Below are 144179 nucleotides of genomic sequence, written 5' to 3'. Positions count from 1 at the left end.
AGCATAAGCCAGAAAGAGAACAGCTTCAGAGCCAGGGATGATGGTGTTCTAAGCCCATTGGGTTGAGTCAAAGACTTGTAAAAGAACTGCTGCAATAATCCCAGAGAGCCTAGTTGAGTTGATTAGAGCTCATGGAGACGTAGCCCAAGTGTTTTGGGTGAACTCCTAATTAACATTTCTACCTTATGTGTTTGTTTTTGCTGCTACATTATTTATTGTTATATGCCTTTATATATATCAGTTCAAGCACATTTAAATATCAGCATACGTAGCAGATTTTAAAGTGCCATAAATAGCCAACAATAAAAACAAGCATACACCTATATTTCCAAGCATTTCTTAATTCCACATTGGTTAATCATTAAAGACTTGGGAAAATTCAAGCTTTGAAAGTGGGAGAGGTTCTTGTAAGCTAGACAAGAAGCCTAAGAGCCCCATTTTCAAATCATTGCCTCACACCAATTGAATATAGTTGGCTCAAGACACTCAAGCGCATACTGATCTATTCACCAAATGAAGTGTTACACTACCCACCAACTTTATGATAGTGAAGAGGATTGTTCGCAAGGGAAAATCACAAACATCCATGATGTTTATCTTCCCATATTTGCTAGGCTGTGCACCTGGTCACCAGAATTGTCAAATGTAGTCCCTCACTGATTCACCCCCACGGGCAGAACCTGAAAGAGAAATGGGGGCACCATGTCTCAACAATCCTGTAAGGAAGTAAAGATCATCGATCAATATAAGGAACACTTTGTCCCCTATGTGAAAAGCTTGTTCTGCTGGATCCCATGAATGAACCAAGAACTGCAATAGTTCTAATTGTTGCCTCATCCTAGATAACCTGAAATATTTGAGTAAGCCCCAATATCTGAGGACCTCAACATTACCAGGATCATTTAGTGCAACCATATCCTGTTCTTCATGTTCTCTTTCATGCCAAGTTATAGCCATTCTGATCCAATCAAATTCTGAAATCAAACCATAGGCTTAGTTAGGATCCATTTCATGCAAAAAACTGAAGAGATTTTGGGTAAAATTGATGAAACAAATTTCTAAATTGCACCCAACGCATCCTTGATCTTGAGATAGTGCGCTATAGAGAAAGTACCCTTCTGCTTCACTACACTCCAACGCAATTTTCGATGCATTGGGTTGTGATGATCCTAGAGAAAGGTATATTTTCCCTAGGGACTCCAAAACCCTAAAAACTTTGCCTAAAAATGAAAAATAATGACCTTAAATTAAAGAGAAAAGGTATATCTCCTACATGGTCCTGATGGCACGAAGAATGATCTATAGAATCTCCTAAAATCAGCTGCTGAAGTTTGAGGTAAAAACTAGTTCAAAGCAGAAAAACTGAATGGTAAATATCAAATGGTAAAAGTGACTTGGTAAATTCTTGTTTTATGGTTATTTCATGTTCATTAAATGAATAAACTATAGCTTTTACCTATTTTTACCAATGAAACAGGTGTGTTTAATGCATTTTGTGGTTCTTTGAGCAGGTTTACAGCTGACATAGTGAATTTGACGTGCATGATCGTAAATTGTACTTTTAACCATAGAGCATATTTTTATCTCTTTTTCGATCTCTGTTAAACATCGAAAAAGGAACCCCCATGGAGTCCTCTTTAACCTCTTTTCAGACTCTCGAAATATGAAAAGATTGCTGAGCGCTTGTCCTTTTCAGCTCATAAAGGGATTGGAAATGACATCTACTTAGTATAAGTTTAACCCTTTTCTGGACTAAGATATATTTTTTACGAAAAATGAATACGTTGATCGAACATGGTCAATAGGTTCTCTCTTGTATTATTTTATGCTTTTTCGGACTTGAGAGACAAATTTACGAAAAAGAACTTGTGGAGTTTTCTTTTTTTTCCCTTTTCAAACTCTCTAAACATGAAAAGGATCGAGTTCTCATTGTCGTTAAACTTGTTAAAACATCAAATAGTGACAAACTTGTCTATCATGAAAAGACCGAGTTTCACCTTTGCTAGACTTGTTAAAACATCACATAGAGATGGTTTCACCTGAAAGGTGGAATTATACTACAAGCATATGTTATCCTCCTCAATCTTGTTAAAAAATAAAGAAGTATTGGTCAGCAATGACTGGGGAAAATGGGAAAAGGGCTAAATCACTTTATGGTAGCAAGTCGCTCTTGAACATGACACTTTCACTTCATCTCTGTGACTATTTGGGTTGGGTTATCTGCTTGATGGTTATCATACCTATGGTCTATCACACCATCCATCACTTTGGTTTTGGTTCAATGTTGCCAATTCATTCAGTGTCGCCGACATGTTCAAGAGAAGTCACTCAGTAAATTTCATCCTTTGCAATACTCATAAACCTTCATTTTCATGACTGCCATTCCTGAACATTGTGTCGTCAGTCACATTCTATCTTCAAAATCATTACACTCGTTTCATGTCGTTGATGGGGGATACATCAAGGCCCTCCTATGATGAGTCACTTCTTTTCAACATCAGCACATTATCCAAGAAGTTGACTTAGAAGCACCCTTCCAGTACCTTGAGGCTTGCATACATCAATGGAAATTTTCTCACTTCCGGCGACAAGTTGACATCACAGGCCTTCGACCGAAAGAATTTGTATGGTGTTCAACATCAAAACATCTATTCACACCATGTAGAATGTATTGTAGGACCTTGAGAATCATTATCATTATTAGTGATTTTTCCCACATCTATTAACAGCTTACATCATTGGCTGGTAATCAGATGGTGTATTCCCATGTTTGACTTTAGATCACATTTTCACATGGTTAGACTCGTACTTGATCAAATGATTGGATGAGATAGAAGACCTTGGATCTAGTTTCATCCATCCAGGCTAGGATTTCAGGAGAGTACTAAATCATCTGTACGATGACTTTACACAGATGGTCATCCTATCATGGGTCTATATCTGTAGACGACTATCTGATTTATGTACATGTAATGAAAACTTTATCTGTTGAGTCTGGGTATGCCTTCCCTCAGTAATTCATGAAAAATTCAAATATGTCATGATATTATGTATTGTAATTGATGTAGGTCACCATCAGCTTCAGATCCTCATCACTTCATAAAGCATATCACTCACCACTATCATTTTTGACTTCATGCTTTAGGGGGTAGTTGTTACAGGCCTGTTTGGTCACATCACTCCTAACAATCAAATCAGTACAATTAGGGCTCATCAAACTCTAATTCAGTTTCTACATGCCCTAGACATGTCATCAAATTGAATGCTTCCATCCATGAAAGTTTCCTAGCTTGAAACCTTGCTGAAATGCCTCCTTGGGACACCAGTGCAGCCTTGGTTAGGGGTGACTACGTTGCAGAGCATGTAGGTCCATTCAAGCCTGCACTGCAGTGCACTTAGGCCCACTTTGACCTACACTGGGTGAGAATGATCAAAATTGGCATAGGATTGTGGGAATATTCTTGGATTCTAGAGCATTCTAGAAGGATGCCCAACTCTTAGCTCATCCTATGAGGTCGAATTTGGATAGGCTATGGATCAGTTATCCCTCTATCCTCTCATCCTTTTATCCATGGAAACTAACTCCAATTTTGGAAAACCATTCAATGCCCATTTTATGACAAAACCACTTGCCTATAAATTGACCACTCATCATAGTGATCAGGGGGCCAGAATTTGAAAATTGATAAATATTGTTGGTTTGAGATTTGAGTTCATTGTTAAGTAATGTTATGCTAATGGATTGATGTGATATTGGTATGATGAGGGTTTGGACTAAGCTGGATGAGTGACATGGGATCAAACCGCATTGGGTGTAACTCTTCCTTTTACATCAATAAAGTTGTTTGTTCCTTTTCCCATATTCTTGTTCATATCTATGATGCATATATGTTTAAATGTTGTCAATTCCATTTGTTTCTAGTAGATAGATTATATGCTTTGATCATTGTCATTTTTTGTTTCTATTGACAGGTAACAATTGAGCGAATTTAGTTCAAGCGGAAGCGACGGGAGAAATTCAAAGGAGATCAAAGGAAGCGAAAGATCAAAAGTAGGTTCCTTCATCTCATTTATCTATTATATGTTGGGTTGTGTTATATTATTTCCATGTAGTTAACAGGGGGTTTTAAGGGCACCCATAACCCCACTTTATGGGGTTCGGGGCAGTGCCCCAGAAAATTTTGGTTTTGGACCCTATGTTACGTTGGGCAGACCCACCTATGGTTTTGTGCATGATTTTCGCACATGTTTTTTGGATGCGATGGTTTTCGGTCCATGGTATTGGACGTGATGGTTTTTGATCAATGGTATTGAATGCTTCGGCATGTATAAATATGTATTGTAACATTGAAAGGAAGATAATGAAAAATCAAGCTGGTAGCCCCAATTTTGGGATCCAGGGGAAAATCTCTGTGTATATGTGTTTTATGTGTTATGATCTCACATTTTTTTATTTTCTGTGTCTTAGAATTCGTATGCAAGTAAATTCTATACGTGGTTAAAACCTACATTTGGTATCAGAGTTGTTTTGGCGTCAAGGGGACGCCTTTGTTGCTGAGGGGTTTCGTTTGGGCCTGTGGTAGACGCTGTTCAGTGGGAGATCCGCGAGATCGATTTTGGTGGTGAAAGAAGATGGCGAGAAGTGGAAAGATAGAGATCGAGAAGTTCAATGGTCAGAGTTTTGAGTTGTGGAAAATCAAGATGGAGGATCTTTTGGTGGATAAAGATCAGTGGATCACGATAGATCCGGGTACTAAACCAACAAGAGTGACCGATGAAGAATGGAAGAAGTTGGATCGGAAGGAAAAGAGCACAATATGATTGTGTGTCTCAGATTCAGTATTGCTGAATGTATCAGGGGAAGCTACGGTGAAGGATTTGTGGGACAAGTTAGGGACTTTGTACTAATTTAAGTCTCTGGTGAATAAACTATTCCTGCGGAAAAAGTTGTATAACCTGAGGATGAAAGATGGAGACTCAGTGACAGAGCATCTGAATGCATTTAATACTGTGCTACGTCAGTTTGCATCTGTTGATATTAAAATTTCAAATGAAGATAAGTGCATCAGATTGTTGTGTTCTCTACCAAATTCATGGGATTGTCTAGTTATTGCAATAGGTAGCAATGCATATGTCATGCATTTTGATGAAATAGTCTCATCCTTGCTGATGGAGGAAATGAGACGGAAAAATACGGAGATCCAAAATGGTGATGCCTTGTCTGTAAGAGGATGGTCCTAAAATAGAAACCAAAATAAGTCATCGAGTGGGAGATCTAAATCTAGAGGGAGATCTAATTCTCCAGGAAAACATGTAAAGGTGGTGTGCTGGAAATGTGGAAAGGAAGGGCACTTCAAAAGGGACTGTAAATCTAAAGCTCCTGACAAAGGAAAGGGATCTAATGAGGCTCCTTCTATAGAGGCGAAAACCACCTCAGATGAAGTTGGGGATGTGTACTTGGCTTCTTCAAGTACACATGTAGATCATGAGGCATGGTTGATTGACTCAGGTGCATCCTTTCACTTGACTCCCCATAGAGAGTGGTTCTGCGAGTATGAGAAATATGATGGTGGTGATGTCTTCTTGGGGGATGACAGGAAGGCTAGAATCGTTGGTCACGGAAAAGTAAAGTTGAAGTTGCAAGGTGGAAGGGTTAGAACACTTCCAGGTGTTCTACATATTCTTGCATTAGCCAAAAATCTGATTTTTGTTAGCAAGCTGGATGATGCAGGTGTCAAAATAGTGTTCGAGAAGGATACCTGCAAGATGGTTCGGGGAGCATTGGTATTGATGCGGGGAGTTCAGATTAGAACTCTATACAAGCTGCAAGGTAGCACTGTTATTAATGGATGCAATAGTTATGTGGTTCCTGAAAGTGGAGCAGAAAATCTAGTGGTCTCTGGAGAGAAGACCATGCTGTGGCATCAAAGGCTTGGACATATGGGAGAAAAGGGCCTTCGGATACTTCATGGTAAAGGTATGAGTAATAGCTCTCTGGATTTTGATTTCTATGAAAGTTGTGTATATGGGAAGCAAAATTGGGTGAGTTTCCCTCTGGTAGTAAGAGGGAAAAACAGATATTAGAACTTGTGCACAGTGATGTGTTTGGACCTGTGAAGGTTCCATCACTGGATAAGTCTGTGTACTGTATCATTTATAGATGACTTCTCAAGGAATACATGGATATATTTCCTTAAGAAGAAATCTGAATTCTTTGATAGGTTTAAAGAATTTAAGGCTCTGGTGGAAAACCAGACATAGAAGAAGATAAAGTTGTTGAGGACAGATAATGGTGGAGAGTTTTGCAGTAAGGAATTTGAAGAATTCAGTAAGAAGTGTGGTATAGCATGATAGAAGACTACTCCATATACACCTCAGCAAAATGGAGTTACAGAAAGAATGAATAAGACGTTGATGGAAAGGGCAAGAAGCATGCTCAGTGGTGCCGAGTTAGGATAGGAATTCTGGGCAGAGGTGGTGGATACTACATGTTACCTGGTCAATAGGTCACCTTCATCAACGTTGGAGGATAAGACTCCACAAGAGGTATGGACTGGTAAGAAACCCTATCTTTCACCTGAGGGTATTTGGATGTGATGCATATGTACATGTTCCAAAGGCGAAACGAACCAAGTTGGATAATAAATCTAAAAGGTGCATCTTTATTGGGTATAAGGATGGTTTAAAGGGTTATAAGCTTTGGAACCAAGTCGCACAGAAGGTCGCGTACAGCCGAGATGCAATGTTCAGAGAGGTGAAAGATGTTATTAAACATGAAGTCCAACCAAAGGAACCTGAGAAGATAGAGTTTGAGCTAAAGGAGGAAGAATCAAACTCTACAGTAGAGGAGGAATCAGAAGATGAAGAGCCACAAACTCCAATTGTGAGAAGATCAGTTCGAGAAAGAAGGCAGCCTGAAAGGTATAGTCCATCTACTTTCTGTTCAAATTTTTCTTTATCTATTACTGACGATGATCCCAGAACTGTGAAGGAATCAATAGATTCATAGGATGGAAAACTTTGGAAAGAGTCCATGGTTCATGAAATGGCATCGTTGCACAAAAATGAGGCTTGGGATCTGGTGGAGTTGCTGGCTAGAAGGAAACCCATTGGCAGCAAATGGGTGTTCAAAAAGAAGACAAATGCAGAAGGAAAAGTGGAGAAATACAAAGCTGAGTTGGTAGAAAATGGTTATTCCCAGGTGATGGGAATTGATTTTGGTGATATTTTTTCTCCTGTTGCCAAGGTAACTTCTATTAGATTACTTTTATCTGTTGTTGCTGCTTTTGATTTTGAGGTAGAACAGATGGATGTGAAGACAACATTTCTTCACGGGGATTTGGAAGAGGAAATATACATGAAGAAACCTAAAGGCTTTGCCGTGAAGGGTAAGAAAGAACTGGTATGCATGTTAAAGAAGTCTCTGTATGGGTTAAAACAATCACCAAGGATGTGGTATCAGAAATTCGATACATTTATACGGGTACTTGGCTTCACAAGAAGCAAAGCATATCACTGTGTGTATTTTAAATTAATTGGTGACTGTGTTATTTATCTGGTCTTGTATATGGATGATATGTTGCTGTTGGAAATGACAAAGAAAATATCTAGGATTTGAAGACCCAATTGTCCTCCAAATTCGACATGAAAGATCTTGGTGCTGCAAACTATATTTTGGGCATGGAAATTAAAAGAGATCAGGCAAAGAGGAAGATCTGGTTAAACTAGAGGAAGTATGTCGAGACAATACTGCAGAGGTTTAATATGCAGGATAGTAAATCAGTGAATACTCCTATTCCTATAAGTGTGAGGTTATCTGTTGAACAATGCCCCAAGACACAAGAAGAGGAAGAAGACATGTCCCATGTTCCATATGCAAGTATAGTCGGTAGCCTGATGTATGCAATGGTCTATATTAGACCAGACACTGCACATGCAGTGGGAATACTGAGTAGGTTTATGTCAAAACCAGGAAAGGAGCATTGGACATCAGTGAAGTGGGTTTTCAGGTATTTGCGTGGCACTAGTGATTATGGTTTGTGCTACCAAGGAAGAACAGGATTGGACAGAGTGTTGGATATTCATGGCTTTGTTGATGCAGACTAGGCTGGAGATCTGGATCAGAGAAGATCTACAAGTGGGTACGTGTTTAACCTATTTGGAGGTGCAGTCATTTGCATGAGTAAGAAACAATCTATAGTGGCACTATCAACTACAGAGGCAGAATACATGGCAGCCACTCATGCAAGCAAGGAAGCAGTTTGGTTGCAGAGATTATGTTTAAGTATGGGGTTAGTACAGGAAGCTATAAGGATAGACTGTGATAGCCAAAGTGCAATTTTCTTGGAAAAGAACCGTGCATATCATTCAAAGACAAAGCACATTGATGTTCAGTATCGCTTTGTGAGGGATATGATAGAAGACAAAAAGGTGTTGCTGGTAAAGGTGGACACTTTGAAGAATACTGCAGATGCATTGACAAAATCTATGAGCTCTGAGAAGTTCTCCTAATCTAGAGAAACAATGGGCATTTCAGGGCTGGAGAAATGACTAAGCTCTCTTGTGGCCCCCTGTGGAAAGAAAACAACAAGTGGGAGAATGTTGGGTTGTGTTATATTCTTTCCATGTAGTTAACAGGGGATTTGAAGGGCACCTGTAACCCCACTTTATGGGGTCTGGGGCAGCTCCCCAGAAAATTTTGGTTTTGGACCCTATGTTAGGTTGGGTGGACCCCCCTATGGTTTTATGCATGATTTTCGCACATGTTTTTTGGACGCAGTGGTTTTCAGTCCATGGTATTGGATGCTTCGGCATGTATAAATATGTATTGTAACATTGAAAGGAACATAATTGAAAATCAAGCCAGTAGTCCTGGTTTTGGGATCCAAGGGAAAATCTCTATGTATATGTGTTTTATGTGTTATGATCTCGCATTGTTTATTTTCTGTGTTTTAGAATTCATATGTAGGTAATTTCTGTACGGGGTTAAAACCTACATTATAGGAAAAGGTTAAACCACTTTCTTTCTATTGTTCTAAGTGTAACTACCCACTTAGGGAAGATGTAATTATCCATAAGTATAAATTCCATATAACAAGTGGGGAAGTTGAAGTAACCCGCACAATGATTCAATACTCCTCGAAAGACCAAGGTCTTGTGCTAGTAGTGAACCAAAACAAAGAAGCTAGAGTTCTACCAGTGTGTCACCATGTTTTATAGTGGCTACAACCACCATCCAAAATTTTGGCCTGCACCAATTTCGGAGCCTTCCTTGAGAGTTTCACTTGATGACTACACACACGTGGGTTCTCTCCATGAGCTGGTGTGAGCCCTCGCATCCGCCTTGCTTGTTCATTTCATTCAAGTTTTTGCATTATGGTGTCTAAGTCATGCTTGTGACCATGTTCTGGTTATGCTCGAAGTCTTCGCTTCGTATGTGCTTGTTGTGTTCCCATGAAAGAATTTGTCACACTCACACACATAGTCACGTTCACTTTCACACAAGCATCGTCTCAAGCAATGAACGGTCAATCACGAGTGTTGCGCTTATCACTTGCACTACCAGTCAGTCATGTTAAACATGTGTGTTTGGACGGTTTGAGTTGTTTCGTCGTCGAGTCATGTAAGTGTGTGTTTGCATGATCACCTATGCGTCTTTCAATCGTTCACATACTTAGTCATTTTTGCTGAAGTCCTGACGACCAGACTCCCCTCTGACATCCGGACCATCGCCATGCCATCGACTCAATCGACTGTCATCCAGAACAACACAGAAGCACCAAGCTAGTCTTTTAAAGTTTTGTTGCTTGCAAGAAGTTCAATCAACTTCCATGTTGACCACCCAGACAATCGAACCCGGCAGTCACCTCGGGACTGACTCCCTTCAAAAATTGTGTAGAGGCCACTGACCTCACTTGCTCAACTAACTGAGGAAATTGTGCAGACAGTCTGGATAGACACCAAGTGCCCATCCCTGTCTCCTTCATAAAATTGCATAGTTTTCCCAGTCAGACTCCGAATAGTCGACCAGTTGCTCATCCAAGAAATTGCGTAGTTTTCATGAGCAGGACTTCTGTTGTCTAGCAGTATGCTCAGCTTAGAAATTGCGCAAAGATGATCAGAAATTCAGCTTCCCAACTTCAGTGCAATTTTCCCGCCAGCGGCTCCTAGCAGCAGACTACCAATTCCCTCCAAGAATTGTGCAATTTTTTATGCTAATGGCTGAGCAACCAACTGCCAGTTCCCTCTGGGAATTATGTAGTTTTGGCTTCCAGTGACCCCGGTAGCCAACTGTCAGTTCCCTCTGGGAATTGTGCATTTTTGGCTGCCAGTGAACCCAACAGCCAACTGTCAGTTCCCTTTCAGAATTGTGCAGTTTTGGCTACTAGACTCCCAGGCAGTTCCTCCCAAAAACTGCGCAATTTCTGCCTGCTGACCCTTCATGCATCCTATCCCATTCCTCTGGAAAATTGTGCAAATCTGGCTATCCAACCCCCACTGCCCATTTGTTTTGAAAAATGCACAGAGCATGCTTGCCTTACCTTCCTATAGCCCGAACTGTCCATCCCAAAATTTGCACAATTTTTCCTCCCAGCCAAGCCAGGCCTCGAAGGTAGTCACTGTTGACTCAGATTGTTCGTCTCCATCACTCGATGACTGTTCAACAATTTTCATCAGCAGTGACTGGAGCCATCATCCTACTTCACAACCTTGCCGCCTCTCCCAGTCAACTGCATCTGAAATGATCATGTGCCATGGTAGACTAGGAGGTTTTAGATTTGATGTCGTCTCGTCATGAGTGACTGCAGGTACATGTACACCAACAAACATGGCAAGACAATGAATGGGATGAACGAAGGGAGAGCATGAAAAAGGGAAGGTTCACTAACAGATGAATGAACAAAGCATCTGAACATGATGAACATGCACCTTCGTGAACAGATGAGTCTGTCAAGACTTCCATCATGAAATAAAGGAAGAACATGCTAAAGCTTCATAAAAAAAACCAAGGACCATCAAAGAATCCGTGCACTTTCTCATGTGGAGGTGAAGCTATGATACACCATGAATACATCCATCACCCAGCATCACTGTAGCTCAACATGCACTCCAACAGTAGCACAAATGTACCAGTACTGTCATGTTAAGTCATGTCGTGAGTCATTTCACCCGCATCTCCACTATGGGCTATGTTGTTAATCAATGCGATGTAACGTGGAAGTCCAAGAGACCCACTTGTTGAAAAAAAGTCATGTAAATCAAAAATTCATGGAAGACTAACAATCATGAGGGTAGTTGAACAGCCACAAGGGTCAATTTCACCCTTGGCTATAACTACCCCCTAATTTGTACATGCAAAGGGATTTTCACCTCAGCTCCTCCCACATAGCCAAGAGAGTCTGTAATCTTTTATTTGAGTAAGTAGTGGTTCCAATGCCCCACACTCAAGGTTAGTGATGTATGGTGTAACAATGTGGCATGGAACTTTCACTTAATTTAGAAGCCTGCTAACACACCAGCATGTTTTCACACATGTATTGTATCTGTTGTAAGACTGATCCTTAACACTTGTAATGCATGTTTCTTTAACCTGTGTTCTACATCTAAACTCTTTCATTTGTTGTAATGCATACTTTATTAATGGAAATGTGTTGTATGTGTTGTTAATTCTATCTCTCTCATGTAGACTACTCTCCCAGACATCAGACAGACCTTTCACATGAAGCTTCTTGTAACAATTGTTGCACTCATTCAGACTGATATGTTGAGTGTTGTATGTGTTATCTTATCTTGTATGTTGTGATTGCTACATCCATGTGGACTGCTCCTCCAAAATTTGTGCATGTCCTATTTTGTTGTGTGTCCCTAGCAGTGTTGGAATTGCTCCCAATCGACCTGGAACTCACTCTCACCCTCTCCTTCGATAGTGAAAGAACCATTGACACAAGTGGCACTTACACTCACCAAGCACGCAAACATCACTTCTCGAAGGCAAAGAAAACCACTCTCCTGTGTTGACAAGCAAGAGTTGAGGCTAAAGATAATGGCAACCGAGCCATCATACCGGATGGGACTCCTACACCAAACTGTGTGAGTTCTAGTTGGGACTTCATACTGGGGAGATCTCCTGATGTTGGTGGGTCCAACACTATCAACACCAAGCGAAAATTTATTGTGGGTAGTTCATATACTAGCTTGTTCCTCCTCGAGACATGAATTGACTCCATCTCACTAGTCTCGGAACTCGGGGGAAGGGGGGCCAGGATTTGGTACCTCTACCCACTGATACCAAATAAGGGCACTCACTCTAAAAAGAAGGTCACCAGTATTGAACTGAACCTGAATTTCTTTAGGTGTTCATGCTTCCCTTTGTTAGCTCTATTTTCATATTTGCTAGAAGGCCTCCACACCAGATAAATATGGTGGGGGTCAAGCGTGCAATATCATACTGGAACTAGGATTTTGAAGCCTCATGCAAGGCTTGCGTGCCAGATACACACGCCATAGTGAACAAGATTGTTCTCATGGGAAGATTGTTGGTTATTGTCACTACCTTCACCTTCCCTTCGTTGGTCATTTCAGCACCTGAACAATGCCTCTAGATTAGAGTTCTTGTAATCTAACCCCCTGGGTGAGATCCAAAGATTTGGATCACTTATCCTCTTCAGGACAATCTCATGATGAAGTAAATATCTGCCTTCTTAAGTTCTAGTTCTTGGCCTTTTATGATGAAGATCTATCGATCTACATCCCAAAGACTGATCAAATAGGGCAGCAATTCCATCTGGGCCCTTAACCCTATGGTCTTCAAAAACTTTAGCAACCCACAATTGCTCAGAGAATTGATGCATTCATATTTTGAGTTACTTTGTGGTCTTCAGCCTCATGGCCTCTTTATTTCCATTCCAGAACCATGATCTCCTACAAAACATCATTTAACACCAATTAATGTCTTTTTCATGGATTAAAATCAAATATTTTTGCTTGGAAATAAGATTTTTCTTCCAAGATTCTACCTCTCTGCCATCACACCTGTTTTTATAAACAGGGCGATATCATTACGTAGGTCTTTTGGCTCAAGTGCGATCATCGCGGGTCCAATGACCATACCTGCAATGATCGATGACACCCTGAAAATTGAAAATCCTCCCTTACAACACATAAATTACTATTAAAAGCGCATAAAAAGGTGATAAAATGCAAGAGCAAGGATGGGCCTCCTACCTGTTGCAGACGATTCTTGAAATGACACTCTGGATCTCCCATGATAGCCACTTGAAAATCAAGAAAGTTAGGGCACAAATGCACTTTCAGAGCTTACTATGGTAAAATGGTAAAAAATAAAATTACTTTTGGTTACCTATAAGTTTTGCAAGTCATTTTTTTGAATATTTTCATAATATTTTAATAATATTTTTCTCTATATCAGTGATGGGTGTGTTTCCTTGTGCAATTACATGTACCTTCAAATGAATAGTGATCATTATTTACTGATTCTTGTGAGTTTTATTTTATCTCTTTTTCAGACTCATTAAATAAACGAAAAAGGAACCCCCCTAGAGTCATCTTTGAGCTCTTTTATGACTCTCAAAAATTGAAAAGATTGTCGAGTACTTGTCATTTTGAACTAGTTAAAGTAAATGAATTGACGTCACCTTAGTATATGTTTACCTCTTTTTCAGGCTCTGATTGACTATTTACGAAAAAGGTAAACCTTGATCAACAAGGTCAAGAGGTTCTCTCAGATATTTTTTTCTACCTTTTCAATTTCGAGAGACAAATTATGAAAAGGGACATGATGGAGTTTTCTTTTTCGTCTATTTTTCAAACTCTTTAAATATGAAAAAGATACTGAGTTATTATTACATCAGACTCGTTAAAATTTTATGATGAAAGACTTGTCACCATGATGAGACCGAGCTTCTCCTTCCTAGGGCTCGTAAAAATTACTAGGATGGATTCATTCAAAGAATGAACTTACATGACAAGCATATGTTATCCCCTTCAAGCTTGTGATAAAAATAATTGGGGTATTTCCCAGAAATAGTGGGGAAAAATGAAGATAAAACATCCTTTGTATAGGCAACATGACACTCTTCTGCTCTCGTGTCGGGTTTGAGATATCCTCACTCAGTCACTTATCCTCTCAGGTTTTGGTAATCCATTTTTTCCTCTAATTTGACTATTCCATTTTGTCATCATGACCTTTAGTCCTATGTCGAGTTAGATGTTTCCACACTCTAAAGTTGTGTCGCCAGTGTTCAAGAGAATTCCAATACTACAATGATTTACCTATATTATTTGAGTCATTATTACAGTCTTGAAAATTATTCCACTTTATTCCTTGTTTCATGTCAATTATGGGGGATTCGTCATTACCCTCCTTTGACAGGTCTCTTCCTATCAACTTCAGCTCATTATCCAAGAAGATGATTTAGAAACTCCCTTTCAGTACCTTAGAGCTTGCATGCACTAATGGCAAGTTCTTCGCATCCAATGATAGGTCTTCATCATTGGACTTCGATTAGATGATTCCACGAGTGTTTGACTTCAACTTAATTATCAAATTCATGGATTGTATTTTTGTACCTTGATATCCATTGTCATTATTGGTGGTTTCTCTCGTACTTGTTAATGGTTCACATTATTGGCGAGAAATCAAGTGGTTTTCAAGCATGTTCGACTTCAATACATTTAGTCGCATGTTAAGATTCATACTTTGATTGGGTCGGGATGGAGCACAAGACCCTGAGTCTTGTTTGATATGACTCAAGCTACATGGAGTTATATGTTGTTCACAATTTTACACATGTTTCTACTATATGGATGGTTGTGACCATACCATTGGACTTTATATTTATGATGATCCTTCTATATCGGATGGTTGTGACCATACCGTTGGACTTTATATTTATGATGGTCCTTCTATATCGGATGGTTGTGACCATACCTTGGATCTTAGATTCACATTCATTTGGATGGTTGTGCCCATACTATGGATCTTTTCATATATTCTTCACATCCGGATGGTTGCGCCCATGTTGTAGATTCATGTCTTGATCTCAGATATGTATATGTATATGTGTCCTTGATTTGTAGGTCTCCTGACAATGTGTGTCCTCATCCTTGACAAATCTCGTAAAGCATCTCAGCCATCACTCCTCGTTCTGCCTTCATGCTTTATGGCGCATCTGTTACACATTATTTTGTCACACCTCCTGCACTTCCCTATGACATATCCCAAAGTTCCTGAAACATGACCATTATGTAGTGTACTCATTCATGTATATAGCTCATATCCCTCCTAAGACATTGATTGGAAAATTCCTTAAGCTTTCCCTGAAGAAATAGCTTTAAAACCCTAAACTGAGAATCATCACTCTTATTAGGCTTAAAATAGCGATGGTCATGTGTTAAACTGTGCTTGACTAGCGATGGAATCACTCTGCTCCCTTGCATGCCTGTGATGATCCCAAAGATGTAATTTTATGAAAGAGGATGAGAAGCTTCATGATCTAAAAGCTTCCAGAGCGACGAGCTAGAGGTTGTTTGGCATAGATGAGGTCGAATCCTCCCAACTTGGCCTCTTGGTCTTATCCCTATGAGCTACCTCCTTGAGATGAGGGCCTAATCCTATCTTTGGAGAGATCCTAACTCCCTTTCCCAGCCTATATTCATCCTCTCCCATTCCTGAATGGTTGATCTGGTTGGTCTATGTCGATTTTCACCCTTATGCTAATATTGTGCCTAGAGGCTATTCATTTGACTTGGAGAAGGAGTGCTTAGAGAGTTCTTGGCTTGGACTTGGATTACCACTCAAGGAGAGCCTATCAACATCAAGGCTTTGGTTGTAAGATTCCCTTTATTTTCTAATAATACACAATTGTTGGTTCATCTTCCCAAAATGCATATGTTCATGTATCATTTAGTTTGACATTCCTTGATCAGTTCAATAGGTTGCTATTGGATTTGCTATTCCTTTTGGCATGCCTTGTTGTGTCTTGGTCACTTGTGCAGGTACATAAACACTGAGAGAAGCAAGAATAAGATCGTGATACAAGTAGTTCAGGATCCTCAACAAAGGAGATCAGAATATCATCAGAACGCGGTAGGCAATCTCTTTTGTTCTTATTTTTCAATTGTAACCTAGGAATATGTCTAGTTGATTATCACTTCAGTTTCTAGACCCACTTATTGTTCTAGAGGGATCGTCTCTTTATGTGGAGAGGATTAAACTTGACAACATGAGGACATGATAGCTAAGGAGTGCCATCACATGCCAAGGAATGAAAAGGTGTGCTAACACATGGCAGACAATGTCAATGGATGTTGAGGAGTGTTAGGGAGTGTCAGGGGGACACAAGGGAGAACTAGGTAAAAATACTTGGAAATGAACAAATAAGAATGTGTGCCAAGGAGTGTCAGTGAATTCCAAGTGTCCCATGGATGAAGTGTTTTAGGAGAAGTTCAGAATAGGACTTACAAGAGGAAATCTTATGGTTGTGATAAGGCATGGACAAAGCAATTTCATAGAAAGTGAGACTTTGGGTTGGGCACAATATTTTTTTGCTAATGAATTGGTTGGGTTCCCAAGTCACAAAAAAAGTAAGGGTATTAATGAGGGTGTGACAGCTAGGGAGTGCCAAGGTGTTCTACGGAATGTAGGGTTCCCGAGTCGTGGAAAAATGTAATGCTAACTATGAGGGCATGACTGCCAAGGTGTGTTAGGGAATTCTAGGGCATCTTAACATGTGCCAGATAGTGCAAAGGCATCTCAAACAAGCTAAGATGTGCCAAGTTCTAAGTGTATGTGCATTCTAAGTGCCAAATCTTCCTTTGTTGCTTCTCATCTACTTTCCAATAATTGATCTCAAATAAATTTAATATTAAACCATGCCAAAGCATACCAAGTCATCTCAATGCATGCCAAACATGCTAAGACTTGCTAAGTTCCAACATGTGCCAAGTGCCAATGTCTGTCAGGGAGGGTGATGCATGATATGAAGTGGAAAAGGATGTTGAAGAGTGCTAAGGTGTGCTAGAGAGTGCCAATGCATGTTGAGGATTTTTAGGGAGTACTAGGACAACACAAGGGAGAACTAGGTCGAAATGCATGGAACCGAATGAATATGTGGGTGTTAGGGAGTATTAATGAGTGTTATCTACCAAGGAGGGAGTGGCAAGGTATTTTAAGCACTAGTAAGGCATGCCAAGGAATATAAGGGCATGTTAAGAAGTGTTATAGTGTGCTAAGTAGTTCTGGGGTGTGCTGACATGTGCCAAATAGTTCCAAGGCATGCCAAGACATGCTAGGTGCTAAGACATGCTAGGATGTGCAGGGTGCCAGAGTATGCCAATATGCGTCAAGGAGTTTCAAGGAAACAAAAGGAATAACCAAGCTAAAATGTAAGGAAATTAACACATAAGAGCGTTAATAAGTCGGGAATTTATGTTTTTCAAAAGGGGCATGGAAGGCACAATAATAATAGGTTTCAATACATGTCAAGTTCTAATGTATGTCAATGCAATATTATTCCAAGGTGTTCTAGGGAATGTTAGGGACTACAGGGCATGCCAACACATGCTAGGGAAGTGTTATTCTATGCTAGGGCATGCCATCATGTGCTTGGGTGTCCTACTCATGGCAATATGTTCTAGGTATAGAGATGTTCCAAGTACAAATATGTTCCAAGACATGTGAGGTGCCAAGGAATGTTAGTGTGTGCCAAAGCATGTTAAGGTGTGCCATAAGTGTTGAGGAGTACTAGGCCTCTCTCATTAATATAAATGACAAAGCTTGATTATGTATTAAATAATATAGTTCCTACACACACTAGTGGAACTTTATCTATAGGGAATGTTTTAGATAATAAACCTAATAGAGATGAATCATGTGTTGACTCATAGGAAAACTATATTCTTATTACTTGGGGTAAATGATACACACTAACTACTTCTTAACAAATTGACTAACTCTAACCATTATGGACTTGGACATATAATTCAAAGTACTCTACAACAATGGTCTTAAATTGTTATCTTTTGAAAAAAAAATATAGTAACATGTACATAGCATCATCAAAAACTCATTGGAATGATCAATTATGATAAACATTTTTTGACCATCACCAAAAGTAACAAAAAGAGCATTGGTGAGTGCCAATAAAATATCGTCACCAGAAGTGTCACCAAAGAGAAAAATAGTGATGGGCCTTTAATGACCCTCACCAAAAGTGTCACCAAAGAGAGAATTAGTGACGGCCCTTTAACGACCCTTGCAAAAAGTGTCATTGAAAATGGATTTGGTGACAAACCTTAAAGTACCATCACTATATACACTTACAACAATTCTTTTTTAAGGACCGTCACCATATGCTACATTCGTGATGGACCTTAAATTTCTGTCACAGGCATGAACCTCACCAATGACCTTTTTTCTTGTAGTGCTACTTCCAACAATGACTCTGGAAGTGCTCGACCCTTTAAGATACACGTTAACTTTGACATTCCCATATTTGAGGGTCATATAGACGCAGATGTCGTAGATAAATGGTTAAATCTGCTAGAAGGATATTTTTTGTTCATGATTTTTCCAGCCGAGAAAAGATTACTTTTTCTCTTCTCAAAGTTACCCCCCATGTCAAGGACTGGTCGGAAACCTACTGCGAGTAGACGAATGAAAGTATGCCCTCACTATTTTCATTCGCACTCACTTTGGATTTGTTCTGGGACACCATCAACAAGCAATACTACCCTATCAAGAGCTATGAGGATAAATACATAAAGTGGACCACACTATGACAGGGAAGGGACCAAAATATGTTGGATTTTACTAATGTTTTTCATACCCTTCGCACGAAGTTGGGTATCAAGGATTCTGAGCAAAATTTGGTACTCAGGTACTGCAGATACCTACATAGGTACATCTAGGATGAGATGGAGTTCCTCGAAATATCCTCGCTCATCACAGCGTACCGATACACTATCAAGATTTAGCAGAATCTTAAATAGAAAAAGTGAGACTTTGGATCTACAAATCCAACGAAAGGGAAAGGTGCCCCCAAACTGCAGAGAAAAGGGCAAAGCCATGGTATGGCATCCTAGGATAACCCATCGAAGCCGCAAGCAAATAACAGCACCACGAAGACAAAGAATTACATGGGAAAGTGGTGTGAGTTCCATGAGAGCTCCACTCACAACACAAGTGAGTGTCGAGCCAAGCAGTCACTGGTCATTGAGCTAAAGGCTTTTGAGTTCGATGCATGTTCCAACTATGAGTCAGAACCAAACAAGGGGAATGACAAAGGGAAGTAGATCATTGATGCAGAGCCCAATGCCACTATGCCACCACTAAGATCTGAAAGATTGATCTTGGAGATCTAGAAGAGGGGGAGCACCTATTCCACTCATAGACATGGATGAAGGGTTCTCCATTGTAGTTCATTATCGACAACAGGAGCTAAAAGAACCTCATTTTTAGCATAGGTCGTGAAGTGGTTGGGCCTACTGACTACAACACATCTGTAGGCGTACTATAGAAATTCCCATTGTAGATCAATAGATTATGCAATATACTAAAACACAATACAAGATCTACTTCTACAACACTTTGCAGAAGCTTAATCAAATTGAGCAAGATCAAGAGAACACATATAACTGAGAATGAGAAATCAATCACACATAACACAGAAGAAATATCACGGGGAAAGCCTCAGCCTAAAACCACAACTTTGTATTATCATACAAGTGGAAATCTTGTTCAAGTTACAAAAAGAATCAGCTCTCAAGCTATCCTGCTCTCTCTGCAATCAAACAATACAGCTGACAGACTGAATATACACTGTATATGTCCTCCTCAAGCCCTCCAAGCCTCCTGTTTGCTTTCACAATTTTTCTTGGGGTCCAATGATGTCACAAGTGTGAATTGGCCTCATCACTCTCACTAAACCTAAAGAAGTAACTGTGCAATCCTCAAGGGAAGAATTCCTTCTGCATGCAAGGAATATTCACAATGGAATATTCTAGCAACTGATAGTACACTGCCCCTCCATTTGATCTCAATTGGGTCTCTGTCTGAACTGACATGCATGAGTTATTTATGAGAGAATACGTAGTTATCTGAAGTGCAGTAGTTACATGCATGCAAGCACTAACTAACTGAACTTACATTAATTCAACAAACTGTTTGAATTAATCTAACTGGACTTGACTCAGTTAACTCAGTCAACTAATTGCAACTCAATATTACAACTCATCCTTATCTCTTTAACTGATGGATAAACTCCTCAATTAATGGAGAAACAGTTGCATGTCCCCACATAGACTTCAAGTTTGATTTTCCTTAACTAATTAACTCAAGATGAATTAATTAATTATTTTACAACCTGTTGCTAAGATCAAATTCGAATTTTACTTCACCATTTTAGTTTAGGGATTGATTAAAATGGGAAGGTATCCCAAAATTCTATTTATAGAATGCTATTTTTAGCACTTCCATTTTTCCATCCATTATTACTAAGATCAACACTCGCTGAACTACTATTTATAACAATGTTATTTTTAGCAATTCTATTTTTAGCATTTCTTGTTGCTATTTTCAACACTCCCTCTCAACAAGAAATGGATTATCGGTAACCCCAATCCTGTCTCTGTGGAACTCGAACTTGCATTTTGACAATGCCTTAGTCAAAATATCTACATCCTGTTCCTCGGTCGAAACATACAGCAACAACATGATTCTATTGACCACACAGTCTTGAAGATGGTGATACCGGATATCTATGTGCTTGGACCTGTCATGAAAAACTGGATTCTCAGAGAGTTTGATACAACTCTGGTTATTGTAGTAGATCACTATAGGATCCATCATCTAACCAAACAATCCCACTAGAATCTTTCGCATCCAAATGGCCTCACATGTAGCCTGACTAGCAGCCATGTATTCAGCCTCTGTTGAGCAAAGTGCAATTGATCTTTGTTTCCTATTGTACTAGGAAACTGCAACTAAACAAAGGTTGAATATTCCTCCAGAAGTGCTCTTCTGGTCTAATGGACTCCCTACCCAATCCGCATCTGTGAAGCCCTGAAGCTTCACTCCCTCTGTTCGTCTGTACCACAATCTGAACTGAGATGTGCCTCTGAGGTATCTCAACACATGCTTCACTGCCTTCCAAAATAGCTTGGTAGGTTGAACCATAGCTTGACTCAGTTGGTTCACCGTAAAGCATAATTCGGGTTGTGTGTTCACCAAATACATAAGTGAACCCACGAGCTGTCGATAAATAGTAGCAGCTACTACCTCACCTAAAGTAGCATCCTCCTTCCTCCAATTCCCAAATAGAGGAGTCTACATGAGCTTGCACTTCTCCATGTGAAAGAACATGAGTATCTCATTGGCATACTTGCCTTGAGACACAAATACTTCCCCATATTTCTGCCACACCTCCATGCCTAGAAAGTAGTGCATAAGGCCCATGTCTTTCATCTCGAACTCTCTTGCAAGGTCCTCCTTGCAAGACTGTATCAGTTGATCATCACCTGTCAAAATCAAATCATCGACATAAAGAACAATGATCAATGGTTTACCTTCTACCATGATGTGGTAAAGGTTCGCATCTGCTTCACTCTTGGCAAAGCCCAAACTAGTGAAATAGCTATTGATCCTATTGTACCAAGCACGGGGTGCTTGCTTCAACCCATACAGAGCCCTCTTAAATCTGCACACATGCGACTCACAATTGAAGGTCTCAAAACCCTCTGGCTGCTCAATGTACACCTCCTCCTCAATCTTCCCATTGAGGAATGTTGTCTTCACATCCATCTGGTGGATCTTCCACCCCATCTAAGCTGATAGTGCCAACATCAATCTAATAAATGAGTACCTTGCTACAAGAGAAAAAGTCTCATCGTAGTCGATCCCCTCGACCTGTGAGAAACCTCAGGCAACAATCCTTGCCTTATGTTTCTCAACACTACCATCAACTGCCTGCTTTGCCTTGTAAAGCCATCTGGAACTCACCACTGACGTGCCCTGAGGCCTTGGGAGAAAATCCCACACATTATTCCGAATGATAGAGTCGTACTCCTCTACCATTGCATCAACCCAGACTAGTTTTTGCACTACCTCCTCGAATGAAGAAGGTTCAGTATCTACACACTCCCCAACTAGGGCCATGTACCCATTGTACCGCTTGGGTGATCTCCTCTGTCTACACTGAGAAGATGGTTGTCCCACATTCTCCCGTGCATCCAGCATCAACCTGTCAGCTTCCCTTGAGCATTTCTGCCCATCTCTGGAAGTATAAGCATGAGTGGATGCATCCACTCCCAGATCCTCTACATGCGGCTACTCTGCACCAATCTGAGGCTCCTCATCCTTAGCAACTGAAATTTCCTCATCTGCATGCAACTCGAGCTCCCTCTCAAGTGATAAGTGCATGGCTTTCTTCTCGTCGAACTTTAGATCCCTGCATACCACAGTCCTCTGAGTGGAAGGTAGGTATACCCAATAGTTGTGGGGTGTATCCGTGTAACCCACAAGTATTCCTAACTCAACTATTGGGTCTAGCTTCTTCCTGGCATCTTTGATCACATGACAGTAAACTGATGATCCAAAGATTCGGAAGTGACTTACATCAGGTCGCTTCCCAGAATAGACCTCCATACGTATCTTCATCCCCGGTATATGGTGTGGGCTTCTGTTCTGCAAGTATACTGTTGTATTACATGCATCAACCCACAAATGCAGTGGTAGGCTTTGGTCATGCAACATCGGTCGAGCTGCTCCCACAATCGGTCTGTTCTTCCTTTCGGCCACCCCATTCTGCTGTGGGTTATGGGGTGCCGTCAGTTCCCGTTTAATGCCTTCTGCAGCGCAGAAGTCTTTAAACTATTGGGAGACATACTCCCCACCATTGTCGCTACACAAGGGTTTTATTTTCTTTCCAGATTCTTTCTCTGCGAAGGCTTTAAACTCACAAAACCTAAAGAAGGTCTGATCCTTCTTTTCCATAAAGTAGATCCAGCATCTACGAGAAAAATCATCAATAAAAATAACATTGTACCTTTATTTAGCGGTGGAGGCTATAGAGAAAGGTCCACATACATCTGAGTGAACTTGCTCCAGGGTTGCTCCAACTCTATTGTCTCAATCCGGAAGGGAAGATTTCACATACTTACCCAAGGTACAACCTTTGCATGTGGTCGTCTGCTCAATTTTTCCCTTGGGTAATCCGATATAGATCTGTTGCATGATCTTCAGGGCTCCATGGTGCAAGTGGCCCAGTCTTCTATGCCATAGCTCACCAACATCTTGGCTCTGCACCATCTTAGCTTTGGAACTCAAAGCAGCACAATCATCTACCTCCAGCTTGTAGAGATTCTTGACTCGAATCCCTATTTGCTTTGTCTGTCCAGTACCGATATGCCTCAAGAATACCTTTCCTTGACTAAAGACTACATCATAGCCTTTATCTTCTAGCATAGCGACAGACACAAGATTCTTCTTCAGACCTGGTACATATTTTACATCAGTCAGGGTGAGGGGAGCTCCCTACTCCTTCTGAAACACAACTGTACCTTCACTTGAAACACGGTACTTTCCATCATCGCCCATCTCGATCCACATTTGGAGATCCTTCTCCTCCAAGGTACTGAAAAGATTCTTGTCACCTGACATGTGGAATGAAGCTCCACTGCCCAGGTACCACACACATCCCACCATGGATGAAACCATGCATGCGATAAGCTAGAAATCCAACTCAAAAAGTGAGGCTAGTGCCTCACCATCAGATCCCTTTGAGGAACCCTTCTTGGATTTCTTCTGTGGACAATTCATAGCATAATGGCCCACTTCATGACAATGAAGGCATCGCACTTTCGATTTGTCAATCTTCTTCCCACCATGGGAAGAATTGCATTTGGGATGGGACGCCTTCCCTTTCCCTTTCCTCGCCTTACTCGTTAAGGCTAGATTTTCCTCATCATCTTGCTTCGATGAGGATCCATCTCTGGTGCTTCTTCTGATTTCCTCCTGCATCAGATCCGACCAAAGTCATTCCCAATCTGGTAGTTTTTCTCTTCCATTAACCATGTCGTGGTAGCTATGCCAGCTCTTAGGAAGACTGAGGAGTGCAAGACTCACCATGTCTCATCAGCAGTAGTGATCCCTACACTTCCAAGCTCATCCTTGTAGGTGGTGAGCTTGTTCAGATATGTAGAGATTGTGTCACCCTTTTCACACTTGATCTTACGAAGCTTGTCTTTCAGCGCCAACTTCCTATGATCGTTGTTGTTCTTATATAAATCTTTCAATTTTTTGCACATCGAAAATGGAGTTTCCTTCCCATGGATGCTCGAGAAAATGTGATCTTGAACTCCCTCCAAGAGGATTCTCCTTGCTTTAGCCACACATTTCTTCCATTCCGCCAGTTGAGTAGCTTAAGTCGGCTTGGGGACTTCTTGATCAATGAAGTCCTTTAGACCGCTATCCTCTAATACTTCCTCCATGTGATCCTTCCAAGCTATATAATTCGAGCTGCCATCAAGGGCATACTCGAGTCTTAAACCACTGAATGCCATAGGTGAAATAGATATGTGATAAGAACTCGATTTCTATATTCAGGAACCAAACTTCAAACTTCTCCTTCTTGTATACTTTTCTTCTCCTTGATCACCTTTGCTCTGATACCATGTATAAATTCCCACTGTAGATCAATAGATTATGCAATATACTAAAACAAAATATAAGATCTACTTCTACAACACTTTGTGGAAGCTTAATCGAATTGAGCAAGATCAAGAGAACACATATAACTGAGAATGAGAAATCAATCACATATAACACAGAAGAAATACCATAGGGAAAGCCTCAACCTAAAACCCCAACTCTGTATTATCATACAAGTGGAAATCTTGTTCAAGTTACAAAAAGAATTAGCTCTCAGCAAAAAATCAATACAGCTCACAGATTGAATAGGCACTGTATATGTCGTCCTCAAGCCCTCCAAGCCTCCTATTTCCTTATGCAATTTTTCTTGGGGTCCAATGATGTCACATGTGTTAATTGGCCTCATCACACTCACTAAACCTGAAGAAGTAACTGCGCAATCCTTAAGGAAAGAATTCATTCTGCATGCAAGGAATATTCACAATGGAATATTCTAGCAACTGATAGTACACTGCCCCTCCATCTGATCTCAACTGGGTCTCTGTCTGAACTAACATGCATGAGTTATTTATGAGAGAATACTCAGTTATCTGAAGTGCAGTAGTTACATGCATGCAAGCATTAACTAACTGAACTTACATTAATTCAACAAACTGTTTGAATTAATCTAACTGGACTTGACTCAGTTAACTAAGTCAACTAATTACAACTCAATATTACAACTCATCCTTATCTCTTTAACTGATGGATAAATTCCTCAATTAATGGAGAAATTGTTGCATGTCCCCACATAGACTTCAAGTTTGATTTTCCTTAACTAATTAACTCAAGATGAATTAATTAATTATTTTACAAACTGCTGCTAAGATCAAATTCGAATTTTACTTCACTATTTTAGTTTAGGGACTGACTAAAATAGGAAGGTATCCCGAAATGCTATTTATAGAATGCTATTTTTAGCACTTCCATTTTTCCATCCATTGTTGCTAAGATCAACACTGGCTGAACTGCTATTTATAGCAGTGTTATTTTTAGCAATTCTATTTTTAGCATTTCTTGTTGCTATTTTCAACACGTACACCGTCAGGTGGCTTCACCAAGGATGAGATCTTCGCGTCAACTAGTGGTGTCGCCTTCCCTACAACATCAAGCCCTTCAAAGATGAAGTATTTGTGTGATGTTGCTCCTCTTGAAGTTTGTGATGTATTATTAGGACAACCATACTTATGGAAGTGACATGTTGTATATGAATCTAGACCTCACTCTGTTATTATTTCTTTGGGTACTAAGTTATACAGGATACCAAAGGTAGCCCCACTTACCACCATCTCTTACTGGTGGAATCTAGCCAAGAATCTGTCTTCTTCAAGCTCCATTAGCTGCACGAGCCATTCTTCCAAGACTTTGTGATCTGCCATACCTGTGAAAGCTGTTATGCATAGACTAGGCACGATATATTCCATAGGCATCATAGCTTCTATGCCATAGACCAACCTAAAGGTGTTTGACCTGTTAGCTTTTTGCAAGTAGTCATGTACACCCATAGCATGGTAGGTACGTCCACGTCCCAATCATTCCACTGCGCATCACAAATCTTTGTCAGCGGATTCTCCAAGATCTTATTAAAAGCCTCAACTGTCCCATTAACCTAAGGATGATATGGTGTGCTCTTTTGATGATAAACATGGAACTCTTCAGTCAACACGCTGAATGTTTTGTTTAGGAAGTGTGTACCCTGGTCATTCATTAATACTTTTGGGCAGCCGAATCTGGTTAACACATACTCAAACAAGAACTTTGCTATTGTAGCCCCTGTATAATATTTCACCAGTTGCCCTTCTAGTTAGATACTCCGTCGTGGTGATGATATAGCACGCACTTGTCTTTTTTTTTGGGGGTTGAATGGGCCCAACAAAATCAATTGCCCATTTTTCAAATGGCTACAATGGTACTTGAGGATCTAGTGGAAACACATCCCTCCACGATGGTTTTCCCATTCGTTGACATGCATTGCACGCCCTACAATATGCTTTAGAATTTTTATGCATCGTAGGCCACCACATCCCTGTGCACAAAATCCTCTACGTTGTCACTCTTCCTACATAATTTCCTCCCACAACCCCCCCCATGAGCTTCAACGAGGACGCCATTTCATTGAAAATATGGTACATATCGTCGCAAGATCTCGTCTGTAACCATCTTATATAAATGTCCTGTAACTATTGAGAAATCTACCACACACACTACTAACTCTTTCTTTTTCGGACTAGTGTATCCTTCCAGTGTCATTCTTGTGGTCAAAAAGTGGATAATATCAGCAAAGTGGTTATCGGCTATGCACACAATGAAGAGTTGCGCATCAGGTAATCCTTCCTCCAAATTAGTAGGCTCCTCGCCTATCTCGATCCACAAGAGATGGTCAAGTCCCGCATTCAACCTTCTTGGCTTTACAATTACCTCAAATTCATACTCCTGGAATAGAAGTAGCCATCGACAGATCTTCCCCCCCAACACAGGTTTATTGACCAGGTATTTCAAGGCAGAATGATTTGTGTACATTTTGAAATGTCCGCCCAACAAGTAGTTCCTGAACTTTTGAAGCATGTACACCATAGCCAAGCCTTCGCACTTTATTTTTGAGTAGTTCTTCTTGGCGTTTGATAACTTCCTACTCGCGAAGGCTATAGGGTGGTCCATCTTTTCTTTATCGACCTGTGTTAGCACTGCTCCTAATGCAATGCACGAGGCATCGACATGTACATGAAATTCCTTTCTCCAATCCGGGAAGGCCAAAATCGGCACGGTAAGCATCTTCTCCTTCAATACATCCAAACTTCACTGACATTCTTCATCCCAACAAAATGTAGTGTCCTTCTTCAAGATTTTCTCCATGGGCGCAGTAATCTGAGCATAAGCCTTGATGAATTTCCTGTAATATCATATATGCCCAAGCATTATGTGCAACTATTTGACACTTCACAGGGCCTCCAAATTTATGATCACCACGATCTTGATAGGGTCCACCATAAACCCTTTCTTACACACCACATGACCCAGCAAGACTGCAAAGGGGGCACATAATAGACACTTCTTTAGGTTCAGCACAATTTGGTACCTACGACACATATCCAACATGAGGCGAAGACTTGTTACATGGTGATTCACAAAGCCGAACACTGTCTTGTCATCGAAATACACCTCCAAGAACTTATGGATGAACTCCTTAAATGCTACTATAACTACGCGAGAGAATATCGCGGGTGCATTCTTGAGTCTAAATGGCATGACAGTATACTGAAAAAATCCCATTCAATCATGAAGGTTTTTTTGCTCCTATCCTTTGGCTCAATCTAGATCTGATGGTATCTCAAAAATACATCAGTGAAAGAATAGGCCTCTTGCCCACCAATGTTGTCCAATACCTCATCAGTAAATGGTGTCAAAAAAGGATCATGGATGTAGACATCATTAAGTTTCCTTAGGTCTACTCAAATCCTTATTTCTCCCTTTTGTTTCTTTTCTTGAATCACCATCGGGCTCACCCAATCAGATTCTCCCATCGGTTCGATAATGCCTGCCTCAAGCATCTTATCTAACTCCAAGCAGACCTTTTCCTTGTATTTGGGATTAAGGTGATTCGGCCTCTGCTTAATAGGCTTTGCGTCTAGTTTCAAAGTGATATTCATCACACCCAAGTCACCTATGATGCATTTTAGGTCTGAAAACTTGGTAGGAAAAAGATCCTGGTACTCACAGAGTAACTCGTCAACTTTATCCAATGTGGCATCATCCCAGTAGTCCCCGATCTTCGGAAATTTTGGCTCTGCTTGAGTACCAATTTTTACTTGCTTGGTTTTCAATGGCACAGTGATGTCTGGGTTTTCTATCTGTGGACCTTCAACTTCTCGATGGAATTTTGTCTCTGGAATATTAATGTTTCTTGGATCTTCATCCTCCCCCTCAGCGGTTACATTATAGCATTCTAGCACATGGTGCAGCTGGGTGCTCCAATCTAGCTGAACCAATTCCAAAGCATCTTGTGGAATTCTAAATATCACTACCTTGATCTCCTATAGAGCTTCATCAATGCATTTGAACCCATATTCAAAAATAAAGATCATTAAGAATCCCTCCCTTAATATATCCCACTCTGCGGTGCCATGGTGGAGCTCCATTTCCAAGTACCAATTCATAGGGATTGTATCTAAAGTATGACAAAATAAGTGCAACCACTCTGGCTGCAGCTCTATTCCATAAAATTTAGTCCACTTCGCTAAATTATCACGTGGATCATTTCTCCCATCGTACTTCTCAATCAGTTGAATTTTAGAACGACCAAATCACAACCTCATCATCCTTCTGTAATCTCGCCATTCCTCAAAGTTATCCTTGTACGCACCCCACCATTGTGCGGGCATAGCACACAACACCAAATCCAGTGTTTGGAAGCAATGATCGTCAGGTACCTCTCATTCAAAGGCATCCAAAAACTTATCTACGTCAGTTAAACCGTCATACTAGGGTAAATTTCTTACCTCCGATGATACACAGAGTAGCGATTTAGTCATCGTGTTGCAGCGTAGTGTGGATACTTCATGCAACCTATTTTTCCAATGCTCCAGTTCTTCATCTAAATCCGAGGTACAGGAACTTTCTCAGTCCCATGTAATCCATCCATCATCTGTTGGATTAATCTAATCTTGATCTCATGTAGTTATTTTGTAAATATGATCCAAGTCATCATCACTTTCTTCATAGTCACAGACCGGTTTAATATAGCACAGTCCTTTTGCAAGGTCCAATGGTACTACAACCTGAAGCAATTTCCTCTCAAACAACATTGTTCTTTTCTTCAAGTTGATGACTCCATTCATATCAATGGCCTAGTCAATTGCAAGGAGCGCAACGTATGGGTTGTTGTCATCCATAATTTCTATTACTTCAAAAGCAACCAGCGCGCTCACTCCTTCTATATTTATGGTGACTCCATGTAGTCATCCCATAAGGATGATTTTCTATTGGTTCGCCATCCTCAGCTGGATCGAAGACCATTGTAGCACAGGTCTCCCCATTCTATCCCATTTTTTTTAGGCGAAACGTTTTCATGAGACCCTAGATCTAGAATAACTTGGTCCATCTCATAATCTCCTATCTACGCAGTGAGCCTCATCTCCCACCCTATTCCTGCCTTAGGTTTGTTGATTTTTCGTACTACACGGTGTCATCTGGAGAATTTTCCTTACCAGCACACTTGTTTTCAACTTTTGTAGACCTTTCACTTCCTTGTTGTCGCGCAGAAGTTTCATGCAAGTTTCCAGAAATGTGGTAAGTACAAAGGGGTCAACCTCTGTAGGCGTGTTGGTTTCTGGTGCTTTGTTCTAACTTCCTGAAGTAGATGCTTCAACGAAGCTTTTCTTGGCTTCCATAAATTTTTCCTTCATGCGCGCCAGATCAAAACCAACTTCTTTCTCTGGGGCCTTGCGAACCCATCTGTCCTCTTCAGGATGTTTTCCCCTATCATCCTTGGTTTTTACTTTGCTTCTCAGCACAATTTTCACATTCGGATCTTCCTCGCGGGGCTCAACTCTCATCATATGTAAGTTTTGTGTAGGTTTTTGAGGCTGCAACTTCTTATCTTACATCTTAGCGATCAACACATGGCATTCTTCTATAGTTTGGTCAAACTAGTTGCAGTATTGGTAGGACGGGTGTGTCTGATTCTAACACTCCCGCATGTAGTGCCCTGGTGTCCCATAGTTATAGAAAATAACCTGACCGCAACCTCGACCAAGTCCTCCTCCTCCTCGGCCTTGTCCTCGTTCCTACTATCCTCCACGTGCTCTTTCGATGCCTTGATCTGGAGGCAAAGTTTCTACTTGCATTCGATAGGTAGGCGTTCTTTCCATCATCAACTCATGGATACAACAGTGGCACTCATCGTGGCCCACCAATTTGCAGAAATCATAGAATAATTGTTGTGGTGTCTGAACGAACTTTTGCAGCAAATAAAAATTATATGTTATGTGTTTTCTAGCCACTTGAATAATAACGCACCATAGCGCGGGCCCCACACTCAGTCCTGTTGGGGCTTCTTGCCTCATGGGAATTAGTACCCCTCCTATAATATAGTTTACAAAGATAGGGCAATGGTCTTTATCGTGCCCCTAGCTCTTACACTTGAGGTACCAGACTTCCTCGTGCACCTCTGGTCTAGCCTCTTTCTCATTTTTCAAGCTCTGCAATTCCAACCAAAGGTTCTGCAACTCCGAGTGAATCTACTGGACTCCCAAAGCTGTGTCCTGAATAGTTGTCTCATCCAATCTCATCACAATTTCTAGGGCTTCTTCCTAAGTTCCTATCTTCTACTGTGACAGAGAAATCCTCAAGTGGGGTAGAAGAGAGGCTTTAAACCATCCGCGGTGCTGACCATCTGTGAGCTGCATATTAGCTTCATGGATCACACATTTTAGCCTTTGATCTAGCTCCCAAGGCATCTCACCAGCCCTCATCGTGATTTCCTTAAATATAATGACTGACTATGAGTCAGACTTAGCCTTACTAAACTCCTTATTTAAATCATCCTTAGTATCTACTAGCGTTGCTAAAGGATGATCATCACAATAATTAATATACGATGTCAGCGCACGGTCCTGTAGGGCAGTAACTAAATGTGTTTTCTTTATGTTGTCATCGATGACCTGCTGCATGGTCCATACAACATTCGCAACAAACCAGAACAAATATGTATCTTCACTCTCTATACCTTGAAAATCGGAAACTTTATTGAATTCAACATGTTGAATGGCGGTGGTGGAGGTGAAGGTGTGGGCGAAAGTGTATGTTGTGGAGGCAAGGGTGGAGGTGGAGTGGATGGATGATGTATCCATGGAAAACCCTGTCTGATCAGCTGGACCGCACTCTGTAGTGAGGCTTGTACCGTTCCTTTGTCATCGCTCAAAGGAGACCCAATCAATGGGCTATATTGAGGGCTTTCCTTCTCTTAATTTATGAAGATCCATCCACTTCGCGTAGATCTAAACATCAAGACAACGGCATAACCCGTTTCTCACACAAGAGCATCTTAATACAGGTATTCAAATATCTTAGATACTTACCTCGTTGTCCCTTGAAGAAGCATCTCTCTCCTTCATTGTAGCTGACTGACGTATCAAATGTGAACTCTGTAACAAGTCCTCCTATAATCTGATTGAGTTAGTGATTAACAATGCGCGCGATCTTGTCTTAAGAGGCTTCCAACCTTCGCACTAGCTTTGGAGTCCACACTATTGGACTATCAAGTTTCCACCTTCCTTAGTTGTCTGCCAACTTAGCTATCCACTCGTATAGTTCAATCAGGAAGGTGTAGAAGAAAATTTCATGTATTTCTATGTACAATTATATGTTCAACCATTGCTCCTTTGATAGGCATGGATTCCTATTTTCTTGCGCCACAAATTCGTGGATCTTCCTATCCAACCACTTCTCAATTTCCTTATTGGTCGGATTCCAATGATGTGAGATGACACATCTCTTTATGTAGATCCTGGTCCTAGCAACAGAACCATTTGTTGGCTTAGTGGGTCCTGACCCAGGTTCAAAGTTAATTGTGCCAAACAAAAACACTACACTACTGACCCTTTCGGCATCAACCCACGTAGCACAGGTTAAAGTCTCACCCAAAGCGGTATGGGGGGATGATGGAACCAAGTTTATGTATCCAGATATCAGTGTGATGTCCTTTATTGCCCTAGATCTACCTTTACACAAACCTATAAGCCCCTAAGGCTTAGTATTGCAACTTCACTTAAACGACCCTTAGACCTTCGCGGAGGTCTACGATAGGGTTTTGCAGACCCTTAATAGATGAAACATCCACTTACACACACCATAAAGAAACCATACATCTGAATTCACACATATCTACTTAAGTATTCAAAAAAACATCATGGAATTTATTATAATCTTCACGTAAATACATAACATGCATTGCGTACAGTTAGCAAGACTTATCCAACAAAGTCACACAACAATAAATTAATATTCCATAAAAACATTTATTCCATCATAACATATATCGCAAACGTAAATAACATAAGTAAAAAGATAAACACGTGAATTTCTCCAACAGTCTTCTTTATTGATATTCAATATGATGTTACAAAATCAAAACTGCCCTACGCACTTAGCTGCAGGAGTCTGCACACTCAGTTGCGGAGTCTACTCTAGGTCTCCGTGCACTCAATTGTGGAGCCTTTTCCCTTCTATCCACCTACTACCACTTGCCCCTTTTCCTCAAACATAGACATAAGCATCCATATCTATCCTTTTTTCCTTCCTTAGACTCTCTAAGACATACCTAGTTATAGCTTTTTACATACAATCCCATGGTCCGCGGACCATGGGTGGATCTCAAAATCGACTCAACTTTACATAACCAAGGGGCTAAAACCCTTTTGAATTCTAACTATCTAAGTGCTCCGCATCCACAATTTGTAGAGACTTTACATATTTTTACCAAAACTTGGGTTTTTAACCCCAAAATTGATCCAAGGGACCCCATCCCAACACCATCACAGGTTAATTATCTGGTAACCTATCTCATTCACATACCTACTATTGAAGATGAGCCTTTCACTGTCTGATTAACTTATTTCAACCTAGATCCAGTAGGTGATATGGTGAATCATTTACTGGGGGCATTGAAGTCTGATCTTTCTATTGGATCCTTCGATCCCTTCTAGTTCATTGTTCTCCGATATGATGAGAACCTCTTGGAAGCCATGGTATCTTGGAGGCCATGATATGATTTCATATCAGAGTTCATTTTCTTATGTCAAGCTCCTTAAAAAAATGAAACAAGGTGTTGGAGCAGAGTTCCTTTTCTTGTGTTAAGCTCCTTAAAAAATGAAACAAGGTCCCTAAGCAGAGTTCATTGTATTGTGTCAAGATCGTTAAAAAATGAAATAAGGTGTTGGAGTAGAGTTCATTTTCTTGTGTCAAGCTCCTTAAAAAATGAAATAGGGTTCCTGGAGAAAAGTTCATTTTCTTGTGTCATATTCGTTAAAAAATGAAAAAATCTCTTATGAGGATAGTTCTTTTACTATGTTAACCTTGTTAAAAAATGAAATAGGTTCCTATGAGCATGGTTATTTTCTTGTGTCAAGCTCATTAAAAAATGAAACAAATTCCCTTTCAATTAGAGTCTTTGATTAGATCTCGTAAATTCCCATTTGAGTCTTTCACTCGATCTCATAAATGAACCTTCATTCCATCCACCTATTAGTACCCAGTAGTCTACTTTGGTGCATGAAATGAATTTTGGGGGGCATGTACCTCGAGTTGAGTCATTATGTTGGGGGCATGCAAACCTATTTCAAGCATAGTTTTTTCTCTGTTTCAATCTTGTGTAAAAATGAAACCAATTTCAAGCATAGTTTCCCATGTTTCAAGCTTTTGTAAAAATGAAAACATTCTCATTTTATCCCTTGTGATTTCCATTTTTATCAACCTGTTTTTTCTAGATGAGCCTTGGTATTCTCATTCCATCGTCACCATCTGCTTAGTTGATAATACACTTTCACTTGGTTGTTTTACCCTTTCCTGAGGAACAACTGCGATGAGTGCTCTTATTAGCTAGCCTCTTGACCTTTGCATGTTTTGAGCAATTCCATCATGACTGGAACCCATTTATATCCTTTATATCACTCATTCCTCTAGGAGGAGTCCTCTTTCATCTCTTTTCAGATTGCCAAAATATCAAAATATTTACGAGTACTCATCTTTTTGAACTCGTAAAAAGTAAATGAAAAGACGTCTACTCAATATAATTTTAACCCTTTTTTGAACTGAGATAAACTAACTATGAAAAAGGAAAACCTTAGTCGAAGATGGCTAAAAGGTTCTCTTGGGTATTGTTTTCTAGATTTTCGGGCCTAAGAGACTATCAACAAAAAGGGACATATGGAGTTTTCCTTTTTGCCTATTTTTCAAACTCTCTAAACATGAAAAAGATGTCGAGTTTTACCTTCCCTAGACTCTTTAAAACATCAAAAAGTGATGGATTTGTCGAACATGACAAGGTCGAACCAATCCTTCTCAGGGTTCATTAAAAATACTTGGAGAGATTCATTTGAAGGATGGACTTATAGATCAAGCATATGTTATCCTCCTCAATCTTGTTAAAAAATAAAGAGGTACTGACTAGTATGGTTGGGGAAACTGGGAAAACAAGGGATTCCATTTTTCTAATGGCAGCGAGCCGCTCTTGAACATGACACTCTTCCACTTCATCTTTGTGGTTGTTGGGTTGGTTAATCTTCTTGTCTTTTGGTTATCATATCGTTTTCAAAACCTCCATATCGATTTTGGGTCAATGTTGCCAACTCCATTCAGTGTCGTCGGTGTGTTGAAGAGAAGTCATTTAGTTGATCTATGCTACAACACTCTTAAGCCTTCATTTCATGTCCTCCTTTCCTAATCTAGTTCCGTGTCAGCATCATTATGATCATTTTGTCGTGATCATCATACACGTTTCGTGTCGTTGATGGGGGATACATTAAGGCCCTCCTGCGGGGGTCGCTTCCTGTCGACATCAACACATCATCCAGGAAGTTGACATAGAAACACCCCTTGGTACCTTGGTGCTTGCATACATCAATGGAAATTTTCCTCACTCTCGGCGACATGTTTACATCAATGGTCTTTGACCAAAAGATTCTATGTGGTGTTCAACATCAACTCATTTATTCACACCATACAGATTGTACTATCATATCGAGAGAGCCATTAACATAATTGATGGTTTCTCTCGTGTTTGTTAACAACTCACATCAATTTTCAATAATTAGATGGTATCTACCATGTTCGACTCCATCTCATTAATTCACATGGTTAAACTCGTACTTTGATTAGTTGTTTGAATGAGATAGAATACCTCAGATCCAATTTCATCCATCTAGGATGTGATTTCAGGATTATACATATATCATAATGTATGATGACTATGACCATATTGATAGTCATCTAGTCATGGGTCCACTAGTTGCATCTGTGGACCCATCATTTGATCATTTTATATGTTATGTTATCTTATGGGATGAGTATGGGTATGCCTCCCTTAGCATACAAATGTGTCATGTTGTAAATGTATTTTAACAAATGAAGCTTGCCGGTTGTCCTTGATCCCTACTTATCAAAAGGTAAAGCACTTTAGTCATTAGTCATCATCTCTGAATTTTTTCTTTAGGTGGAATTATGTTAAAATCCATTTTGTCACATCTGATTAGTGAGCCTCCTAATAGGATCAATCAACATTTTATTTCCCTTTGTCACCATATTGCACAAAGCCCTAAGAATGAACCTTTCATTTCCCAGAGTTTGAGACCTAAACTGCTTCACTTGTCCCAGTTTAAGCGCCAACTCTCCCTGTAAGCCTACTAGGGTGCTTTCACTATTGGGACGAGAAATAAGTATGTTTTCTCCTCGTAAATAGCCTAACTAAGCATTTGTCTTCATATGTTTATCTTCGTTTTATGGATCAAAATAGAGGAAACAATAGCTAAAGTTGGGTAAAAGAGATTAGTAATACATTAGATAAATCTGGACACAGAAAATTGACTTTTACTATATTTGCGTGCAGAGACGTGGATTGGATGATGGTTTTCCAATTGACATAACAACAACAGCTAGTAAAGGACAAAGACAGTGTCTGGGGCAAGTAGAAAGCAGAAGACCAAGAGGACCAATGCTATCTAATGATGAAATTAGATCGAGTATTGTGAAATCATCAAGATCCCTTGATCTTGAGGATTCACTTTTATCTATTTACTTTTCTAAATGTTATATAAAGCCGTAAGGTGAGCTGAACAGCTAGTCTAGAAATTCACAGATTGTATCTGTTCTTTTGGACATACAATACTTTCATCTCGGTGATGTTGTAACTCTATTACTTATTTTAATGAAGAAGACTGTGTTTAATTCATAATCGTATTTTGAGTATCTAATAGCGGGGACTTCTGAAGACTTTGGGCCTAGTCAAGAGAAGATCTACTACTTTACTTGTGTTATAATCATTTATGTTTATTATTACTATTTGTTATTGTTAAGTTAATATCATTTTGATTACTGTGAGGATTGATGATTTTGATTTACATTTGTTGTTTATCCAAGATTCAAGATTTAATTGTGTGTTACATATGCATGATGCTCTTTATTGAATTGGTTATGTTAATTCCAACATTAGATTGTTGTTCATTCTAAGTAACGTTATCTTAGATTTCAAAGCTAGAATTGATTGCTTTTTGTGAGATGCTTATATGGTAATTTTTTATTCAATTATCATTTGTTGTTCAATTATCATAGCTCCTTTTCATGTTAAATAAGTTAGTTTCAATTCCATTTAAGACTGCCAAGTGTGATTCTTTCTATTTGTATTCATATTCATTTGGTTTCAGAATAGGTTAAGTATAATTGCAAAGTGTGTTATGAATTCCTTTCAAAAGTGTTTGGATCGAATTTAGATAAATAGACATTATCAATTGCAATGATTCCAGCATAGATTGACCTCTGAATTCACTTCATATATAGTGATAACACTCTTGAAATAAAAAAACTTTCCCTGGGTTGATAATGATGTAGGTATTGAGATTGTTTGTAATAGGACATCTTAGTGCACCAACAATTTGGTGTCGTTGCTGGGGAGAGTGTTTCAAAGTGATTTCCTTTTATCTTGTTGTAAGAGAATTGGATTTTAAAAACGGGAGGTAATATTCTACGTGACCAGCAAGTAAAGTACTTGCTTATCAGCTCGCTTTTCAATAAAAGCATAGAGGTTGAATAAAAATAGTTTTTATGAATGACTAGGAATAGAAAGATAAAAAAAATTAGAACCCCCCACCTAAATCCACAAAACCCAAGGGATTGGTGAGCCTTGGGAGAACAACTTTTATAGACGAAATCATAAGAAAAACAGAGTCTCAGGCATCAGTATGATTCTGGACTGTCACTGGAAAAAGCCCTACTGTAATTCCTCAGGAAGCAGGCTCACCATCTGTAGCCTAGGTTGAGATTCATAGCCAAATTGGAGGATCTGAACAGAGTTTTCAAGTTATAGGAAATTTACAATAAGAGAAGGGGAGGGTGAAACCAGTGAAACTGTTAAGGTAGGACCTCAATTTTCTGAACAAGGATCTCATGTGATCCCAGATCTAGGCAGTGCTGCAAAATCAACTCGGATTGCTAATCCTCCGCTTACTCAAAAAGCACCCCTGAAATCCCTTAAGGATATTGGCACCTTTTTTACCAAATGGCAAATCCACCACCTCAAGGTCAGACCTTGACATTGGAATACCCCATAGTCAACCAAGTGGAAAATGCCTCGATGAAAGCTATTCCCTTACAAAGCATCCCAACTTTTCATGGAATGATCACGGAGGATCTGGATGCCTTGTTATTTGAGTTTGATGTCATCTGCAAAGGATAGGACTATACCATCGACCTTCGAAAAATAAAATTTTTCCCTTCTACTCTAAAAGGAGTAGCTTTAAGGTGGTTCATGGCTCTAGGCAGACATACTATTAACTCTTGGGATGACATGAAAACCTCTTTTCTCACAAGATACCAGGACTTTTGCAAGACTAGGGAATTGAAAGATGCAATCTTTAAGATGATTGCAAAGATAATGAAACTCTAGAAGAATATGTCGAACAGTTTCACTATAATTTACAGAGATCTCCTCACACCACCTTACCAAAAGGAGTCCTAAGAGCTATCTTAATTAAGGGAATAAAAGAATAATGGATAGAAACTCTAAATTTAATGGGAAAATGAGACATTTCTCAATAAGATTATGATGAAATCATTCGCTTGTGTATCAGGCATTTGTGAGGAAGCACACGCACAAGAGCAGGAAGCTGAGATCCTATTACCAGGGGAAGAAAACCACACAGTGGAGGCGTAACACAAATGAAAATCGGTAACCTCCTGGAAGATTTCAAGACACGCTGGGCATCCTCATAACGCAGCTAGACGTCCTATAGGCTAAACATAAACAAGCCTTAGTATAATAGAACTTGGTCTTTTTCTGCCCATGCTGCTGGAAGAAGAACAACCAATGGGAGTGTCCATTGGATATGGTTCAGACATGCGCTATCTACACCAAGGACCACACCACTGAACAATGTCCATCACTTCCAGGGCTGAAAGCAATTTTCAAGGAAAGCAGAAGAAGAGACAGAGGCAGTATATTTAATGGACCAGCGTCGTCAATGGCAGGCCAAACCTATAGATATGTCACAAGACACATCCCAGTTCTTTCCTTCTTCGCCATTTAATCAACAACAGAACTCTGAGGCAGCATGGCAAGGCCAGTCACCTTACAACATAGTTACCGATCAAACGAGAAAATGACCTAGTACCCGTTTTTTTGAGGTAGCAAAAAATCACTCGATTTTGAAAAGTGGTGATTAAAAATAAACGTTTTTTTGGAGCATATTTTTGGCACTTTAAATTTTCTTATATATCAAATATGAACAATTTTTTTTTAAATGTTAGTGATTTTCATGCTGATTTTGAAAAGTGTTGATGCAGCATCAACAAAATTTTTTTTAGAAGGCTTATTTTTGACACTATAATTTTTTTTATGTATCTAGCATAGACATTTTTTTTTTGTTAGTGATTTTCATGCTGATTTTGAAAAGTGTTGATGCAGCATCAACACAAATTTTTTTAGAGGGATTATTTTTTATACTTTAAATTTTTTTATGTATCTAGTATGAACATTTTTTTGGTTAGTGATTTATCTTGATTTTGAAAAGTGCTAATGCAATATCAACCCTTTTTGTTTAAAGGGTTTATTTTTTACACTTTAAATATTGAAATGTGTTAAGTGTAGATATTTTTTTTAATGTTAGTGATTTTCATGTTGATAATAAAATATAATATAAATTAAAAAAATAAATGAACTTGTAAAAAAAACTAAAAATAACAATAAAAAATATCAAAAAATTCAAATATTCAAAAAAAAATAAAAATAGTAAGAAAACACAAAAAAATAATGCAAAAGAAAACAAATATTCAAAAAAAATAACACAAAAATAATAGAAGTAAAGAAAAAAAAACATGAAAAAAAATCAAATATATAAATAATATAAAATGACAAAGAAATTAAAAAAAAATAGTTGTAAAATTTAAAAACTTAAAAAATATATAAATAAAAAATAAAAAATGGAAAATATTTAAAAAATACAACACAATTTCAGAAAAAAATAAAAATAATTAACAAAATAAAATAAAAATAAACTAAAATTAAAATTAAAAAAATAATAATAATAAAATAAAAATAAAAAAGAAAAAATAATTAAATTTTAAAATAAAAAATATTTTAAAAACAAAAATTAAATATTAAACAAAACACTAGAATATAAATCATTTAAAAAATCAAAAATAAAATAAAATAAAAAATGAAAAAATAAAAAATAAAATAGAAAATGAAAAAATAAAAAATAAAATAAAAATGAAAAAACACGAAAAATAAAATAAAATAAAAAATGAAAGAATAAAAATAAAATAAAAATGAAAAAACACCCTGGGCTGTCAGGCGCCGATTCTGGGAATCGGCCTTACCACCCTCGCCACCCCAAGGCCTGTTGGGCCACGGGGAGGGAGCTGTGTAAATGAAAAAGTAAATTGCAATGCGTGAAAGTTTACAAATACATTTTAATACTAAAATTGACCTGAGTTGCCCTTTCAATGGTGAAAAGATGACACTTAGAGCTCTCCAAAGATCAAAGGATGTGAATTTAGAAAACATCATGCTCTCCGTGATCATGCAGACTTCCAGCGATTTCTCCTTCCGATGATTTGAAACTATAGCGCGGACCCACTTCGTTGCCCAATGTCCCCTTACCACCTTACTTTTCTAGAAGCATTCGTTCCAAATTGTTTATAAGAATTTGTTACACAAATTAAGATTATGAGTACCGTTAATGAAAGCAATGCCAATAATGTTCTATTCAGTATGTTTTCTCTCTGAAACCTTTCCCTCCATTAATTAAGCCGTAAAAATACTCGAGTAGTTTCTCCCATCGATGCAGAGATGTAGCAGAGAAAGCTAAGTGACTACACTTCACACTTTGGTGAAGATGTAAAACATGGTAAGCGAGAATTTTTTTTTCTAAAATATATCAATCAAAATTATTTTAATTTATTTCGTTCGAATTTGACAATCTAACTTTTTACTTGAGAAAAACCACTCAATTTTAGTTATTCAATTATGTATAATATGAAATTTTATATTTAGGCCGATAGGCCTTCTTTTGAGTCAGTTCAGCTGCCAATTTCGTCTACCCTTCTCCCTGTAATTTGATACCTATCCTTTAAGGATGGTTTCCTGTAATTTGACACCTGTTTCTTGATTGCGGTGGAATGAGACAAATAGATGGCCGACAGGGGTCCTGACATCGATTCCACTTGTTTAATGTATTGAGTCACGGTCTTAAGATCTGGGCGGAGTGGGCATTTCAGTTAATGTATTGGGTCACAGTCTTTAGATCGGGGCGGGGTGGGAATTTCAGTTATGGGCGGAGAGCTCCTGCCGAATGAGAACTCTGTCTGCGCTGTTACACGTAAACTCTTTCACTTTGAACAGTTTACCTTGAAGCTCCCCAAATGCTGATGGTGCCCACAGAACCCAGCAGTGCCCGCTGCAACGAGCCCTCGGAGTGCCTTTTCAACGCCTGCCCGAGTTGCCCTCGCTCTCAGGGCATCATCGCTTCTTCATTGGTACTGGATGTTGAGACTCCTGTCGCTTTTGGTTCTCACGACTCCAGCCCTGCAGTTGCGAATAAGAACGATCAGACTGCATGTTCAAGAGTATTTCACCATGCTTTCCTTAAAGCTGGAACTAGACCTCCAATAATTCTTGGAAATCTTCGTCCACATGCAAAGGTATATTATATTACGGTGAATTGATGGAAAACATTGAAATTGTGGTTCGGGTAGAATATTGTATTCAATTCTTCACCTTTCATTAGAAAATTAAAGTTTAATTTATAAACAATTCATCCGATCAATTAATTAACTTCTTTATGATGTTATTTTGGGTTTTGAAGCTTGTGATTGAGAAATGATCAGTTGAGCCTAGGAAGCAGCCACGAGACTGGCTGCTCAATTCTTCAAGTTTATGACCAAATCATATTATTGCTCAAATGAGGTAGGCGGTTTGCACCATTTATTTGTCCCATGATCTATTTAATATTCAAAAGTTGCGAGATTGCAAAATCTTAGAATATTAATTTTAAATTTGATTTTCTTTGTTTTAAGAGCAAGTTAATTCAACGAACAAAGCCTGGGTGCTTCGCCGAGAGAAGGGATCAGCAACTCTTTTTGTTTTCTTCTCTATGCAAGAATGGATATAGAAGAGAGTTAAAGGATTGATCATATATGTGTAGAAACCTTCAATGGCATTGGAAAGCCTTGGTGGCGCAACTTGCTAAAGCAATCCATTCTCGGCAAGAAGAAAAGATGATCTGAACCCGTGTCTCAAGGGTCGACTCTCTGCAGGAAAGCAAACTCCTTATGCGGAACCAACACCACAGTAAATCCTGAAAAGAAACAGAACAATACTTCCATGGCTCGGAACCTACTCAATTGTTTTCATTGCAGGTGTAAATCCACCTTCCTCTATTAATTTCCTCCACTGACAAAATCCAATAACAAATTGTCACAAGTTAAGTAATTTTGACTCTCGAGAACACTATAATTTTGAAAATTTGGCTTATACTTTTGAATCGAATCTTTATGTACATTTTAACTTCCAACATTATGTTTCCTCAGCGTTGATTTCCTTTTGTTTTGTTGTTGAATGATCCCTATTTAATTCAAATAAAAAAATGGTTGTCTTTTGAAATGTGAGTTAATTGATCAATCTGATGAATATGTGTCTGATATATACCCCTCACGAATAGAGTAGAGGGAGTTCAACATCGAGATTTTGAACTCCTGGGATTCATTTGCAGGCCTGAATCAAATTCTTATGATTTCAACTTAATAAGATATATACTCCTCGTATTCCTATGGGTTAATTAATTCGCCTTCTTAGCTATAGGATTTAATAGATCTGAAAAATTATTTCATTAAGTTGGTTTCTGATGAGTAGAAATGGTAGCAAGGCCTGTGGGAAGAGGAAGAGGGAAGAGCAACAAATGTTAGCAATGATAGTGTATATAATAGCGATCTTGAAGTGGAATCTGAAGTGAAAACAGGAATGGAAGTAACTCTGGCCTCCATTGGGATTAAAAAATGCTCTACACGAATATCCTCAAGGCATCAGTTAGCAGAGAATAGGTAACATTTTCAAAGCTCATTTTTCCTGGCAGGAGAATTTCTAGAACGAAGGCCGTCTGGAGACAAAAAGGCATAAGTCTGATGTAGGGGTTGCTTCATCTAAACCTGAGCTTGAAGTAGAGGTAACTCAAATGATTTAGACTTCATGCATAGAGGACAACTCGTAAAAGTGGCCATGCCATTCAAAAAAGGATATGCTTTAGAAACTTAACGGTTGTGCATCTATAACATTTGTGTTTCTATCGAGTGTTGCTCTTAATCCCTGAAAGTAACATTTGTGTTTCTATTGAGGGTTGCTCTTAATCCATGAAAGTTCAAAAAACTGCAGAAATCTAGCCATGTTTTTAATTATTAGGTAGTTACCTTGTTCTCTTCCCAATATTTCTTTTATGGGTGAGATATTGCATGGATTTTGATCCAAAATAATATTTTGTCTTTAAGGTTTCTGTGATTTTCGAATTTGTGTAGATCATCTTCCAGATTCATCACATTATTTTTTTTAGATCGATGTTTTGAATCTTGAATATGAACCACTGTCGCTGGTTCGAAACATAGATCTACAGAAAACTAATGCTATCGAAGAAAAATAATGCGATGAATCCGGAAGATGATCTACACAAAATAATATTGTTGAGAAAATTCTAAATACAATGGTGTTATTTTTAATGTTCTTTGTTGGAAGTATAGGATGGAATTTGGGTGAAAGCATGAGATGTTCTACCTATTCAAGAGTAAGCTTTAAAAATCTGTATGAAGTCATATGTGAGGATGAGGAGAAAGGTCTTGAATGACTTCACATTGCATGAGGCAAAATTAGCAAAAACCAGGTATACTTTATCGCTTATCGACCACTATCCATGCTTGTATTTTTAAACAAATAAATGTCTAAGTGGATTTTTTTATGAAGTAATAGAAGGTTGCAATTTATAGCTACAACAAAAAACTGCTAAATAAATTGGCTATTCCTTTGTAATGCAGATTTCCAATACAAATATCCTCACTGATGGTAGAATTTTAGCCAAAGCTATCTGTTTCATTCATCTGTTAAATCCACTCCTTGAAGCATGCTTCCAAAAGATTTTTCAAATCTTATAAGAGGTTAGCTTTTCACGGACGCAGCCACCCTGGAGACAGGCCAACATATGAGCGTGAGGCAATTCAGGAATGGTTGGGTTGAGATTCCGCTTTATTTATTTTTTATTAAATAGTGATATATTTTTTCTTCAAAAAGAGATAATATTGGGATGTTGAATTTAAATGTACATGCCTTTGAAATTATCACAATTTAATAATCTTATCGGCCTCTCTTTGCACCTTTTGGGGCAATGGCTAGTTATATATATGTAGATTTTATATGTACATATTTTATTACAGCCGAATATTATGATACCAAGTATTTGATTTTTTTATATTAAAAAAAAGTTATAATATTATATTTTTATTTAGTGTATTAATATAACTACAATATTATATATATTAAGATATATAAGTATTTTTAATCATTTTAATTTTGCTTAGTAAAATAACATGAATTTATAATATAATAATTGAAGTAAATGACAAAAAAAAATGTTAATAAATATATTTTTTTCCATAATCAGTACTTGTTTTATTTTCAATTTCAATTATTTTTTTTTTTAATGATTTGTATTATAATACTATATTTTTTTAATATATATATATATATATATAATCATATATATATATATTTTTATATGTACATATTTTGTTACAGCGGAATATTATGATACCGAGTATTTGATTTTTTATATTAAAAAAGAGTTATAATATTATATTTTTAATTAGTGTATTAATATAACTACAATATTATATATATTAAGATATATAGGTATTTTTAATATTTTAATTTCACGTAATAAAATAACATGAATTTATAATATAATAATTGAAGTAAATGACAAAAAAAATGTTAATAAATATATTAAGGAATTTAGACTTCTGTGATCCATAACATTGTTAGAAAATCTTCGGCAAAATCACATAATCAATCTTTTGTCAAAAGATTGATTATGTGATTTTGCCGAAGATTTTCTAACAATAAATATATTTTTTTTCCATAGTCCGTGCTTGGCTTTTTTCAATTTTATTTATTTATTTATAATGATTTGTATTATATATATATATATGATGATGATGATGATGATGATTGTTAATGTCCACTGAGACCAAATTTTGGTATATCAAACCTAAAGAAATGAATTATTTAGTTTTGTTATTGTTTTTATATTAATTTTCATTTTTTTAATTATTTTGTTTTTTTATTTATTTATTTATGTGTTTTTTGTTTTTGTTTTTGTTAATGTTTTTTTCTTAAATTATTTTAAGTTTTTGGAATATTTTCAATTTTTTTTTGTTTTTTATTTTTTATTTTATGTTTTATTACTTGTTATTATTATTTTTTAGCTTTTGTGTTTTTATTTTTTATTGTTTTTATTTTTTTGCAATATTTGAAAATTGGTTTTCTATTATTTTTTGTGTGTTTTTTTTTTAATATTTGAAGTATTTGATATATTTTTTGTTTTTTTTAGTTTTTTATTTTTACAAGTTAATTTTGTTTTTTGTTTTTTTATTGTTTTCTTTTTCTTTTCCTTTTTAAGCTTTTTTAGTCATATTTGTTTTTTCAAAATGTCATGTTTGAAATATTCTGAAAACTTAATTTTTTTTTTTTTTGTAGTCATAGTGTTTGGTTTTAATTCCATTGTTGAAAAACTATCAATATTTTAATGTTTTTCTAGGTCATGAATATTTTATCTTTAATGCTATGGTTGAAAAGAGTTATAAGTATTTTTTGTCAAGTTCATGCTTGAAAATTGTTGGAAATATAAAGATTTTCGGAGTCAAGATATTTTATTTTTAATGTCATTATTAAAAAATGTTGAAAATTAACCCTAAAAAAAGAAGACATTGTTCCAACATCAACATTTTTTTTCAGGGTGTTTTCTGCACACAAAAATTTGGTTTCTACTACCATTTTTCAAAAATGTTGAAAATGTACCAAAAATAAATAAATTGTTATTCCAACATCAACACTTTTTGTTTTCAGCATGTTTTTTCATGTTTTTTGGGGGTTTTTGGGCTAGAGTACCCGTTTTGAGGTAATGGTTATCGTTTGATCAGTAACTATGTTTTAATCGAATTGGAAATCCTAGCCATTCCCTATGACACCTTGGCCAGCTCAGTCCTTTCCAGGTAATGGCTGGCCAAATTCTCCTTTTGCTCCTGTTTGGCAAGGTAATCCATATCCATCCCATTGGCCTGTCTCTATTTCTCGATACCCGAACTAGTCTCTGGATTGGTAGCGACCTTTAGGGATATCCAATACACCTATGAGGACAAGTCCTCAACCTCAACCTAAATTATCAACTCCATATCCATTACAGCAAAATCCTTAGCCTCTTCTGCGCCCTCAATTGTCACCTCAACCAAATCCAAATCCCAATAACAGTTCGATTCAACTGGTGCAAATTGTCGAAAGCTCAGATTATGAGATTGAACAAAAAGAATGTAATGAACTTAGATTGAGGTCAGGATGTATCATTACCCCTGGGGAAAATAGAGACCATCCATCAATTGAATTGGAAACCCTAGCTGTACATATACTATCAACTGTAAATGATACAGAAATCAAACAAGGAGAAGATACAGATCAGCATAAAGATCCTTAGAAACTCATAATCACTTCTCCCCTATTCCTCGAAAGGCTAATAATACCCAAACCAATTGTTTATCCAGATTTTGATCTTGTGGGGGAACTAGAAATCTTTGTATTAAAATTCCTCTCCTCCGGGACATCCAAGATATTCCTATTTATGCTAAAATGATTAAAGAGCTATGTGTAAAGAAGCCTGTGAGGAAAGAAAAAACTTCACCCACCATTCATGTTGTAGGGGCCTTATCTGATTTACTCTTGGGAGGGGAAACTCCAATAAAATATGAAGATCCTGGGAATCCCATTGTTACAGTTCAAATATATGCCCACTCCTTTCCAAACACATTAGTTAATCTAGGTGCAGCCATTAACATCTTAACATCAGCAACTTGTCAGGCACTTGGTATTACAGCTCTAGAACCAACCACCACCCTGCTAGAACTTATTGATTGTTCGGTGGTAAGGCCAGAGGGAGCTTTATAGGATATTATGGTTTTCGTTGATTCATGGGAGTATCCAGTAGATTTTCTTGTTATGAACCCAAAGAGTTGATTGGATGGGCACCCTTTGATTCTGGGTCGACCTTGGCTGGTAACAACTGATGCTTATATAGGCTGCCGAAAGGGTAGCATGACCATTGCTAAGGGGGATGTTGTAAAAAATCTTGTTTTATATCCTCCTACCAAACCAAGTCTGCCCATTGTAAAAATATGTAAACAACCACCCACATACCTGGAAGAAATCATTCATTCACCACTCACAGTAGCAGAGGCACTTGAATTCAAGGATCAGACTGAAGATGATGTTATCAACAACTTTATCAACCAGCCAGCTAATGTGAACAATGTAAAATGTCAAATGTTAAAAGCAATTCTTGATAATGAAGCCTTGGAAAACCCTTTGAAGGATACTAGTGATCAGCATATCCTGACAACAATAGTTCATAACAGCAAACCTGTTGAAATCGAATCAGGCAATGTTTTAAACAATAATGATATCATGGACAGTGATCAACAACAAAAGCTCATTCAGGTCCTGCAAAAATATAAAGGGACTTTTTCTTGGGATTATCCTAACATGAAGGGTATAGACCCACAGTTGTGTATGCATCATATCTACACCAAAAAGGATGTTCGTCCTATCCGGAAGCCTGAACGGAGACTGAATCCACATCTCAAGCACATTGTAAAAGAAGAGTTACAAAAGCTGCTAGACGTGAATTTCATTTATCTTATTTCGGATAGAAAATGTGTCTCTCCATTAGTAGTTGTCCCTAAGAAAATGGGAGGTGGGCAATCCTTTTCCTTTCTAGATAGCTTCACCGGATACAATCAGATTCAAATTGCCCCTAAAGACCAAGACAAAACAACCTTCACCTAATCGTGGGGTACATTCACTTATAGAGTATTACCATTTGGCTTATGTAATGCCCCAACTACGTTTCAACGAGCCATACTCAAAATTTTTGCTAACCTGATAAATGAAGGGCTTGAAGTTTACATGGATGACTTTACCCCATATAGGGATGAATTTGATCAAGCACTACAAACAATAAAGAAGGTTTTGGAATGATGCATTGCCACCAGGTTGTGTTTAAGCAATGTCAAGTGTCACATGATGGTGACCAAAGGCATAATCCTGGGACATTGTATTTCTGCAGCAGGGATACATGTAGACCCAGTAAAGATACAAGTAATTCTTTTGCTACCTACACCCTGTGCTCAGGTGGAGATATGTAGCTTCCTTGGATATGTAGGCTATTATCGCATATTTATTAAAAAAATCACAAATTGCTGCACCTTTATATGTTTTAACTGGAAATGTTCATTTTAAATGGTCTGACAAATGTGACACAACTTTTACAGATTTAAAGAAACTAGTTTCAATGGCACCAGTATTACGTGGACCAAACTAGGAGCTGCCTTTTCACATATCCACGAACGCATCAGATGTAGCAATAGGTGCTATCCTTGGACAAGAGGAGGACAAAAAACCTTATGCTATATATTATATTAGAAAAACTCTTACTGCTGCTGAACTTAATTATACAGTAACAAAAAAAAATTTAAAAAAAATTAATTAATTAATTAAATAAATAAATTCTTAGTTTTCATTTATGCCATAAACAAATTTAGACATTATAGAACTGGCTATCAAGTTTTTCTATATATTGATCATTCCGCCATTATGTACTTAGCCAACAAACCTATTACAAATGGTCAAGTGACTCGTTGGTTATTGCTTTTGCAGGATTTTGGTATCACCATCAAGGATCATCTGGGGAAGAAAAACCTAGTCATTGATTTTCTGTCTCAAGTTCCAAAGGTAAATGATCCATTGGCAGTGGGCGACCAATTTCCAGATGAACATTTGCTTTCCTTAACAATCAAAATGCCATGGTATGCAGATGTAGAAAACTATCTGGCAGTGGGGAAGCTGCCTAAACACTTGACGACAAGGGAAAGAAACCAAATTGTCCAGTGCAGCGCCCAGTTTTCTTAGATTGGAGGCTACCTTTTTCACACAGGGTCTAATATGTGTATACGCAGATACATTAGTGAGGATGAGATTTATGACATCCTGAAGGCTTGTCATGATGAGCCCTGTAGGGAACACTGCGCGGATGGTAGGACAGGGCATCAGGTACTATAGATGGGCTATTATTGGCCCATTATTTTTAAAGATGCTAAGAAATATGCCCAAGCTTGTGATAACTGCCAAAGGATGGGCCAACCTGGCCAATATGATGAAATGTCACTGCAGCCCCAACTGGTCATAGAACCCTTCGAACAATGGGCATTGGATTTTTTTGGCCCATTTCATCCACCATCAAACCAAAAGGCCTACATACTAGTTGCCACAGATTATGTGACAAAGTGGGTAGAAACAATAGATTTTCCAAGAGCTATAGAAGAATTTGTAATTAATTTCCTTTTTGGGTTATTCGTGCAGTATGTTTTACCTTGGGAGTGATAACAGACGGGGGAGGGCAATTTGTACGACACAAGATTACAACCACTCTTAAAAACCACCACATTACACATAGAATCACTTCACCGTATCACCCACAGGGGAACGGGCAGGTTGAAAGCACTAATAAGGTCATGCAATTCTGACCAAGACAGTCTCAATACATCGGCGAGACTGGGATGCTAGACTACCATATGCCTTGTGGGTCTATCGCACCACTTGGAGAAATACCACTGGATATTCTCTGTACCAACTTGTGTTTGGAAAAGAGCCTATTTTTCCTATTGAATTTGAAATAAAGACTCTAATAACGACTCAGGAAGTGGGATTAGATCTAATAGAAGCCCAAACGAAGCGACTTCAACAAATAAACAAATTGGATGAGGCTCGACTACTTGCTCTACAACATACTACAATTATTCAGCAGCAAAGGGAAAAGTGGCATGATAGTCTTATAGAAAGGAAGACATTTCAAAAGGAGATTGGGCACTCCTCTATGACCCTAGATTCCAGGACTTTCCGGGCAAGTTACAAACAAGGTGGCTTGGCCCTTATGAAATTCAAGAAGTACATAACAATGGTACTCTCAACTTGACTACCATTGATGGTTCTAGCCATTCTTTCAAGGTGGATGGACATCAGATGCATCTTTATCACAAACCACTCACCAAGGAGTCTTTCTGCCAACAGGTACGTGATGACCCCACCATGCAAATTTTAACTGCAGGGAGTGATGACCCGACAGCTTTGCTCTCATGAAATTGCATTTTTCTTTAGCTATTAATAAGTATTCCTTTATGGTTGAATGCAATCTAGTTAGGCATCACCATGTAAATACGAGGATTTTTTTTTTTTTAGGTGTGTTTCGTAGGTGTTGTTCAATCGATTTAACGATTGTTGTTCAATCAGTTGAATAACACTTATTTTTGGGTTAGTATTGTTGTTCAATCGATTGAACATTTGATGTTCAAACAATTGAACAACACTTATTTTCATATGTGTGTTGTTGTTCAATCGATTGAACGATTGTTGTTCAATCAATTGATCAATACTTATTTGTGTGTGTGTGTTGTTGTTTAATCAATTGAACAACACTTATTGTTGTGTGCATATTGTTGTTCAATCGATTGAACAATTGTTGTTCAATCGATTGAACGATTGTTGTTCAAGCAATTGAACAACACTTTGTATTTTTGTTGTTCAATCAATTGAATAGCACCTTTTGTGTGTTTGATGTTCAATCGATTGAATGATTGTTGTTCAATCAATTGAATAGCACATTTTTCATGTTTTTTGTTCAATCGATTGAACGATTGTTGTTCAATTAATTGAACAACACTTTTTGAGTTTTTAAGATTTTGTTGTTCAATCGATTGAACAATTGTTGTTCAATCAATTGAACAACACTTTTTGTGTTTTTACGATTTTGTTGTTCAATCGATTAAATGATTGTTGTTCAATCAATTGAACAACACTTTTTGAGTTTTTACGATTTTGTTGTTCAATCGATTGAACGATTGTTGTTCAATCAATTGAACAACACTTTTTGTGTTTTTATGATTTTGTTGTTCAATTGATTGAATAATTGTTGTTCAATCAATTGACCGATTATTGTTCAATCAATTGAACATCACTTTTTACATTTTTATGATTTTGTTGTTCAATCTATTGAACAATTGTTGTTCAATCAATTGAACAACACTTTTTGTATTTTTTGATGTTGTTCAATCAATCGAACAACACTTTTCAAGTGTATGTTGTTCAATCGATTGAATGATTATTGTTCAATCAATTGAACAACCCCAATTTTTCTTTTTGCACATTTGTTATCTAATTCAGTAGAATGAATAAGTTGTGATTTATTTTTGTTGTTTTATTGTCAGTCATTCTTTTTGCCATTTTCTTTCTCTTTTATGTTTGGAATAAAAACTATCTAGTTGGATTTACACCTAAGATAAAGAAAAATAGTAATGTTAATACCATTATGACCTATGAAACCTTTTGATGGTTATCTTTATTCAAAAGATGACATGGTGCATATCTATAATGACTGGTTGAATATCTTTCCTTTGGACACATCATAAAATGATTTATTATTTTAATACCATGTTGTTTATATTTCACACTTTCAAATGGGAAACCCCTTTGATATGATGATATGGGGGTAAAAGTATAACTCTAATTGGCATTTTTTTTACTTCTTACGCCATCCCTGACTCTTGAGGAGTAAATGAGCCTTCCTCTGTTTTATAATAAAAGCATCAAAATATGAAAACATGAAAATATAGAAATATGAAAACGCAAAAAACATTGCCTTAAAGAGGATAAGGGGTCTCAATACGAGCCAACCTACCATGGTCATAAGGATGTAACAGGTGACATTCAATTTTGGCCACCAAACCAAGGTAATGACCTTATTGATAATTAAAATTTTCAGAAGGACAGGGGGTATCATCACAAGCTAGCCTAATCAATTTTTTATATCCTGGTGAATGGCACTATGATTATCTGGTTACCATGCTAGCATAGTGGTCTCCTTATAGCAAGAAAAGAGAGAATCATCTAGAAATAAAAAGGGGGACTCTAGCTCATTTGAAGGGTTAAAAGGTAACCTTGTCGAGGATATGGATGCCTGCTGGAAGTAGTGGCTCTGCTTGTGGTATTGAAGTACTATGTGACACTTCCAAATTCTTTCTATCCCATGGATTCGTTTCTAAAGGAAAATCTCCCATTTGAACAACATTCCTAAAAAGCCAACATGCATGGTAACTTATATCTTATATTCATTATATCACATTTGTCCAATCACTTTAATGTCAGTCCTTAATACTTGTCGTCGATCATGCATTTGTTACTTTTCCACTTAAGGTAAAATTCTTTTGACATAATGATTTAAATCTTTGTTTTAATTTACCAGCGTTTCAAATGTGTTGATGTGTACTGCTTTAATTGTCGTTGTCGTATATTGCGCCACTTTTATTGATTGGTTTCCTTCATTTATGATTTACCAACACTTTCTCTTTTTTTCCCTTTTTTACCGGATGTGGACACCCTTTTCTCATTGGAGGAGGGATGGTCTCTGTATCAAAAGCAAGTGTGACAATTTATGGATAGTTGTGTGATAATTATTAAATTGATTTCCAGTTAAAGAACTGCATGATGATTGTGTATGTGTAACAATTATCAAACTATTTCTGATTAGAGGAAGGACAACAACCATTATGGATAGCATGCAGATTGATTATGATCTTGCATCAAATATTGTTGACGAGACAAATGAATTCACTATATGTGATATTAATTCTTAAAACATCGTCAGTTCCATGTCAATATCTTTCACGTTTTCTGTTGTTGTTCTAAACTGCGAAAGTGTGAGAGAAGTGCATGCAAGTGAACCATTCACGGGAAAATAGAAACCGTGGGAGGAAGATCCATCCAAAATGAACCCATAGTGCTCATGGTATCAGACCAAGCTCGTGCAATTCTTGAGCATGTCGGTTGGTTGCAATATTTGAATAAATTACAGGGATTTCACGAAGAGTTGAAACTTTAATTTCTGCAGAATTTGCAACACCATGGCAAGAGGCAAGAACATAATGGTCTCTGAAGCAGTCATTGCCAAAGTCACTAGACTTCCAGCAGAAGGAAAAAGTTGGATGGACAAACATGTTCTTTTGCGTAATGCGGTCGCAGTATTATAGGACCTAGGCGATCAATTGGTGCGAATAGGAAAAGGGGTTCTCCCTAAAGCCTTGAGATAGCCATGGTAGGAATTGGCAACCATTGTGTAGAGGTATATCACATCCAATGGATGAGAGGATGTGGTAAAGCCCTGACAACTTAAACTGTTAACTATTTTAAAACAGAAAATTACAGTTAACTTGTCGTTGTATTTAAATTCCCTATTGCATGATGTTGCTTGTCGAGTTAGAAAAGAAAAGGACCCACATACAGTGATCAGTCATCATGGGCTGATCAAACTGATTATCATTCATGGACTAACCCAGTAGAAGCTAACCTGGGATAATATTGTAAATCCTACTTTAGACCCTCCTATAGAAAACCTAGCAACTGAACAGAAGGGGCCAATAACCACAAGTCCGAAAAGGATATAGAAAAGGAAGAATTTCTCTGTGGCCTTGGCCCAACAAAACAAATATGCTCTGTGCGAGTGAATTCGCAGCGACACACCCTAATTCAAATAAATGAGGTCGGCCCATCTCACATACCCCCTCCAAGTCCAGAGGATGAGTCCTTGCAAGACTATGAGGAAGAGGTTTCCAGAGTACTGGAAAACATGGGGATATTTGGTGAAGGGCAGAATTATGCCCCCAACCAGTTTGTCCCTGCTGGTAGTCTTGGTCATGATCAAACCCTTCCATTTACTGATAATTGAGAAGAACAGAGAGAACTAGTCCCTTCTATGGAGAAACCCCTTGAAGCATAAATGCATGCAAAAGAAACCATTAGAGAAGGAAATCAAGTAGTAGCTACTAGTCCACTAGACCCCCCAGCTAAAGAAAAACTTACTGATGAAACCTTGGGAAGTGAAAATCAACTAGGAAATACTAGTTTTATGAAGTCCCCTAAGGACGAGGCCCACCTAGAAGAAAGCCCTGAAAACAATAATTTCTTAGCAGACACTTTTCCATTGGGGTCTCTTGAGAGAGAAATTCATGACGAAAGAGACTTAGAAGGCGAAGATCCATCAGGAGATACGGTTCCAATAGAACCCCACCTTGATGTCAACACAATTCCACCTGAATAGGGACCTGAAGTAAATACACTCGTGCCACCACCAGTCAGAAGCCTCACAACAAAGCAAACATACAAGGATAGACTCAGGAAAATGCTTAAGAAATATAGGAGGAAAAAGAAAATAATTAAGCAGCTAAGACAATGGTTGAAGGAGGCAGCCAGGGTTAAGAACGTGAAAGAAGAATTGGAGACCACAAGGATCCAAACTGAATATTTCCTTGGGGAAAATGCTGAAACCCAGACTGAAACCTTGTTGGTTTATTCAAAAGAAACCCAAACAGAGCCATGTCTTTTAGAAGACAATGAAATGCAGACAGAGGATCCTTGTGTTTTCCCACAGGAAACTCAAACAGACTTCCCTACTATTTACATTTCCATTCAAACTGATACTGAAGAAAACACCCAAGTTGATTGTTGCATGATTCAAGAAGCAGTCGAGGTTGTTGCTCAGAATAATCCTATGGAAACACAGGATGATGAGGTCCAAATAGAGGACACACCTTCCTACATTCCCCTAGTAAGGGAAGCGGTCATTAGGAAATTACAGAATGAATTAGTTAAGACTCAACAGGAATTGACTTGCCATAAAGAGGAAGTAGTCACCATGCAAGTACACCAAGAATTATGAAATAAATTTGAGGCACTCATGGTCATAGAGGACGAAACTTTTTCAAATAATAAGGCTGAGAAAAATAAGGTTGAAAAATAACAAGTCAAGTTACAGAAGGCTAAAGAGCAACTGGAGACTGTTTTCTCTCTTTACTCAGATACCCTATCATGTCGAGCTCCTGCTACCAACTATGCATTGTTCCTCCTAGAAAGGTACCTCCTACTGAAGATCAAAGCTATTAAAGCTGGCAAGTCTGTGGAAATCAAGACCACCCTAGACTTTGTCAAGTGTTTCAAAGAATAGAATGAGCAGGTACAACACCTCTTGTGTGAACTTTACATGCATAATTTATTTTTAGAAGATGACTTAGACATCAATCCTAGCCCCTTCATAGGGGATATCCAATTCCAAGCCTTTCTTTCCTTTGCTACTAACCAGATCAAATGGGCTAAAGCCCATAATATTTTTCAAAAGAGAGAATATGGCATCGACCTATGGGTTAGGGGAGAACCTACAAAACCCCTGCAACTCTCTATCAAGCACAAACAATTTATGAAACGAACGGGTGTTGTGGGCCAATTAGGGTCGTTCCACACAGACATTATACAAGCAAGGAAGGAGTACTTCCAAGAGATCAAAGAAGAAGCTTTGTCTGTAGCCAAACAAAGGTGGGAAGCCTCCAGCAATACTGTTAGGAATAGAGAACCATTTAGATTTAGGAATTTTAAGGTTGCCTCTTCTCACTTACATAAATACAGTAACATGGTTTTAACCATGGGGCCTGAGTGGATAGGGTGTCCGTATAGAAGCCTAATTATATGGTATCCTCCAAATGGGAACCGCGATGATTATAACCTATCATATCATCAAGTGAACCAGGCCTTTGCAATGCTTAAAAAGAAAAATTGTTTCAGGTTGTACAAGGAGGAAGTATACGCAGCCTATTCCTTAACTCAATTACACCTTAACCATTTGATTTCATGAGGACATGCAATAAGGTAAGCTGGGGAGTATGTTGGAATGAGAAAAAGGTATGTTTTCTCCTCCTAAATAGCCTAATTTAGCATTTGTCTTCATATTTTTATCTTCGTTTTATGGATCAAAATAGAGGAAACAATAGCTGAATTTGGGTAAAAGCGATTAGTAACGTATTAGATCAGTCTAGGCATGGAAAACTGACTTTTACTATCTTAATGTCGAGAGATACAGATTGGACGATGGTTGTCCAATCGACAGAACAATAGTAGCTAGTAAAGGAAAAAGACAGAGTCTGGGGCAAGAAGAAAGCAGAAGAACAGGAGGACCAATTCTATTTTATGACGAAATCAGATCGAGTATTGTGAAATCCTCAAGATCCCCTGATCCTAAGGATTCAATTTTATCTATTTACTTTTCTAAATGTTATATAAAGCAGTAAGTCGAGCTGAACAGCTAGTCTGGAAATTCAATGATTGTAACTATTCTTTTGGACATATAATACTTTCATCTCGATGATTTTGTAACTCTGTTACTTATTTTAATGAAGAAGAATTTGTTTAATTCATAATCGTATTCTGAGTATCTAATAGCGGGGACTTCTTGAGACTTTGGGCGCAGTCAAGAGAAGATCTACTGCTTCCCCTGTGTTATAATCATTTATGTTTATTCTTTACTATTTGTTATTGTTAATTTAATATCATTCTAATTACAATGAGGATTGATGATTCTGATTTACATTTTCTCTTTATTCAATATTCAAAATTTCATTGTGTGTTACATGTGTGTGATGCTTTTTATTGAATTGGTTATGTTAATTCCAACATTAGATTGTTGTTCATTCTAAGTAACATTATCATAGATTTCAAAGATAGAATTGATTGCTTTCCGTGAGATGCTTATATGGTCATTTTCTATTCAATTATCATTTTTTGTTCAATCATCATTTGTTGTTCAATTATCATAACTCCCTTTCATGTTAAATAAGTTAGTTTCAATTCTAGTTAAGACTGCCAAGTGTGATTCTTTCTGTTTATACAGATTCATTTGCTTTCATAATAAGTTAGGTATAACTGCAAAGTGTATTATGAATTCCTTTTAGAAGTGTTTGGATCGAATTTAGATAAATAGACATTAGAAATTGCAATGATTCCAACATAGATTGACCTCAGAATTCACTGCATATATAGTTATGACACTCTTGAAATAAAAATACTTTCCCTAGGTTGGTAATGAATGTAGGTATTGATTTGTTTGTAATAGGACATCTTAGTGCACCAACATTCACCAACTGGTTGCTCCACCGTGGCCTGCATTGGTCACCAACAGGTTGCTCCCTTTTGCACCTTTGTTGGTTCTATAAATTTGGGAGAATGATTAGGATTCCGAAAGCTTCACCTTCCAGGAGTTTCCAGAAGTTGTTAGAACTGCTTACCTTGGATAAATAATTTGGATCCTATCCATCCCTACATTGGAGTTTTCACCACTTATCCTTTGATCCTATCCCTCCATAGAAGGTGGATCTCTTACCCTAGAATGGTAATTGGATGAGAACTCCTAACTTACCTTGCTTCTCTATATATTTCCAGCCTACTATGAGTTTGGGGGTTTTCTTTTGGAGAATAATTTTTCCCTTAGGTTTTTGTAATGAATGGTCATCATTCCATGAATTTAGGGTGATTAGAGGTGCATATTGTGACAAGGAAAGAACAAGTCAACAAATTGAAGGAGCTCTTCTACAAGATCAACTCCTAGTTATGGTTGTAATCTCCTTCCACTTGTAGTAATGCCATGAATTCATTGTTTTCCTATATGTGATGTTGTTTCACTTATTTAAATACCGTTTTGATATATTGAATGAAGTACTTATATGATATTGCATACATCTTGTAGTTTCTTGGCTTGTGTTATCTGACTATGTAGGTTCTAATTTTGGCAATCAGAGCTGGGATTATAGATCCATGCTGAAGAAGAAGCGAAGCATGCGAAGGATTTCAAGTAGGCTTCACTCCATCATCTATTTATTTTAATGAAAAGAATTGTGTTCCTTATCTCTCTGTTGTTCTAGGTTAGCCACTGACCTAGGGGAGATACTTTTGTCTGTAATCATAAATCTCATATAACATTCCTTAAGATGGTAATCTATTTTGCATGGAAATATTTTAGTTAGAAAATTCTGAGGATTATTTTCATTTAAGTGCTTCTAAGAAGCACCTTCTTCATTTGTAACACTTGTAAAATTTGGATGGGCACTGGGACATAGTCAATGATTCTCCTCCCAACCATTAACAGACTATTACTACAATTGTCCCCACTAGCTCGTGAAGATTATATCAATGACCAGACATGCAAGGATTCCAAAGATCTAATGTACAAGTATAGGGAGTACAGAGATCTAATCTGGCCTCCACTCTTCTGGCATAACAATATGAAGGTACAGGGATTTCATAGATCTAATCTGACCTCTACTCTTCTAGAATAAAATTATATAGGTACAAGAAGTCCTAAGATCTAATTTGACCTCCACCCTTCTAGCATAATAGTATGAAGGTATAAGTAGTCCAGAGATCTAATCCTACCTCCACCCTTCTGGGATAACAATATTTAGGTATAGGGAGTCCAAAGATCTAAGTTGACCTCCACCTTACTGGCATAATAGTTTTTATCACCAAAAAATTGGTCATCTAGCCTAATTTACTAAATGGATCGAAGTAAATCATGCAAGACCAATTTTACCATAGTAAAATTACTTTCACTGTGAGAAATTACTTAATAAACCACATGTGTTAAGTAATTTATAATTAAAACCATGAAGAGTAATTAAATAAATCACTATTTATTTAATTTTCTTCTAGGAATAATTACCAATTATGAAAAGTCAACAGATAAATTATTAATTATCTTATTTTCTCTAGGAATAATTAATTAATCACTATTAATTATTATTCTTATAGAAAATAAGATAATTATTAATTTATCTATTGATTCTTCATAGCTAGGTCAAATATGACAAGGAATATTAATTAAACATTGGTTTAATTAATTATTCCTAGAAGAAAATTAAATAAATAGTGATTTATTTAATTACTCTTCATGGGTTTAATTATAAATTACTTAACAAATGTGGTTTATTAAGTAATTTCTCACAGTGAAAGAAATTTTTATATGGTAAAATTGGCCTTACATGGTGTACTTCAATCCATCTAGTAAATTAGGCTAGATAATCAATTTTTTGGTGATAACAATAGTGTACATGTACAGGGAATCTAGAGACCTAATTCAACCTCCACCCTTCTAGAATAACAATATGTAGGTATAGAGAGTCTAGAGGTCTAATCCTACCTCCACCCTTCTAGCAAATGAAAAAAATCTTGACTAGAAAAAATTCTCAACACCACAGTAATTTTTGGATTTAATAGTTTATTTCTCTTTCTTATTTAACTTGTTTTGAAAACTTATATGGAATCATTTTGGGTGTCTAGCTAAGTTTAGTATGTATTTATGTAGGAATGGCAATAGTATCATAATCTCCCATAGGTGGTAATACCTCTAGAAGTTTTTTAACCTGTATTCAAACACTTAAAATAATATGGTTATTATTGTTGATATTTTGGACAAATCCCTGCAAAGGAAACAACAAAGATCATAATGGGCTTGGAAAAAGTTAAGGATACATGATCACTTATTGTCTTATTTTGTCATATGACACAATTTTAATCACAATATTAGCTTAAAAATTCAGTAGGATACAAAGGTTTGTGGCACCTTTTAGCCTTGAAATCTAGCATTGCATTGAAACCTCAAATAGTTTAGTCACTCACTACTATAGGTACATTTTTGACAATTTTAATATACATAACACACACGGTGGCTTCTATCCAACAAGAAATCACTTATAACCACAAATAATGATTTATGATAACCCCAAAAAAATACTCAAGACTAAAACAAGTCTGAATGAAAATTAAAATAAACAAGAGAAACATTAATATTAGTTTAACATCTTAAGAAGTGAGTTCTGGAAATGAATTGTTCTTAATTTTATTTCGAACTAAGTTGATAGATAATAGTAGAACCTAGTTATAAAAACACAAAATGCCTCTATAAATATTCCCAACCTTCATACAATGCATCAAGGAGGAGCCACCGAGAATATTACACAGTAGCATTGTTATACATTGCCCAGTGCATTCTTATAAAGTCATAGTACTATACGTAGAAACCAGAAACTCTATGTAGCTAATCACTAGCTCATTTCCATTTCCAGTTGTTGGTTACTGCTTTGAAAATAAGCCACATGACCAGGAAATGTAAGGAGGGCTTAGTGTATTCAACCCATAGTATTCTCCCTCTTTTCCTTTTTTTCTCAGTTTCCCACATGCCATTTACTTTCCTCCCTCACCCTCTTCTTTACTGCTTGGTCTCATCCCCAGTTAGTTAGGGATTCTCCCATTAGTTAGGGATTCAATACTTTTTAGGGCTTAATTATTTTTAAGAGATCAACTATTGTTATGCACTTTATATATTTATAATAACCTACTTCAATGCATGTATCATATTTACAATACTATAACACCACTCACCCATGTAATTATGAAACAATTTATATTTTCAATGTTCACTCATGTAATCACAATTATGAATTTGACTCTCACCATTTATTTATTCTAATATAATTGAACCATGAAACAATTGTAGTAACCAACATTACAATTACCTATATGTGAGACGACTAAGGTCATTACACATGATAACCCTTTACGTTCTTGGAACACTTTTGTGTGTGTCTACAAAATATCCTCTAACTTGTGTTTCTACTTTTTAGAGAATCCCTCTAGGAATGCCTTTATTTTTACTAATTCATGTCCTTATTGATCCTATCTCAAGAAGATTAAACTTCCTACATATGTTAATCAACTCATTTCTTTGGTTGTCACTTATTAGATAAATCATGGATTTACCTTGTGCACATTAATGTTGAAGGAATTTCAATCAATGACTAATGGTTTTTCTCCTCATGAAGATAACTTCCCTTAAGTTCATGTAGTGGCTACCAAACACTCCAAAATCATAAAGTGGTACCACATCCAAATCCACTCATTACTTCCTAATGTAGTAAAATATAATAATTTTTCATCTTTTTTTGACAAAAATACGTAGGTACTGTGATGAAATGTGGGATCCCAGTTTCATTGGTTAAATTTTGTCAAACAATCCAACAAAAACCCTGTCATCAAATATCTAACACCCCTTTGTGGAATATCCAACTAATGTCTGTTGGAAGTAAGTTTGATATCTAATGAGACATTTCATCAAATTTCTGACAAGAATGTTGAATGACCAATGAAACCATCATCAAATATCCAATGAATATTTATGTTGAATATTCGATGGATATGGGTTTCTTGGATATCTGACAAACCTACAACTATTAAACAAAAAATTAATTGTCAGTGAGGATGGTTTAGGTCCATCCTTTTTTGCTGGTGCGTCACCTAAGATCATACATTGTGATTGATTTCCAATCACTAACCCATATTGTTTGAAATCAAAGAGACCTAGATAATAAGCCACTTCTATTTCAATTCAACCCCCTCTGACTTTAAGAATAGCTACTTAAGAAGCTTTTATTCCTTTTTAGGAGAAAAAACAATCATGTTATAGAAAATACTTCCAAAAAACGCTTGGGTGCCCAAATTGGCGTGATTTTAACTTCTTAATATATTTTATGGGTCTTTTCAAGAAACCATTATAATTATTGCTTGTATTATGGGTTAGGATGTTATTTCTTATAGTCATGAAACAATGTTGGGAGTTTTCAACACCCTCTCTCCTATGAGATATGTTTGTATAAAATCGGATATTACTTCTTTCTTTGTTGACTCTATAAATTTCCAACTAGCTCAATACAAAGGCACTGGGTAATTTAGAGATCCATCACTATTGGTTTATTTAATTTTATATTTTAGAGTGTCAAATTTTTTAGAATTATAACTACAAATCCACGATCTAGAAGGTTAGAAACAATCTGTAGTATGTTGGACCCTATTGATCAGAAGGAAGCTTTGAAAAGAACATTTTGCAGATTATTTGAACTAGTTTATGCCCATCATTTACTCTCTATTTTATTTGAAGAAATTGAGGTTTAATATCATAAATAACCACTAAAGTAAGAACTTAATTAGACACAACAATTCATTAATATACTAGACATTTAACTAGTACAAGCGTATAATAAAGAAACTAATTCATAATTCTAAATATTTACCACTAAGATGTATAATACTCACCCCAAATTTTCCTGGAAGGATGATTTGCCACATCATTAAGTTAAGGGAACCATATGGTTTCAGGGTCTCAAACCTTGCAACAAAACCCTATAAAAGTAAATTATTGAGCTTAGTTATTTAACAAGTTGAAATGTTGCAACAAAAAAGAAAAGTAAAACACTTTGAAATAAGCATAAACATATGAAATTCCATCATCTTCAAGAAAATAGATACATAATAACTCAACAACAAATACAATACCTTGAAGTATAATGGAAATGAAACATAAGAATATAGCAATAATCTAGTTTCACTCATGTTTCAGTCCCCTAGAGCATCAAGTAATTAAAATGCCTACTTACTAATAGGGTGTACTAAATTCTAGTAATTAGGAAAAAATACCCTATGATACGATATCAAGTCTTTTAGGAGATGAAATGATTGCCACATTTCTTAATACATAAATGAGGTTATTAAATAAGAAGAAATCCCTCAATAATCATGGCACAAGGAGACGAAAAAGAGGAAATTCTGTTAGGTAACCAAAGACTGACATATGGAGTTCTTATAGTAGTGAACACCCTGGGTCACTAAGAATAATAAAATTGATAGAGCTAAACTTAAGAGGTTTAGCCCAACCCTCAGAGAAATTGGCCTTACAAAAAATAGTTCAAGTGTTCAGGTTGGATTTTTTTTTTTTTTTTAAGTTATAGGAGACCATAGGAGAGGGGCATAATATGGAAATGCCATTTTTGGATTGGGATTTCTATTATTCTTATTCTTCAAACCATTCAAGGAGTTTGATTTCATATTGGACTAACATCTTATTCAAGTTTTTAGCACTTTATTTTTCCCCTTAGGTATCAATACTATGCTATATGCTCATGAGACTTGGAAAGATATTATAGTTCTATATATACCTGGAAGCCATATGCTACGCATGTAATGCTCTTGGATGATTTTTTTTCTATGAGTTTCATGATGAAAAGGAGGCTTATAGTGGATATAGATTTATATTTCTTATCAGACATTTATGAAACTTGGGGGAATGGGACGAATCCAAAAATTTTGAAATTATTTCTAAATATTTAATCCAGAAACTAGATGATTTGTGCTTGAATGATATTCATCCAATTAAAATTCAACCTACCTGGAGAAACATTGAGCTAGAGTTGACAGAGTAGCAAAGAGACTATATGGTTTTATGGAGAGTGGCAATCTGGTTTTAGATTTATATCAAATTAGGAAGTGAATAGGAGACAATGGAGATTGTAAACATTTTCCTGTGTTTTTAGAAATTGCTAGATGTCAAAAATATCTCAAATCTCTTCAAACTAGTTGGATGATAAGGATCAAGTACAACTGATCATAAAGGATTGAGTAGATTTGATGACACTCATCCAAATTTAGAGGCTCTATAGTTTCGTGAAAATCTAAAACAAATTGAGCAAGTCTGAATAAGATGGGTTCATAGAAAAAGGTTGAGGGATACAAGTTACTATGGATGTGGAATGACATTTAGAAGAAATATATTAATCTGATTTGGTAAGATTTCCTAATGAGGATTTTAAAAAGAAAGTAAAGGATTTAAACAAGAAAATATGAATATTGTAAGCTAATGAGGAGGCTTGAAGAAGTTTTGCACATATCTTTTCTGATAAATTGTCACATTTATTGTGACACTTTTGTTGTGATGTTTATTGCGACATTTATGATGAATGTTGGATGTGGATGTTTATCTTGGAATTATAATTATATTTAAATATTGAATGTCAATTCTTATAACATAATAAATATCACACAATGTGAATAAGAGATACAAGTGCTAGAGGCATAGTCCAGAAGTACTAGTCGTAAGTTGTTCACATCCATTACAAGAAACCTTGTTGGTGTCATACATCCAAAGGACTCAACACGCCTTAATTCAAGTGGAAACTTTGGGGGTTTGATAGTTGGTATCAGAGATGAAGAAAAATGAAAACAAATTGGTGCTCTTCACCAACCAAAAGTTGGTATCAAAGCTAAAATAAGGAAGAATGTGTGCAGCAGGGTTGTAGCTCTTCACCAATCGAGACTTGGTATTAAAGATGATTGCTGGAAGTTTGGTATAGTGTTTCTAATGAGACAATTAATTTGAGGAAAGCTCATATCAATGGAGGTCAAGAGGAATGGTACACAGTTTGATAGTAGTGGTGCTCAAGAGTCTAGCTTGTTTGATTTGCCTCATCAGGTTCTTGAGAAGGTTGAGACAAATGGAAGAAGAATGGAACAATTAGATATGAAATTTGGTGAACTTGTTTCATTCATTTGTGAGCATTCAGAGACAATTGCATTGTTGAAAAAAGTAGTTTGGAAGGGTTCTTCTAGTACTTTAATGAAGGGGAAGGTGAAGGAACCAAAGATGTATGATGGTACTAGATGTGCGAAGGTGATTGGAATTTTTTGTTGGAATGTGGAGTAGTATAATAGTGATCCAGGTGGATATTGGTGGCCACCTGCCAAGTCCACCTGGACCCCCACCATTGTCTTTCTCAGCATTTTTAGTTTCCTTAATTGTAGCACAACTTACTATTTTTAGCAATTTTTCGGGTCCTGAACTTCCAGAGTCGTTTTGAGGCCCTAAACGACGTTTTTTGGGGAATCCGAGGGCAACATGGGTCCATGGAATGGACCGATGTTGCCCGTTCCAACAATGATAGTGCTCGGATAGATCTTTCTAATGAGCTATTGTACGCGTGAAACGGAGATCATGTGCCAAAATTACGACCCCGGGAAGTTGATGTACCAACTTACCCCCAAACGGGGCCCATAGTTTGGCGTTTCATCTCCCAGGGTTAGGTTTTGGAATGTTAAGGGTTTTCCATTGTTTCTCAACAATAAATAGGCCTTCGAGCCTCATTGTAACACAGAGTTCAGAGGCATGTAGCCATCACATCTCTTCTCAGAGATAAGCTACCATCGCCCTAGCTGGTTTATTTCCATTTTCTGATTGTAAGCATATTTCAGTATTTTCCATTAATGAAATGAAGTATTATTTCTGCTGCATCTTTGTGTATATGGTTATCTCTGTAATTTGTTGCGTTCCTGTTTAAATCCGGATCTGAAATCTGTGTTACAATGAGGCTCGAAGGCCTATTTATTGTTGAGAAACAATGGAAAACCCTTAACATTCCAAAACCTAACCCTAGGAGATGAAACGCCAAACTATGGGCCCCGTTTGGGGGTAAGTTGGTACATCAACTTCCCGGGGTCGTAACTTTGGCACATGATCTCCATTTGACACGTACAATAGCTCATTAGAAAGATCTATCCGAGCACTATCATTGTTGGAATGGGCAACATCATGTTGCCCCCAGATTCCCCAAAAAACGTCGTTTGGGGCCTCAAAACAGCTCCGGAAGTTCAGGACTCGAAAAAATGCTAAAAATAGTAAGTTGTGCTACAATTAAGGAAACTGCAAATGTTGAGAAAGACAATGGTGGGGGTCCAGGTGGACTTGGCAGGTGGCCACCAATATCCACCTGGATCATTCCTCCCCCCTTAGGAAGCAATGGTCCCCATTGCGTTGAGTTCCGCCATGAGATGAGGAAACTTCTGTTGAACTTGTTCCCTGGTGAGCCACTTGCCCTGCTGAAGGAGTTGGCCTGCTTTGACAAATCGATACAGTTGGATATTCTGTTGGCGAGTGTTCTTGATCTGTGTGTCCATGATCCGATCAGTTGCAGCTTGTTCCATGCAATCTGGATTTAATTCTGTGGGTTTGAGCTGTTCTGCAATGTCGGATGTGTCTAACAATGGTGGAAAGTATGGCCGAAGGCGGTCCACATTGAACACTGGGTGCAGGCCAAGGAATGGGGGAATGCTGAGCTCAAATGCATTGTCTCCCATAGCCTTAGTAATGGTGTAAGGACCATATCAGAGTGGTCTCAATTTCCGATAGGCTCCAGTAAGGCGTTCCTTTTGCAAATGCAACCAGACTTTGTCGCCCACCTGAAACTTGTGTGGCACCCGATGTTGATCATGTCGCTGCTTGTACTTGGCATTTGATTTCTCAAGAATGTCATGGACCTGCTGGCGAATATGTTGGATGCGCTCAATGAAGCTGGTGGCCTTATCTGTTTCGGACTGGACATGAGCTGAATTCATGTGAGTAGTTGCAAGTGGCATGGCCACATCAATGGGGCATAGTGGCTGGAATCCCAAACCCACCTGAAAAGGGCTATGGCCAGTGGAGCTGTGAAGAGCTCGGTTGTAGCTGTGCTGAACATAGGGGAGGCTCTCGTCCCATGTGCGTGGATGCTTTGAGTTGTACATGCGCAAAATGTGCACAATCATCCTATTGACAACCTCTGTCTGGCTATGAGTTTGAGGATGGAAGGCTGTGGACTTCGTGAGTTTGGTGTCCAGCATTGACCAGAGGCTGGACCAAAATGTGCTGAGAAACCGACTGTCTCGATCTGAGATGATAGACTGTGGGATCCCAAAGTGCACCCACACTCATTCAAAGAAGAGTTTAGCAGTGGCTTCTGCTATGATATTCTTCTTGCAGGCCACCATAATGGCCATCTTCGAGGACCTGTCGACGACCACAAAAACACAGTCATTTCCATGCTTAGTGGAAGGAAGGCCTGACATGTAATCCATGGAGATGGATTCCCAAGGTCGACTAGGGGTAGGCAACAGGGTATAGAGGCCGTGCTTCTTAATGGCCGGTTTGGCAATGGCACAGGCAGTACATGATCGGATGTACTTCCCAACATCCTGTCGAAGATTCGGCCAATAGAAATAATTTTGCAGTACTGCCACTGTTTTCTCGACCCCGAAATGCCCAACAGCCCGACTGTAGTGTGCTTCCCAAATCATCTTGGCACGCTCGCTTGAAGGAACACAAAGGTGACCGAGGTGGCATAATAGGGCATCCTGGAGGTGAAAATCTGCAACCTGCCGACCCTCCAAGAGTGTCTGGTATGTGTGGCCGAATTCTGGGTCGCTTTTGTAGAGAAGTGGCCAATCAGAAGTCTCGTGCCCACAAGAGTTTAGCACGGTGGTTAGCGCCATGATCGGTGGTCGACTGAGGCAATCTGCAACATTATTGGTGCTGCCCTTTTTATACTTGATATTCAAGTGAAACTATTGCAGGTATGTAGACCACTTCTGATGGCGATCATTCTGCAATTTCCCTTGGGTCTGTATGAACTGCAGAGGTCGGTGGTCTGTGTGGATGACCGTTTCCTTCCCCAATATGTAATGCTTCCATTGTCGGCAGGCCTGTACAATGGAATACATCTCTTTATCATAAGTGGGGTACTTCCGGACTGTGTCTGAAAGTGTTTCACTGTGATATGCCACTGGATGTCCATGTTGAGTAAGGACTGCCCCAATAGCATAGTCAGAGGCATCTGTCTCGACCTCAAATGGTTGTTGTAAATCTGGTAACGCGAACACTGGTGCCGTGCAGAGGCGATCCTTCAACTCCCTGAATGCCTTCTGTTGAGATTCAGACCAAAAGAATTTTGCTTTCGCCCTGCCCTTGGTGACTTGACTCAAGGGCCAAGAAATATGAGAAAACCCCAACACAAACCTGCGGTAGAAGTTGGCAAGACCTAGAAAGCTGCGGAGCTCTGTTAGAGTGGTTGGAGAGGGCCAATCCCGAATGACTTGGATCTTGGCTGGATCGACATGCACCCCCTGTTCATCAATGATGTATCCCAGATACTGAACCTGGGTCATGCCAAAAGTGCATTTCTCCAAATTGGCACATAGCTTGTGTTGCCGCAGTGTTTGGAGAACCTGTCGGATGTGGTGGAGGTGCTCTTCCCAACTCTGGCTGAAGATCAGAATGTCATCCAAGTATACTACTACAAAGGAGTTGGTGAATGGCCGCAAGATGTCATCCATTAGCTGCATAAAGGTTGCAGGAGCATTCGTCAATCCGAAAGGCATGACCAACCATTCGAAGAGGCCCTCCTTGGATTTGAAGGTAGTCTTCTACACATCGGAGGGTTCGATTGGTACCTGGTGATATCCCGACTTCAGGTCGATCTTGCTGAAATATTTCGCCCCCTTTAGTTGGTCTAGGAGGTCATCAATCCGCGGGATCAGGTACCTATTACAGACAGTGATCTTGTTCAGCGCCCGATAGTCAATATAGAGTCTCCACGTCCCATCTTTCTTTTGTACCAACACGATCGGGCTCCCACAGGGCGATGAACTCGGACGGATGTGACCTTTATCGGCTTCGCGGCGCTGTTCTTTGCTTGCAGCTTCGGCTGGTTACATGCCTAAAGGAGGACAAGGTTAGAGTTGCTTCTACATATTTGAAAAGAAATTCAAATCCATGGTGGAGGAATAGGATAGAGAATATTGTTATTAGTCAAATCCAATATAAAATCACTACATGGGCAAAAATTAAGGAAACTTTGTAAATGCAGTTTGGAGTTAGAGATCAAACTTGGAATGCAAGGAGTAATCTAAGGGGTTTGAGATAGATTGGGATCATACAGAATTACATACGTGAATATTCAAGTCTCATGTTGGAAATCAGATATATGTCTAATGGAGATAGGTTGTCTAGCTTCATGGCAGGATTGAATCCATGGGCATGGACAAAAGTGAGAAGGCGGAATGTTAAAACACTTGCAAAATCTATCGTTGTGGATAATAAGCTATTGGATTTACATACAAATGGAAAGATAAAATGGAAAAACCTGATTGGTGATAAAGGAAATAAGAAGGGAAACAAAGGAAACGATGTGTCTTCGAAGGAAGGTCGACCAAAGTAGATAAATTTGGGAAAAGAGAAGAAGTCTCTTTGTTAGTTACGAATAAGATCAAATAGAATAGAATTTTATTTGGAAACAAAATGTATTTGTGATGTAGTAGGTAGAGAAGCCATCTATAGGAGTGATTTAGGTTTTAGGTGCAACTTCATCAAAAGAGGCTACTATAAAGCTTGATCAAACTAGGATCCAGTTGAGCTATGTGAGTATATGTGTAGGTGGGAGGTAGTAAATTGCTTTGATAGATAACAATTATTCTCATAAATTTTTGAAGGACAATGTAGTGAGGATATTGGGTATGTAAATTGTTCCAATCCATATGCCCTTCAGATCAATGTATTTTGATGATAAGAATGTAATTGGGATGATCAGAGATGTTCTAGTGAAGATTGGATGTTGGAGTAGGAAGCTTGACTTTATCATTATTTTGTTGGATGACTATGAGGTTTTATTGGGATAGGATTTTTTTATTGAAGATAGAGTTTTTATTGTACCACATTTAGAGTAATTGTTCATTCTTTCTAGAGCGAAGCCTATGATTGTTTCAACCATGCAGGCCATTTTAAATAGGGATACAAGGATGATAGTCATTTGTGTGGAGGAGAGGAAACATGTTGATGATAATGTGAGGAGGTTATATCATGTGAATTATACTCTTATATGATAGAGAGAGGTGATGAATAAGTTGGCAGAGAGGATTTTAAGTCTTGTTAAGAGACCTACGATGGTTGATGTAAGAATTTGGTATCCAAATATGTTAACCTTGTTGACATATATGATGAGGAGGATGATTTGGTTGAGGATTTCCTTGATTTTGATGATGATGGATCTAGAATGATATTATTTGTAGTTTGAGATGAGGTTAAGGATGATGAGCCTTGGTGTAGTGAGACAACTAAAGTAGAAGGTTGGCCTAAGGATCCAAAGTTAGAGAGATTGAATGAGGAAAGTGAGGGTAGTATAGGTTCATATCCCCCTTTCTTAATATACAAAGAAATTAGGTATGGAGGGTTCATTCTAGGAGTAGGATGACCATTTCCAAGATTAATTAGAGCATGTACAACATAGTAGGATCCATATTCAAGATGTAGAGTTTCAATGTGGAGAGGTAGTCCTCAAGGCTACCCCACTTCATATTCTTTGTGAGTTATTGGATATGGAATCATTGTCATTTTCTTAGGGTTATGAGTCCGAGGAGATGTGAAGTACCTTGCATGGTTTCTTCTTGATGAACAAAATTAAGATAATCTGTATATGAGGCGATATTCAGATGATATGGAGAGATGTGATGGTTTTTGCATGATGTTCGAGTGATGTGAGTTCTTCTAGAATTGGTTTTTTGATCATATTAGCTACCTAATTAGCCAATAACATGAGGGGATCCAACACATGGCATTATTACAAGAGAATTCACAAAGTCACAGAGCTGAGTAATGTCAATAGATGAGAATTCTACTAATGAATGATGCAGTTCGAAGGTTGTTTGATGGCATGATGTGTTAGTTTGATGAGTAGTCTAATTGAGGATACAATACCTTTGCTGATGGATGGTTTTCCAGGGGAGGTTCATTGTTGACGATGAAAATATTTTTTAGTGTGGGAGGATGTCATGGCCTTGAGCTTGAGCTCCCACAAGCAACATAAGCTAGATAAGATGAGTCACGAGACAAGAGCACCATCTAACATTTTACAATAATATTTGTGACATTTTGGGTATTGTGATATGAGGATACAAAGAGCACCCAAAATTTGGAACCTATGAGAGAAGCAATCTTGTCTGAGATGATAAAGGTTGCATGATAGGTGCCCAATTTTTCCCAAGGAATGCCCTTACCTTGGAGCCCGAGTTGGCAAGACCAAACTGAAGTGGACCCAAGATGCCCAAGTGGAATGAGTGTGCCTACTTGAATGCATCTGAGGGTAACAACAAACATGAGTATACATGGAACAAGTCATCACACCCACCCATAATGAGCATGCCCAACTATCAATCATGTTATCCCAACATGGAACACTCATTAAGAACAAGAGCGCCCAAGCTGAATGAGTCAGATCGAGTAACTTTGAGGTTTCTAGCATGGTGAGGGACGAAATGAGTGTCAACCTACTTAACTAAATGCTCTCTTGATTTGCACAATGAAACCATATAGGCATATAGATGGAGGTCACATGACGAACTTGGTACAAGAACAAGATCAAACTACGCACAAGAAATGAAGGAGTTGTGGAGCATAATCGAACAAATCTTTGAGGAAGGACCAAATGGGAGGAGGGATCACTCTATCCCTGCAATAGAGGTGAGATGAGACATTTCAAAGGAAGGAGGAGCTGAGGTGGAAGAAACCAAGCCATTCCAATCATAGGGGTGAACCAAACTTGGATCAAATCGAACCATGACAGCAAGGCACGCCCAATTCATAAAAGTGAAGTCATGAATGAAGGGAAGGTGATTTCTTGTTGATGCTTTATGTGGGACTTGGATGATGAACCAAGGGTTGGTCTTGTTGTATTTTTGGAGTATATCATGGGACAAACCTTTGTAGGAATTTTACATTATAATAAAAATAGTTTATGCACATATCTTGTCTCATATATTACTGTAACAACCCCCGGTTGATTTTCCATGTAAGTAAAATAAGACCAAGGTCATAGGGCACATATTTCAAGATGAATGTTGGGAAAAACACTTTAGTCGGCATCACTTGTGATTAATAATGGCTATGTAAATTGGCAAAGGAAAAGAGACAATAATTGGAATTTATTTACGAAAATAAAGGAAAATAGGAGAAAATGAAGGTAAAGAGATACAAATTTACATGCAATGGAAATTAGAGGAAAATGAAGAAAATAGAGACCTAAATGATAAAAACGCTTTAGAGAATAAATTCACAACTTTTTTCAATGGAGATTTTGTTAATTGAACTTTTTTCAGTGGAGATTTTGTCTATTGAACTTTTTTCAGTGGAGCTTTGGTCAGTTGAGCTTTTGTCAGTGGAGTTTTTGTCAGTTCAGTTTCGGATCTCTCATTTCATTCTCTCATTCTATCGTACTCTTACACACTTAGAGTAATCTTTGAGAATTCTTGGAGCACTTTGGCATTCACTTGGATTCGAAGAAAGAAGGCAAGGAAAAGCAAGGAGTGTAAGGAAATAGTTGGATCAACAGTTACATTTGGTTTTCTTTGTAGGTAACAGGTTGTATGTGTGATTTCCTTGCCGATTTTAAATGCATGGTATATGCATGTGATTCCTTGGTAATGTGTTTTCATTGGCATGTATATTATCCTGGATTAACAGTGGTTTCCGCCTTTCGTCGCCATTACCTGGATAGCCATGGTGTTTTGGGTCTTTCCGCTTGTTTTTATAATTAGTGCTTAGGTTCCCAATGGTTGTGAGTTGGAATAAACACTCTAGAATCCCTGGAACAATTATGTTGAGTTACTAGTTCCTCGAGCCGTAGGTTGGGACAAATGCTCTGGAGCCCTTAGTGGGTTGAGTTACCAACCCTTGGAGCCACGGTTGGAAAAAATGATTTGGAGCCCTGGCAGGCTTTTGGTTGAGTTACTAGTTCTTCGATCCATGGACAACTTGGGTAGAGAATGATCTAGTTAATGTTAGTGATTTTTGGACAATATAGGTAGAATCATTGTGGTTGAGGGTTGGGGCGGTTTGGCCTCTGGAAGCCTTGGTTGGTTTTTTCTTGGTTTATTCCATGATATCCCACATTCTTTCTTGGAATATGGAGTAGGAATGGTTGGTTGAAAGAGAGATTTGGTCTAACCCAATCTATAGTCGGGTGATACGTGAAATTCCCTAACTTGGTTGGGATTTTCATATGTTAATAAGAGTTATTTTCCTACTGTGATTTATGGATGCTTTCACTGGTTATGATGTCGATATTATGGCTATTTCCAGGGTTTCTATGTTGGTTATTTATTGGTTATTTGTTGGTTATATGATGTAATATATTTATGGCTCTTAACATGTTTTGACAATTTATTGAATGGTTGATGAATGCATGGACTAACAAGTTTTATTGTAGCAAGCTAGAGATGGCTTAGAGCCTTCTTGGTGATTCCCAAAAGAAGACTATTAGTTTATGATTAGATATGCATTCATGACCTATAACTTACATGTATTCCATATGTTTGACGAAATTTTTGTTACAGATTAGGCATATTTAGGTCAATTTCTTACTTGAGTTTTGATTGGATGGCTTTCTCATTACCTTTGATTGCATTTTGAAAATTTATAGGTAATTTTGGGTAGTGGTCTTGATGTTGGCCTAAAAAGGTGGCATAGATCTTAGAACCACGTGCTTAGAATTGGAGGATTTAGGCCATAACTACATGGAAGAAGGCTTGTGCATACTGTTGGGGCCTCATAACCACACTCTTTCCTTGTTGTGCATGTGGTTTGGGTGTTAGGTAAGAGAAAAAGGGCTCCAACTTAGGCATTGATAAAATTGGGTGTTTTTCCATCTCTTGAGCGATCTATAGTCCCTGTGGGATGTCAATATGTGTCCAATTTATAGTCCCCACTTCCTTAACTAAAAATTGGAGGTAGGGTCATGTCATAGTGACACTTGTCTCATATTTACCCTGTAAAGCTAGTGAATTTGGGTAAATGTGGGCAGAGGCATTACAGGGTGGTATCAGAGCAGGTTTTGTTCTCTTTGGTTGATATATGATACCACAAGGTGGTATCATAGAGGGTTTCATTCTCTTTCGGTGATATATGATACCATAGGGTTGTATCAGATCTTCCAAGTTTAAACACTTGGACTAGATGGACTAGATGTGATTGTTATACATGCATGTTAGTTGTTGATATGGTTGTTATGCATGTGTTGTGATGGTCATTGTCGCAGTCTTGTGATGTCATGTTGATGTTGAGATGATTGATATATTGATTTAATTATGTGTATACATGATGTGCTAATCTGGATTGATTGTGCAGACAAGATAGCCTCCTGTGAACTACACATTGAGGTATGGCTTTGATTATGCCTAAATTTGGTTCATCAAACATGGTATGTTTGTAGGAAGTAAAATATCAGAGATTATGAGAAAAATGGTGGATTACAATTCACGTGAATCTCCTTATAGGTCATTTGAGCAATAATGAGATGAGTACTCTCCTTATATAGAAAATACACTAGGAACCTTAAAGATAAAAATTAGAAGTTGCAAGGAACATAATGAAAGCCGATAATTCAGTCAAAGGAAAGACTTGTCAGAGCTCAAGAAAAGTAAGGAGAGGTAAATGCAGTGATCCTTCAAAACTTGTCGGATTTGCAAAGATAGGGATAGCCAAGAATCATTCATGGATAGGAGGAAGGGACTAATGAGGCATACGGTTGCAGGTCTCGATCAGGATACAGGTTGAATAGAGATGACAAAGTCAGAGGTGGCAGGTGGTTGGATACACCTAACAGGAGGGGTAGTGCTTATGGGTTCTATTCTAGTTCTAGAACAAAGAGACATCATGGTAATCACAACTATCGTCCTTATAGTAGGAGTGAGAAGCAATACTTTCTATATGAGTTCAAGAAATCGAAGCCTCCTACAGTTGATGGAAAGATGAAGAAACTGGAATATACAAAAGGATGGCTACTTGGGATGAAGACGTTATTCAAATTGCATGATTATACAGAGAATAAGAAATCTAGGATAGTTATTTTGAGTCTCAAGGGAAGACCATACCTCTAGTGGGAAGATGTGAAGCATGTCATAGGCACCAAGATTGAGGAGTTTAGTTGGCATGAGTTTAAAAGACTCTTCCAAAATAAATACTTGTCCAAGAGATATTATGATGGAAAGGCTAAGGAATTCTATGAGATTAAGATGGGTTCTATGAAAGATGAAGTGTATATGACTAAGTTTCTAGAGTTGTTGAGGTATGACGAGTTGTTGAGGTATGTGCCATATCTTAAGGATGAGAAGACAAAGGTCCAAAGGTTCATCATTGGATTTCCTTTAGCATTTAAATAGTGTATTGAATATGATGAGCCTCCGTCATTAGAGGAATTCATAGGAAATTTGAAGCATTGTTATGAGCAGTCTAAGTGTAAGGGTGAGCCTAATCATGATTGGAAATGGAATGACAAGAATAAACGAAAGTGAGTTAAGAAGCGTGGAATACATTAGGATGCAGGTGATAAGGAGAATGTAGTGCCGTACAAGAAGTTTAATGCATTTTATAGAGGACATGGGTTTCAATATGAGGAGAAGAGCAAAGGTGATGGAAGGGATCCTTTTTCGTGTTGGACTTGTGGTGGAGAGCATCGCATGAGAGATAGTCCAGAACATCAAGGTGGCGGACCTTAGATTTATAGGGCTTAGTAGGCACATGCAGTTGGGGATTTTGGTCAGAATATTCCTCGGATATATGCAACACTTGATAATAGGAAGACAGAACATCAAACATATATTATCGAGATGGAAGGTAAGATTTGTGATCAAGTTTTTTCTATTTTGATTGATCCTGGCTCTCACTATAGTTATAGTAGTCCTGACTTGGTGGATAAGTGTGGCTTGAGTAAAGAAGTGCATGCATAATCTTCGTTGGTGTAGTTGGCTACAGGGGTCAAGAAAAGAGTTCATCATTAGGTGAGATCTTGTGCATTTGATCTTAATGTATGCCTACATCAAAACATCTAAATGTGCTTCCTTTCAATTCATACAGTGTGCTTTTGGGCATCGATTGGTTGTACATTCACGGTACTAAGGTAGAGTAATATGACAAGGCTATTGAATGCATGGATTATGATGGAAAGAGGATAATATTGTAGGGAAAGAAGAAACCTACATCAATGAGAATGGTTACAACTATGCAAGCAAAACATAGTTGCGGAAATGGATGTGTATTATTTGCAGTTCACATTTCTAGTGACAAAGGTAAGGAATATGAGGATGATGAAGCTCTGAAGAAGTATTCAGTTTTGCAACAGTTTCAGGATGTGTTTCTTACATATATTTTAGAGTTTCCTAGGCATAGAGAGGTGGAACTTTCTATTTAGTTTGTACTAGGAGCAGCACCAGCATCCAATGATCCTTACAGGATGAGCACTTCAGAGTTGGTGGAATTGAAGTTGTAGCTTAATAAAATGCTTGATAAGGGATGCATTAGGCCAAGTGTATCTCCTTTGGGTGCACAAATATTATTTGTAAAGAAGAAGGAGGGTACTTTTAGATTGTGCATTTATTACAAGCATCTGAACAAGGTGACCATCAAGAATAAGTATTCGTTGTCGCGGATTGATGACCTATTTGATTAGTTGAAGGGAGTAACATCATTCTCAAATATTGACTTGAGATCAGGATATCATCAAGTGTGCATCGAAAAAGAAAATATTTACAAGATCACATTTCATACTAGGTATGGGAATTATGAGTTCGTAGTGTTCCTTTTGGTCTTAATAATGCTCTAACTATTTTCATGTGCTTGATGAATAGTGTGTTGTGCCCTTACCTGGAAAAGTTTGTGATAGTGGTTATTTATGACATATTGATATACTATAAGAATGAGGAAGAGCATGCAAATCACCTGGAAGTAGTATTAAGATCATTGAGAGAGAATCAGTTGTATGCCAAGCTTAGCAAGTGCAGTTTATTTCAAACCAAAGTTCATTACTTGGGACATGTTGTTTCCAAGGAAGGTATAACAGTGGACCTGGAAAATATTAAAGTTGTCATGGAGTGACCAACACCTAGGAATGTGGATGAGGTCAAATGATTCATGGGACTAGCAGGTTATTATAGGAGGTTCATCAGGAACTCACGGATTTCCTATCCTATTACATCTTTGCAGTGAAATGAAAGAAGTTTTAATGGACTAAGTAGTGTTCAACTATTTTTCAGCAGTTGCTTACAAATGCTTCAGTCTTGAAGAATGCAGATCCTGATAAGGAATTTGTGGTATGTATAGTTCTTGCAAGAAGGGACTTGGTGGAGTCCTGATGTAGGAAGGATGAGTGGTATGCTATGATTCAATGGAGTTGAATAAGCACTAGAAGAACTATGTGACTCATGATCTTGATTTGGAAGCTATCATTCATGCATTGAATATGTGGAGACACTATATTCTTGGTAAGAGGTTCATATTGATGAGTGATAATAGTGGGTTGAGGTACTTTTTTTACCAATCCAATATGAATGTCAAGCAATCTAGATGGTTGGCTAACCTCATTGAGTTTGAATTTGAGATCCGGTACGTTAAGGAAAAGTAGAAAAAGGTTGCAGATTCTGTTAATAGAAGAGTACAAGTGAATCACATTGCAGTTGTTAACTCTTATGGGACAGATTTACAAGAGCGGATCTTGCAGGTAGGTCATCATGATGAGAGGTATCAACAGATAAGATAGTTGTTGTAGTAGCAAGGTGTAGGCGATAGGGATGAATAATATCACCTCACGGCATATGGCTCGGTCAAATTCAGAAATAGGATTTATGTGTTGGATAACAATGATCTCAAGAAACTTCTCTTGAGGGAGTTTCATGCCAAGCCATATTCAGGTCACTCGAGATATTAGAAGACATTGACAACAATTAAGAAGTTCTACCATTGGTCGAACTTGAAGAAAGAAGTGGTTGAGTTTGTTGTGAGATTCTTGGATTGTCAATAGGTGAAAGAAGAGGGTAAGCATCCAACTAGTTTGTTACAGCTGATTATGATTCAAGAATGGAAATGGGAGGCTATTTCTGTGGACTTAATTATAGGTTTTTCGAGGACATCAAAGAAGCATGATTCCATCATGGTTGTGGTTGATAGGTTGAGTAATATAGCTCACTTCATTGCAGTTAAGTCTAGTAATTCATCTGGTGAGGTAGATCAGATATTCATTAGGGAGATAGTGATATTACATGGTGTTACAGGGAAAAGTGTCTATGCAGAACTGCTAATCCCACTAAGGTGTGGTAGCTACCTTAGAAACAAACAAAGTAAAACTAATTTCGTTTTCCTTTATGAAAGATAGATGAGAGAAGAATAAAGGAGACCAACCTCTGTCTTGCGCTTGGTTCCTAGTTCGATTCCTCTCTCTTCTGATAGTCCTTTGCTACTTGCTTCCTTGTACACCTAGCTTCACAGAGTACATGTAGAATCAAAGTAGCATAACACTATACAAGAACGTGGATCTATTATCATAAACAATCTAGGATCAGATGTAAATTGACCATACAATTGCATGAAACATAAATGACACAAGAGTATGGAGGAAAACTTGAATAGATTTATTGATAATCAAGAAAGAGCCAAGAGAGTTACAACCAGTTGTTCTAACCCAGCATCATCCTCTCAGCAAGTAAGCCCTTCTTCACCTCATGTAAAACTTAGATCACCCAACACTATGATGTTGCCTCAAGAAACCAACAACAATTCCTTACAAGATGCAAAATTCCAGCCCCTGGATCTCTGGGCTGAGGGATCCATATATAGATATCTGTAAGGGAGATGAGTCAGCTTGTGATTTGATTAGTTTCTTCCCTCTGATAGTTCTTGCTTCCACTTGGAGATTGATGATCTCTTACTCATCCTTGGTCAAATTCAGAATGGCAAGTGTCACAGGAGAAGTTTCTGGAAGATTCCATGCTTCTCCACCTCGCGGATTGACACTGCCATTTGTCTCTTCTCGCCCATCGCACCCCATAGAAGGGATTTTTGAAATGAAATGCACCCACTGAGTGTACTTAGGTGAGATGCAAAGCACTTTACCTATGGAGCAGGTGAAATGATCCTATTTTGACCAGTTCTGAGTCGTTTTTCATGGAGAACTTCTGGGAGAAGCTGTAATCAGTTGACCTTGTTCCTTCAGGGGTTGGAACAACACTTTTAGGGACTTAGGAGCCCTTGGTTTATGGAAATTTTATGCTTGGGGTTGCAGTGCCCAAAAATGTCTATAACGCATGGTGTTCCCAAGAAGATCATATCAAACAGAGATGCCAAGTTCACTTCTAATTTTGGAAGGAGTTCTTTGTAGGTTTTGGGATAGGGTTGGCTTTTAGTAAAGTTTATCATCCACAGACATATGGACAAATGTATATCATGCATCAGCAGTGGGCGTGGGAGGAGTATCTTCCACTAGTGGATTTTGCATATAATAATGGGTATCAAGAATCCTTTAGGATGAGGCAATTTGAGGCTCTCTATGGGTGTTGTAATACTCTTATCAGCTGGAGTGATCCAATGAATAAAGAATTGATTGGTTCAGATATGTTAGTTGATATGGAACAAGAAATGCAGGTTATTAAGAGAACTTTGAAGGTAGCACAAGACAGGAAGAAGAGTTATGCATATCAACTTAAAGAATTCAAGGAGTTTCAGGTTGGGGAGCATCTATACTTGCACACCATGCACAAGAGGTGCTCCTTGAGGATTGTATCATGTTCCAAGTTGGCACCTAGGTATTGTGGGCCTTTTTAGATCCCTGAGAGGATTGGACCATTGACCTACAGACTTGCACTACCGCTGATAGTGAAATTCAATGATGTTTTCCATGTTTCATTACTTAAGAGACATGTGCAGGATGTTGATCATGTGATTGATTGATCTATATTGCAAATGGATCTAGAGGGAGAATTCTATCAAGAATCACAATATATATTGTAACAGAAACAGATCATGCTCTAGAATGGAGCAATCGAGAAAGTTAAAGTACAGTGGAAGAAATTTGGGCCCAATGAAGCTAAATGGGAGATGGCTAATTAGATGTGGGATTTATATCCTTCTTTATTTGTTGGTTCAAGCAAATAAGTTTTGGTATATGTACATGTATATGGATGTTGTTGTAAATACCACAATAAGTTGTGTTATAAATATTTGATAAGTGATATGTTTGTTTTGTTTTTCAGTAGGATGTCATTGAAATACTGCATCGAGCTATGTTATAAAGCTCCATAGGTAGTATTTGTTACTTCCAAAGGTTTTTGATTCATAGGTGTCATTGAACACTGAGGACAGTGATACCCTAAGGGCAATGGGTTTGTAACGACCCTTTGTTGATTTTCCATGTAAATAAAATGTGACCAAGGTCATGGGACACATATTCCAAGATGAATGTTAGGAAAAACAATTTAGTGGACATCACTTGTGACTAATAATGGCTACAGAAATTGGCCAACTCATTGGCAAAGGAAAAGAGGCAATAATTGGCATTTATTTATGAAAAGAAAATAAAATAGGAGAAAAGGAAGGTGAAGAGACACATATTTGTATGGAAGTGAAATTAGAGGAAAATAAAGAAAATAGAGGCCTCAATGATAAAAGGCCTTCAGAGAATCAATTCACAACTTTTTTTAGTTGATCTTTTCTCAGTGGAGCTTTTTTCAGTGAAGCTTTTTTTAGTGGAGCTTTTATAAGTTCAACTTTTGTTAGTGGATATTTTTTCAGTTACTTTTTTCCTCTCCCATTTCATTCTCTCATTCTCTTGCACACTTAGATTATTCTTGGAGCATTCTTGGAGCACTTTTGCATTCACTTGGATTTGTAGAAAGAAAGCAAGAGAAAGCAGGGAGTGCCAGGAAATAGTTGCATTAGCAGCTATAGATGGACTGCTTTGCAAGTAATAGGTTGCATGTGTGATTTCCTTGTTGATTTTTAGATGCATGATATATGCATGTGATTCCTTGGTAATGTGTTGTCATTTGAATGGACATTTTCCTAGATTGATAGTGGCTTCAACCTTGGCTTTCCATTTCCTGGATAGCCAGGTATTGTGGGTTTTCCCACTTTTTTTTCTAATTGGTGTCCAGGTTCACAATGCTTGTGGGTTGGAACAAATTCTCTCGAATCCTTGGAACAGTTGGGTTGGGTTACCCGTTCTTGGAGCCATGGTTGGAACAAAAAATATGAAGCCCTGGTAGGTTGTGGGTTGAGTACTAGTTCCTGGAGCACTAGACAACTTGGGTAGAGACAGATCTAGTTGACTTTAGTGATTTACAGATAGTATGGTTGAGGATTAAGGTGGTTTGTAGAAGCCTTAGTTGGTTTTGCCTTGGTTTATTCCATGAGATCCCACATTCATGCTTCGAAAATGGTGCAGGGTGATTGGATGAAAGAGAGATTTGGTTCAACCCAATTTATGGTCAAGTGGTATGTGGAAGTCCTTGACTTGGTTGGAATTTTCATATGTTAAAAAGAGTTATTTTTCTATTGTGATTTATGAATACTTGAACTAGTTATGATGTTTATATTATGGTTGAATTTCCATGGTTTCTATGTTGTTATTCACTGGTTAAATGGTGGTTATATGATGTAATGTATCTATGGACCTTGACATGTTTTGACAAGTTAATGAATGGTTTATGAATACATGGACTAAAAAATGTTATAGAACTAGCTAGAGAGGGATTATAGCCTTCTTGGTGATTCCCATAAGAAGACTATCAATTTATGATCAGATATGCATTCATGACCTATAGCTTACATGTTTTCCATATGTTTGATGAAATGTTTGTTATGAATTAGGCATCTTTGGGTCAAATTCTTGCTTGAGTTTTGATTGGAGAGTTTTTCCATTACCTTTGATTGTATTATGGAAAGTTACAAGCAATTATGAGCAGTGGTATGAAGGTTAGCCTAAAAAGGTGGCACAAATCCTAGAAACACATGCTCAGAACTAGAGGATTTAGGCCATAATTGCATGGAATGAGGGTTGTGCATGCGGATGGGGCCTCATATCCTCACTCTTTCCTTGTTTTTCCTGTGGTTGGGGTGCTAGGTCAAATAAAAAGGGTTCCATCTCAGGGATTGATCACCTAGGGTGGTTTTCCAGCTCCTGAGCAATCTGTAGTCCCTGTGGGATGTCAATATGTTTCTAGTTTGTAGGCCCCACTTCCTTCACTAGAACTTGGAGGTTGGCTCATGTCATAGTGACACTCGTCTCATGTTTACCCTGGAAAGCTAGTGAATTTGGGTAAATGTGGGAGGAGGCATTACAATTACAATGTTTATTGTGACACTTATGTTGTGGCATTTATTGTAACATTTATGATGAATGTTTGATGTGGATGTTTATTTGGGAATTATACTTGTGTTTGAAGATTGAGTGTTAATTCTATTAACATAATACATCCCACACATGAATAAAAAGTTCATGTGTTATAGGCATATTCCAGAAGTGGTAACTATAAATTGGTCACATTCATTGCAATAAACCTTACCAGTGCCACACATACAAAGAAGTTGAGGTGCCTTAACTCTAGTGTATGATCAAGGGACGTGACATTCAGAGAGCTAAATATCTACCAATTCTATTTTTATATTAAAAAAAAATTATATATTATATCAATCAAATTTTATATAAATACGTTTCAAACACATATATTTATCTTCTCTTTTTTACAACCTTTATTAATACATATCTCATCCATTCTCATTTTTAACCACTCAAAGATTAATACATCATCTACAAAGTTATTATAATTTAAGCACTCAACCATTATTGCATTATCTACAAAGTCATTATATTATAAAATTAAACATAGACTACTACAAATATCAAATATTAATTGTAACTATATTGAATAATAAAATATAAATAAATATATATCAAGTTATTTCATAATTAATAAGGGAAGTTGCAAAGCAGCAAGTCTCTACCAATGAAATCTGATTTCAAATTATTGAATAAAATAAATATTAGTTGTATTCCTAAAGTATAATAGCGATGATGATACTTTATGGCTTTATCTTTAATCCTAATGGAAAAGGTCTTATAGATGGTCCTTCTTAATCGGCGTTAAACACAGAGCATGGGGAAATTTGTAGAAACACCCCAATAGGTTCTTAGCCATGAGGTTTATTGTTGTATTAGTGCTTCACTGGTTGTAGCTTAGCTTGGCAAGCTATCCAACTAACCCACTATTGGGACAAAGTGATTGCCTATCATTTAATTTGTCAACCAGGGTGTTTCGTAAACTTGTGAAGCATGCGTGCATTGTATGTGCTAGAACTTTACTTTCAGTTTAGATCATTCTAACTACAAAATAACAAAAACCAAATCATCTAATCCATGAAATCAAATAATGAAAATGAAATCCAACTAACTTGTGAAAAAAAAAAAAAAAAACTAATGTATATTTAGTTAATCCAACATTAAATTAGGAATTGTTACCTTCTTGAGATGATATGTAAGAAACTATTTATACTTTAACTTCTAATGTCCTAGAAAAACAAGTAAAGTGTGCAGAAAATAACTCAGTAATTGCATGTATCAAATATTCAACCATTCAATCTGAAATATGATTAAATCAATTTCTTAGAATGATCTTTAGGAATATTAGTTAATGCAATGAAATGAGGATCTTAAAAGCAAATATAGTTGATCATTTATTCAATTATACAATGGATTGATGGTTTGATCTAAGAAAGTAAATAACAGAACATGAAAGGAAACTAAATAACTATGAGCCCTTGCATCAAACTTAATTCAATTAGAAAAGACATAAATCTTACCTATTGAAATGTTTTTAGAAAAAAAAAGATTACACAGTCATTCTAAAACTAATACTAAGAAAGAAAATGAACTTTAATCTATAAAAGAAATTAATTCTCACAATCATTAGATGGTCATTCCGATGGTGTATGAGGATGGCAAGTGAAGAAGCTCCATATGCAAGCAAAACTAAATCTTCAAATCTCCAAGTATAAGCTCCAAATTCTCTATTAAAAACATGAGCATTTCTCCAACTTTACACATACCTTCAAAGGAAAAGGCTCTCCTATTTATACAAAAACATAAGAAGATGCCCTATTTAATGAGGATCCACTAAAATCTCATATAGTTACAACCAAATAGCTCATAATGAGACACATATCCCCTAGGTGTCTCATAGAGTTCTAATCCAAATAAGAAATGATGAGACACCTCATAGAGTTACAATCCAAATAGGATACATATCCTTCTTTGACCTTTATCCAAATCTCCTTTGAAGGGAATTCGAATTTGAGCATTGGAGGCCACATAAGGGTGCTTTGGAAGCTTCCAAATAACCTACACATGTCATGAAACTCAAGCCACATATATAGATACATGAAACCATGTTAATTTCCTAGTTTTTAATCATAAATTCACTTTAAACACATAAAATAAATAACTTTGGTAAATAAGGATCCTAACTCATATATTTATAAAAATGGTGGCTAATGAAAGATTATATGGTTATGGAGTTGCGACATGTGAGTGAAATGGTGGCGATAAAGGTGAAAGTGGATGTCATTTTAAAGACATTTTGGAGGTTCAACATACCCCCCAACTAGAGTAATTGCATGTCCTCATGAAAATATTGCATTAATTCCTTTCATTTGCTTGCAACGTCATTGGTTTTGAATGAGCTTGGCTTATATCATATGTTCTTAAACATTGCATTTGACAATTTTATTTATTTTTGCAAAATATTATTTTTCATACATTGAATTTCAACATGTTTGGTTGGTTCTTGTGTTTCAACCAAATTCTAATTGGTATTGGTTCTTGTGTTTCAATACCTTGTTTCTTTTTGTTGTAGCAAGATTCATTGAACATATTTAAGAATGCATATTTAAAATCAGCGATATAGTTTGGTCATAATTTAGGAATTATTTGCAAATCATATAACTTTTTGAACCATAATGCAATCATAATTGATTAGGACAAGTATGTTAGGATCAAATGAAAATGTGTGATGGTGTATGATGTATGAATATGAAATGATGTCCCTTCCCCCCAACTAAAGATATGATAATGTGAAAAGGGAAGTGAGGAATTTCCCAAAGTTACAATTTTAGTATTTGAAGGAATTGCATGATTAAATATTAGAAAACCACATACCTTCACTTACCTTGCATGAGTTATGGAAATTGAAGAGTGTGGCTGCTTCTGGATCATGGAATGAAATGTAGAATTCATCTGCTTCTTGGTTGCATAAATGGTGGATGAGGTTGTGAAGTGGATTCTTTATTTCTGCTTCTAAATCTATTGTATCCGCTACAAAATGTTGAAACGATATAGTCTTCAATCGCTATAAAACTGATGGTACAACTCTAGTCATGCAAATAAATATGTTAGTGTCGAGCATGAAGAGAGGTCATTGGATTACCGACCATTGATGAATGTCAATAACCAATGCGAGGCAAACTCGCCATTAATTTCAATGAGTTCCAAGGTACCTAAGTACATTTTGCAAAGGGTGAATAAATGAGCCGATGTCGAGCCACTTGAAAGATCCAACGATCAAGGGGCATTGATGTATTCCCATGATTGTTGGCAAGAGAGCCTGTCATTAAGACATACAAGCCTCAATGTACTAATGAGGACTCTAGCCTTGGACCTAGATAATGTGTCGGTGACGATAGGCCAAGGCTTGTTAGAAGGAAGGCTTTCAGGAATCCTTCATCATCTAACGCGAGCATGAAACAATGATTTTGAAGGACTATGAATGGAAAATTTTGCAGTGGATCAAGGTTTATTTAATGGAAAGGAAAATGACAAGTGAATGGAAAGTAAAAGAACAAATCAACATGTAAGCGAGTTGAATGTATTTATGAAAATGGGTTATGAGTTAGTGAAAGCAAGGCAGGAAAAAAATGAGCAGTGAAGGAAAATGAGATGAGAATTTTATTGACTGACTAAGTGAAATGCAATGCAACTGCAAAGGAAATGAGATGAAGGTTTTATTGACTAAAGGAGTATGGATGCAATGGAAACATTGGCATCTAAAAGGTTTGCAACTATTGGATCTGATATGCATTAGCATGTGCTCATGCATTGATGTTTCATCTCTGATGCTGCTATGATCATTTTCTTGTGAAATAAATGTGGTCTTTGAGAGACACTATTTGTTTATTGCCATCCATTCTTCCTCCTGGAATCTGAAAAAAAAAAAAAAAAAAAAAAAAAAAAAAAAAAAAAAAAAAAAAAACCTACTTCTTCTCCAATGGATTGTAAGCTTATCAAAATAGAGAGGTGATCAATTTCTCTGTTAATGACATTTACATAAAAAAATAAGAATCAGTATTATTAAACAAGTTCATGAAAGAAAACCAAAAGAGCTTATACCTATGTTGAAAGTAGTGCCTCAAGTTACCTGTTGTTTATTTTCAGCGATTTCTTCGTTCTTTACTATTTCAAAATCTGACTTCTTCTCCAATGGATTGTAAGGTTATCAAAATAGAGAGGTGATCAATTTCTCTGTTAATGACATTTACATAAAAAAATAAGAATCGGTACTATTAAACAAGTTCATGAAAGAAAACCAAAAGAGCTTATACCTATGTTGAAAGTAGTGCCTCAAGTTACTTGTTGTTTATTTTCAGTGATTTCTTCGTTCTTTACTATTTCAAAATCTGATAATAGCTTCCTCATTTTGTAGATCTCGTCGAGATATTTCCAATGATGCTTGAATAAAAAATGAGAAAGTTAGACTGTTTTGAAATTTTTATGAAACTATGAAAATTGTCATGTAAAATGTGGCATGGGAACATGATGCTACAATGAAAGATGATGTAAGCAGATGAAATGACATGTTGATCATGAATTTCTGGTTATAATTCATTATTTAACAAATAAATTATTGAGTTAAATGTATAGCTGCAGAATTGTTTTCCAGCTACAAAATGTGCATAGTTTCTATAGCTAAAATCCTGAACAAACAACCCAAGTGAGTAAATAACCAAAAATGAATTCAAAGAGTAAGAACCAATGTTGTGGTTTACTGGAGCCAAAATCCAGTGATAATTGCAATGCCTCTTTCAAGTTTTTTTTTTTTTTAATCATGAGACACATTTGTGTCTAAAATCAACTTTATTAAATCAGATTGGACTCTTAGGCCTCATGCCATGTGGAGCAGAGTTTGTTATTCACTTGAACTCTTTTAAAACCAAATTTATTAAATCTAATTGGACTCTTATACCACATGCCATGTGGAGCAGATTTTGTTATTCACTTGGATTTTTTTGCTTTCAATTTGCCATGTTAAACAGTTCAAAACAAATTGTTTTTCCCTCACGCAATCTACAAAATGGAGCTGTAAAGAACCTTGAATTTCTACCAAATGATTAACAGTCTGAGGAAACGGTTTATAGATTATTAAACTCATCCCCTTCCCCAAAAAACCCATGTCTTAGTCTTTTTAGATTCGCCTTGGTTTGCTCAAAAAATTCGTTTTAAAATCAGGTGTTAAGAGAATTTATGGTTTCTGGCAATTACGTTTTCTACAAAAATCAATTTTGGATTTCCCCTTAACGGTTGAAAAATCCAGGAAATAAATCATAGGTTACCTAATTTCCCATGTTCTAGAGAAAACCCATGTCTCAGTTTTTTCAGATTCACCTTGGTTTACAATTCATTTTAAAACTGGGTGTCTATGCTGTTGCATTTTCTAGAAATGTTCCCATGATTTTTGATTTGCAAGTTTTGAACGTTGGCCTTCTGGCTGCATGGATGTTTTCTATCAAAGGAAAAAAAAAGATCTAACTCTTGCATTATAGAGGTAAGAATTTTTTGCACATGGATTTGCAAGTCTTACAATAGCTAAATAATTTTTATCATATACTAACAAAACAATTTATTTTTCTAATCCTTCAGGTCACACGAAGTGCAGGAGGATAGCATACTCGAGATATTTATTTTTTTAGCATAGTCAAGTTTTTATCAATCGATTCTTTTGTAAATTTTGCAAAAATAAAATGAAAAGGCTTGATCTCATACCTTAAATTATCGTTCGTGATCTTCACTTGCGCTCCTTGTTCTCAACCATTTGTTTTATTGTAATTTTTTCCTACAAAGGGTTAGTAGATGGGTGGTTCTTACTGCACCATAAAACATCAAATTTATCCTAAAAGCTATAAAATTTTATTTTTATTTTTCCTATCTATCTAAAAACTATTTTTTATTTTTATTTTTTAAGTATATTCATGCTTCCAATGAAGTCATTTACGGATTAGAATTTTTGAAATGCTCATATCCCAACTTGGAAAATATACCTGATTGTTTGTAAGGATATGCGAAATCGACTTGACCTTTTGATTTGCCACAAGGATCTCTTGAAGAATTGATGAATATTGTGGGGTAACTACTTCTTCATACCATTCCTCAATGTAGTCTTTCGGCTGCATTCTAGATCCTATGTCCATAAATGGTCAGTACAAACAAAAACAAATAAAATACACTCTAAACTGAAAGTTAGTTCCTATGCACACTTCTCCGACAACGGTGCCAAAATGTTGGGGAAAAGTGATTGCCTATCATTTAATTTGTCAACCAGGGGGTTTTGTAAACTTGTGAAGCATGTGTGCACTGTATATGCTAGAAATTGTCTTTCAATTTAGATCAATCTAACTACAAAATAACGAAAACCAATTCATATAATCTATGAAATCAAATAATGAAAATGAAATTCAACTAACGTGTGAAATAAAATAAAAAACAACTAATGTATATTTAGTTACGCCAACATTCAATTATGAATTGTTACCTTCTTGAGATGATGTGTAAGCAACTATTTATACTTTAACATCTAATGTCCTAGAAAAGCAAGTAAAGTGTGCAAAAAATAACTTAGTAATTGCATGTATCAAATATTCAATCATTCAATCTAAAATATTATTAAATCAATTTCTTAGAATGATCTTTAGGAATATCAGTTAATGCATTTAAATGAGGATCTTAAAAGCAAATATAAAAGACGAAAAATTAAAGCTTTATGATTGCATAGGTTGAACATTCAATCACCCAATTCAAAGTCACCTTCTTGGCCTAATCCTTTACTCAATTATACAATGATATAATGGTTTGATCTAAGAAAGTAAATAACAGAACATGAAAAGAAACTAAATAACTATGAGCCCTTGCTTCAACCTTAATCCAATTAGAAAATGCATAAATATTCCCTGTTGAAATGTTTTTAGAAATGCAAAGATTACACAGTCATTCTAAAACTAATACTAAGAAATCAAATGAACTTTAATCTATAAAAGAAATTAAATCTCACAATCATTAGATGGCCAATCCAATGGTGTATGAGGATGGCAAGTGAAGAAGCTCCATATGCAAGCAAAACTAAATCTTCAAATCTCCAAGTATAAACTCCAAATTCTCTATTAAAAACATGAGAATTTCTCCAACTTTACACATGCCTTCAAAGGAAAAGGCTCTCCTATTTATACAAAAACATAAGAAGCTGCCATATTTAATGAGGATCCACTAAAATCTCATATAGTTACAACCAAATAGCTCATAATGAGACACATATCCCCTAAGTGTCTCATAGGGTTCTAATCCAAATAAGAAATGATGAGACACCTCATAGAGTTACAATCCAAATAGGACACATATCCTTCTTTGACCTTTATCCAAATCTCCTTTGAATGGAATTCGAATTTGAGCATTGGAGGCCACATAAGGGTGCTTTGGAAGCTTCCAAATAACCTACACATGTCATGAAAATAAAGCCACATATATAGATACATGAAACCATGTTAATTTCCTAGTTTTTAATCATAAATTCACTTTAAACACATAAAATAAATAACTTTGGTAAATAAGGATCCTAACACATATATTTATGAAATTTATGAAAATGGTAGCTAATGAAAGATTATATGGTTATGGAGTTGCAACATGTGAGTGAAATGGTGGCGATAAAAGTGAAAGTGGATGTCATTTTGAAGACATTTTGGAGGCCCAACACCCACTAGTATAATTGACATAATCTTTCCTAAACTGGTAGAAAGGAATGGTTTCTTGACTCAAGGGTATCCTATATACTTTCTTGTTCTCAAAACTATTCCTCTTGTTATGGTTTTAAGATTGACGTGATTTCATGAATTTTTAATAAGCCTTTAAATACATGATGAAAATTTTGAATAAATTTGGCATACACTTTTTTATGATATGATTTAAGAATGTGAAAAGTAATAAATTTAAATAGCTATTATTTATGAATATTTTAAAAATATAAAATGAATAAGGTTGGTGTAAGTTTGGAAAGTTTAAACGAATTATAGTTATAATGATATTGAAGTGTCTAGAATGTGAATGGTGGGGGTAAGAATAGTTTTTCAAAATCTTTTTCTCTCCATGTCATAATGAATGATGTGAGGAATATTTTAGAACCACAAAATGAGGAACATTGTCACATATTTTCTTATTCCCAAACTCCAATGCATCTGTAACTCTAGTTGAGAATTTCAGTAACCTATTAATATAACTTCAATCCATTCCTTACGGTTCAATTAATTAATGTTTGTGATGTGAAACAACACATATTGGTTCTTGTAAAATTGAAATATCTCAATGTCTCGCAACCACCTACAAAAATATATTGGTTTCTATTGGTCGCAGGAATTCAAACTATTTCTGGAAAACTACTTTAGAAAACTTCCCAATCTGCCTTCCAATATATTGTGGGTGAACTTATTGGATCAACAACTTAAAATGATGGTATTATGATTGTAAATGATTTTCAAGTTCGATATTGAACTGACACGGTTGATAAATGATCACCAAGCTCGAGGCTGATTTGATTTGGCTCCCTATAATCTCTTACAAATTTGCTTCACAAAATGCAAAGTACCCTGTCTTATTGTCATTGGGTGAGGAGGCTGAAGTGTTGATTTCTCAAGTATAAGTAGAATAAATAATAGATGATCTACATATGGCTCTGCTACTCGTCCCATTATTGGTGGTGGTATTGAAACCTTAGATCACCTTGAATGGATAATAAAGGGTGGTGGGTCAATTTACTCTGTAAGCATGTGGTCTAAATATATAGAACAAGTTGAAAAAGAATCTTTCATACTAGAAATATCACAACGGTGCGAAGTATGCCTAAATTAGTTATCACCGTCACATATGTTGCACCTTGAATCACCTAGTCCAACACAATATATGAACACATATCAAACTGTTGGGAAAGAATCAATCATGCTCAACAAGCCATAGCATCGATAAAGATTAGGTGAATCTAGATAGAATATGAAATTTTATGTCTAACACTCTGGAATGTAATTTTAGCTCAAACCATTTTACTAAATGTAAGCCAAACTTTTGTTAACAAATAAAGCACAATAATATACACTAAATTGTTTTAATTTTGTCCAAATCCACACCCCCATGCATGTATATGTACAAGGCAAACGTTTTAGCCTAAACTAAGATATTTGAATTGGGAAGATAGACCTAACCACCAACTGAAAATTGTCTAAACATTAGCCAACATCCCCTCAAGTATATTTTACTTAAGAATAAAATATTGCTAAATAAGAACAATTATGAAGTTAGCATTTTGTCTATGCTTCTTATTATGATATCAACCATAATTCAATTCTCAAACTAGGAAATATAGCACATTTCTTACTCATAAATATGCATTCTAGGAATAGAAAATTACAAGCCTACAAAAAGTAATTATAGAACAGAAAAGTTACCTCAAAATGAAGTAGGATCTGAGAAGAACTGTTAGCCAATTGATAACCATATCTTTCTAAAAAGGACCAAAAGTCACTAGGCACACCTTAATTTAACAAAGCTTCTAGCTTTAAGGTCTTATTACCCTCTGGATTGCAAACCACCTTAACAGTGATTGTTTGGATATGGCTCTACAACTACTTCATTGAATTTGTGCATGAGAAATGAAAAACATTAAACTTTTTCACAGTTGAATACCAGTTGATATTGAAATAGAAAATATACATGACGATACCAACATCCTAAATTATAAATATCCATTAAAAGAAAAAGGCCTTATATAACTAAATGTTTTTCAATATGAATTTGTCTTGAAAGAACAATTTTTCAAAATTTCTACGGGTCTAAGAAAAAATAAAACTAGAACTTGACTAAAATACAAATGATTAGAGCTACGAGTCTAAGAAAAAATAAAACTAGAACTTGACTAAAATACAAATGATTATGCTCTAGGTATATGATGCTCTAACTAAACTTAATGTCAACAAAATCCAACACTAATTTGTCTTATTTGAAATTGCACTGACAAGGAAGGAGGAAATCTAATATTTTAGATAGTAACCGCAAATTCTCTCTAATGTTAAAACCAACTTTAACTTTTAAAGTACATGTGGTCTATAATTATAAACATATCTATATAGGCACAAACCTCGCAATATGGGAAACCATTCTTATTTTTAGACTCATTCAAACCTTTCTTTAGAAAAAATATAATTAAATAAAGAAAAAATTAATTATATTTTCATAAATATAATTAAATAAAGAAAAACTAATTATTAAAAAATTAATATAAAAATTAAGATTGAATCAACAAAATAAAGATAATATACGTTTAAAATGATTGGTTAAATAAATAATTTAAACTAAAAAAATCAAACAAATGAAACACGTGAGTAAATGTACAAGATTTTTAAATTGAATTTACGTAAGGTATCATAAAGATCTTTGAAACATATCAAAATTAATTTAATTTTTTGTTATTATAATTATTGAAATTCTATAGTGTATCTTTATATTTTGTTAAGATATTGGAAAAATATCATAATTTTTATTTATTTATTTAATTTATTTATATGTACACCAATACAGACTAGGTAATTGTGAATTAAGAAAAAATGATTGAGTTGCTTTGATAATTTTCTATAGAGGATTTGAAAAGAAAACATCTTGTGTACCTCAACAAAAAAATCTTGATATACAAATAAAACAAGATATAATCAAATAGGAAGAATTGGTAGGCTACTTCCATGGTATTCTGACAAAACATTATACCCCTCCTCAATCAGGGATTCATTGTTTTACCTCACATATTCCAAGTTTGGTCAACAGGGATCAAAATGGCGCTCTTATGAGACCCATCACTTATCAGGAAGTACAAATGGAAATCTTCAATCTGCCGACCAATAAGGCCCTAGGCCCAAATGGTTTTACTTCATATTTTTTTAAGGTTGGTTGGGACTTCCATCATCTAGACATTTATGAAGTGGTGGAAGAATCATGACAAACCCAATCAATTATCCCTACTCTGAATGACACATTTCTTACCCTCATCTCAAAAGAAGGATACTCTTATGAACCCACTGGTTTTCATCCAATAACACTATGAAATGTTATTTATAAAATAATTTCTATAATCATTACAAGTTGATTGATGATCCAAATGGAAAATAGCATCCACCCTTGGTATTCGTCCACCCATAGTATTCATTCACCCATGGTATTGTAAGTGCCATCCACCCATGGTCTTCATTCACCCATGGTATTGTAAATGGCATCCACCCATGGTATTCATTCACCCATGGTATTGTAAGTGTCATCGACCCTTGGTATTCATCTTCCCATGGTATTTATCCATTCATGGAATTTACCCATAGTATTGTAAGTCACATCCACCCATGGTATTTACACACCCATGGAATTTACATGTGGTATTATGACAAAAAAATGATATAAGTAACAAGTCGCATATTGTAAAAAGAGAGATTGTCCACCACAATGTAGCTTTTACATTTATTCTCTATTTTAATAAAAACTATTTTTTTTGGTTTTGTTTACTGGGTGTTCTCCAATTTTCTCCTGGCATTTCAAATTTTTAGATCCTGGGGGCCTCCCCCCCCAAGGTCCATTTTAATTTTTTAGATCTTGGGGGCCTCCTTCCAAGATCTGGATTAGTGGTATCATATTCAGGTTATGATTCCATGGGAATGAGGGTTTGATGCATATTTCAGTTTCAATTTTTTGTAGCAAAATTCAACAAACTTCAGGGATGTGCTACGACCTCCACAAAGCACTTTCTTGGGCAAAATGGAAATAATTTTTATTTTTATTTTTTTGTAGGATTTTTTTTTTGGCGGCGAGTTTGCAGATCAGATCTGAAACTTTTGGTGCAAAATTTACAAAACTAAATAACATATCTAGATTCCTTGCGAAAAAATATCCAAATTTCAATCACCCAATTTCAAAAAAAAATTGGTCGAATCAAAGTTCAGATAAGGGTAATATCGTTGATTTAAAATTAGTTTTTTTCAGAACTTTTGTGATAGCTGGGCAGTTGCAGCGTGAAACAGAGTTTCGAGAGTGTCTAGGTAGGCATTTCAATAACACGGGAAGATGCAGAATGGTCATTCTGTCTCCAAAAATAGTTTATAATAAATATTCTGAGTTATATTGATCGAGTTATGCCCATTTTAAATCTGGAGCAGCATTTGGAGCAGGTTCCCTTTGGAGATGTGCCATCCCACTCCGATTTAGTAGGCACTTGCTTCACATTCATCAGTTTCAACATAGAAGCATATGACTTGGGTTCTTTGGACACATGCCCTCTCAGCCCAAACTATGTAGGCAACTACTAATTCATCAACAGTGAACATCACGGTTATGGGTCAACCACACAAAATCCTTGTCATCGACGTCCATTTTCTTGACCACACACTATTAGTATCACAATTGGTCACAAGCATTATAGGGTATCTCTATCCTCAGATCTTCAATTTTCATGGTTATGGGTCATCCACAAACCCACACTTCATCGAAGTCCATTTGTTAGGCCACACATTGTTCGTATCACAGTTGATGACAAGCGTTACAAGGTATCTCTATCCTCAGATCTTCATTTTCCATGGTTATAGGTCATCCACAAACCCACACTTTCTCGAAGTCCATTTGCTAGGCCACACCCTATCACTATCACAGTTGTCACAAGCATTACATGGTATCTCTATCCTTAGATATTCGTTCATCATGGTTATGGATTAACCACACAAAACCCTTCTCTTTAGTGGCTCTTCATATTCAACAAAGGCTTCTCAAGAGGGAACTTCACACAATGGGGACCATTTCTTCTTAAGGAGGGGGAAATGATTCGAATGGAAATGGCATCCACCCATGGAATTTACCTAGGGTATTGTAAGTGGCATCCACCCATGGTATTCATTCACCCATGGAATTATAAGTGGCATCGACCCTTGGTATTTATCCACTAATAGAATTTACCCATGGTATTATAAGCCAAATCCACCCATGGTATTTATTTACCCATGGTATTTACACACCCATGGAATTTACCTGTGGTATTGTGACAAAAAAAGGCTATAAGTAACAAGTCACATTTTGTAAAAGGGGAGATTGTCCACTACAATGTAGCTTTTATAGTTATTCTCTATTTTAATAAAAAATGATATTTTGTGGTTTTGTTTACTAGTTGTTCTCCACTTTTCTCTTGGCATTTCAATTTTTTAGATCTTGGGGGCCTCCTCCCAAGATTTGGATCAATTGAAACCATTACTTCCATGTTTGATATCATAGAAACAAACAAATTTTTCTTTAGGGCGTCTCATGACATATGGTATTATCACTGTGTAGGAGACTATCCACTCCTTACGACATACTAAATATCGAGATATGTTTATTAAGCTAGATATGTAGGCTTATAACCAAATTATTTGGACCTGTCTATTACATGTTTTAGAATCTTTTGGTTTTTCGAAGAAATGGATTTCCTGGATAGCATTGTTGATATCATCCCCTTTCTTTTCAATTATTATTAGGCTTGCTCGCAACAACGTTTTCCCTCTCTAAGAGATTGAGACAAGGAGACCCATTCTCTCCTTTCCTTTTCATTTTGGCTATGGAAGGTTTGGGTAGGATGTATAAATCCCTATATGCTCAAAAATTTATCTCTAACCTGACCTCATATGGTGATGATCCTCCTTTCATTTATCAATAGTTTGTTGACGATGTAGTGCTATTTGGGCCTCCCACTCTCAAGGAAGTTTATAGAATTAAACCTATACTTAACATTTTTATGGAGGCTTCAAGGACAAAAATCAATAAGGAGAAAACCAATATTTTCTTCTTTAATTGCCCAGAGATAGTTTAAGTCCCTGTCACAAGAAAATTAGGTTTCCATCAGGATCGCTTGCCAAAAAAATATTTGGGAGTTCCTCTAGTCCTTTATTACAATAGAGTGGTGACATGGGAGGACCTAAATAAGCATATGCATAAGTGAATCAGTAATTGGGCCTTCCAAGCATTAAACCTTGTAGGGCATTTGGTACTCACCAAGGTAGTCTTACAATCAATCCCTAACTATCATCTAATTGTAATGCCTATCCCAAAATTCGTATTCCACCACCTTCACTCATTATGGACGAAATTTATATGGAAAGGTACTCAAAAATATCATAAATGGGCACTACTTAATTGGGACACACTCATTCTGCCTAAGAGACTGGAAGGTTTGGGCTTGAGACACCTCGAACTAATTAGCAAAGCATATGGTATGAAGTTATGATGGGCCTAGATTTAAGGGTATTTGGAACTATATAAAATAATATGAATTAAAAAATATGTGCCATTACCAACATAGGTGACACGGCTAAGTTTTCAAGGAAATGGTAAAGGACAATGGATTTGGCTATGGGCTCAACAATGTCGAGAATTGGTAAGGAAGTTTTCCTTTTGGGATATTAAAAGAGGCATGGCGACAACCTTTTAGGAAGACACATGGAAACAACTTCCTCCTTTAGACAATAGTTTACAATTACTCCCTCTAAAAATCGTGACTCAAATTTTGGGAGCACAAAAGGTCTTAGACTTCTAGTTACCTAAATTTTGGGAGCTACTCTAGTGACAATGGAAGGTTAGAGAAGATTAGGGGAATATGCCAGATCACTTTCCATGGCAAGAACTCAACTCAATTCTCATAGATATAAAAATCATATTTTTTCTTAAGAATTATATGTTGATATGGGGACAACAATTAGTAGGAGTTTTCTCTCTTAAAGAAACTTACTCCGTCCTAGCAGATTGGGGATTCCAAGAATACGAGGAAATGTGGAAATGGATCTACGAAATCTCATGGTGGAAAAAACTATCAACCTTCCTATGGTTGTTAGCTCGAGGGCACACTCTTACTTAGGATCGGATCCACAGGAGGGTTTTTGAGGGTTCATCATTTTTTCCATTATGTTAACATGCAAAGGAGATAGTGAATCACCTCTTTCTCTATTTTCCTTTCACCAAGGAGATTTGGGAAATCATTCCCCAAATATTCAAGTATAATCACTCATCTTCAGATAATATAATGATTTTATTCAAATATTAGATCCAACAAAAATGCTAGAATCCCATAGTCATGAGGGTCTGGCAATTGGTTTTGGGCTTCACATTATGGAATATATTGAAGGAATAGAATCTTTGTTTATTCCAAATGAGAATTCACCAACCCAATCAAATAAAGTAAATTATTTTCTTTAACATAAGAGAAACCATATTATCCTCCCAATGGAGTATGGAGAATTGGTAGATTGATGATTAGAAGCTTTCATTCTAAAGGTCCGTAATGTTAATCCTTCAATGGTGATGTCCATCGTATCCCCTATACATTGATCATTGTTTCCCATTGCTTCATTTTATACACTGCATTCATTAACCTTTATTCAACTTAGTTTTGATGGCGTGTCAAAAGGAAACCCAAGTAAGGTTGGGTATGGAGGAATTTTATGGGACGAGCAATCTCATCCACCGCATCTATTTGCATGGCTTGGTGGTGTCACCACTAATAACCTAGCGAAATTCCTAGAAATAGAGAAGGGCTTGCAAATAGAATGTAGATGAGGTTTTGGATTGGTCCAGATTCATGGATACTCTCAAGTAGTAATCCATTACATTCAGAAGCTAGTAACAGAGTACCCCCACATAAAATGTTAAAAAATGTAGCAGGAAAGAATGAATTTGACTTTACCCTTAATAAAATTGAGTAAATCGAATTTTCACATCAAAAGGACAACTTGGAGGCACTTAACTAGTGTGACATGGCTCTTGTCACTTAGTTATCTCAGTAAATTCAAGTTGTAGGGCTTGGAGTTTAGTTATGCATGTGTGATTTCTAATTTTTAGCAATCTAGTTTAGTTATTTTCAGTTGAGTTCAGTTAACTAACCTCTAACTATCGATAGAGTCAGTGGAAGGCCAGTTGTGTAGTGAGACAATAGTCTAACTAAGAGATCTATCAGTTAACTAATAAATCAGCCCAAAATAGCTAATGCATGCATGGAATTTGAATTCCTCAGCTAAAGTGGAGATGACAAGACAATGTAACATGTTTTGTATACTAGTTGAGTGTACAAGTGTTGCATGAAGTCAAAATACCAATCCTTGGGAATTGTGAAAGAAAATAGGAGGAAATTCCTATATTTTAGGAGATAATTTCCTCAGGAATTTCGTAAGGAAATAAGAGGCTAGATGAGAAAATAATTGGATAAGTGTTGGCCAAAATTTCTCATTCAACAGAGAGAACGGTTATGCTTGTGCAGGTTGTCCTAAGAGCTAGAGCAAGCAATTGTAATAGTTTATCTATTCAATGGATTCATGCAAACATACTTGAGGGGTTTTTCCTAGTTGGGTTCCCCTAGAAATCACTGTGTATTTGTGGTTTTTCTTATTGCATGTCTATGCATGTTGTTCTAAATTGTTATTTTCATTCCACATATCAGTAGAGTAGAATTGTGTCTTTTGATTTTCAATTTGAAATCTTGAGCAGTTTCAATTTCTATCAAATTTATACATAGTATTAGAGCCCTGAAATCACATTAGAACTAGTATTTCAAACTTGTTTCTTAGGAATTTCGAATTTGTAGCTTTAGTGCGACGTTTTTTCTTTAGTATCAAGAGAATGTCTTTCAATGGTATGAGACTAGAGTATTCCCTAGAGGGTATCTCAGATTTCATAGCCTAGAAGGATAGAATAGAAGTGGTGCTTGATGATAATGGTGTGTTAGAATATGTTAAAAATAATATTACAAAACCTCCATAGTCAGATGCACAACAATTGATCCAGTGGAAGAAGGATGTTGTAAAGGCCATAAGAGTTATTCTGCAAGGTGTGAGAGACCATGTGGTCTCAAATCACCATGACAAAGAAATTACATATGGTATGTGGAAGGCACTGACTAAGCTATTTGAAAATAGCAGTGACCATAAAAAAATGGCCCTGAAAGAGAAAATTTTAAACATCGGGATGCAAATAAAGAACACTATTCTGCAGTGTCTCTCCAGCTTTACACAAGTTCAAGATGAGATTGGAGGGGTTGGGGTGAATGTAGCAGAAGATGACCTAGTGAGCCTAGATCTTTAGGCCTTCCAAAATCTTGGTACAACTACTAAGGCTCTGTGAATGTGTTAGGCCCCTATACTACTAGTGTAACCCCTTATTGTTATTAGTATAACCCGCTTATTATATTGATGTACCCATGTAGTGCCCATATTGTTACTATTCTGCCCCATAGAAGCCCACTATTGTTATTATTGTGCCCTTACATTATTATTGTTATGTCGGCTCCGAATATGTTATAACCCCTTAGACTCCTATATATAGAAAGGAGGTCTTTTCATTTGTATCATCAAAGAATTGTTCATTTATGTAATGTAAAGGAGGTTGCCCGCTCGAAGAGGTTGAATTCTAAGGCGTTGATCTATCTTTTCTATCTTTTCTTGAGCTGGTTTCCTAACATTTGGTATCAGAGCTTTGGATTCTAGGGTTTCGCTGCTCCAAACAGGTCATCGTGGAATTTTCGCTATAACTTTTTTTCTGCGACGTTTCAGAAGTTGAAAAAAAAAACCCATTTGAGAAGAAATCGCGCTGAACCTCGGGTCTAAATTTCAGAGCTTTTCGCGCTATATTTGCGGAGATATGATCTGAGGAAGTTGATCTTTTTGCAGACTCCTGAATTACATTCCAAACAGGTGACCTGGGAAAAATCATCATAACATTCTCTCTGAGGATCGGATTGAAATTTCGTAAGAAGGTACAGAAAGAGGACGGACTGTAGTTTCTTGTATGTATTTTTAGGATCCAAAGGTCGAAACAGTGACACGGGGCACTTCATAAAATTTCGCTCTTCTGGAAAGGTCTATAATCAGGTCATCTTGGGAGATTGTGCATAACTCTTTCTTAGAGAATCCAATTTGGATCAAACTAGTGGAATTGGAAAGAGAACACAGAGGGCTACTATAGGTCACAATTTCAGAACTTAAAGATCCGAAAGTACAGAGTTACATTCGTTTCAAGGTCGAGCTCCTAAAATCAAGAAAAAGCAAGATGAGGAAGTTTGATGGCAAGGATCCGGTAAATTGGATACTTCAGATGGAGCAATATTTTGATCTACATGGTGTACAACTGTTACAAAAGGTATCTATTTCATCTTCCTATTTAGAACCAGATCAATTTTTATGGTACGAAGGGCTTTGTTCTCGTAAACAACTTGTTACGTGGTCAATTTTCACGGAGGAAATGACAACACATTATGAGGATACAAAGAGCAACACCTTCTTTAGAGCAACACCACAACAATTGGAAAGAGTAAAAGGGCTTTGTGACATAGTGGAAAGCAAAATTATGGAAACCAGGAAGCATACCCCTCACAATTATAAACATGGAAGTGTTGTTTCTCCTAGCCTTCCACAACCTACAAGGGTTACACCACAACAATTGGAAGAAAAAAGAGAAAAAGGGCTTTGTTACAATTGTGATAGCAAATGCACTAAAGGTCAGTGTGCTGAGAAGAAATTATTTTACATAGAATATGAAGAGGAGGAAGAAAAGGATCAAGAAACATCAAAAGAAGAAGATATACGCCAGGACCCCACCCCAGAGAAAGAAGAAATGAATCAGACCATATCTTGTAAAGCATTGGCAAGAATTACCACTCCTCAAACTCTCAAGATAGAAGGACATATCAAGAAGAAAAAGGTGCAAGAAGTGAAAGATCACATCGAGAAAGAAGAAATGAATCCAACCATATCTTGTAATTCATTGTTCAAAATTATAACTCCTCAAATTATCAAGATAGAAGGACGTATCAAGAAGAAAAATGTTCAATAAGTGAAAGATCACATCGAGCATCAAGAAATGAATCCGACCATATCTTGTAAAGGATTGGAAGAAATTACCACTCCTCAAACTCTAGAGATAGAAGGACATATCTAGAAGAAAAAGGTTCAAGCAGTGAAAGATCACATCGAGCATCAACAACAAGTTCTCCAACTTTTAAAGGATAACACCACTTTGGTGCAAAATCAAACGAAACAACAGGTAGATCAACATCGTAGTGAAAAATGTTTTGATGTAGGTGATTGGGTATTTTTACTGCTACATCTCAAGCAAGCTATTTATGAGAAGGAAATGTTGGCAATACTACATACACTTAAAAAATGGCGACCTTACCGAATGGGAAGACTCTTCAAGGATGAGGATGTGGAAACATTGTTTTGTGCTATTTATATTATCCAACCAGATTGGATAAATGAAGCAAGGGATGAATGGAAGAAGGACGAAGAAGTATGGCCACTTATTCAAAAGTTGCAAAAGATCCCAATTCAAACAATATTGCCAGAAATTGAAGAGGAAGGAAAAATCATATTGGAACCTGGAGCAGTCACAGAAACAAGAACCCGACAGCTACGAAATCGATCAATTTCAGAGCATCTCATCAAGTGGAAGAACTTACCCACTGAATATTCCACATGGGAGGACAAGAATTTTATACAGAAGCATCAAGAACTACTCAAGCGTTGAGGACAACGCGTTTTGAAGGAGAGGGGCATGTTAGGCCCCTATACTACTAGTGTAACCCCTTATTGTTATTAGTATAACTCGCTTATTATATTGATGTACCCATGTAGTGCCCATATTGTTACTATTCTGCCCCATAGAAGCCCACTATTGTTACTATTGTGCCCTTACATTATTATTGTTATGTCGGCTCTGATTATGTTATAACTCCTTAGACTCCTATATATAGAAAGGAGGTCTTTTCATTTGTATCATCAAAGAATTGTTCATTTATGTAATGTAAAGGAGGTTGCCCCCTCGAAGAGGCTGAATTCTAAGGCGTTGATCTATCTTTTCTATCTTTTCTTGAGCTGGTTTCACAACAGAATGGAAGGGAAAAATGACCAAATTTGGAAAGTTTGTGGTCTAATTTGGTTCAAGAAGAGTTGAGGATAAATAACAAAGATGGAACATCATCCAAAACAAAGGATGAAGAGAATTTTGCATTGGCTAGAAAGGGGAAGAAGGGAAAAGGAAAGAAGACCCAAAAAAAACCTGAATCCAACCAAAATAATGGCACGAAGAAAGATTTGAGAAAGATAAAATGCTTGCACTAACAAGAATATGGGAACTATGCAACAAAATGTTTGCACAAGAAGTCTAACAAGAAGCCTTTAGGAGGAGTAGGATGTGAATCATTGGATTCACAATTAAAATTAGACTTCACCCTAATATCATGCATGGCCCACATTGTTATGGGGAGTGTGTGGTACCTTGGTTATGGTGCCTCGTTCCATATAACATGGTGCAAGTAGTTTTTCAATATCTTAGAGAAGAAGGATCTCCAGATGCATATTGAATTGGGGGATGATGGGAGGTACAACGCTACAAGAATTGACATTGTCACCTTTGAGAGGGAGAAAGCCTCCCTTCTTCACCTCAAAGATGTTATGTTTGTACCTGGGCTGAAGAAGATCCTGATCTTTGTAGCAATATTGGAGAATCGTGGCTATGATGTTATTTTTAGTAAAGGGAAGGCATCTCTGAGACACATAGGTACATGGAATTTTTTAAGGAGATTGGATTTTGACTAAAGAACCTATGCAAACTTGAGGTGGGAGATATCACAGGCATTGAGAAGCAAGGCTAAAAAGGTGCAGAGTTGAGATGTTGGAGAACTCTGGCACAGGAGATTGGGTCATTTACACCATGGTTCCTTAAAAATCATGCAACAAATTACCATCAGCCTCCCTAAAGCCTACCTTAATCAATAGGATGTCTGAAAGGGTTGCACATTAGGGAAACATGTTGAATCCACCTTCCATGGCTGAGATACTAGAGCATATGTAATCTTGGAGTGAGTCCACACTGATGTTTGTGGAACCCTTTTGTTAGATCCATATAATACTAGTGATTCCCCCATTACTATTTTCATTGTATCCCTTATTATTATTGTTATGCCCCTATTGTCCCCATATTTTTATTAGTGTGCCCCATAGAAGCCCACTATTGTTTTTGTTGTGCCCTTATATTATTATTGTTATGTCAGCTTTGATTATATTGTGACTCCTTAGACTCCTATATATAAAAAGGAGGCTTTTTCATTTGTATCATGGAATAATTTCTCATCTGTGTAATGTAACAGAGGTTTCCCCCTCAAAGAGGCTGACTTTGAAGTTGTTTATCTATATTTTCTTCTATTTTATGAGCTGGTTGCATAACATTTGGTATCAGAGCTTTGGATTCTAGGGTTTCATTACTCCAAACAGGTCATCATGGAATTTTCGCTATAAAGTTTTTTCTATGATGTTTCATAATCTAAAATTAAAACCCATTTGAGTATAAATCTTGGTGAATCTTGGGTCCAAATTTCAGATATTTACTCGTGATATTTTCGGAGATATGATTCAAGGAAGTTACGGTTTTTTCAGGCTCTAGAATTACATACCAAATAGGTGACCTTGGGAAAATCATCATAACATTCTCGCTAAGCATGGGATTGAAATTTCATAAGAATTTTAAGAAAGGGGATGGAATGTAGTTTTCTGTATATCATTTTTAGGTCCAATGGTCGAAATAGTGACACATGGCACTTCATACAAATTCGCTCTATTGAAAAATTTATATAATCAGGTCATTTTGGGATATTGGGCATAACTCTTTCTTGGAGAATCCAATTTCGATCAGACTGGTCACGTTTGAAAGAGGATGAGAAGGGATACCATAGGTCACAATTTCAGACCTTAGAGGTCTGAAATTTTAGAGACACAATAGATTCAATATCGATCTCCTACAAAGCAAAAAAGGGTGTGTAGTTGTTTTTTAAATATGCATAAGTTTGGTTTGAAAAAATTAGTTTGAAGTGATTCAAAGGGCATAGTGAGGCATAATTATCATTAATTGATGTCCCGAAGAAAGAAAATGGAAACACCTTGTAAGCAACCTGAAATATCTACCATGACTCACGAAGAAGAGGAAGAAATGCAACATGATATATCAAAATTACGAGACCAAGTGCAACAATTTTCACTCTCACAAAAAGTAAAAAAAACTAAGATGGATGGATTAAAGAAAGGAATGGAAGCTAGGATGGATGGTATAGAAGAAAATCTTAAAGGTAACATGGAATTTAAAGGATAACATCCAACATAGGGTTCGCCTTTGGGAACCCAATTCGTTGGAGAAGGCATTCAGGTTGGCAAGAAAAATTGAAAGCAAAACTATGGCAACAAGGAAGCCTACCACTCACAACTATAAAGATGGAAGTGTTGCTTCCCCTAGCCTTCCACAACCTACAAGGTTGACACCACAACAATTTGAAGAAAAAAGAGCAAAAGTGCTTTGTTGCAGTTGTGATAGCAAATATACTAAAGGTCATAAGTGTGCTAAGAAGAAATTATTTTACATAGATTGTGAAGAGGAGGAAGAAAAGGAAAAAGAAATGTCAAAAGAAGAGGATATACACCAGGAACAAACCCTAGAGAAAGAATAAATGAATCTGACCATATCTTGTAATGCATTGTCCGGAATTACCACTTCTCAAACTCTCAATATAGAAGGACATATCAAGAAGAAAAAGGTAATATTGTTGATTGATTCGGGTAGTACCCATAATTATATTCATTGTAATATAGCCAAGGAATTGAATTGCTTCCTATATCCAGCACCAGAGTATCAAGTGATGGTTGCAAATGGAGGAACCAAAAATTTCTCTAGAAAGTACCATAATATCAAGCCATCCATGGAAGAATATGTATTGAATAGCCCAATGCTTTCCATTCCAATGGGTGGTGCTGATGTTTTACTAGGAGTCCAATGGCTACAATCTTTGGGTATAATAACTTTTAATTTTCAAGAACTTTTCTTGAAATTTTTTTCGAAAGGAAAGAAAATTTAATTAAGGGATATTGCAGGGAAACCGGGAAAGATAATCAGCTCTAACATCATGACAAAGCTTCTAAATAAATAACAATGAGGCGTAGTTACACAATTATTTTCACTAGAGGTTCCCACATCTAAATCGTCTATTTTTCCAAATCTCCAAAAAGTCTTGGACAATCATTCCAAGGTATTTGAGACTCCCAAAGGCCTCCCACCTATTCATGACCATGATCATGCTATTCATTTGAATTCAGGAAGTGTTCCTCCAAACATCAGGCCTTACAGATATCCCTCTTCCCAAAAGAGTGAAATTGAATGTATGGTTTTAGAAATGCTAAAGGTTGGTTTAATTTAACCTATTGAAAGTTCTTTTTCTGCTCCAGTAGTATTGGTGCACAAGAAGGATGGATCATGGTGCATGTTTATGAATTATAGGGAGCTCAACATGCTCACTATTAAAGATAAATTTCCCATTCCTGTCATAGATGAATTATTGGATGAATTGCATGGATCAATTTACTTCACCAAGTTGGATCTTCATTCAGGATATCATCAAATCATAATGAAGATTGAAGACATTCTGATAACAACATTTAGAACTCATGAGGGTCATTATGAATTTTTGGTCATGCCTTTTGGCCATACCAATGCACCTTCTACATTTCAAGGTTTGATGAATTCCATTTTCAAACCCTTCCTTAGAAAATTTGTGTTAGTATTTTTTGATGATATACTAATCTACAGCAAGTCTTGGCAGGATCATGTTCAACACGTTAACAAGGTGCTCAAACTATTGGAGGAGAAACAATTATATGCAAAAAGATCCAAATGTTTCTTTGGAGTACAAGAGGTGGAATATCTGGGTCATATCATATCTCATGGAGGTGTTAAGGTAGACCCTAGAAAAATTAATTTTGTTAATGAATGGAAAATCCCCACATCCATAAAGCATTTGCGAGGATTTCTAGGGTTAATAGGGTATTATCACATGTTTGTTAAGAATTATGGGAGAATAACAGTGTTTTCATTTTGTATTTTTGAGGTCAAGGGAGTAAACACATAAGGCAACATCAAAACCACTTTGGTAGTTGGGATCTAGCCCTGCCAACTTCAAAGAGAGATCTCTTTGTAAAACTTAGCTATCTTTGAGATATGAATTTTAGGCTAGTTATTAATGTATTGATTTTGTTTGATTGGATTGTTTGTTTGATTAAATTGCTATAATTCTATTGGGCTATGGAGTCTAAAGATTAACTGGATTTGCATCAAACTTTGAACAAGTTTTATGGGGCAAGTTAGGTTGCACTAGTTAGATCTTTCATAATTTGAAATGGATTATGAAATAGAAGAAATGTAAGATTCAGTAGAAACTAAGGAGAAATGGAGAATTCCTTAATTTGACTTCAGCAGAAAACATATAAACCACTAACAACTAGAATAGGTTGTTCTATATAACATATCCTATTCATCACGGTTTCTGTTATGTAATTAAGCTTTCCAAAAATGATAGAGAAAATAAATGATGTTTAAACACATAAACTGAAGAAAAACATCACCATTTTGTACACCACATGAATCCTGTGAAGAATATCCATGTATTATTGATGCTTCCAGCAACTTGGAAATTACAATTCGCAGAGGAAAATTATATTCAACAATCAACATCTCTTGCTTCAAACTATGAAGTATTTATACAAATTCTAAACTAAAATATCTTGAAAAAATATCAAGATTTGTTACAAATATCTCCAACTGTCTTACACAAATAGAACTAAAATATAGGACATCCAAAACTAATGAATCTACTTGGCACTGTCTTTGTGGATTTTTGGTGAAAAAGAAGAGCAATTAAAATTTGATAGCAACTCTTATTTGATGAGGTGGCATCCAAGTCACTAATTGTCTTTGAGCTTTTTCCTCTCGAAATTATGAAAAATAAGGTCCTGTAATCCCTTTGTATATCCCAAACCATAATAGCTGTTAGAAAACTGAGAGAGGTTTTTGTAAATGATGATGTTGGAAACAAAAATGTTTTTCAACTTTTGAAAATTAATTTCCACCTGGTCGGAAACTGCAATTGAAAACATTGACTGAAAATAGGAAAATTCGGGAAAATATACTTGCAAAGATTCATCCGAATATCCCAAACCATAACAACTATTAGAAAAATGAGAGAGGTTTTTGTACATGAGGATGTTATCAAAAAAAAAAAAAAAAAATTAAAAATTCATTCTTATTTGTCTGTAAACCCCATTTTAAATTACTATGTTGTATAGGGAAAAACATTGCTTCACTTGGCCATGAAACAGACGTATGATGTGGAGGCGAGAGGTGACATGGAGGTGAGGGATAATATGGAGGTACATGGTTGGTGAGAAGGTGATTAGGTGGAAAAATAGGAGTGGAAGATGAGGAGGAAATGGTGGGTGGACGTTGGCGCGAGAGTAATTAGGCGAAGGATATGTCACGGTAGTGAAGTGGCGGTTGAGTGGAAGTGGGGGGTGACATAACCGGGAAGGCAATTTGCGGGAAGAATTGGATACCATTTTCGGAGGGGGGTAGAGGCGAATTGTTGTATTAGTGAAGAGGGGTCCAAAATACTTTGAGGGATACACGTAACAGTGGAGCCCGGGGGTATAACCACTAATTTCAGACCCCCTCCCATCGATAAAGGGAGATAAAGCGAGGGGGTCCGAATTAGATCGAGTGTCATCAAATCAGATGTGTGCTGAAGATCAGGCACAAAAGATGTGTGCATTTTAACCAAATACGACAAATATCATTTTGTTGTTATCAATTTTACATTAAAATCAAATAGTACTAAGGCCTTATTACAATTTATTTAATCACATTTAAATGATGTGATTAATTTAATCTAAACACACTTAATTATTCTCTAATGCTGAATTTCGACTTTCAAGCATATTTTTTATTTTCTCAAGGTTTTGACCTTTTTTGAAAATAATTTACCACATGGAATATTATTTAAAATATGAGATTTCTGAGATAAAATAATCAATCATCTCGAAATCCTATAAATTATAGGACCCTAACAGTGGCTCCAGCTGGGGATGGCACTCTCCATGTGAGGTGCCAAGAACACCATAGACTAGTAGCCTGATCCATTGGGTTGTTACCAAGTTTGTAACCTGTTCTGTCATAAAAATCTTTGTGACTGAACATTTTCAAATTGAAATCAAAACCATTCTGCACAGTGAAATTTAAAATATACACTGAAGTGAAAGTTGTACTGCAATCTGAAACTGAAACTGCAAATAATGCTTTAAAAATATGCTCAGGGTGTTGATCTTATTTGCACACTGCTACCTACTCTACACTGTTGAAAATTATGTTGAATCAAATAATACAAAAATTCCAATGAAGCCAGTCAAGTAGTTGTTGAAACAAGTAGGCTGCTTGACTGTTTGTTAGCACAATCAAAATGACAGTTTGACTTTTTGTCCCTAAAATCAAATTTGTATAGTGCAATGGCAACTTTTGTTGGATATAGTCATGAAAACATGATTGAACACTTGAGCTGAAAAGAACCTCCATGTAGTTTTCTATAGGATCAGTAAAGGCATGATTAATTAATTTACTTTATAGGCCTTGATTGACCGATTGAGCATGGAAGATTTCATCAGTTGTATTTTCATGGTTAAACCCTGATTCATGTTGTTTAGTTTCAGTCTTGTACGTGAAAATATAATTCTCAGCAATCTTCAAATCAAAAGGAAATACAATCTCCTCTTGTTTTGGAGAAGGAAGATTTTCCAAGAATTGTTTAGGATCTCAGAAATAATAGGACTAAATCTGATAATCCAAAATTTCAATATCCTTCTCAAATCTTTCAACAACTAACTCAAGAAAACAAATTTTACTTCAGGATAAAAAAAAATAATTTCAAACAATGAAACACGGTCGTTAAAAAATCTTCACCAATTTGAAAATCAGCTAATTCATCCCTGACTTCTTTTAAAACTTCACAAGATAGAGGATTTTCCACATAACCTCGCATCTTGTTTAGCAAGAAATCTGATCAACTTGCAGTGGAGTCGCCATAATTTTTATTCAAATCCAAATTCTTTGATAGTGGAGTCACACTAAAAACTTTGAAGCTCTAGATACTTTGAACGTGGAGTCGTCGGGTGAATGATACAACCTTCTTGTGTTTGATCACTATCCACCATCAGTAATCAGATCTGGAACTTGATACACTTTCCTAGGGAATCTGAAAGGTTGCTCCCCAGTATGGTCGCCACTATGTTGTCATTCTATATTTTTAAGATTGAGGAAGTAAACACATAAGACAACATCAAAACCACCTTGGAAGCTGGGATCTAGCCCTGCCAGCTTCAAAGAGGGATCTCTCTATAAAATTTAGCTATGTTTGAGATATGAATTTTAGGCTAGTTATTACTGTATTGATTGTGTTTGATTGGATTGTTTGGTTGATTAAATTGCTATAATTCCATTGGGCTATGGATTCTAAAGATTAACTAGATTTGCATCAAACTTTGAAGGAGTTTCACAAGGCAAGATAGGTTTCACTAGTTGGATCTTTCAGAATTTTAAATGGATTATAAAATAGAAGAAATGTAAGATTCAGTAGAAACTAAGGAGCAATGAAGAATTCCTTAATTTGACTTCTATAGAAAACATATAAATCAATAACATCCAGAATAGGGTGTTCGGTATAACATATCTTATTCATCACAGTTTATGTTATGTAATTAAGCTTTTTAGAAATGACAAAGAAAAAAATGATGTTTAAACACATAAACTGAGGAAAAACATCACCATTTCGTACACCACATGAATCCTATGAAGAGTATCCTTGTATTATTGATGCTTCCAACAACTTGGAAATTACAATTTGTAGAGGAAAATTATATTCAACAATAAAAATCTCTTACTTCAAACTATGAAGTATTTATACAAATTCTAAACTAAAATATCTTGAAAAAATATCAAGATTTGTTACAAATATCTCCAATTGTCTTACACAAATAGAACTAAAGGATAGGACATACAAAATTAATGAATCTACTTGGCACTATCTTTGTGGATTGTTTCTGACAAAGAATAGCAATTCAAATTTTATAGCAACTCTTATTTGATGAGGTGGAATCCAAGTCACTAACTGTGTTTGAGTTTTTTCCTCCCGAAATTCTGAAAAATAGTGTCCTGTAATCCCCCTGTATATCCAAAAAATAATATTGGTTAGAAAAAAGAGAGAGGTTTTTCGAAATCATGATGTTGGAAACAAAAACCTGCTTCGTTTTTTTTAATTCATTTCCACCTTCTCGGAAACTGCATTTTAAAACACTGACTGAAAACAGGAAAATACGGGAAAATATACCTACAAAGATTCATCCGAATATCCCAAATCGTAACAGTTGTTAGAAAAATAAGAGTGGTTATCATACATGAGGATGTTATCAAAAAAAACCTCTTTCAGTTTTTGAAAATGCATTCTCAGTTGTCTGTAAACCATGTTTTCAATTATTGTGATGTATAGGGAAAAACATAGTTTTACTTGGCCATGAAATGAACGTATGACGTGGAGGCGAGAGGTGACATGCAGGTGAGGGATAATATGGAGGTACATGTTTGGTGAGAAGGTGATTAGGTGGTAGAATATGAGTGGTTTATGAGGAGGGACATGGCGGGTGGACGTTGGCGCGAAGTAATTAGGTAGAGGATACGTGACGGTAGTGAAGTGGTAGTTGAGTGGAAGTGGGGGCTGACATAACTGGGAAGGCGATTTGCGGAAACAAGTGGATACTGCTTTCAGAGGGGGGTAGATGGGGATTGTGGTATTAGTGAAGGGGGGTCTAAAATACTGTGAGGGAGACATGTAACAGCAGGGCCCAGGGGTAAAACCACTAATTTCGAACCCCCCCCCCAAACTGATAAAGGGAGATAAGACGAGGGGGTATGAATTAGATCGGGTGTCATCGGATCGGATGTGCACTAAAGATAAGGCATGGAAGATGTGCGCAGTTTTACCACATACGACAAATCTCCTTTTGTTGTTATCAATTTTACAATAAAATCAAAGCTATAGTACCAAGGCCTTATTACAATTTATTTAATCAAATTTAAATTATGTGATTAATTTAATCTAAACATGTAATTATTCTCTAATGTTGCATTTTGACTTGCAAGCATATTTTTTTTATTTTCTCAAGGTTTTGACCTTTTTTGAAAATAATTTACAACATGGAATATTATTTACAATATGAGATTTTTCAGATAAAATAATCAATCACCTTGAGATCCTATAAATTATAGGACCCTAACAAGTAGCACCTCTAACAACACTATTGAAGAAAGATGCATTTTCATGGACTGCAGAAGCAACGAAGGCATTTGGACATCTTAAAGAGTCAATGTTCCAAGAACTGGTCTTCGGTATGTCGGACTTCACAACAACCTTTATTGTGGAATGTGATTCCTTAGGAAATGGAATTGGTGTTGTTTTAATGCAAGAAGAAGATCCATTTCTTTTGAAAGTCATCGAATCAAAGGAGAGTATTTACACAAATCTATTTATGAGAAGAAAACGTTGGAAATACTACATTCACTTAAGAAATGGCGACCCTACCTAATGGGAAGACACTTCAAGGTAAACATAGATAATGATAATCTTAAATACTTTCTAGAACAAATATTATCTTTAGAAGAGCAGTAAAAATGGGTCACAAAGATGTTGGGTTATGACATTGAAATCTTCTACAAAAAAGGAAGAAAAATGTTGTTGCAGATGCACTCTCAAGAAAGGATGAGGATGTGGAAGTATTGCTTTGCACTATTTCTATTATCCAACCAGAGTGGATACATGAAGAAAGGGATGAATGGAAGAATGACGAAGAAGTGTGGGAACTCATTCAAAAGTTACAACAAGATCCCGGTACATATGATACATTTAGCTGGAAAAATGATTTGTTATGGTACAAAGACCGCTTATACCTCTGTAAGAATCCCCAACTCGAACAAAATATTCTTATGGAATTGCACCCCTCTCCCTTAGGAGGGCACTAGGATTTTTAAAAACTTACCACAGCGTTAAGAAGGAATTTTTTGGGATGGCCTTAAATCTGATATTCAAAAGTTTGTGGCAGAATGTTTGGTTTTCCAACAAAATAAAGTTGAAACAATTAAGACCCCGAGTCTATTACAACCTTTATCCATTCCAAGTCAACATTGGGAGGAGGTTTCAATCGATTTTATCATAGGTTTACCCAAGTCCAAAGGAAAGAGTGTCATCATATTTGTAGTTGGAAGACTCACCAAGTATGCACACTTTTGTGCATTATCGCATCCATTTAAAGTCAGTACAGTTGCTACTGCATTTATGGAAACAATTCAAAAGCTACATGGAAACCCAAAGATTATTGTAAGCGATAGAGATCCCATTTTCACTAGAAATTTTTGGACATAATTATTTTCTTGTCTGGGTACTTAGTTAGCTCATAGCTCATCTTATCATCCTCAATCTGATGGGAAAAATGAGATAGTAAAGAAATGTTTGGAAGGATATGTTTGTTGCTTTGTATCTGATAAACACACATAATGGGTCAAATGGTTGCCTCTGGCTTAATAGTGGTGTAACACTTCCTTCCATATTGCAACACAAATGACCCGATTTATGACACTTTATGGATATCGTCCACCATCCATCACATCATATTTAAGAGGAAATCCTAAGTTTCAAGCAATGGAAGATCACATCGAGCATCAACAACAAGTTCTCCAACTCTTAAAGGATAACCTCACTTTGGCGCAGAATAGAATGAAAAAATAGGTAGATCAACATTGCAGCGAAAGACGTTTTGATGTACGTGATTGGGTATTTGTACAGCTACAACCATATAAATAAATGTCCCTCAACCAAGCTAAGAAGGATAATAAATTATCACTAAAATATTATGGTCTGTACAAGTTGTTGCAAAATATTGTTACTATGGCATACAAATTGGAACTTCCTGGAGCTTCCTGAGTGCACCCAGTTTTACATGTTTCATGCTTAAATAAGGTTATAGGTGACAAGCTCCCAGTTCAAACAATATTGCCAGAACTTGATGAGGAAGGAAAAATCATATTGGAACCTGAAGCAGTCACATAAACAAGAACTTGATAGCTACGAAATTGATCAATTTAAAAGTATCTCATCAAGTGGGAGAACTTACTCGCTAAAGATTCCACATGGGAGGATGAGAATTTTATACAGAATCATCTGGAACTACTCAAGCATTGAGGACAATAGTTTTTTGAAAGAAAGAGGCATCTTAGGTACCTATAATAATAGTGATTCCCCCATTACTATTGTCATTGTATCCCTTTAATTATTATTGGTGTGCCCCTATTGTTTCCATATTGTTATTAGTGTGCCCCATAGAATCCCACTATTGTTATTGTTGTGCCCTTATATTATTATTTTTATGTCGTCTTGTATCTTGTTAATGTGGAAGAAGGATGAAGTTTTCTCAAAATTTGTTGAATTCAAGGCATTGGTTGAGAAGGATACTGGGAAGAAGGTGAAGGCTCTTAGGAGTGACAATGGAGGTGAAATTGTTTCAAATGCCTTCAAGGATTTATGTGCCAAAGAAGGTATTCAAAGAGAGCTAATAGCACCCCATAATCCACATCAAATTAGGGCGGTTGAGAGGAAGAACATGAGCATATTGGGAGCAGTGAGGGCCATGTTTCATTATCAGGGGCTACCATTACTCTATGGGCAGAAGCATGCAACAATGCAATCAACTTGCAAAACCAGAGTCCTCATAGATTACTTGGCATGATCACGTCAGAGCAATATTTATCTGGGAGAAAGCCTATTATGTCTCATTTCCAAATTTTTGGAGCTTCAGTCTATTTTCATGTCTCCGAATATTTGAGGAAGAAACTTGAGCCAACAACAGAGTTCAGATTTTTTGTAGGATACACTGAAAATACACACAATTATCGGGTGTATTTGCCTTCATTGGGGATGACATTTATTAGGAGAGATTCCAAGTTTGATGAGGAAAAGGCTATGATATGCTCTCTAGAATGAGAGTTGAGTATCCCACTAGAGAAGGAGCTTCTAGCTCCAAAGGAGGAGCCTCAAGATGAGCTTCAGGAGGTTTTGGAGCAGCCACACGTAAAGAAGAAAATAGGAGGCAGAGTAGAGGCACCCACTCAACCATAATCTTCTAGAGAGGGGAGGAATTGAACAAAAGAATTTGATAAATTGTTACATGATGCACGGGATCATGTGGGAGCTCCTACGTCACAGTGTAGGAAGAGGAGGTCACTTGATAGGTACACTAGCTACATGGTTGTCATGACAAATTTCATTAAGACGAAGATTTCTTCATTTGAGGAAGAAGTTTTTCAACCTTTTTGGGTTGATGCCATGGTGGAAGAATATGAATCCATCATGAAGAACAGTGTATGGGATGTGGTGCCAAGACTAGAAGCGAAATTAGTCATTGGTTCTAGAGGGATCTACAAAGTGAAGCATGCAGTAGATGGCATCATTGAGAAGTACAAGTCTATATTTGTGGCCAAAGGACTCCCTCATATAGAGGGAGTGGACTATGAGGAATATTTTTCACCAGTTGCGAAATATTCCTCAATCATATCCATTCTAACATTGTTTGCACAAATGGGGTGGAATTTCTTCCAGATGGATGTGAAGACCGCCTTTCTCAATGGTGTTGTTGAGGAGAAAATTTACATAGAGAAACCAAAAGGATTTGAGACATATGATCGGGAGTCACATGTGTGCAAAGTAGAGAGAGAATTTTATGGTCCCAAATAGGTGTCCCAATCATGGTACACTCGAATCGAAAGTTATCTCATTGGACTGGGTTTCACCAAAAGTGAAGTAGATGTGAACCTCTATCACATTGTGGTAAATGATAAGTTTCTTATTCTTGTTTTCTATGTTGATTATTTAATATTTATAGGTGATGAGTAGCTAATACTCTCTTGCAAAGAGGATCTTGCAAGGTAATTTGAGATGAAATAAATGGGCTTAATACATTACTTCCTTGGGCTAGAATGGAAAGGTGATGGTGAATTGTTTTTGTATTAGAGGAAGAATTCCTCTGAAGTACTTTAGATATTTCGCATGGAGCGTTGTAAGCCTATGTGTTGTTGGGAAAAGTATCCAATACGGAATGAACCTATCCCACTCTAAGGGTGATAGTACCTCAGCAACAATCAAAGCAAAGCTATTCGAGATTACTTCTTTATGATATGTAAGAGAGGGGAGAAAGAGATCCACTAACCGTTGTCTTCCGCTAATGATTGATCCAATCTTCTCTCTTTGCTGCTTACTCCCAGCTTCTTGCTCTTTCACTGGCCCAGCTACACCAAGATCCTGCAAAATAACAAGAAGGGGAAACTACAAGAAGCATACATTCATAATTGATTCAAGGATTAGAATAAATCAAATACACAAGTATCAATACGCCATTGAGACACATGCATATAGAAGAACCTCAAATGCTTTATTAATGGAAGAAGTAAAGTTCAGGAAGTAATACAACCATAAAAGGCCCAATCCAGCATCACCTCCCAGCAGAAAGAAATCTCCTCTTCACCTCCTTCAAGCAAATCACCCAATAGTTCTATACTCAAACCAACAGCACTTCCTTACATTCACAAGATTCCAGCCTCCCTAGACCTCATGAGAGAGCTCTATATATAGGAGTTTTGGAGAAAGGATGAGTCAGCTTGAGGCTGGTATGAAGCTGACTAGTGTCCTCTCCCATTATTCTTCAGTTTGAGTCCACTTGGAAGTTCTTGCTTCCACTTGGAGATCTAGACCCTCTTACTCATCACTAGGCGAATTCCCTGATCCAAGTGTCATTTTGGAAGCTTCCTGGGCATTGACACCTTGAGGAATGATTGTGCCACTTGGCCAAACTCGCCCAGCGCAGGTAGCCTTCATTGCAGTTGACATTCAGCGCAGGTACAGAGTGGATCAGTTGACATTCAGCGCAGATGCTTAGTGGAGCAATTGACATGATCCAGAATTAGCTTGTTTTTGAGTGTTTTCAGTTGGAGAACTGATATTCAGTGCTGTGGTTTGCTGACCTTGTTCCTCTAGGGGTAGGAACAACATGTTTAGGGACTTTGGATCCCTTAGATTATTGACAATTCATGCTTCATGCTGTTAGGCACAAAAATGTCTATAACAGTTTCCCCCTAAAGTATGAGGTCGTTTATCGGGTGAAATGCTTTATCAGGAGGATCCGAAGTTCATTCAATCGCTGAGAGGTGACCTGTAATAAAATACAATACAATACATTATTTTTCATTCTGCTTTCATGATCTAGCTGAGGTGGTCATTCCCATGCTCAGCTTTATAAATTCATTTTGGTACATATAACAGATGATCGTCTGATGATAGACTGATAATTCTCTGCTGAAATTATCATCCTTTGAGTAGGATGATCATCTGCTGCAATGATATACATATTAAATGCCTTTATATTTCCTGAATATATATATCGCAGCCCGGATGGATGAAACTAGATCCGGGGTCTTCAAACTCGTTCGATCTTCACTCCAAGTACAAGTCGATCCATGTGAGAATTGCGCTGAAGTCGAACATGGAAAGACATCGCTTGATTACTGGTCAATAATGTAAACCGTTAACAAGCGCGAGAGGAATCACCGGTAATGATAATGACCCTCAAGGTACTGCAGTACAATTCACATGGTGTGAATAAAGGACTTGGCGTCGAACACCACGCAAAATCTTCTGGTCGAAGGTCATTGATGTATACCTGTCGCCGGAAGTGAGAAGCTTGCCATTGAGGCATGCAAGCTTCAAAGTACTGAGGGGGTTGTTCCTAGATCAACTTCTTGGATAATGAGCTGAAGTCGACAAGAAGCGATCCGTCAAAGGAGGGCCTTAATGAATCCCACATCAGTGACACGGAACAGAGCTAATGATTTTAGTGGAGGTGAAAACAATCTGTGAAATATGATTCAGGGTGGCGATCATGGGTGGATGAAGGATAATGTATGGCAGTGGATGGGACACGGTTGACTCTTTCTGAACAACATCTCTTGAACATATAACGACACTGATGCGATGGATCGGTAGCACTACCCCAAATGTGGATGGTTTGGCGAAGACCATGGTGATGAGACCGGTGAATGAAACAACCCAACCCGATGTGATACGGAGGAAAAGTGTCATGTTCAAGAGTGACTTGCTACCATTAAAGCTTTGAGATTCTCCCAATTTTCCCCCAGTCATTTCTGACCAGTACCTCTTTATTTTTGTCAAGCTTGAGGAGGATAACATATGCTTGTTCTATAACCTGCCCTTCGGGCAAGCCCATCACTATGTTTTAACGAGCCTAGCGATAGGGAAACTCGTTCTCGTCTAAAGACAAGTTTGTCGCTATTTAATCATTTTAACGAGTCTAACGACAAGGAAAACTCAGTCCTTTTCATTTTTAGAGAGTCTGAAAAGGTACAGAAATTTAACTCCAAAATTCCTTTTTCGTCATCTAATCCCTTAAGTCCGAAAAAGTATAAAACAATACAGAAGGGATGAGTTTTCGATAACTTTAACGAGCCGAATAAAACAAGCGCTCGACCTTTTTGTGTAATAATCCCTTAGGTCCAAAAAGATTAAAATCTAGAGGAGGGATAGCTCTTCCGGTCACTTTAACAAGCTGGAAGGCCAAAACTCGACAAACTTTTCATATTTTACGAGTCAGATGAAAAGAGCTCAAAGAAGACTCGTCTTTTGAGGAACGAGTGATAAACAGGGATAGCAGCAGATTCCAGGTACAGGTTGGAATTTTCCAATCACGGCAGTGTCACAAGGATGGCTAGGCGAAATCACTCTTCGTAGCTGTTCCTCAAAATAGGTAAACAATCATATGGAGGTGAACGATTGGCCAAATGGAATGGAGGTGGCAGGTGCAAACACGACCAAGGCTTTTTATGGCTAATAAATTTACGATCACAATGGTTATTTACCGGGGTATGTTCATTTTTTAATTAGCTTGAATGCTCAATCTTATGTTTATTTTTTAACGAGCATGAACTATGTGCTAAAACTGCTCGGAGATAAGTTTGCATGCCCCCAGCATAATAATGCAAATCGAGGTGCACGCCCCCCAAGCTTCATTGCATTCAACTCGGTGGTTGGAATGAAGGTTTTCCTCGGGGATTTGTTTCATTTTTTAATGAGGTTGACACAAGATTAGAACCGTCCTCAGAGTCCAAATCCATCAGACATAGAAGGTTTCATATTCCACTATGGCCACTTCCGCCAGATTACTTGGGGGCGGTAGGGCAAAAGTACCCATTAAGGCAGGGTCTTTTAGGAGACCTACTCCGATATTTTGGAGCGAATGATTCCTTCCATGGATCATTGGAATGCTTCCCGTAACTTGTGAACTGTTGTGGAGAAAAGTTTGTTGGTCGACGATTGTAATTCCTCCTTGGAAGGGAAATGCAATCTTCCTGAAGTAGGTCGACACAACTGCGGCCATGGCATAGATCCATGGTCTTCCGAGTACGATGTTGTAATCGAGGTTTCCTTCAATTACTTCAACATCAATTCCTACTGTTTTGCCCCCCAGTTCAACTTGCAAGTTACTTAAAATCCTGTATGGAGTGTATGATCGTCCATCAAATGCTTTTAACGTCGTTGATGATTTCGACAGGCATGGTGAGCCTAAATATTTCCAGCAACTCATCGACATAAGACATGTAGATGCCCCCTCATCAATAATTGTTCGATGAACAGTTTTGTTGAGGGCTTTCACTTGAATAAGGAAAGCTAGTTGAGCTGGTAACTGAGGGTCATATCCTTTATGATCAAAGGCGACAAGATTGGAATCCATTGGGTCAATTCCACCTATTGCTGATAATAAAGCTTGTTCTTGGGAGAAGCAATTTTGCGGTACCTCAAGTGTCGACATAACAGACGGCGATTGGGCCAGGTCCTCTATCTGTGCTATTTTCGCACAAGGATTAAATGTCGATTTGTGTACTGCTCCCTTTTGCGACTTTATTATTGGCTCAGGGACGATGGGTGGCACAAATTCGGTCAAAGTTGTTGTTGAACTACTAGGTTGTTCGTTAGCCTTGTTGTTCGACAGATTTGGATTCCTGTAATCCTTATTCCTCGTCAAAGCATTATTTTGCTGCTTTGAGGTAGACAACATAAGCACTTGGGATCGGGAAGAATTTTGATTAGCAACCAGATTTTGACCTGGATTAGGAAACGGATCAGTCAATACTGCTGGGGTTTTTGAACTCTTAAAGAGTTTCTTAACTTCAGCTATATGTGGACAATCTTTCGTCCAATGATCCTCATCGCATATATGACACCCTGCTGGGGGTTTCCTTTTTCTCCCTTTCTTTTTCTTCTTGCCCCCTGGTTGCTTCTGTTGTTTTCCCTTGTCGGTCGACATGGCCTTTACTTCTGAGGCAAGAAGTTCTTCATTTGCATTTTGACTATAAATTTTGTGCTTGCCAATCACGCCATCGCTGGCGTGAGAGTCATTGTTTGATTTAGGAGGAGGAGGAATTGAAAATTCCGGTCTAGGAGCGTCGGGTATTTTGTCGTAGAGCGTGCTGGACTGAGTATAAACTAAGTCCAAATATTGTGCACGAGCGATAACTTGCTCCTCTGTTACGACTCCCCCCTTGGCCACATCTTCCGTTATAGCAGGAAGTAACGACTTTATAAACCATTCAGCTAACAGCTGATCAGGAACATATGTTTTCACCATCCTACGACGACGACGCCACTCATGTATATGATCAGATATGTGGGTGGCAGTCGTCTGTTTGAAGTTGGTAAGGAGTTTTGTTCCCATTTCATACCTTATCGGTAATTGAAAATGGGTTAAAAAGGTTGTGGCTAAGGTACTGAAGTTGTCGAACGAAGCTCTAGGCAATTCAATGTACCATTTTGCCGCTGGACCCGTTAACGTCCTCTGAAAGAGGCGAAGTCTTATCGAATCATCATTCAGGGTGTTCGATGAACACCATAGATGGAATGTCATCACATGATTCGACGGATCTTCACCCGGATTTCCATTAAATTTAGGAATATCTGATGGAAGTTTATGCGGAATCGCTGGCCACCAAGGAGCATAAGCAATTGGATCATTCGTCAGCCGGTTTAGATCTGGTAATTCTATAGTTGCTACAAAGGGAAATTTTTGATTTAGGTTAGGCGAAGCATACCCCGGATAAGATGGGATCGCCTGAGCAATGGGTCTTTGCAAACCAGCATAATGCTGGCAACTTTGACAAGGTTGATGGGCATAACCATTATAGTATGGTTGCCCATTACTTACAAAGACTTGTTGCTCAGGTCCTTGATATGATTGCTGGAATGGCGGTTGTTGAGATTGAACTAGCTCTGGTTGTTGGACCATTTTCTGTTGACCAATACTGGATGATTGACCGGGATGAGGAGTCACAGTACTTGTTTGAGCCTGAGTCGCTCCAGATAAGGAGGCACTACCCTGAGATTGTGATTGAGTCGTTGAGACAAGAGGTTGTTGTATTGCAACCTGAGAAACTTGGGGTTGACATACAACAGGTGGAGCTTGTACTTGCGACACATTCACTATAGCAGGTATGGTGGGAATATTCGACACAGGGTGTACTGGTTGCATTGAATATACAACCCCTGGTTGTTGAGGCAGTATTGGTACCCAACCGCTGTATGTAATTCCAGTTTGACCTGAATTTTGTTGTAAACTCCCATATGGTTGTTCTCTGGGAGGGAACAATGAAAGAGCATACTGCCCTCTATATGGTGGAAATCCAGTACTTAAAGGGTAAATTGGCCTTTGAAGACACATTGGATCAATTTGTTGAGTTTCAACATAAGAAATACCAAATGATAATCCGGATGAAGAAATAGGAACTAACCATGTCGTTGTCCCTGATTGGACTCCGGCTTGTTGTTGACAATTTGCCGGGACAGATGGTATACCAGCGAACATCGTTGGAGTAGTAGCAGGAGGCTCTGCTTCTGCTGTGTCGGACGACACTGTCCTAGATGTCGACGGTTGTTCAGACATATCTAGTCTATCCAAAAGATTTCTTAGCGATTCTACAGGAACTTCCACTTGTGGTGGACTAACTTCGAAGATCAATGAGGGAAAGGTGATGATTATTCCGCTTAAAATAAATTTTATAACGACGCTTTAGACACAACTTGCTTTTTCAGTTTTAAAGAGTCGAGAAAAAGCTAAAGATGACTCTAGTCTCCTTCGATGTTTTAACGAGCCCGAAGTGACAAATGCTCGGATGGACTTTTTCAGTTATAGAGTTTGAAAAAGGCCAAAAGAAACTACTCTGGAGTTCTAGGCAGAGGGTGTGCCAAACCTTTCGCAAAACCACAGAGTACGTTTTACGGTACGGGTGGTCGATCTTCGTGAATGCTGTGTTCACTGCATTGCGATCAGTAGGGCGGCCGACACGGCTTCCTATGGATAAAAGATATGTACCTATAGGGGTCTCCCAATATATACGCGACGGTACGTGGGAGAACAAGTCTGTATTAGTGCCACCGACTCTCAGGAGGAATCACCCACCTTCGTCGAGATCGATAGTCACTACGTTTAACAACGCCGGAACACATCTCTAGCTTAGACCTCTATGTGTTTGCGTTATGTTTCAAAGCGTTGTTAGGTTCATTCAATATATTTTAAGTTGATCTTTTTAAAGTTTGCCTTTCAAGGTTCACCACGAGATGTTTGATACAAATTCCTGAATGCAGTCTAAGATGAGAAGCAAGCTTTTTCAATCTTTTCGACTTATGAAAATCTTAACTACTGAGGGAAAAGAAAGACAACATCTTTTCACACAGATCAAAGAGCACACACTAATGCACTTTTTCCTAAATCAACATGCAAGCTGTCATAATGCACATGCACAATGCAGGTATTTCTTTTCTCTTTCTTAATGTTGGTGTTATACAAAAAGAATGTTGTTGTATAATTTCGAATTCAATTTCAAGTGAAAGCAAACAAGCTTGTCCAAAAACAAAAGACACCTTGAGATTTACTTGTTTCGACACTAGAAATATATAAATTCAAACCATATGACCAAAGCAAAAGCTCAATCAGCTATGAACAACAAATAAACTAACTCTTAAGATCAAAACGACACATATCACAGGTCTAGATCTAAGAGGCCACAGCAAGACTAGTTCACTTTCGTTATGGGAAACTGTAAATGATACAAGAAATACACAAAGAACAAACATAGTTTCTTTATACAACCGAGGCGGAATAGTGGCAAGGAAAGTTGGTTTCAGATAGGTACATTGACTGGTAATAGGCTGCAAAAACAAGGGTGAAAACAGGGCAATAAACAGGAGGGAACCCCAGTAGCACTAGGCAAAACTGGTTCAGCGCAGGTAGTACACTGCCAGTTTGACCTTCAGCGCAGGTAGCCCCTTCGGGAACTATGCTGAAATGCAGACTGCCTTCACAGTGCCTGCACTGAAGATTCAAACTTTCGTTTTTCTCAGTTTCCGGGTCACAGATTGCTCAAAAATTCACAGTTTTTGGCCAAATCAAAAGCTATCAGTCAAGTACACACTAAGGGATGAAAAGGAGGATGAAAAGCTATCACTAAGAGATATTTAGAGTCCTTGTGGATCAGCTCTTCAAATCATAAACCTGCCCAGAAACTGAGCTAGAGTAGCTGCCCTCTACTTTGCATTTGAAAGATCCAAATGCAGTTCGATTCGGTACTCCCTGTGTTTATGAAATGAATAGCAAAAACACAAACAACCAACAAGATACGATCCCCAGTGGATTCGCCAATTTGTTCTTGGGAAAAGTATCCAATACAGAATGACCCTATCCCACTCTAAGGGTGATAGTACCTCAGCAACAATCAAAGCAAAGCTATTCGAGATTACTTCTTTATGAGATGTAAGAGAGGGGAGAAAGAGATCCACTAACCGTTGTCTTCCGCTAATGATTGATCCAATCTTCTCTCTTTGCTGCTTACTCCCAGCTTCTTGCTCTTTCACTGGCCCAGCTACACCAAGATCCTGCAAAATAACAAGAAGGGGAAACTACAAGAAGCATACATTCATAATTGATTCAAGGATTAGAATAAATCAAATACACAAGTATCAATACGCCATTGAGACACATGCATATAGAAGAACCTCAAATGCTTTATTAATGGAAGAAGTAAAGTTCAGGAAGTAATACAACCATAAAAGGCCCAATCCAGCATCACCTCCCAGCAGAAAGAAATCTCCTCTTCACCTCCTTCAAGCAAATCACCCAATAGTTCTATACTCAAACCAACAGCACTTCCTTACATTCACAAGATTCCAGCCTCCTTAGACCTCATGAGAGAGCTCTATATATAGGAGTTTTGGAGAAAGGATGAGTCAGCTTGAGGCTGGTATGAAGCTGACTAGTGTCCTCTCCCACTTCAGTTATTCTTCAGTTTGAGTCCACTTGGAGGTTCTTGCTTCCACTTGGAGATCTAGACCCTCTTACTCATCACTAGGCGAATTCCCTGATCCAAGTGTCATTTTGGAAGCTTCCTGGGCATTGACACCTTGAGGAATGACTGTGCCACTTGGCCAAACTCGCCCAGCGTAGGTAGCCTTCATTGCAGTTGACATTCAGCGCAGGTACAGAGTGGAGCAGTTGACATTCAGCGCAGATGCTCAGTGGAGCAGTTGACATGATCCAGAATTAGCTTGTTTTTGAGTGTTTTCAGGTGGAGAACTGATATTCAGTGCTGTGGTTTGCTGACCTTGTTCCTCTAGGGGTAGGAACAACATGTTTAGGGACTTTGGATCCCTTAGATTATTGACATTTCATGCTTCATGCTGTTAGGCACAAAAATGTCTATAACACTATGTACACACCTCCAGCTCCAAACTAGAGGAAGGAGAATTCCACTTCAGGTGAAGAGGTTGATGCTACCATTTACAAGTAGCTTGTGGGTTCTTTGATGTACCTTGTGAACACAAGACATGACATGTGCTATGTAGTAAACTAGTTGAGTCAATCTATGGTGACACCTACCAAGTTGTATTGGAAGCAAGCAAAGCATGTGTTATGGTACCTCATAGGCACTACCGAGTATAGATTATGGTACATGAAGATAGAGGGAGTGAAGCTCCAAGGCTTCATCGATGCATATTAGGCAAAAGAGTCCATCAAACATGAAAAGTAATTCATGTTCTATCTTCAGTGTTAGGTCCACAACTATTTCCTGGTATAGCATGAAACAGAGGTATGTGGCACTCATCTCAGCAGAGGTTGAATAGATGGTTGCAAGTCAAGCAACAAGTGAGTGTTAGAAAATTATATATTATGGAGCAATGGAACACATAAAGTATTACATAAATATAAACACAGAAAACACATAAAACAAGAAAGACACAGATATATGTGGTTCACCCAGTTTGGGCTACGTCCACCCCGAACAACCAATCCTTCCTTTCTATTATCCAGCAAAATGGAGAGAGATAGCCTACAGTAGATCTGCTGTAATGTATTCTATTTTATCTCATAGTCTCACCTCTCTGCTTCTTGCTCAGAGAATACACATCTATTACATAGCCTCAAATACAATGCCCTCATACAAAGAGAGGGGTTGCCTTCTAGGGCAAAAAATCCGAAACTAAACATAAGTTCTATCGTCAAATCATCCGCATAATGAATAGCCTAGATTGACTAGAAATTACTATACTTTTACAAGGCAATTTTACATCTATTTTTAGCTTCGGGGGCGCTGCCCCCGAAACCCCCACAAGGGGACCACTGGCCCTCGGACCCCCCAGCCGGGGGGGATCAGCCCCCCCTGAACCCCCGTGAGGGGGACGAGTCCCCCCTGCACCCCCACACGTGGAGGGATGTACAAACTTCCTGGGGTATAAATCGAGCTGAAACAAAGACCTCTAAACAATCATGCTCCATACTCAACAATCTCCCACTTGGAGAATGATTGTAGCAAGTCCACTGCTGCTTCATTTGCTGGACAATGACCCCTCTTTGGACCTGGCTATTTCTCATCTTCATCATCATCCTTGAATACCAATTGAAACTGAGCATATTCTCAGTTTCTCCCTAGTTACAACTTTTGTTAGCATATCTGCAGGATTCTGGCTAGTGTGTATCTTTTCCAGATTCAACTCTCCATCTTCCAAAACTGATCGTATGAAATGGTACTTGAGCTTTATGTGTTTAGTCCTGGAATGAAATACTGAGTTCTTTTCAAGATGAATGGCGCTTTGGCTATCATTGTATAATGTGCCCATATCATGATCCTTACCCAAGTCACCCATAAACCTTTGTAACCAAATCATTTCTTTACTAGCCTCTGTAGCAGCAACATACTCTGCTTCTGTTGTTGAAAGTGCAACAACACTTTGGATTTTTGAAACCCAACTGGCAGTTGTTCCACCAATAGTAAATACATATCCTGTAGTGCTCCTCCTATTATCTCTGTCACCTGCCATATCTGCATCAACATATCCCTGTAGAGAAATTTTTGAACCACCAAAGCATAATGCTTGATTTACGGTACCTTTCAAATATCTGAGAATCCATTTCACTACCATCTAATGTTCATTTCCTGGATTTTTCATGTACCTGCTTACAACTCCCACTGCATGTGAAATATCAGGCCTTGTGCAGACCATTGCATACATTAAGCTTCCAACTATTGATGCATATGGAACTTTAGACATATAATCCATCTCTTCTTGGGTCTTCGGGCACATTTCCTTACTAAGTTTGAAATGGCTAGCAAAAGGTGCATTAACTGGTTTTTCATTGTGCATATTAAATCTTTTCAACACCTTTTGTATGTACTCATTCTGAGACAATGTTAATTTACGATTTTTCTTGTCTCTAGTTATTCTCATACCAAGGATTTGTTTTGTAGCTCCCAAATCCTTCATTGCAAATGAATTTTCCAATTTTCTTTTGAGCACATTTATTTCCTGCATGTTAGACCCTACAACAAGCATGTCATCTACATACAATAACATTATAATATAGTTGCCATCATTTTGCTTTTTTAGATAAACACAATGATCAGAGTGACATCTAGTATAACCTTGTTCAAACATAAACTTGTCAAATTTTAGATACCACTACCTTGGAGCCTGTTTTAAGCCATACAAGCTCTTCTTCAACTTGCACACTAGTTTCTCCTTCCCTTTCACTTCATATCCTTGTGGTTGTTGCATACATATCTCTTCCTCCAAATCCCCATGGAGAAAGGTTGTCTTTACATCTAGCTGCTCAAGATGCAAATCTTCAACTACTACTAGACTTAAAATAGTTCTAATTGAAGTCATTTTAACAACAAGAGAAAACATTTCATCAAAATCAATACCTTTCTTCTGTGCAAACCCCTTCACCACAAGCCTAGCTTTGTACCTCTGTTTTCCTCCATCTTCTTCCTTCAGCCTATAAACCCATTTATTCTTCAATTTATTTTTTCCTGCAGGCAACCTAACTAAGTCCCAACTCTGGTTATGCATTAAGGAGTCCATCTCTTCTTCCATGGCTACCTCCCACTTCTTCCTACTTTCAACCTGCATTTCTTATTCATAACATTCGAGTTCACCAGAATCAGTCAACAATAAATAATATAATGAAGAAGAGTATCGTTTAGGGGGTCTACTTATCCTGGTAGATCTTCTAACACCACTTTCAGGTGTTTGGGGTGCCTGTTTCTATTGTAGTGGTTGTTGTTGTTGTGGTTGTTGATTATTATTATTTTTAGGCACCTTTACGTTTTCAGTGATTTCATCAAGAACTGCATATTCCTTGTTTTCTTTTTCCTGTTTCTTTTCCTGCAACTAATTCTTATACAAGACCTTTTCATTGAATATTACATCTTTGCTCCTAATGATTTTGTGACTTTTGTAATCATATAAGCGATAACCAAAATCATTAACACCATATCCAATAAAGGTATATCTCTTTGACTTTACCTCAAGCTTTTTTCTATTTTCTTTATCAATATGGACAAAGGCCTCACAACCAAAAGGCTTTAAAAAAGAGTAGTTTACCTTTTTACCTGTCCATGCTTCCTCTGACACACCACCATCCAAGGAACTTGAAGGCACTCTATTTATTAGATAAACAGTAGTATCTACAGCATCTGCCCAAAACTGTAAAGGCAATCCTGCATGCAATCTCATGCACCTTGCACGCTCCATGATTGTTTTGTTCATCCTTTCTGACACACCATTTTCTTGTAGTGTTCTTGGAACTGTTTTCTCTCTACGAATTCCATGATCTGAACAGTACCTGTCAAAATCTTTGCTAAAATATTCACCTCCATTGTCTAATCTAAGACACTTCAATTTCTTTCTTGTCTCAATCTCAACCAAAGCTTTCCATTTCTTGAAAGTATCAAATACATCAGATTTATTCTTAATACAATAAATCCAAGTTTTTCTAGTTGCATCATCAATAAAAGTAACATAATAACGAGAGCCACCGAGAGATTATACCTGAGCAGGTCCCCATACATCTGTATGCAAAAGCTCTAATTTTTCTCTCTTCTTTTCTTTCCCAACTCTGAGAAATCTGATTCTCTTATGTTTTTCATAAATGCAATTCTCATAGAAGTCCAAATCAACATTCTTCAAACCCAACAAAAAATTACCTGTGAAGAATCTTCATCCCCTTTTCACTCATGTGTTCGAGCCTATGATGCCATAATGCTGCATCTTCTCCTTTGGAAGTTAAAGCATTAACAGAGTTAGAAATACCATTGCATAAATACAATGTACCAACCTTTTCACTTTTTTCTATTACGAGAGCTCCCTTGGTGACCTTCCAAGCTTTATCTATGAAAGTTGTCACACAACCTTCACTGCCTAACTGCCCTATTGAAATCAGATTTTTCTTTAGATCTAGAAAATGCCTTACCTCCTTAAGTAGCCATTGGTTTCCATTCTGCTATTTTATAAGAATCTTACCCATTCCAACAATTTTACAGGGTTTAACATCACCCAAACGAACTTGTCCAAAATCTCCTTGAACATAGTCATGAAAGTATTTCTTATCAGGTGTGGAATGGAATGAGGCCCCTGAATCTACCACCTAGGAATCAGTAATATTTTCGGAAGAAAGAATCAAAGCATCTTGTAACACCTCACCTGTCACATTTGCTTCATGATTGTTTTCTTGTTGTGCACCTCCTTTTTTTACCTGCCAAGATCTACAATCTTTCTTTAGGTGTCCTTTCTTTCCGCATTTCCAGCACACTATCCCCAATCTGGACTTGGATCTACCTTTCTTGATTTACTACGATATCCTGAGCTCTTTCCTCTTTCCGTTTTTCTTCCCCTAGACTCTGCACTCAAAGCATTACCTGATGTCTCACAAGAGCTTTTCTGACGCATTTCCTTGCTAAGGATAGCACTGACAACATCATCAAACTTTAAAGTACTAGATCCAGAAACAGAGTTACTAATGGCCATTACTAAACCACTCCAACTTTCTGGTAATGAGCACAAGAATAACAGAGCTCTAACTTCATCATCAAAGTTTACCCCTACAAGACATAACTGACTTGTAACAGTATTAAAATCATTTAAATGGTCTGCAACCGATCCACCTTCCGACATCTTCATATTAAATAACCATTTCATAATAAATACCTTGTTTGAGGCCGAGGGTTTTTCATATAGTTTCTCCAATGCCTTAATCAAACCCTATATCGTTGTTTCCTTCGAAATGTTGAAGGCAACCGATGCTGCAAGGCACAACCATACTGTTCCGAGTGCCTTTCTATCGAGAAGGTTCCATTCTTCATTTGTCATACCCATCAGCATCTTTGTTTTTATGCCCAATGGTAGGTATAGATCTTTCTAATACAGATAATCTTCCATCTGCATCTTCCACAGCAAGAAGTTTTGGCCATTAAATTTCTCGACCCTAAACTTACCATCTTCTGCCATTGCTCCCACTCGAACAAGGAACCCTTCTTTCCTGCAAGTGTATTAGCCAAATAGACCTTCGGCTCTGATACCAGTTGTTAGAAAATTATATATTACGGAGCAATGGAACACATAAAGTATTGCATAAATATAAACACAAAAAATGCATAAAACAAGAGAGACACAGATATACGTGGTTCACCCAGTTTGGGCTACGTCCACCCTAAACAACCAGTCCTTCCTTTCTATTATCCAACAAAATGAAGAGAGATAGCCTACAGTAGATCCACTGTAATATCCTCTGTTTTCTCTCACAGTCTCACCTCTGTGCTTCTCACTAGGAGAATACACATCTATTACACAGCCTCAAATACAATTCCCTCATACAAAGAGAGGGGTTTCCTTCTAGGGAAAAAACCCTAAACTAAGCATAAGTTCTACCGTTAGATTATCTGCCTAATGAACAACCCAGATTGACTAGAAATTACTATACTTTTATGACGCAATTTTACATCTATTTTTATCTTTGGGGGCGTTGCCCCTGAAACCCCCACTGTGGGACCACTGGCCCCCAGACCCCCCAGCTAGGGGGATCGCCCCCCCCGAACCCCCGTGGGGGGGACAAGTCCCCCCTGCACCCCCCCCCACGTGGAGGGGTGTACAAACTTCCTGGGGTATACATCTGGCTGAAACAAAGACCTCTAAACAATCATGCTCCATACTCAACAGTGAAGCCATATGGATGAGGAAAATTATTATGGGCCTTTTTAGTCTAGATATGGATCTGACAGTTATATATTTTGATAATCAAAGTTTCATTAAGCTCTCTAAGAATCTTATATTTCATGACAGGTCCAAGCACATTGATATATGGTATCATCATTTGCGAGACTATATGCAAGGGATAATTATGTTGCTACAATACGTTCCAACTAAGGAGAAAGATGCTGACATTTTGACAAAGGAATTTTCAAGACGTAAATTTGAATTCCACATGTGCAGGATAGGGGTGGTGAAAAATCGCTTTCTTGCTAAGAGGGAGTGTTAAAAAATGTAGCAAGAAAGGCTAAATTTGACTTTATCCTTAGTCAAATTGTGTACATCAGATTTCCATATTAGCAAGACAACTTGGAGGCAGTTAACTAGTGTAACATGGCTCTTGTCACTTAGTTAGCTCAGTAAATTCAAGTTAGAGGCCTTAGAATTCAATTATGCATGTGTTGTTTCTAAATTTTAGCAATCTAGTTCAGTTATTTTTCATTGTATTCAATTAACTGACCTCTAACTATTGATAAAGTCAGTTGAAGGTCATTCATGCAGTGGGACAACAATCTAACTTAGAGATCTATCGGTTAATTGATCAATCACCCAAAAATAGCTAATGTATGCATGGAATTCGAATTCCTCAACTAAATTGGAGATAACAAGGTAGTTTAACATAAGTTGTATACTAGTTGAGTGTACAGGTGTTGCATAAAGTAAAAAGATCAATCTTTGGGAATTGCACAAGAAAATAGGAGGAAATTCATATCTTTTAGGAGCTAATTTCCTCAAGAATTGTGCAAGGAAATAGGAGGCTAAATGAGAACATAATTGGATAAGTGTTGGCCAAATTTTCTCATTTAGCAGAGAGAATAGTTATTCTTTTGCAGGTTGTGCTCAAAGTTGGAGCAAGCAATTGTAATAGTTTATTTATTCAAATGATTAATGAAAACATGTTGGAGGTGTTTTTCCCAATTGGGTTCCCCTAGAAATCACTGCGTACTTGTGTTTTTTCTTATTGCATGTCTCTGCATGTTGTTCTAAATTTTGATTTCCATTCCACAGATCAGTAGAGTAGAATTGTATTTCTTAATTTTCAATTTTAAATCTTGAGCAGTTGAAATTTCTATCAAATGCTACATAAAATGGCGAGGAGTTGGGATTTGTAGGATGTAGTATCTAGCATAAATGATATTCTCCCTCGTTTTCACTACATAATTCTCCATCATACCCACAGGGAAGGGAATAAGGTGGGATAGAAGTTAGTGAATTGGGGATGTAGGGAAAGAAATCATAAACTAGATAACATGTGCTCAATGATCTTAGAAAAGGATGATATAGATACAATAAAAAATTTAATACAGAATAATGCAGCCATGTTAGAAACATTCCCCAATGGGGGTGATACCACCAAGCCCCACCCTAACAAAAAGCATGATTAACATGTCAAGGATGAGAATGGTGCAAGGCTTGGTGCCATTAACTATATATGCAGTGCTCACCACCTGTGTGGTGGAAATCATTGTGTGGGTCTTTCAAGAACTTACACCTCTAATTTCTCTTGCCTGGTCCCATTACTATAAATGCGATCATGGGGTAGGTCATATGGGGTAGTGTGAGGGTGTATGGTTTTGCAGTCTCTTTCAGGGAGGATTTATGGCAACCTTCACACACAATCCATTCGAGTGATCAACTAAGATCTCTGACATCAGATTCCTCACACCTATTCTTAAGACTATGATTCCTAAGTAGGTGTATGGTATAGAACATAGTGTTGGGCTTTCCAAATGTCTACTCGTGACCCAACATTCACTCCAAGATCATCTCTCTTGCTAGTCGCTACATGCTCAAAATAGCTTTATAGCTGCATGGGGTTCTATCCTTGGTGGAAAATTAATTACGCTAATTAGCTTGGTGGAGCACATTGTGCAAGCTCAAGCAAGATCTGGTATCTCTAGTACACTTATCTACTTTCAATTACTTATCACCATTCTTATTCTTACTCTATGGTTATGGTATGTTGGCTTAGGGGGTCCTGACCCAGGTTTAGAGTTAGTTGTGCCAACCAAAAAAACCCTACACTGTAGGCCCTTTTGGCAAAAACCCATGTAGCATAGGCTTCAGTCTTACTCGAAGCAGTATGGGGGGATGCAAGAACCAAGTTTCTGCATCCAGAGACTAGTGTGATGTCTTTCAGCACCTTAGATTTTCCTTCATGCAGATTGATAACCTCTTATGGTACGTTGTTGCAACTCTATTAAAATAGCCTTCAGACCTTCGCGAAGGTCTACGATCAGTCCTTGTGGACTTCTAACAATTAATTCGCCTACTTATGCACATCAAAGAGACATCCTAAATTAGTGTTCGCGCAGATTTACTTAAGTTATTAGTAAACATAAGAGAGATTACCAGAGTCTTTGTGAAAGTAGTTAAACACACATTGCGTACATTATTAAGACTTATTCAAGATAATTGTGTAACATTCAATCAATATCTCATAAAACAAATAATTCATCAGCAATATATAACATTAACAGAGATTAACAGAATACTCAGGAATTCTTCGGAAAACTGTCTTTATTGATCTTCAATTCAAGGTTACAAACTCAAACTGCCCTATGGACACAGCTACAGGGGTCCACTCACTTAGCTGTGGACTCTACCTAAGCCTCTGCGCACTTAGCTATGGAGCCTTCCTTTCCCTATGTTGGCTTATATGGACTTGACCCAGGTTCGGAAGACTTATTTAGCCAAACAAATCCCGCAGCTACTGGCCCTTTCAGCAACAGCCCATAAAGCGCGAACTGAGGTCTCACCCGAGGTAGCAGGGGAGGGTGCTGGAACCAGGTTTCCACAACCTGGGGATGTCTAGGATGTGGTGTGGGGCTCGCGCGCTATTCTGCAGCCTCGTACTATGCTAGATCCGCACATATTGGAATACCCTTATCACGTTTATTACAGATTGAATCACTTATTACTGGTTTGATCTAGTTAAAACGATCTAGTACTTTTGGTTACTTCTCGCATCAAGATTAACCCAGTTCACATGGATTCAACTATATCAAATGTATAAATCATAACAGTACATTTATCATAAAAGAGTACAGTCACAAGCAACGTAGAATTTAGAAGAAACTTATCTTTATTATCAATCTTCCACAATACATCCAGATCCACCCTATGCACTCAGCTGCAGGGGTTCGCGCACACAGCTGCGGACTTTCCAGGACTCTGTGCACACAGCTGCAGAGCCTCTACCTTCTACCCTACTCCCTCAACTCGGACTTACAAATTTTCTCAGACTATTCACCCATTACATCATAGAATCAAAAATCCAAAAGTTGAACTGCCTTTCCCTCATAAAGCCTCGCTCTATTTATACTTTCCCTTGGCCCACAATCCCACCGCAGGCTAACTCTATTACAATATTTTTGGGCAGACTACCCTTTGACTCAAATTCCTATAGCTCACGCTCCGTTCTTTCCGCAGAGTCTTTTACCCTAATATTACCCAAAATTTTGGGCTTCGCGCCCCATACTCGTTCCATGGGGCTTTCGCTACCCAACAGTGCCCCAACACAATCATCATGACTCATCCTGAGTCACTGAGCTGGTGCACCCATCTTTTGCACAGAGATCAGTCAACAACTTTCGTGCGTCACTAGCACTAGCAACAAATTCTTTTGTTATGTGCTGCATCCGTTCCCCTTATGCTACTGATATTTCTGCCCACATCTTGGCTATCTCCAACCTAGCACATTCGGCCTTCATGTGTGCTACCTTATGCTCTATGGTGGTTGAAACTGTAAATTCCTCATCCAACCATGGATGGATACAAGCTTTCACCACGACTTCCTTTTTTCTCGCGGATTCTGCTTGGATTTTCATGTCCTGCACCTCCTTCATCTTACCCAACCATTGCGGGATGGCAATGGTCTGTGCGGTTCCCCAGAGCTGATCGTAGGCGTGCTGAAGTTCTCAGACCTTTGCTTCCAACCTGAAGAGTGTGGAATCTTCATGAAGAATAGTGAGCATATCAATCGACTGAGTTAGCAACTCGGTACATTCTTCGAGTGACCGTGCAAGCATCGCGCGCCCCATATCAATAATGTTCTGGCGTTGTACTACTACCTCTGGAGATGTTGGTGGTGGGGCCTACAATTTCAATTCTGTGATCTAAGCACTGAGTTTGAGCTGCAGTCGTGCGGCCTCTTCCTTTCCTTCGAAACTCTGTAGCCAACATATGAATCTGTGCTTCAACGGCCAAGTCCCCTGTAATATTTATCACCTGAGCACTCAAACAGGCGTCTGCTACTACCTTTTCGATCTGTTGTTTTTGGGTGACTACTTCATCACGTTGGAGCCATAGTTGTTCAATATTAATTCTCTGCTCTTGGAGTATCTGGTCGGTGCGGTCGGCCCTTGTGTGAAGTTCAATTGTGGTGTTATCGTGAATTTTTCGCAAACTATTGCGTGGGACTGCAGCCACGTTCAGTCCCAATCTCGTAAGTCGTTCTAGTATTACTAGGTCTTCTGGTTGGTTGGTGACCAATGCACCTGCCGGAATCGGAGTAGACTGAGCAACCTGGGCTCTAAGCAATGGTTATGTAGCTGTCATACCAGAGGCTTGTTCTTATGATAGCTCATAAATGCGATTTGAATGGTTATGCTTTTGCCTTAATGGCCCACCACTTGCTTCAAGGTGCTTTAAATGTGCCATCATACCATGAGCAGTATCTTTAACGGTCACTTTCCATCTTTCCTTTGTAGCAGCGAATCCCCAAGGTCGCACATGAAATTTCTGCAGGGGGTCTGTGGTCATATCGTACCATTGTACAACAGCCTATTTTATAGTCGCGCAACCTCTTCCAACTGTGTGGGTGCTGGGACTGAACCCTTTACGGATAGTTAGAAGGGCAAGCCCTTCCGACGGGTCCCCCAATTCCTCATTGACCCAGGTTGTGAGCATCCTAGATGTCCTCCTATTTCTATCATGAAATTATGGTGTGGGTGACCCTGTGGCTTCTGGTGCAGCCATATCAGGTTAGGAAATCTAGCCATGTTGGTTTCCTTGGGCCATTCCTTTTCGTCATCTAGAGCAACTACTTCTAATTGAAGTTTCTCGATGGCTTTGTCCAACTTCATACTGTGATCACAAATTTGGGCCTCAATTTGTTCCAATTCATCAAGTCGTCGTTTTGCACGCCGAATGGTAGCCCACAATTGTTGAATCATGTTGTGGACATTGTCTCTGGTGGAAGAATCTATGCCTATAGTGGCTATTTGGGCAGTATGGGGGAGGTTCCCTCTATCCTAATGATCCTATGGTCCACTCTAGTCTGTTTGAGGTGTCGATCGTCTGCCATACACCTGTATTGTTCATGCTACTGTTTTGTGCCAATTTAACCGCCGCACATATCTTCCAATTTGGAATCAAAACTTTCTCGTGGATCTGAGCTTCCCCGATCCTTTTATCGGTGTGCATGCCCTATTTGTCAACGCACTGGGCGGTTACAGTACTACACATGTGAGCCAGTCTTCAGTGGTCACGTCCTGCTCTATTGGGTGGTGTTTTTCTTCACATCGTGCCGATTGAGTCACCCTATTACAGTTGAGTGTTGTAACTCCCTGCACTCGATTCTACCAGCGCTCCATCTCTTCCTCAGCATTGATAGTGCAGATACTCTCACGTTCCCATGAGGTTCTCCTATTGTCATTGTAATGCATTTGACTGGGGTTTTGTGTCGTTATCTAATAAATGCAATCCAGTTCATCATTACTTTCCTCATCATGGATGGGTTCCGTGTAGTGCTCCCCTTTCGCTGGGTCCAGTGGAACTACTACACGAAGTGACTTCGTTTCAAAGGTCATTGTGTGCCTTTTCAAGTTGATGATTCCTTTCATGTCGATGGCCCAATCAATCCCAAGCAAAGGAGGGTAAGGATTACTATCATCGATAAGCTCTATGACTTCGAAGTCGGTCTGGGTCGTTACACCATTGATATCCACCGTCACCCCTTACAATCATTCCATTGGTAAGATTTTTTGCTGGTTAGCTGTTCGTAGTTGAATCGGGGACCATTACAGTATGGGCTTGCCTATACGCTCCCAAGTTTGCTTAGGTATTATATTTTCATCTGAGCCTAAATCCAGGATGCCTTGATCCATCTCATAATCTCCTATTTGCGCCATCATCCCCATTTCTCATCCACTACGTAGAGCATGTCGTCCTATCCTTCGGACCACCGGGGTTCACTAAAGTCGGCGCTCTTGGTAATCAACTCCTGAAGCCCTTGGATAGCCTTCTGATTCCGCAGTAATTTCATGCATGCATCAAGAAATGAGGTGATCATATAGGGGTCCCATTTGGCTTTCATTTCGTCCTTCTCACCTGAGGTAGCAGCTTTCGCGAAGCTCAGTTGATCTTTGTTTGGCCCCACCCTTCCTTGATTTAGTTCAATAGTACAGTTCTCCATAAGTGAGTTGCTTCATGCCCCTCCCATGTTCCCACCTTTTGTTATGCCGTTCCTTCACACCATATTTATACTAGTGATCTCTTTGCGGGGTTCCGCATGCATCATTTAGACATTCTGAGTTGGCGGAGGTTGAAGCACCCCTTTCTCATTTAATTGGGCAAGCAATGTTGGACATACCAATTCGTGATCGAACTGCTCGCAATAAGGACATGAGATCCTAGTTGGGTTCATGCACTCACGAGCATAGTGTCCTTGTTCACCACAATTATAACAAGTTATCTGTCTGCGACCTCGGTTGGGTCCCCATCCTCTTCCCCAACCTCGTCCTTGAAATCATCCCCATGTTTCGGCCTATACCCTGTAGGCTAGGGTTCATTCCATCATTAAATTGTAACTTTGACATGTTCGCTCATCGTGTCCTACTAATCGACAAAAATTGCAATATAACTGTTGTGAGGTCTAGGTATACTTCTGTAATAGATGGTAGTTATCTGTTGCATGTTTCCCTCCCACCTGGAAAATCGCACACCAGAGCGCATGCGTGGCATTTTGTCCGGTTTGGACTTCCACTTTTAATGGCATCAGGCCTCCTCCTGCCAGATAGTTTGCAAAAACCGGGCAATGGTCTTTGTCGTGTGCGTGGCTTTTACATTTAATACACCATGCCTCCAGCTGTATCCCTAATCGAGGCATTCTTCCTTGATTCAAGTTTTGTACTTCCAAAATTAAGTTCTGAAGTTGTGCATGGAGTTGTTGAACTCCCAACCCTGGGTCCGGAATCAGGGTCGCGTATAACCTCATAGCTGTCTCTAGTGCCTCGGCTTGGGTTGAGATCTTCTGTTGTGACAGAGCCATCCTTAGATGGGGTGTTAACGACACCACAAACCATGTGCAATTCTTTCCATCCATCAACGTCATATTAGCTTCGCGAATAGTACTCTTTAATATTTGGTCTAGATCCCATAGGGTTTCACTAGGCAGTATTGTTATTTCCTTGAACCCAATGATTGATTGGTTCTTAGACTTTGGTCGGCCAAAATCCTTATTAAGCGCATCCTATATAGCTACTAATCCTTAATTCAGATGGTCAGTTGAGTGTTTTATGTACCATGTCAGCGCGCGGTCCTGGAGTGCATTGACCAGCATAGCCTTTTGATGTTTTCATCTGTTATATCTTACATGTCCCATACGGAGTTTATCACAAACTAGAACCAGATTGGATCTTCATTCCCTATACCTTGAAAGGTCAGTAACTTGACTGCGGCCGCCATCCCTATTCTAGGAGGTGGTGGAAGAGGTGGTGAGGGTTGAGGTGGTGTGGGTAGATGCAACGTGGGTGATGGGGGTGATGGTGTAGATGGGGATGGTATCTGTAGAAGGCATTCTGTAATCAATCGAACTGCACTTCTAGATGAGAACCTAGCGAGATCTTCCTTGCTTTCCCGTGAGATAGAAATCAGAGGACTATTCCCTGCTCCTCCTGTTCCTCGGTAACCTCTTCCACTCCATGTTACCCCAGACATTAATGTATGTGCATAATCTATTTTTCACACAACAACATCTTAATCCAAGTGTTTAACGACTTGATGTACCAACCCCGCAATCCTTGGAGAAATTGTCTTTCTGCTTCATTGTAGCTTACAGTGGTATCTATTGCGAATTCAGTGATAAATCCTCCAATGATTCGATCTACCCAGTGATCGATCGTGCATGTGAGTTTATCTTCAGTGGCTTCTAGTATACGCACCAATTCTAGGGTCCACATTATTGGCTGATCTAATCTACACCTTCCCACGCTATCAACTAACTTTGTGATCCACTCATACAATTCTATCAGGAATGTTACGAAGAAGATCTCATGTATGTCCATGAGGATATAGCAATCCAACCATTGTTCCTTTGACACCCCTTAGGTAGATCCCGGTCCCAGCAATAGAACCATTTGTTGGCTTATATGGGCTTGACCCAGGTTCGGAAGAATTATTCAGCCAAACAAATCCCACAACTACCGACCCTTTCGGCAACAGCCTGTGAAGCAGGGACTGAGGTCTCACCTGAGGTAGCAGGGGAGGGTGCTAGAACTAGGCTTCCACACCCTAGTGATGTCTAGGATGTGGTGTGGAGCTTGCGCGTTGTTCTGCAACCTCGTGCTATGCTAGATCTACACAGATCGGAATACCCTTATCATGTTTATTACAGTTTGAATCACTTATTACTGGTTTGATCTAGTTAAAATGGTCTTTAAGCAAACATTTATTTCTTTTGGTTACTTCGCACATCAAGATTAACCCAGTTCACATGGATTAAACTGTATCAAATGTAGAAATCATAATAGTACATTTATCATAAAAGAGTATAGTCGCAAGCAACACAAAATTCAGAAGAAACTTATCTTTATTATCAATCTTCCGCAATACATCTAGATCCACCCTATGCACTCAGCTACAGGGGTTCGTGCACATAGCTGCGGACTTTATAGGCCTCTACACACACAGTTGCAAAGCCTCTACCTTCTACCCTACTCCCTTGACTCGAACTTACAACTATTCTCAGACTATTCACCCATTACATCATAGAATCAAAAATCCAAAATCTGAACTGCCTTTCCCTCATAGAGCCTCACTCTATTTATACTTTCCCTTGGCCCACGATCCCACCATGGGCCAACTCTATTACAATATTTTCGGGTGGACTACCCTTTGACTCAACTTCCTAGCTCGCGCTCTGCGCTTTCCGCAGAGTATTTTAGCCTAGTATTACCCAAATTTTGGGCTTCGTGCCCCATACTTGTTTCGTGGGGCTTTCGCTACCCAACACCCTATCTAAGCGCAGGAAGCAGAGCCTTCCTACCCTAGCTCCTATCTTAGACTCAATTCTCTATCTTTCTTTGTCTTCTTGTCTTCACTTCTACTTCTCCTACTACTATTACTTCTGCCTTAAACTTTCTAAGACACACCTATTTATAAAATTTTCATACAATTCCATGGTCCACGGATCATGGGTGAATCTCAAAACTGACTCAAACTTTAAATAAAATAAGGGGCTAAGACACTTTGACTTCTATTCATCTACACACTCTGCATCCACAAAACATAGAGACCTTACATTGTTTAAAAAACTATTCCAAAATTTTGGTTATATTAACCCCAAACTAACCTAGGGGACCCCATCCCAACAAGCCCCCAACACAAACATTGTGACTCACCCTCCAGTCACTCTTTTGGCACCACAATCTTACTGGGAAGATCCCCCAGCTCCACCTAGATTACTGCAATTTCAGCAGTGCTCTATGTTGCTGCCTGTTGAACCTCCTCGATCAATTTCTCATTGGTTGTTTCTTCTACTACCAACCTCATTTTTTGTTGTGTCTACTGCAGTCCCTTAAGCTTATCCTTAGTTATAGTCATGACCCTAGAAGCCTCTTCCAACCAATGCTGTAACCTGTCCTTTAGTAAGGCCTCCTTCTTTTGTGCTTCCTCCACCTGTGCCAGCAGCTGTCTTCATTCATGTAACTTGGAAAGGCATTGTCTTGGTGCTAAGGTACGCATAGTTAACCTGGCCTCTTCATATTGCCATTGTAGCTCCCTTACCTCTGTGTTCAATGTCTACAGGTTCAGATCCTCCTGCAGATTGGTCACTAGCTCCATAGCCTTCTCGAACAATGTTGCACAGTTAGTGACTGTGGCATCCAAGGTAGCCATGCCTTCCTTTATTGCGATTCCACGCTACTCCCAGACCTCAGGCAGAGTCGTGGGCTACAACTTCAACTGCAGCTCTACAATCTTCATGTTGAACTCGAAATTTACTTTTCCAACTTCTCCTTTAGCCTCATGCACACTAGCAACTAGTTTTATGATTTTGGCTTCTGGCTATGCATCCTCTAGGATGTGAAGCTCAGGCATTGTCTTACATGCCTCTCCTATTGCTGACTCTAGACGTGAATAATGCACCTGAAGTTCCTCCTTTTCCTACAAGGCCTGCCTCTTTTCAACAAACATTTGTTCATTGTCGACTTTTCACTCGCTTATGAGGTTGAGGGCACACTGCTCCCTGGTTCTCAATTCATCTTCCACCCCCTTATGCAGTGCATGGAGGCTTTCATTAGAGAGCACTATTATATTTATTCCTATGTCCTTGATTGAACTAAGTATAATACGATCGTCGATGGACTCTGCGCAAATGAACCTATTAGGCAATGATATAATTCTAAGATCCAGGTTCCTTAGTAGCTCTGCTGCTTGGCTTGTCCCAAGTGCCAAGCTCTCTTTCTCTACACTTTCTTGTCCAACACCCACCTGTAATCTGCTTGTCTAGATTGACAGCTCATGCAGATCCTTCTAGACACTCCCCAGCATCTGCATGTATTGCTACTCAAAATTCTCTAGCACTTATGTTGTTGTATCCCTGATTTTATCACCGATCTCATCAAGATCTCTTTCTATAAACACCATGGGATCAACCTGTTCTTTATCAGATTTCTACTTTTTGTGCATTCCACTCTTTTACTCCATGCCACGTCTTTTCAAAATAAATGGGGTTCTCTGCCCCTCATCACCGCCTCCACCTTGGTCTGAAAGCTCTTCTTACCTTGTCTCCAGTGAAGGTGACTTATCACCTTTCTGAGACTCACATTGTTCTTTTTTCGCATGCTCCTTAGCAACGTGTTCTTTCTTAATGCGATAATTTTCTGCAACTTCCTTCTTTTGTTGTTCTGTGACGGTACACACACCTTCTTAGATGCCTCCTTTCTTTTCTATGCAACAAAACTTCCCGCACCCGTGATAGTTCCAACATCTGATTCTGACAGTGCATGCCACTCTAGAGGCCATGATGCTACAACCTTCTACATGTATATTTATGACACCAAATAGGGCAACTGGTGCCATTTCTACTCTAGATCCTTTCGCGCTTGGATACAGACTCTGTGGAAGTTAGCCTTGAACACCACGTAGGCTGATAGTTTCGTGAACAAGGTTAAGGACAACCTTGGACGCTGATTGATTTCAATATGGATATCCATTTGCAAAATAACCCAAAATATCTTGTCTCTACAATTCACGCAGCATCCTTTGTAGACCATAAGGAAGCGAAGTGTGCTACCTATAGCAATCCTTCCTCGAGTGGAGGAAATTGGTTGTCCTTCGGCAATCTCCATCGCCCTAACTAATGCATATGGAATTTACCTGGAAATTTAGTGAATTTACTATCATATAATAGGACAAGATCATTTACCTTGAATGTGCAAAGCTTGATGTGGTGATCATACCATGCTTTTTCATGTTCCTTTTGCACTTGTTGATGGAATCCTGCCAGAAATTGATCTTCTTCGAGCTCCATTAGCTGTGCGAGCTATTCCTCCAAGGCCTCATGATCCGCCATATCCGCCAGGGCTGCTATGCGCAAACTAGGCAGAATGTACTCCATCAACATTACAGTTTCGACTCCATATACTAATCTGAATGGTGTTTGCCCTATCAGCTTCTTACAAGTAGTCTTGTGATCCTATAGTACTAGAGGCATGTGCACATCCCAGTCATTATATTGCACATTACAAATATTTGTCAGTGCATTCTCCAAAATCTTGTTAAAGGCTTCAATGGTTCTGTTTTCCTGTGAGTGGTATGGCATACTCTTCTGATGGTAGACCTGGAATTCTTCAGTTAATACACTGATCATTTCATTCAGAAAGTGCATGCCGCTATCACTCATCAATACTTTCAAGCAACGAAATCTGGTTAAGACATACTGAAACAACAATTTTTTGACCATAGCCCCTATATAATCCTTAATTGGTTGTGCTTCCACCCATCTGGTCAGATATTCTGTCACATTCATAATATAGTGTGCACCTGTTTTCTTTCCCAGAGGCTAAATGGGCCCAACAAAATCAATCGCCCACTTCTCAAAGGGTAGCAAAGATACTTGAGGATGTAGTGGTAATTCATCTCTTCATGATGGTCTACCAGTTCTTTGACATGCATCACACGCCTTACAATATACCTTGTGTAGAAATTTTGAATACTATAACACTTATTCACAGAGATTATCCTGATTATACACTATTTGTGGAATGCATGCATAATACATAACCTCCTCTACTATTGATCATCAATTTGCGGAATTAAAAACAATCATATGCGCACATTGAAACATCAATCACACGTATCAACACAGTATGTAATGGGGAAAGAATATAGCTGAAAACCCCCAACTATCTATATATTATAATGATAGAGAACATGTAACAATACATAGTACAATACTCCTCACAAGCACTCAGTACTATCTCCACCTGCTACACACAAACTAGCTCAAATCTGAACAAGTCATGGGTTCAAATCTCCTCCACGGTTTTCTTGCCTCTACTGCGCAATCCAAGATGAGAATAGATCTGATCCAAGTTCGAATTCCCTTGTCTTGTACTGCGCAATCCTCATTGGCAATCTCAATCAATGATTGTGCAAATCTCATGCACAGCTATAGTCACAACGGATAGTAGTCTCACCCTTTCACCCACCTCTAACACTTGTCTCCACTGAGCTGTCCATGCACTGAGTTAACTAATGTATTCTTTAGTTGATTTATGAGTTAATAATTAGTGAATTAATTAATAATTAATTCACATCACTCATCACTAGTGTATTTGGCAGTTAAACTAAATACAACTAGTTCAACTAAGTCAAACTGAACACAACTCCACTAACTCCTCAATCAACTCCACCAAACTCAATCACTTGAGTTCTAACGGAAGTCCATCATGCAATAGCTCAACTAACCCATAGGAAAAGCATATTTCCTTCTGGCAGTTGCATGTGCCACATTTGTAGCTCGAACTGACGTGCTGCAAGAGGATAAGATAATGTTTATAGTCCAAATATTATTAAGAGCTAATAGTATTCGACTATTCTATTTTTAGACTGGCAGTCTAAAAATAGACTCCGCCCATATGTCTAAAAATAGAGGTCCATCTATTTTTACCAACATGACCAATCATCCATAAATAGCATCCTACAACTCATAGACCATGATCCATATGTCTAAAAATAGACATAGTCTAAAAATAGACTTTGCGCCAAAAATAGATTTCGGTCCCACTTAGTGAAGGCAACTTCTTTTCACTAAGCTCCATCATCTTGTTGCATTTTCAACACCTTGGAATCCTTGTGCAAAGTTGGCCACCATAGATTTGCGTGAAAAATCTTTCGCGCAGTTGCCTTTCCTACATAATGGCCTCTCGCAGCTCCCCCATGAGCTTCAAGGAGAATTCTATCTTGCTCAAAGTCCAACACATATCTTCGCAATATTTAATCTGCACCCATCTTATAAAAATGTCTCGCGATGACTGAAAAATTGATCATGCGCACTACTAATTCCTTCTTTTGCTGGCTTGTATATCCTTTTGGTGCCATCCCTGTAGTCAAGAAGTGAATAATGTCTGCAAAATGATCATCTGCTACACACACCACAAATATCTACACATATGGCAACCCTTCCTCCATATTATTAGGCTCCTCTCCTATTTCGATCCACGACAGATGGTCAGGTCCCACATTTAACCTCCCTGGCTTCATAATGAATTCAAAGTCATACTCCTGAAATAATAGCAACCATCTACAGATCTTCCCCCCCAACACAGGCTTGTTGACCAAGTATTTCAAGGCAGAATGATCTGTGTACATCTTGAAATGCCCTCCTAACATATAATGCCTAAAATTTTGCTCCACATACACCATGGTCAATCCTTTGCGCTCAGTCGTTGAATATTTTTTCTCAGCCTTCGATAACTTCCTACTCATGAAGGCTATAGGATAGTCCATTTCTCCTTCACTGGCTTGCGTTAGCACTGCACCCAATGCAATGCAAGAGGTATCCACACGTACATGAAACTCCCCTTTCTAATCAGGGAATACCAGGATCAGTGCAGTGACCATATTTTTTTCAACGCATCTAAGTTGCACTGGAATTCTTCCATCCCAACAGAATGTTGCATCCTTATTTAGCAATTTCTCCATGGGCGCAGTAATTTGAGCATAAGATTTGATAAATTTTCTATAGTATCTCGTATGTCCCAATGTCAC

The sequence above is a fragment of the Pinus tabuliformis genome, chromosome 1_2 (assembly GCF_031772625.1).
Source record: "Pinus tabuliformis cultivar Carrire ecotype Pingquan chromosome 1_2, CPIR1, whole genome shotgun sequence".
In the NCBI taxonomy this organism is placed as follows: domain Eukaryota; kingdom Viridiplantae; phylum Streptophyta; class Pinopsida; order Pinales; family Pinaceae; genus Pinus; species Pinus tabuliformis.
The sequence above is the reverse complement of the archived record's forward strand: the minus strand, read 5'-3'. Positions refer to the sequence as shown.